At 38.2% G+C, this 144,179-nt stretch overlaps 1 protein-coding gene across 1 annotated transcript; it reads left to right on the top strand.

Moving 5' to 3' along the window:
* Nucleotides 1-40,592: 40,592 nt before the first annotated feature.
* Nucleotides 40,593-116,871, top strand: LOC114646901 (clarin-3). Its single transcript, XM_028795291.2, has 3 exons — nt 40,593-40,932; nt 90,993-91,175; nt 111,944-116,871. Exons 1-3 carry the CDS (start codon nt 40,701-40,703, stop codon nt 112,216-112,218), a joined length of 690 nt encoding a protein of 229 aa, XP_028651124.1. The 5' UTR covers nt 40,593-40,700; the 3' UTR covers nt 112,219-116,871.
* Nucleotides 116,872-144,179: the final 27,308 nt, after the last annotated feature.

Here is a 144,179-nt window from a genome sequence, read left to right as displayed (position 1 = left end):
TCTTCTGAACCTCTCTTGGTCAGTGTGCACTCTCTCTCGAGCACCTTTCCATAAAGCCTGCTTCTTGGACTCTGTCATTTGTAGGCACCTTGATCACCTCCTGTCCACTTTTATACTTCCCATCTTTGAAGGAGACTCTCAGCAGGCCTCCTGTACCTTTACCCCTCCTTATGTGTCTCACCCACTCACTTCCTCTTTTGATCGCATCACCAAAGCCAAACTGACCAATTAGATTGGATTATAGTAAACTGGATTAACTGGGTTTGAGAATGTTGTCTTTATTTTTTTTAATTTGTCATCTTCTGTTATTTTTTTAACTTTATAAATCACCTTTAATGGATAGATTGTGTGATCTTTTGCCATATTTGTAGCCTCTTTGCTGTGTATAACAAAACATTACAAAGAACGGGAAGGAGGAGGGATAGCCAGTCATTGTACCCATTTATTTTTTTCACATAAAATTCAACAATATGTTTTTAATTTTTTTTTTCAAAGAGAAAACACATTTTTGAATTTGTTCCTTCTGGATTAAACAGGTTTATTAAATGAATGAATGGATGGAGAGTTTTCTTGCAAAGCAAATGCATGGTCTTTTTCTGTGGTATGATATTTTTTGCTTCACACTGAAGCATTACATGTATTTGTTTCTGCCTTCTGCCCGATGACTGCTGAAATCGGCTCCAGCTGCCCTGTAACCCTGCTCAGGAAAAGAAGATTAGGAAGATGGATGGATGGATGGATGAACCCTAGCATATTTTATCCACATGCTGTTTGACCTAGTAAACAGGTCTGCAGCATTTTAGTCTCATTTAAATGTTCACCTTAAAATAAAGTTAAAAGATTAACTATATAATATTAAAATTTTACAAGTTTGGCATACTCAGATGCAGTTATTGAGACTGAAATAATAATATATTTTTAGCACATATACATCATGATAGAGTTTTTTTTTTAAATTTCGGTGAATATTTGATAACTTTAGAAGAAATTTGAGTCATAATTGTTTGTGCAAGATTTTAATAGCATGTAACTATTTATCACATATTTGCACAACAAAATAAATCAGTATTCAAATGTTTAAAAAAAACATGAATAAAGTAACCCCCAAATTCCCATTAGAGAAAGTAATTGCTTTCACTTTACAGTATTTAACAGAAGCTATTACTTCAGTTGCTCCCTTGAGAGAAAATACGATGCAGTATAATTTTACCAGCTATACCAGGTGTGGTCAGATGGGGAGCCACCAAAACTAATGTTTTCCTTTCCAGTCTAGCTTTTAGTCGATCAATCAATATTATATTTACAATATTCTGTCTTACGCTTTCTTGGTCAGTTCTACTGAAGCTCAGAATATATCCCTTCAGGGTAGTAACCAACTGTAATCAGGAAGCCAGACAAATCAGAAAGAATACTGTGTCATATGTAGAGTTGCTAATTAACCTGACAGCAGGACTTTGGAAACCTTGGAAGAAGCCCAACAGAGCAAAATGAGAATGTGATGTACCTCATTTGGAAACTTAATCAAGGTACTGTGCTGTGACTCAGCATTGGTACATACTGAACCAAAGAGTCACTCTATTACATTAAATTGAAAGCATTCACTAAGTGAAGAGTAACAATAATGATGATATAAATTTTATATATGTGTTTAAATGAATAGTGGTGGCACTGTGATGGCCTAATTAGCTCAGATGTTGCTCAGCTCCAAGGACCGGAGTTCAATTAGGAACCACTCTCCCATTCGTTATCTTTGTTGAGTATGAACGTTGCCCCATGCTAACAGGAATATTTTTATATGGATATTTATAAAACAAGAATTCTCCTATAATCATGTCTGTCATATTTACAAAACAAGAATTCACTTTTATATTTAAGCACATGACCAGTTGAGTCTTAATAACTTGATTGTATGTAGTAAGTGCATATATATTATATGCAATTAATATAGAAACACAACACTTTGGTCACCCTAAATCACTCCAGTGTGAGTAAAGCCTTTGTTGGAGTTCAGGGTTAATTATTCCTTTACCCTCAATGCTACTAGGACAGACTCCTACTCACTGCAGTCATTTAATGGAAGAACTGAGTGTACAATATGGGTAGATGGATAAAAGAAAAGCAGAAAATGCTTTCTAGTCAACTGGCAGAGACATCACAGGGTTTTGCTGCCTACGTAGCACACCTTTTATTGCCAATAGACATGAAAGTAGAAAGATGGTTGCACTAAAGAAATCTGCACAGATTTTCTGCTTCAGGTCATGGAGCAGTAGATGAGAACACAGGCAGTTTGCTGCATAGCCCAAATTGCCTGGATATCCAGCAGGCATTTCAGTTATATCTTTGAACAAAGCTCCTCTTTGTCTTCTATAGATTTACAAATACATTGTGTAAGTTTACCACCGAGTAAAGAGGAGTCTGCAGAATTAAATTAAAGGAATAACAGTACAATACAATCACAAAATATACTTGATAAGCTAAAAAGTGAAGTTAATGATTTTAGTTTTTTTTAGATTCTGAGTTATGATAAATACATTCAGTTGCCTAATCCTTAAGAGTTTTCCACTCAACTAAAACAAATTTAGCTTTTGGTAATCATTCAGTTTCAGTTCTGTAAAAAAGTATATAAATAAAATGCCATTGCCATCAGTATAACCCAAATAAACCAAAATAAATTCCTCTATGTCTATGTTGTATTTTTAACACTTTTATACAGTATGCTACATATGTCATGTTTTCCACAATGCTGTCAGCATCTGGTGAAGTCACAACAGTACAGGGAATCTTTTGTTCAACATATATTATTTATTTGGATATGATCTACATTTATTTAAATAGCTTAACTACTTTAGTGCTGAAAAGGTTAACATTTGTAGAAGATGCTAATAAGTATTAGTTAGATAGTATGCAGATTAACAGTAAATCCCATCATTCAGTTCTGGCACAGTTACCTGAAAATGATCTTTCATTTATCCAGAAATGCAGTATTTTTAAACTGGACAACACATTGCCAGATTGGCTCCAGATTGCTAACAGTATGCTGGCAACTATATTGTGCATGTTAACATGCAAGCAAACTGTTTCTTTGTCATTTAGCCATTAACAATTAGCAGTAGTTAATAAAAAAAAACAAAAAAATGATGATTACAGTGTGGTGTAAAAAGTGTATGAATTACTACAGTGTTTGAAATTTTAACTAGACTCTGTTAAATTGTAGAATCATTGTTCTATATGTAATCATGTGCAAATGCATTAATAGTCTTTTTTTAATATTATTTAATACTTGTCTTACTACATCCCATAAATGCTTTGTTTAACAAGTAAGTAATTAATATTTGGTGTTCTCCAGTCATGTGGGACATCCAGGTGGTGTTTAACTGAGTTTGCTTCATCAGCACAATTTGTCTTTATAATGCATTTTTGACATCATAACATAGATATGGCAGAGTGCTTTAGCCATTACTGAATTGACTATCACTGGATCAGACGTGAGGTCAGGATGGGGACCATGAACAGATACAGTGCCTTGTCGCTCCCACTACACAATTAAACAGCTCAGATCCCAGTTGGCAACCCCCCAGGCAGACACACGGTCCAGTCCCACCCTCCGGAAATAACCATCTATCTGCCACAGCCAGGTGTTACACGTCCCCTTGGCCTGGTCCAACCACTTGGGTCCTCAACAGTGAGGACCCTGTGAGCCCTTTGGGGAATTGCACCTCATGGCAGTAGTGCTGTAACTGACGACCCCTCACAATGCAGGTAATATGCCTCATTCGGGACTCCATGAGCAACCGCTTCTTCGACACAAAGTCAAAGCAGCAGTACCCAATTCCTCTGAAGAGACATAGTACCAAAGGAGTCCAGTCTTCATCTCAGCAACAATATAGCAAACAGGAAGCACTAGGACTCCAAAGACCTGGACTTTCATCATTTTGCAAATTTATTGGGAGCACCACACACCCTTTTCCAGCAACCTCATGAACCCCCCATGCTCTCCCAAGCTGTCTACTGACTTCATAGGAAGAGTCACCAGAGACATGAATGTCTTTTCTGAGGTTAGTAAACCTCTCGACAAGGTCAACACTTTTCCTACAGACAGACACACTGCTGTTGACTGTGCTCAAGAGGTCATTAAAGGCCTGGATCTTGGTTTTAATCCAGGATACACACAAGTCCAGACATTCAGACCCCCTGCTCAGTCTCTCAAAGCCCCAATCAGACTCCACTGACTCAGTGAAGATCACAGCATCGGCAGCAAAGTCAAGATCAGTGAATCTTTCTTCACAAACAGATGCCCCACAGCTTCTGGACACCACAACCTTGGCCAACACCCAGTCCATGCAAGCATTGAACAGAGTAGGAGCAAGAACACACCCCTGACAAACCCCAGAATCAACTGGGAAAATGCAGAGGTTCTGCCTCCACTCTGCACAGCATTCATAGTACCAGTGTACAGGCTAGCCATGATATCCAGCAACTTTGAGGGGATCCCGCAAAGTCTCAGGATGTCCCACAGGGCAGCTCGATCAAATTAGTCGTACGTTTTACAAAAATCAACAATGGCTGCAAAGAAACTGTGCTGATATTCGCATTTGCTCTCCATGAGAACCCTCAGTGCCAGGATGTGGTCAATGGTAGACTTCTTATGTATAAAACCAGTCGCTTGTAGGTAAGCAGGTGATCGTGGATCCTATTGAGGATGACCCTAGCAAGGACTTTACCCAGCAGCAGGAGCAGTGTTATCCCCCCTGTCATTGCCATAATCCAGGCGATCACACTTCCCTTTCCAGATAGGAATAACAAGTCCTGTTTTCTAGTTAGTTAGGATGATGTCAGAGGCATCTGTTTAATTTTTCTTGTCTTCTTCATAATTTCTGTTTCTCCTTTTCAAAGTAGAAACTACTGAAAACACTGGACGACATTCCTTGAGCTTAAACATGTTCAATATCTGTTTTAAATTTTCTAGTGGTTTACAATAAAAAAGGACCTTAGTGTAACTTTCCCTTAAATTTGCAGGTTGCAGATCATTGCCACAAAATACCTTTACTCTGTAGTCTTGCCAATTAATATCCAACACTAACTGTGCTTAACAAAGTTATTTTTTAACTGATGTGACCAATTTCATTCTTCCAAATACAACATGAACCAGTCCCCTTCAGTATAGCAGTAATGTTTACAGCAACTATGAAGTGGCAGCAAGAGAGTAATCTCAAGGCAACACACACAATACTGTAAAGAACGCCCAGAGGCATTGCCTGCAGGGTGGTAGTGAATTTTCTCAACAGCATATATCTCAAGGTAGGTACCCAAAATGGATAGGACACCAGTGCATCACAAATAGTAAGAATAAAAGCAATGATAATAGTAACCTCTTTTCAACAGGATAATAATAATAAATTATTATTAATATATTACTTTGAATGTTTGTCATGTAAGTCTAGAATTAAGAGGCTCTTAACACAATTAAAAACACAGGTATTTTATAGTTGATTGTATAACCACAGTTTGTCCTGGGTGTGAAACATGGTGGATTATCTTGGTGATTTCAGATTAAGATCAAAGACAAACTCAATAATGAAACTTCTTTTAATGTTAGAATAGCTCAATAGAACTATTCAGTAATTACTACAGTGAAAAAGGTAAGACACTTGACAGTGAAATACTGAAGTATTAGTAGGTTAGTAAGAAAGATGGACAATACCTTAGGCAGCCATATAGGTGCTAAACAGTACATATTTGAAATATGGTTGTGGTTTTAATACTTCTGACACCTCCAGTAAAGGAGAGGATAAATTAGGTTTGCTTCTAAAGATGCGACGTAGATTAAAACAAATGAGAAAACAGCATAGGTTTCTGTTAAAAAAAATAACTTGAGGCTGCATGAACCATGCGGATCCAGTTTCCACAACCTAACAGAAATTTATTTGCCACATATCAGAATTGGAACGAATTATTAAACCAGGATTCTGAAAAACTATCTCAGCAGAATATGTTCCCTAGGTTGGTTTAGCATCTCAGTCATGGATGTCTTGCAAGATTTTGGAGAGAAAAACTGTTGTTTGATCTCTCTGTTATGTTTTTGACTATAACTGGAGGCTGTTGTATCTCAATGATTTTAGAGAGATTATGGGTATAACATTATGGCAATAAATGTGGTGTACCTTTTAATGACCTTGGGAGTGCTCTATTTCCTTTAGTTCATGCAATCTTGTGGTAAATACACTTGTCCAAACTCCTACGAATTTCTTTCTAGTAATTATGTATTTTGTATTACCACTGAGTTTATCAAAAATACAAGACATTACACTTTCTTTTTTACTTATTAAAAACTAGCAAAATACCCGCGCTTCGCAGCGGAGAAGTAGTGTGTTAAAGAGGTTATGAAAAAAAAGGAAACATTTTAAAAATAACGTAACATGATTGTCAATGTAATTGTGTTGTCATTGTTATGAGTGTTGCTGTGTTTTATATATATAAAATACACACACACACATATAAACATATATATACATATACATATACACATATATATACATATCTACATATATATATATATATATATATATATATATATATATATATACATATACACATCCACATATCAACATATATATATACACATATATACACACACACACGCTTTATGGGTGATGATTGTTTTACTTTTTTTATCTTTATTTTATTTTATTGTAGAATCAACTCCTATCTGCGCACAGCAGGGCAGCCGTGGGCGGATGCGTATGGTGTATTCACTCCATGTTATCGTGCATTGCGCTGTCAGTGGTATTTTGATAAAAGAATTTGAACAACATATAAGAAGCGTATAAATTATTAAACAGTAAAACATTAACATTTAAGAAGTAAAGTTACATTAAGTACTACTGCAGTGCCTTCGGGTATACCTCATTTTTTGTTTGCCCATTACATGCTTAAATGTATACATTTTTGGTGCACCTACCCGAGAACACGCGACATATAACCGAGCGTGGGAGAAGCATGGATTTTAAACACGCGTTGAGTTCATCTGCTGGTCTCCCTCGTGGAATAACTGGTAATGTTTGACTAAAATCTACAGCGAGTAAAACGACATTACCTCCTATTTTTTTTTTTACGATCTCTGAGATCTTGCTTTTTTCGGTTCAAGGCTTCATAAGCTCTTTTATGTTGTATGGTGTACTTATCCCAAACCATCATCTTTGAATGTTGCAAGACTTTCGCCTTGTATGTAGATCGGGGGTAATTACATTCATTGCATTCCTAGTCTGAATCACAATCTGATTGTATGGGTGGTTACCTGGCACTGTAGGGTTGCCACCCGTCCTTTAAAATACGGAATCGTGCCGCGTTTGAGAATGAAATTGCGCGTCCCGTTTTGAATCAATACTGGACGGGATTTATCCCGTATTTTTTTTATCATTGTTTTTTTAAAGCAGCGTCTCATGCAAATCATCCCACACGCATTTTATGAAGATGCCTCCTTTCGTACTTTTGATTGGGTAATACTTGATGTCATCGTTAGTTTGATTGGTGTTTTTAACTGTCCAGTGAGGAGGGCGTGTCTTTTAAGTAGAGTCTGCAAAGTGTTGGCACTGAGATGTGGCGTCAGCGCCATAGTTGAAGCCCGTAACGTTGCGGTCAGCAAGTCGGCTAACATCCGCCATGTGCCGTCTTTCAGTTGCGAGAAGCAGATCATAGAATGGTTGAAACTGTTGCCCCTAACGTTGCGCCACGGCGTGTGGTTCGTTTATACCTCGTGTCTTCTCATTAAACTTTTATCTCGCGAATATGTTATTGCAATCCGCAGCGGGAGCGTTTCTATAAACTTAATTTAAACTTACGTTTTACACCATGCTTTGTTTCCCTTATGAACATGCTTGTATGCTTAACTCGCTCCGTTCTCAATTGTTTAATTAATTTTTTGCTCTTCGCTGTTTGCGGCTGTTCCTCCATTTCCCCCTACTTCGTTCTTTTATCTCGCAAATATGTTATTGCAATCGTTAACGGGAGCGTTTCAATAAACTGATTGAAAATAGTTTTGCATTTACCTTTTTAGTAAAAGGCGAGCTTTTAAGCCTGAGAAATCACCCCGTAAATGCACACGTTTAATTGGACATGTGTTAATATGTATGGTTACACAGTATTAAAAGACAGTGAACAACGTCAGTCACCTTTGTTCCCGCGTTTGATAAAAGGTGAGCTTTTAAGCCTGAGAAATCACCCCGTAAATGCACACGTTTAATTGCACATGTGTTAATATGTATGCTTACACAGTATTAAAAGACAGTCAAAAATTAACGTCATTTACCTTCGTTCCCGCGTGTGACTCGTGCTGTAAATGTCTTCCTTGTTTTTAGTTCACGTGATTACGTAGGAGGCGTGATGACGCGATACGTGACTCCGCCTCCTCCATTACAGTGTATGGACAAAAAATATGTTCCAGTTATGACCATTACGCTTTGAATTTCGAAATGAAACCTGCCTAACTTTTGTAAGTAAGCTGTAAGGAATGAGCCTGCCAAATTTCAGCCTTCCACCTACACGGGAAGTTGGAGAATTAGTGATGAGTGAGTCAGTCAGTCAGTGAGTGAGTGAGTGAGTGAGTGAGTCAGTGAGGGCTTTGCCTTTTATTAGTATAGATAACATGCAAATAATGATTATCATCTCTGAAGAGGGGTTATATTCATGATTTGTTAAGAATAACTGGAAAATCATTATGCCTATCATATCTAGCCATTCACCCATTGCTAAAGCTGCTCTATTTGATTGGTATAAAGGACCTCCAATCAATTTTGCACCCATAAGAAAGGGACAGAGTTTCATTACATTTTGAAGAATCGTAACTATGGACTAAAGTTTAATTTATAGTAAGTATAAGGGCTTTCAAAATTGTATTTATTCCAAATCATACATGAAGTGTATGCATTTCATCGAAATAGAATTTAAGATTTTATATAATCTTTTGTGCTTTATTGACTTTTATTTGACACTATATATGTATATATTATACATATATACAGTATATATATATATACATATATATGTATATTATAAATATATAAATATATATAAACATATATATATACTGTATATATATTGACTGTGTATTTCTTATGTTCATGTCTTTCCTGTTAAGCAATACAGAAGAATGGCCAGAGTTTACAGTTTCCCGCTCTGTTGCACCTCTTTTTTTAAAATACAATGTATTTCTTAATGGTCTTTCTGAACAATATATTAATAAATTGCAGCAGTGATACGTTTCTTTTTCCCTCATCCATCACCTGGCTCGACTAAATTTTGCTTCTGTTCATTAATAAGTCATCTTTCAAACTCTGATGCTGGTTTAAAAAAACAAAATTTCTGACACTTAGGACTATTTATAGTCATTGTTGTATTTTTTTTCTTTTAAATTTTAGACACCTGAAACATTTTATGTCAAAGTCTCATAATGTGGCGCTTACACTCTGGAACTCTCTCTCTGCATCTGTTAATAAAGCACTCATAGTGATAAACTGCCTGAAAATCAATTTTAGACACTTCTTAACTTGATCCTTTGTATGAACTGCTTTGATGCTGACTGTACTGCACTGGCTTTCAATCTAATCTAACCTATCAAAGGTAATTTTATTTTTGTTCACTGTATTTTTTAACTTCTGTAGGTTATGTCCAGCATTTCTATGTCATTTATAATGTATTTCAGTTTTCATCTATTCAACTTTCATATGTGTAGTTTTTTATGTTTTTTTAAAAACCTTACTATGACATACTGTATAGTGTAAAATGTACAATAAGCAACAAGGAATGATTGGCTGGTGGAGAGTAGTCTACCTAGCAAAGTATTGCCAGGGCAGAGATGCAGTCAGAGTGGTACAATACATAAGACAGACACAAAATCTAAACTATCAGTGAATATACACCTCAGCTAAATGCTGCGGACAGGCAATGGCTAGCAAGAGTGCATTAAGTGCTGTATGTTCCGTATATTCTGCAAATGCCACTGAAAATTTCTTAAAAGGTATCAGAGTGAAACATAGCTCAAGAGTAGCAGGAGGCCAGTACAATATCCTTAGGCAGACAGCAGAAAAAGTCAGCATGGCACCTGTGTGGCCTAACTAAACACAATAAAAAACTAAGAAAACTACTCCTTAAAACAGTAGTATATAATAGATACTGCATTGTGAATCTGCAGTATGCAGATGCCATTGTGAATTAGTGGCTCAGAAGTAGTATACAACGCAACAAATAAGCAAGACTGGAGTATGGGCGCAAAAGAATCCGCAGATGGAGATTAAAACTGTAACATTATATCAGACTAAAGAGATGAGTTGTGAAGAGGCTCACTGGTGGAAGGAAGACACACCAAGATAACAGGGCATAAGACTTATAAGGGTATGCTCACTGGGGTATTTTTGCTTTTTATCATCTTCATTGGTTAGTTAGTGTTCTCCTTATCATCCCTTATTTGTTTATGTTAGTGAACAACATAACATACAGGTTACAACCTAGTTACCGCAATTCTGAAGAAATTCTCTACTCATAAGAGCAGAGACATTGATAGAGGGAGAGTGTAGATGATGAATAGGATAGCTAGGAATAACAACAGGGTGACCATATAAAAAACACATAAACCTTTGGTTTCTTTCCTTAACCCATTCTAAAAATATACCTGGATAACTCCAGCTACTTCAGGTATTTTATAGATAGATAGATAGATAGATAGATAGATAGATAGATAGATAGATAGATAGATAGATAGATAGATAGATAGATAGATAGATAGATAGATAGATAGATAGATAGATAGATAGATAGATAGATAGATAGATAGACTTAATGTCTGTAATTTTAATTGCAATAACATTACAGTAATTCACTGAGTATTAAGCATTCTCAAACCAAATTAGAGTTGCCAGAGGGTAGAATCCAAATCTTAGGATGGAAAATGTGAGCCAAGAATACAATGGCACCATTAACCACTGTACCACCCTACTACTTCAATGATCTCTGAAGACAACTTATTAATAATTGCTTTTAGATAGGATTTGGAATACTAATAAATTTACTACACACAACTGATAATTCTTGAAAATATAAGACAGTATCAAAAAAACAGACATCTAAGTAAAGAGATAGAATCCAGGAGCCTGATCATTTTATTTTCCTATTTACACTTACAGTATTTATATTACTAGAAATTTTGTTGTAGTTGTTAGGCATGTGTTGGATTAAGACCCTATTACCTGACTTGACTTTTCCAGGAATTTTCAGTTGCAGACATTTGCATAATCTTAGAGAGTCAAGAGCAGTCATGTAATCTGACCTCCCAACAACTTAGTCCAACCAGACTGATTTAGTCTTCACTTGTAGCCCTGTGTGTTGGAGAGTTCAGAACCAATACGCATCCATCTGGAAGCAAAATGTATATATAATTTAGCTACAAGGAATAAGGAACATGGGTGTTTTGAACCTCACAAACAAAAAAGAGGCACATGTGTTAGATGCCTCATGTTTTATGTACTGTGATAGAATGGAATACAGTAAACAAAAAAGCACTAGATTATAGATGAACTCGATGTACTTGGAAATCATTTGTACAGCACAAGCTCCGTAGGCAGCACATTACTGTAATTTGTGATGCCCTACGATTTTTAGTCATGTAATCTGTTATCTTCAGACAACAAGTTCAGCAACTGCAGTGGTCAAGTCTGACATTCCCTCTGATGAGAAGTTTTGTAGTGTGCTACTGGATTAATTTGTCATGCCCTGCGATTTCTAGTCATGTTAACTGACATCCTCAGTCAACAAGATCAGTAACTGCGTCATCAAGTATAACATCCCCTCTGACTAGAAGTCATGTTACATACCGCTGGCTTTAGTTGTTGCAGGTATGTTTCTGTTGTATAGAATCACATATGCCTTTTATGCTTTCACCTTAGGTAAGGATGCAAAAACATATTGTTAATGTTTTTGTGTAACATCTAACTCATTATTTTTATTCATGTTTTCAGAGAGTTATCATCACAATATTTCTGAGAAAGGCAGTCCAGTGTGGTTGCAGCTTTTTTTGCTTATAAATTATTTATGAACTGTATATGTTAAATAAGGGTAACGTCAATAAAATCCTTAGTTCAAATTCAGTTTAGACATGCCTAGTTTTAATTTAATGAGATTTAAATAAATATAATGTGCATATTTTGCCAATAAGTAATATTTAATATTCAAAGGAAATGAATCTTTTAACAAAAATAAAATTGTCTAATATACTGTACTATGTTAACGTGAAAAGTTAGAATTAGAACAAAACAGCACTTCAGTTTACATGTTAGTACTGTTAAATACAATAATTGAACTATTACTACTTTATCATTCAAAAGCTGCATATTTTAGTTATTGGGGTCTGACTTTCAAAAATTCACATGCTTAACTGTGAGAGAAAAAAATACACTTTCAGTCTATGAGCGTCCAGATCTATTTAAAACGGAATGTTCTGTGGGCTGAAAAGGGTTACCTACTAAAGCACCTGCTTATACATCACATTACGATAAATCATGAAAAATGTCTGTGTTTACCTTATGCTCTGATGTGATTAATGTGCACATAAAGCATTACTCCTGCGCCATGCACATCATGTTTTTGCTTGTTTATTTATACTACTGTACTTGTACAGTTATATATCTTAGTGATGCATAGTTCCAGTGAACAGAATTCATTTTCTGGGCTGGCATCTCTTTGTGAGGAGTTTGCACATTGTTTAATCTCCATTGTTCTTTTCTACTGATAATTTGGCTTTGTAAAACATTCTGAAAATGTGCATATGAGGGCCAGTTGAATACGTTTGTGGACAGGAATGTGTACTGAAGTGGACACACATTTTTGCTAAAATATCCTATGACTCTGTGTGAGCTTTTAGTAAAAAAACAAATTGTACCGTCATTTGATGAGGTTGCCAACTTTATGTATTGACTATTTAACATCCATTTCCTGAGTGAATAAACACAAAACTCCTAGTTATTGAGTTACAGTAAATGTCAACCCAATGTAAAATTTTGGAATGCACTAAAGATAAAGCAGTTACCTCAAGTATCCAGAGAACCAAGCAGGATGTTAAGTTTGTATGTAAAATTTGCTTATGAATAGATTTGTGCTCTATTCAAATGTAGATCTAAAAGAAAAAAACAGAATACATAGAGGGATGAAAATGTAAATATGCATAATCTTCAAAACAGTCATATACTGTATAGTAGGAAAGAGAAAAGTAAACAGTTTTTTGCTAAAATGGCACTATGGAAATGAAGTCAGTTCTTGTGTAGAAATTGTATGAAGCAAGAAGAAAGCAAGTGACACATTAAAGCTACAAAAATGTCTCTTAAAAAATGCCCCGGCAATATTTTGGAGTCTTTAGAAAGGAACTCATGAGTTTGTGCACATATGGGTCAGATTTTTTTAGGGCTAATTGTTGACTTTGCACAACAGTATGTCCAGCTGTATTTCTGCCTGATTTTGTCAGTAATGGTCGTAAATATGTCAGTGAAAATAAGAGACTTTTGCCTTGCTATGGAGTTTATCCAAAATTATATCTACTTTTCAGAATTTGCTTTTGTTCCCTGATATATTTTTTTTTACCTCATTTGATGTTAGTCCATGCTCAGCAAGTGGCATGCAACCCCTCCTGTCCTTTGAGAGTAGAAACATTGAAGATGCTTCACCTTTGGTACTCTCAGCCTTTTATGCATTGCAATTTTTAAACTCTTTCCTGATTTACCAATTCAGTTTTGTGCTTCTGCTTTTCATTTCCTCTTGTTGCTGCTGATGCTCTCTATATCACTGAACAGTCTTCTCTCATTCTGACTCTGACTTTCTACTAAAGGTAACTCCAAATTATGTTTTCAATTTTTTGCTGCTTGGCGTCAACTTCAAAACTCCTTAGGTGGTACACTATCAGCCTGTTCGGCTGTGAAAAACACAGATCTGTCTCAGGCCGCACAAAACATTTGTCACCTTCACAGTGGGTGTAGTTTTATTAACAGCTTATTACCATGGGTCAGTACTCCATACATGCACCCCTTCTAGGTAGTGAACTTTAGATACTTGTATAACTTTGTATTTTACAGGCTCATTCTGTGCATAGAGTGTATAGACAGCTGCATAAAATGGTTTGCATTGTGCATCCACGTGTCCCTGCCATAGTGACACAACCTATTCAATCAGCAATATTTCCTATCCCAGGGTTAAGCAGTTGGCCTTTGAGGGCCACAGTGATTGCCAGTTTCTTAATGTATAGTCAATTCTCGCTGTTAAAGTATTTAATGCTTCATTTTAGTTGTCTCATTTTATTTAAGATTCCCCATTCTTAATTGTTTGTTTAATCTTAAACAGTGTCATTCATTGCCTCTTAGTAACAATTATATGCAAATTGCAAAGAAAGCAACAGTTTTCCAAGGATCAAGGATCTTTTATTGTTATTCCAACATTCATGTGCAGAAATGAAATTCGTAACTCATGTTCCGGTAATTAAACAGTGCCCATGATAACCCCATTAAAAAAAATCATAATAGAAAGTAGCCCTTAACCCCATAGACTTTGTTATAAAGGTATCACAGATAGATGATTAATAGAACAAAATAACATTAATACATAAATACAATAAGATAACTATGGCTAAAATAACTATTATTGCAGTATGCCCTGTAATTAGCAGCAAGCAAAAAAGGTAGTAGCAATAGTTTAGTACATGAGACTACTGAAATAAAATGCAAAGTGCAGTATAAATCACACAGAGTATACAGTCAGATTTAGTGGTGTTGTATTCATTAATCTAATAGCAAATAAGAAGAAGCTGCTCATCAACCTGGTAGTGCCTGCCCGTAAGCTGCACAATCTCCTGCCCGAATGGAGGGAGGCAAACAGTCCATGTGCAGGATGAGTGAAATCTTCCATAATGGATGAGACTTTACTTTAGCACCTATTGGTGTAAATGTCCTCGATATTGGGTAGGCTGCTGCCAATGATCCACTGTGCAGACTGAACCACCAGTTGCAGTGCTCTCTTGTCTGTGGCCAAGCAACTACTGTACCACATCGTAATACAGGAAGTAAGGATGCTCTCCACCACACACTTGTAAAAGGGGGTCAGAACAGAGGGGCACAGAGCAACTCGCTTTAGCCTTCTCAAGAAGTAGAGGTGTTGTTGGGCTTACTTTATTAGACAGGCTGTATTGTAGCTTCAACAGAGGTCATTTGTAATTTGCACATCTATCTATCTATCTATCTATCTATCTATCTATCTATCTATCTATCTATCTATCTATCTATCTATCTATCTATCTATCTATCTATCTATCTATCTATCTATCTATCTATCTATCTATCTATCTATCTATATATCTATCTATCTATCTATCTATCTATCTATCTATCTATTTCTCTATCTATCTAATTTTCCTTGACTTTGATGCTAAGGTTGCTGTCTTTACACCAAGTCTCCAGTATAGCCACTTCCATCCTGTATTCTGACTCATCATTATGAGTGTCAAGTCCTACCACCGCTGTGTCATCTGAAAATTTCATTTTGTGATTGTTCAGATAATGAGATATGCAGTCATAGGTCATCAGAGTATATAATAGGGGTTTCAAAAGGCACCTCTAGAGTGTGCTGGTGTTGAGAATGATGGTAGAAGTTGTAATGTTGTGGAATCTGACTGACTGGGGCCTGTTTGTTAGAGAATCCAAAATTCAGTTGCAAAGTACTGAGTTTAACCAAAGTAGGGACTGCTCACCAGCATTTCAGGGATGATGGTGATAAAGGCAAAAGTAAAATCCAAGAAGAGTAATTTGACGAAGGAGTCCTTTCTCTTCAGGTGGGTGAGAGCCAGATGAATCACAGATCACAGAAGAGCTGATGTCAGCAGTTGAGTGTTTCTTCCTATAAGTATATTGATGGAGTCCACTGTTACATCAATGGTCTTTTTTTTTATCTCCTCCATTACCAGCCTCTCAAAGCACTTTGTGATTATAGGTAGTCATTCAGAAAAGATACTGTGAAGCTCTTCAGGACTCGAAAGATAACAGAGGTGTAAAGGCATGTTGGTACAGATGTCTGGGACAGTGAAATGTTAAAAATGTCTGTCACCACCTCTGTTAGCTGGTGAGTGCAGTCCTTCAAGACCCTGCCTGGGTTCTTATCTGGGCCTCCATGTAACTTGTTTCCATTTTTGCCTGTGTGTATTCTTTGCAAAATGTCTACCTTAATAAAATATTTAATATAAAACTGAAAAGAAAAAGTGAAGGACTGAGAAATACTCATCAAATTCAGTCCACAAATCATTTGAATTATATCCTTGGGAAGGAAACAAATGTATGATATAAGAATGACCTGATGTGGCAGAATGAAAACACAAACAAACCATACAATAAATAAGATCTGTTATTGTCTAGGATTGGTTTCTCTTTAAGCAATCAGGTTGAAACAAAAACCTGCCACCTCTATTGTCCCCCAGGAACGACTTTACTTACACAGGTTTATACCATGAGCACACCCTGTCTTTAACTGGGGACATTGTAATTTTTATGAAAATGTTGACATCACTCTAGAATGAGAAGAATATGAACAAAGCCATAAACCAAGCTTCTTGGTGAAACTTTCAGCTAATTAACGAATTCAGAAATTCTGCAAAGGTTTAATACTTTAACACAGTACTTCTTCAGCAGATGTACAGTTTATTGTACATTTCCCATAGTGCAAAGCACATTGGACTATAAAGAGAACAACCAGCAAAATCTGGCCTTGTTCTTATGATTAATCATGTGTGATTAGTCTTTGAAAGTGCTGCACTACAGAGGTTAAACCTTTACATCATATACTGTGAATTATCAAAAATTCACTTGTGGTATTTCATGTATTTATTTACACAAGAGTATTTTCACAGCAAAGTCAGTTTTCCCTCATTGTTGCTTGGAGCTGCAATATCATTTCCACTTTAGACATCCCATTGAATTATGCAGTAGAAGCTATGTAATGCTGAACATGTTGTAACCGGCAGTTACAATCATGCATTCTGCTTTTTATATAGTACAGCTTGCATTTATTTCAGTTGCAGTCTGACCTACTTTTTTTAATTCTTGATGTGCAGTCATCATAGGTTTGATTGTTTCATCCCACAACCCTGTAGGAATTGAGGAATGTAAGGATGATTTAGCAGTGCTGTATCTGTTCACTTATACACCATCCATCCATTCATTTACTGAATCCACATAATCTGTTGGAACAGCACTGGTTAGCTGGATTCCAATGTGACACAAAGGTAGGAATCAAATCTGGACAGAAGAGCACAATTTCAGATCACTTCTTTTCCTAATTTGATCATTTTTATTAGATTAAAATGTAATCTCTGAATAATAGTTTTAATGTTAGTGTAAAAACTGAAAAGACACAGAACACTCAAAACAAAGCATGATTTTGTCAATCAGCTATTAAAGTGAAAATATTAATTATTAACAGAGAAGGAGGAAAACATATTGTTTTACTTTCTTGTTTACATTTGATTCTCTTGCAGGGCTCCTACCGAGTTTTTTTTAACTTGGCATAGTTTCCTACCCCAAGCATACTTGAAATGGATTATGCAGGTTTGAAAATGTAAATGTTTTTTTTACTTCTCTAAATTTGCCCTGAATGCATTTGAGTTTCATTATAATATAAGTTTGTAAACATTTGTGTTAATGCTTTACTGCAATCGAATTTCCCTGCTTGGATGATAAGATAAAGACAATCTTCTCTGATATATTCTTGGTATTAAGAACTGTTCTTTATTCAGCTTGAACTAAATTATTTCCTTCTGCTATCAATGCCGTAAATGACATAGCAGAAGCAGAAACCTGAACAGTTGCACAGAGTAAAGGGCATGGCTTACAGTCTATGGAAATTGAACCTCAATTCCAAGGATCTAATCCAGGTGTTCAAAATTTTTATAGCATCATCCATCAGAATTAACATAACCTAACATTCTAAAATGCACTTTATCTGGTTCAGAGATGCAGTGGGTTGGGGCTTATCATAGCAGAGTCTACCACAGAGCAAGAAAGGCCCTTAACAGAGTGTGCTAGTTGGTGCATTGCACGGCCCACTTTTGCACACACTAACACTCATTTCAGGGACAGTTTGGAAATATCAGTTAACCTAATCAGCACATCATTTGGAATGGTGAAGAAAACAAAAACAGTAAACCAGGATGAAGGAAGAATGAGCAACCTACACCTTTATTACATCCCCTGGTATGGAATACAGACCTACAATACTGGATACATGAGGCAGCAGCACTAACCACTGCACTTCTGTGCCACACTACAGCAGGCTTCTCCCGGCTAGATAGTTAATCATATACTAGAGGGTACAAGGGGAAATTATGGGGCAGTGCATTCAGAAAAGAAACTAGGAGTAAGTTACTGTATGCATAGAAAAGAATCTTGAATTACATTTGCAGACTCATATGGCTTTTAAAGAATGGTTACGTACATTGTTGGGAAAAACTGACTCTTAACAAAATTTTAAGTTCATGTATTATAATAAAAAAATACTCACTGGTGCAAACTTTGCTTTTGACCTGTGTGTTCGAAACAAAACACTGTTCCTGTTTCAAGTGGTTTCTCTTTTTACTTACACACAACTCATTGTAGTTTAGCCAGATGTCTTAGTAAAACAAAGACATTGGTGGACTCGTAAGGGTCTGTGAAATCACCAATGTATTACAATGCAAATTGCTTTTTGGTTTGCATAGTTCAGCAAACTAACTATTTACATGTTGGTCTGACAGATCAAAAGCACACTCTTTCAAAGATGGCACCACATAGCTGGAAGATGACAAACATCACTTTGGTAATACTCATGCAAGGAAGACTTTTCATTAATATACAGTTAACTTTTCTCGCAACTAACTGCAATTGAGAAGTTAATGCATTCTTTGCTATAATGTGATCTACTCTACAGCTAAATCAGGTCAGCTGAAAAAGAAAATTGTCTTTGTCATAAAGTTAGTTATTATATACTATAGTGGGAGGCCTAATGGACAGCTGAATTTCCTGTGTGCATCACTTTGTTGAAATGGGTAAAGCATCTGTTGATGCTGCCAGCCGTCCAATTAAATGAGTTCAAAAACTGGTTATTAATAAAATTATTCAATCAAACTTTCATTTTGCTGCCATGTAATTCTACTGCATGGCTTGTAGTGGCATTGGGTGCACTTTATGAAACATTCCTGCATGGTATACCTGTCAGTTATAAAGTACACTAGTTCACACACCAACACACACTCATACTGGTGAAAGTTAGAGTTGCCAGTCATCCTAAACTGCATGTTTTTGGGATGTCGAAAACCCATGGAGGCTGGAGGGAGAATATGGAGACTCTGCATATACAGTACAGGAGCTGGGATGAAACTTAAAATCAGTCTTAAAGAGGTCTGAGGTCAGCACATAAACCTTTGTGCAACTGAACCTCTCTTTATTATTCTTCTTGTTTTTATTAAGTATTATTTGTGAAAATGTAACATAACATTCTCAAATCTTCTTGGGGTCATGGGATATTGGAGTCTATATCAGCAGAACTGTGTGCAAGAGAGGAACCAGTCCAGGTGGGGTGCTAGTTCATTGCAGAGCGCAGTCCAACACACACCCAAACCCACACAGTGCCAATTTGGAGTCACCAGTTAGCCTTACATTCACGTTTTTTGAATGTGGAAGTAAACCCACAATGGTCAGAGAAGAATCTATATGGACATGGTGAGAAACACCAACCAAAAGAGACAAGCATCATGCATGGGGTCAGCCTCAGGACACTAGATCCCTGACACAGCATCTCTATTCATGACCCTACTAAGGCCGTCATTACTGCTGTTATTAGTAGATATAGTGTTTACAGTGTGTAGACATGTGTTAACATAAAGCATGCAGGATTAGAGGTTTGAAGTCCATGCTTGTGCCAGCTCTTTTCCATCCTATTATTATGATATAAATTTGTTGTTTTCCAGTAGCATTTATTTTCTGTTGTGCCAAGAAATTTCATAACAAACGGAAAAAACAGATGGCGTGATAAAATAGGATATGGAGTATGTGACCTTAAACTCTACTATATTTAAATGAGGTTTTTCTTTTTTTTTTACGTAAGCTGTGAAATTCTAAAACTCATTTTTTAATGAAAAAAAATATAATCAACCTTTATTTTATATACTGTTTATATAATTAAATCCTAAGGCATTTTATAAGAATAGATAAAAAGCATCATAGTTTACATGTATTGGAGTATGGCCAGTGTAAATAACTTACTTATGGTCACGCAGAGATGAACCTTAGGGTATAAAGTTCAAAGCCTTCCCTGTTACACTATGCTGCCTGTCTGTCTTGCAGGCTTTTACTCCCAAGTATTATGCTGTTTGCTCTTAGTTAATCTGGTTACTTGATGCTGTAAATTAAACCCTTCTAAACATTCTGTGTAGGTTTTCAAGTATCTCATGGCAGCAGTGAATACAAGGTGAGACCAAACCTAAATAGGGCCAGAATTTCTTGCAGTTTATATTATTATTTAACTTTAACAAATTGTATACATCAGGTGTTCTCAAAGTCAACCCTGGAGGACCACTGTGGCTTCAGGTTTTTGTTTCATCCAAATTCATAATCAGTGTGCCAACAACTAATAGCACCCATCTCATTTAATTAGTGGTTTTTTTTCTCTTTTCTTATTCTGCATTCATAAATGCACATCAGAATGATTTTTACATTTAAAAGACATTTACAAATATTTCTATTGTTGCTATAGATTTAAAAGCTTAACTCAATTTTGTTGATTTCATTATATTTTGCCCTTTCTCTGTGCAGTTTGCTCCCTTCATTGTATCTTAATAATGACAATTAAAAATGAGCAGAGCAGACACCCAGGCAAACAACACTGAATCATGAAAGGCTACTTTAGTGTCAGACCCGCTAATTAGTAAGTAATGGATTAATTAAACAATTAGAACACCTGGAAAAGTAGAATGAAAATCAAGATGAAAATATTGTTAAAAATAAAAAAATACATTATTGTCATATAACTGCTTAGTTTATGTATACATACATATACATTACCAAACTTAGTTTTCTAATTTCGATATTGTCCCCAAAACACAGAATTTGGGAAGTAACAGCTCACTTTAATTAGTCCAGGAGTCCAATTAAAAACAGGAGCTGGGTGTAACAAAAACCAGCGGCCACAATGGGTTCCTAGAACCGAGTTTGAGAACCCTTGGTATAGAGTATTTATACTCTCATACGACTTTCATGAAACAAAATGTTTGATGATTTGGCTGCAATATGAAGCTCAATAAGGTGAATGAAGTCATGTTTCTTAAAGATTAACATTTGGTAACTGGTCAATTCCTCCTGGTGCCTTGTTCATATACTGTAACAATTGCAGCCTCGTGAAGCTGATTGGACTGTTGTACTTACATCTAACAACTGTTTGGTCACAAAAGGAAGGCTTTCTGGATAAGAGTGACATCAATTATTCACAAAAAGAAGTGACCGAGGAGGAAATTAAGCTCAGGCTAAGCGGACTTTGTACATTGGGGGTCTTCCTTTCTTATTAAGCTGATAAAAATGATGCTGACCTATTTCAGCTGGCCAAGATCTTAATTTTATGCTCCAGTTGAGGCTGCTTGCACATGTCAATAAAAAACACTTAAATTAACCCCTTTAAGCCAATTGACAATAAATGCATTATTGCATGCCATAGTTCTGAAACTGGACAAGTGCTTAGTGAGTTGTTATGAATTAGTTGCCTCTGGTTATTTTGTATAGATTTAGGGAATATTTGTGGTTGATTTGACTAGTGTCAGCTAAATGACCACTCCCAGAGGCAACAAAAGGGACTTTGGGTCAAATTCCTGTTGTATTAATACACTTGCTTATTTACAAGTAAAACCCATATATGCATCAAATTGTGAAAACAATCTTACTCTGTTGTACAAACACGTTCATTTTTTTAAATTAATGATATTAATTAAATTACAAAGACTTTTCTGAGAGCTTTTTTCCCTTCTCACCTATGTGTCAGGTCACAGTGATAACTGCTAAACTCACGGTTTACTGTTTGAATGTTTGATCTCTACCGGACAGAATTCAAAAGGCAACTTTTACAAGGCAAAATACTAATAATAGCGCCTGTTTTATCTTGTCTGAAATAATGCCAGCTGCACAAGACAATTTGCCATTTGTGTAAGGAATAGTAAGTCCATGCATATTTATGCTTTCAACACTTGGACTGTCTTTTTTGCCAACACACTTTATAGTATTATTTCCTTCATTTTATACTGAAGTATACATGTGACTGCTACAATATACTACCTGATGCATTATGTATATCTCCTAAAATTGTCTTGTGATGCATACATATATTATTAACCTGTGACGTGAAAATATTTTTTTCTTTACAAATGGGAATTTCCTAAGGCCTGGAAGACAAGCCAACATTAGACCGTTCTCTAATGATGGAAATATGATGATCCTGGTAATTATAGGCCAGTTAGCAGATATAAGTGAATATAAAAATATTACAGGGAGTGATTAGAAAAATGACATAAGGTTTATACAAGGAATCACCTATTTTCTCAGCTGAAACCCTTCACCTACGTCCTTGACCCAGCACCAAGAGTCTTTTTCAAAGAAGTCTCTGATGTGCTAATTGATAGTGTACTTGACATAGTGAATTCATCATTAGATATGGGGGTCTTCCCTGACTCTATAAAGACTGCAGTTGTCAAACTCCTGCTCAAGAAAAATAATCAAGACTCCTCTGTCTTTGACAACATCGGATCAATTACTAACCTGCCTTTCTTAAGTGAAATTCTAGAAAAGGCAGTTTTTAAACAGTTAAATGATTAATTGAATAAACATTCTATTCTTGACAAGGTAACGCAGGTTTTAAAACAAATCATAGTACAGAAACTGCACTGGTTAAAATAGTAAATAATTTGCAGGTTAATGTGGACAGAGGCCATACATCTGTTCTTGTTCTCTTAGACTTGAGTTCAGCATTTGACACCATAGACCACAGTATTCTTATAAATTGCCTTAGACAATGGAGGGCCTCTCCAGCAGTATTCTAAATTGGGTTCAGTGTTATTTAAAAGGTAGAAAATTCTTTGTTAGTTGTGGTGATTGTACTTTGCAGATCCATGATATTGTATATGGTGTACTACAAGAATCCATTCTGGGTTCGCTGCTTTTTTCAATCTACATACTTCCATTAGGCCAGATTATCCCAAAGCACAAGGTGAGCTACCATAGCTACAAAGATAATACACAACTGTATTCATCGATAGCGCCTGATGACCCTGATGCTCTTGGTTCTCTAATCCAATGTCTTACCAGTATTTCCAAATGGATGAGTACAATGAAAAAAAGGGAGATGACAGGTTTTTACATTTACAAAAATGTATTTACTTTATATTACATGTATTGTTTATGTTCCACTTTTGAACATAACTCAATCATGTTTAATTTATTGAATCTCATGGGATGTACAATATTCTAATTTCAATCATTTTGGTAGAAGTCAAAATAGTTATATTTAGTCCTCACTGGAAATTAATATGCACCAAGTGGATTCATTGTCAGCGGAAGTTGGATAACTTGGCGGTAAAGTCATGTGACTCTCTAAGAAGCATCAGGTGATAGGTTTGAATTGTTGTCGTCAGTTAAGACCAAAAGTGAAATTAAACCTAAAAATAAACAAATAAAACACACACACGAGAAATATTCAGACATTCATTTAAAACACTTAATCAAACAAACTAACGTTTCTCAGTTTTGCATTTTTCCTTGTATTCTCTTTTAATGTTTTATCAAACTATGCTCACTAACTACGATCACAAGTCAGTAAATGTACTATTAAGTTGTCTAGATTTACTCGCTTAGAATGTACTTGAGAAAAAAAAAAGGTTCTGACTTTCGTTACGGGTCAACTACTTTCAGCATTGCTGTTCATTAGTATTATTATAACATTACTCAACCAGATAAATACTATTAAAACAGACAAATAAATAATATACCCAAATACAATACAATGCAGTTGCTGGATTTGCTCATTTGAAAATTAAAAAAAATATATTTTGTGAAAGAAGGTGCACTTTATATTTTACTAAAATTTAACATTTATTCTATAATATATACAGTATAGTTACATACATATAAATAAATGCATTTTATAATATAACACTCTATCCAAGGTGCATTTTATGTTCATTTTTAGTTATACATTGGTCATGGCATTCTGGCACAGCCAAAGAAGCAGTGTTCTTGTACAATTGTTATACTTTTCAGCTTTTGAATACTAATCTTTTGTATTTTTGTTGGTTTATATTGTTTTTACCAAATTAAACTAGTTTTGGTATAAGCAAACCTGTTTATTTCTTATTAATAACTTTGAACATGAACTATAAAATTACACTGGAACAAGTAAAATTGACAACCTAAAAAGGTTATAGCTAAGGTGAGGTGCATTTTTTAAAAGTTTACAAAATAATTGTTAAAATATTATGCTTTATTGACATGTTCATTTAACATAATATAATTATTTTAACAGATAACGAAAAAGTTTCATTCATTTTATATAAAAATATCATGTTGTTTCAGGATATATTAATTTAGTGCATTCATATTTAAATTATTTTTGATAAAAACAATTTTATTATGTGCAACCGATGTACATATTTTTTAATTTTAATCTGACATGCCATTTTTTTCAGTGTAGTAACATTCTCAAACTAAATAAGGAAAAAACAGAAACGTTAGTGATTAACAAATAGCAAGGGTATTAGATAGACAGATAGATAGATAGATAGATAGATAGATAGATAGATAGATAGATAGATAGATAGATAGATAGATAGATAGATAGATAGATAGATAGATAGATAGATAGATAGATAGATAGATAGATAAGAAAAGAAATAAGAAAAAAGATTTTAGGGGTAATCATGGACTCTTCCCTAAACTTTAATTCTCATATTAACCAGATGCATTTTTTCACTAAAGGAATAACTCAAATGTTAGACGTCATAACATTACAAGATGATGAAAAATTGGTTCACTCTTGTTTTTAGTAAAGTAGATTACTGTGATGCACTCCTAACTGTACTACCAAAGAAAGACATCAAATAATCAAAATGTTTAGCGTGCAGCACAAAGAATCTTAACTAGAAAAAGAAAATCTGAGCACATCTCACTAGTTTTAGCATTGTTACATTGGTTACCCATGTCATTTACAATTGATTCTAGACTACTAATGCTGTATAAAGCCTTAAATAGTCTTGCTCCTTCCTATACCTTGGAACATCTACCCTCCAATCACAGCCTTATATCTTCTAATGGTAGTCTGTCTATAATTCCAAGAGCCAAGCTTAAAAGAAGTGCTGAGGCAGTCTTTTGCTTCTGTACCTACTCTTTACTATCCTCTGCTTTTCTCAGCTGTCTTTTCTGGTTCTTCTGTGGTGGTGTTTTGTACCACCACCACCTGGTGAAGGCACCATGTAGCCACCTGTGATGTTAGAATGAAGGTGGGTACCTCTGCTGTCCACAAGAATGACTGCATCAAATCCTCTGTGACAAAGGCTGGAAACAAAGAGGAATGACTTAAGAACATTTATGTTAGGTAGAATGCCCAGTGGGCATGGGCAGCCTTGGAACCCCTGCAAATTTTTTTTTTTTTTTTTGCCTTCCTAGCAATCTGATTTTATCACCAGACTCATCTTTAGAGACTTACATCATGATCTATACTAATAAAAGGCAAAGCCCTCACTGACTGACTGACTGACTGACTCACTCACTCATCACTAATTCTCCAACTTCCCGTGTAGGTAGAAGGCTGAAATGTGGCAGGCTCATTTCCTTACAGCTTACTTACAAAAGTTAGGCAGGTTTCATTTCGAAATTCTACGTGTAATGGTCATAACTGGAACCTCTTTTTTGTCCATATACTGTAATGGAAGGCAGCAAGATGGCCGTAGGAGACGGAGTTGCGTGTCGCGTCATCACGCCTCCCACGTAATCACGTGAACTGACTGTGAAGGCAGTACGTAGAAAACAAGGAAGAGCGTGAAAGAGCGCTGAAGAAAACATTCATTACACAATTGAGGAGGCAGCGAAAGAATAAGAAGCGAGAGAGCGGCTCACGTGAAGTGAATGAAAGGAGCCCGAGTGATCACTTGGATGAATCAAACCTGTTCAAAAAAAAAGCGGAGCGCCTTATATGAGCAGGCAGTCAGCTAAAGAAGGGAATCAATAAATAACTATAATCATTACACAATTGAGGAGGCAGCGAAAAAATAAGAAGCGAGAGAGCGGCTCACGTGAAGTGAATGAACGGAGCCCGAGTGATCACTTGGATGAATCAAACCTGTTCAAAAAAAAAAAAAAGCGGAGCACCTTATATGAGCAGGCAGTCAGCTAAAGAAGGGAATCAATAAATAACTATAATCGTAATAAACGAACAAAAAATAGCGGAGAATCCACGGATTACATAAATGAAATGGGTACCTGAACAGAAAAGTAAGTCTCAAATAGTCACACTAAGTACCATAGTTCACTTGCGGTATCGATGTATTTATGCAAATAAAACAGAGTGCCTGTGGGCTCAGAGCATGGGGGCGGGGCCTTCATCATTCACTCGCCAGCCTCTGTTCAAGTTACTCCACGTCTCGCCACGTGTTGCAGTGCACCTTGCCTCAGCTTAGCTAGCGATACCTGTGTGTTCAACAGACATTATCATCTACAGATTGTTAAAGAGTAACGTTTAACGTTTTTGAGAGAGAGATCAGAGCTACGTGGTATTATGGTATTTTATGATATGCTAATGCCCACCTGAGAGAGTAACCACAGAACACACTTCCTTTCTTTGTAGGTGAGGCAATGCGCTGTATCAGAGCGTACTCCTAACCTCTCTCTCTCTTTCTCTATTATGCCTACGTGACCACATGCTAATACCCAAACTATTCCGAAGCAACATTTGCACTATTTTGTGTTTTTTGTATCTCACACCCTCATACACTTTTATCATAAGACCATCCCTTATCTACAATGGAGCGTTCGATAAGAAGAAAATATGAAGCTGATTTTAAATTAAATGTCTTTGAAGTCGCAAAAGAAATTGGTAACTGCGCTGCTGCCACACAATTCAATGCATCTGAGAAATTGATGCAAGATTAGAGGAGGCAAAAAATTTAAGTGTTGCATTTTTGAATGGCCGTATAAGTTTGGGTCTGATATTATGATCGCTTTTTTGGGTTTCAACAACCGACTCATATTTATTTTTATTTTTAAACTTGTGTTTTTTCTAATTATATTTTTCTCAAACAATTAAATAAAAACAACTTTATTTTCCTCCCAGGCAACGCTGGGTGTTTCAGCTGATATATATATATATATATATATATATATATATATATATATATATATATATATATATATATATATATATATATATATATATATATATATATGTGAATGTATGTATGTATGTATGTATGTCTATATGTCTATTTATATATATATATATATATATGTAGATATGTATATATGTGTATATATATATGTAGATATGTATATATATGTGTATATATATGTAGATATGTATATATATATGTAGATATGTAAATATATATGTAGATATATGTGTCTCTGTGTGTATATATATATATATATATATATGTATGTGTATGTATGTATGTGTATATGTATATATGTATATGTGTGTGTGTATGTATGTATGTATATATATGTGTATATATATGTTGATATGTGTATACATATATGTATATATATGTGGATGTGCATATGTATATATATAAATGTTTATATGTATATATGTGTATATGTAGATATGTGTATATGTAGATATGTATATATAGATAGATAGATAGATAGATAGATCGAAGCGTGGGTATTTTTCTAGTATTTTATATAAGGACACTACTCTTCTACTAGTTATGTATCTGTTTTATAAGATTGTATAGATTTGTTTTTTCTTTGTTACTTATCCATTAATATTCTTGCCTTATCGTATTGGTATTTATTTTCTTGTAACTTTCTCTTTGACATCTTGTAAAGCACGTTAAGCTACATTTCTCCATGACAGACTAATAATCAAATTACAAGAAGCAGGGATTCAAGGCATGATGTACAGACGGCTGCACATTTGGCTCAAACACAGGAAATATCAAATGATGTTGTGGGATGGTTTAGTCTTAACTAGCTGTGTTACCTGGCATTTTTTTATGTCATAGCCACAGGCAGACAATAAAGTTCTAACACATCTCATTTTACTTTAACTTATTACAAATAGTAATGACTTTTACAGCTGCATATTTAGGCAGATCATGTACTGAACTGAATGTTTTTAAGTGGAAGAAAATAACTATCAGTACTATGTTTTGGGGACGGCACGGTGGTGCAGTGGTAGCACACAGTGGTAGGATATAACGGGTTGGATAATGGATGGATGGATGTTTTGGGGCAGTTTAGCTACCTTGTTCAAAGTAAGCAGACAAGCACATGAATCTAAATGATACCATGATACCGGAGGGTGGGGAGTTTAAGGTATGGCCATGAGTGCCTAGTCTCCCCAAGGATGCACTATGTTACTAAAATGAGACTTAAATGAAGGGGATTTTTGTTCCTTGATTTTATTTTTTGAGACCAGAGTTAATAATCAACAGATTCTCTGAATGGTGATGCAGGTTATGTATTATGAGGTTGAAATGAAGGAGGGCTATATTTTCAACCTCCAAACAGGTACTTGATATAAATACTTAAATATGTAAATAGCAAGACATACTGTATGTCTGATAATGGTTTAATATAATATTGATAATACCTCTTTAACACAAGTTTCTCAGCAAGGATGCAGACTGATATGAATGTTGGGTAAGAGTAAATCTGCACAAACCTCACAAGATATTTCTTCACACTGACTGTTGTAGATAAAAGGAGCAAGACAGCTAGTAGTACAGTTTAGGGACACTCCTTGGGACCTTGGAATTTTGAGTTGACATTAGTGTAAGTACATAAGATGACAGGAAATAACACACTGTGTCAGATTAAATGATATCTTTTTGTGAACTTTCTCTCATTTTCTTTTCTGTTTATAACAGCATAAGATTAGATAACTGAAATGCTGTATATTATGCATTTTTTTCCAAACACTTGTCATGGCATTTTCATTATATCAGAAATATACCCTGATTACACTAGTATTAAAAAAGAAAGACAAAGTAACGTAATAATAACAACAGCAATTTAATCAAACTTACCACACAAAATATGAAGAATACATTGTTATATGTGGCCGGCCTTTCATCCCGGCCAATACCCCCAGGCTGCCAGGTGGAGCCCTTCCTGCAGCATGGAGGTGCCCCGAATGCAGGCAGGGAATACTGGACAATGTAGTTTTTATTCTCATCCCTGTTGGATACCTTGGGGTCCGCTAGAGGACGCTGCAGGGAGGCACAGAGACTATTTGCCTTTCGCCCAGGAAGTACGTCAGAGTCACGTGGACAAAGGGAACGATGTGCTTCCTGGGTGAAGAAAAGAAGGATTTTTTATCTGACCCGGAAGTGTTCCAGGTCACATGGACAGAGAGGGTAAAACGCTTCCGGGTCAAGGACTATAAAAAGGACAGTGAAACACCAGAGCTGAGCTGGGTGGAAGGGTGGCAACGCGTCTGGGAGTGGAGGATTGTGATTAATTATTGTATTATTGATTATTGATTTATGAGTATTGGGGAGTGGAGGGTGCTTTGTGCACTGTTTATTGTTCAAATAAATTATATTTGGACTTTTACCTGGTGTCTGGCGTATTGTCCGAGGGTTCAAGAGGATGACAGCGCCCTCTATCTGTCACAGTGGCGTAGTTGGCAGGATTCTCTGGCCGTCGGTTTGGCAGAGGACCTGTATTTAAGAAAATTTACTGTGGACAGAACTCTAAGAGGACAATGTCCAGACACATAGCAACGTCGCCAGAACCTACCTTCACCACGTCCGATATGGGGAAGAAGAAGGACAAGCAGAGCGGCATCGCCAGCGGGAGAGCCACACTCGTAATGGCCGACGCTCGGGAGGAGCTACAGAGCAGCTACACAAGTCGGGAGAAACCTCCATGGACAGATGATCGCTCTGAGGTACGTGCCGGGAGTTTAACAAATAATCCATTTAAAATAACTCACTTTGTCCCGTGCATGTACCTCGGAAAAGATCACTTGGAGGCTCCACAGGAAAAAGGAGATATTCCCGAAGATAGTGGCATGCTCCTGTTCGAGCAGTTATTTGTGTTTGTGTATTATTCAGGATATTTTTCTCTTTTTCATTTATTGGACAATTCTCTTTGTTGTTGATTTTTATTATATGCAGGTCTTTTTTGTTCATTTTCTTTTTTTCAACGTTCTTTATCAGCTCTTGCCACTCTTTTCTATTGCAATCTAAAATTTGATGTTCTTGAATAGAGATTTTGATTTTCTGCCTTGCGTTGAAGGGCATGTTAGCATTGAGAGTGTCATGGGGTTATAAGGACAGAGGATTTGTGCTGTAACAGTAATGATTGGGTGAGTGGTGCGTCGGGGGTTGTATGATTGGTCAAGGCTGAATAATGCGGAGACGATGGAAAACATTTTTAATATAATGGAGAGATCATCATCATCATAATCCACCTAGAGTAGCATAGCAGAGAAAGGTACAGCAAAAATAAGTTAGAAATTATCCAGATGGTGTTATATTTAGGTGCGTTTGGGGGTTATGCAGGCACTGTAGCCTGCAAGTGGACTGAGTTCAGTGGGTGGCTTATGCAACCTTCTCAGTCTTTTTTGGGGTTGCTGGGGCCAGAGGCTATACCACCATTACTGGAGAAAAGGTTGAAAACAGGACTGGACAGGACTCTAGCCCATCAGAGGGACCACTCTCACTCACAGACACACAAACCATATTCACACACACTGACAGTTTGCAACTGCCAATTAATATAACCAAAATAAAAAAAAAATTATGATTAACTCCTTCTTTGAACATTTCTGGCTGTTGTAATTATTAAATTGGATTTGCAAAGCTCCAGTTATGACAAATATTAAAGAATTCCAGAAGTGGAAGGTAAACTTTATTATGGTGCCTGAATGTTATGTGGCACTTGTACTGTAAATTAATGGATAACCAGGTTTTCAAATTCCCAAACTTGGACACTTCTGTACCATGCATGCCCAAACATAAAGCCTCATTTGTAACGCCTCTCGTCATCTTCAGAGAGGGATCAGAGCAGGGAAAAACAAAACAAAAACACTTTCACAAGTAAACACTTGAGTACACACAGTCTTTAAAGTGGAAACAAATAAATGGCAGTATACTCTCTGTTTTTGTGTGCTTCTTGGTCCTCCTCTGATGCTGTTCAAATTAAACACAAGTTTCTAATCCTCTCTTCTGTATTTATGTGCTTCCCCTTGGCCATATTATTCGTAGCTATGGGCTGGGTTATCATTTTTATGCAGATGACACTCAACTCTATTTCAATGTCAAAAGTGCAACTTCATCAGAGTTTTCTCAGCTCACAACTTGCCTCAGTGAAATTAAAACCTGCATGGAACAGAACTCTTTAAAATTAAATTGCAACAAAACTGAACTCCTGCAAATTGGCACTAAAGTGCTACTTAAGAAAATGAGCTCCTTTTCAGTCACTCTTGACGGTGATCTCATCAGACCTTCTTCTGATGCAAGGAATCTTGGTGTCATTTTTGATTCCTCCCTTTCTTACATAAACCACATTAAGAAACTTTCTCACCTCCGTAACATATCCCGTGTTCGCTCCTTCCTCTCCTTTTCTAATGCTGAGAAACTTGTCCATGCTTTTATCATATCCCGCATCGATTATTGTAACTCACTGCTGGCAGGTGCCCCTTCTAATCTTCTATCACAGCTCCAGTTGATTCAAAACTTGGCTGCAAGAGTCCTTAGTCGAACCAGCAACAGTGAGGACATCACACCCATCCTGCTTCACCTTCATTGGTTCCCTGTGTCTTACAGGATTGAATATAAAATTCTATTAATAACCTACAAAGCTTTAAATGGCCTTGCACCGGACTACATCAGTGACCTTCTAAATCACTATGCTCCTGTTCACCTACTAAGGTCCTCTGATTCTGGTAATCTTGTTGTGCCTCACACTAATCTGCACTCTATGGGTGACAGGGCCTTCAGCTCCATAGCACCCAGGCTTTGGAATGGCCTGCCGAAATTAATTAGATCATCTGACTCCATTCATTCTTTTACAAAACAACTTAAAACTCATCTATTTAGGAAGGCTTTTAACTTAACTTAGCATTCTGCCCTTTCTTTCAGTTTACCTCTCTGTCCAGGAGCTCAGGACAATTTGTGTGCCTGTTATATCACAAATTAGGTTATTTGTTAGGTTTTTCTTTTAGTATTGAATTTAGTATTTTACTCTGGTTTATTGTTCTCTGTTCTATTTAATGCTTTGTTATCTGTTACATTGTTCCATTCAGGAAAACGTTTGTATCCAATGTTACATATACCACGCGCCTTGAGCATGGGAAAGGCGCTATATAAATAAAATATTGAATTATTATTATTATTATTATTATTATTATTAAGTATGGTTCCTCCTTGGAGTTTTGTTGTGCTGTTACAAGTTAATTGTAACAGTGTTTATGGCACTGAAAAACTCTATTAGTTGGATTTCAGGTTAAAACTGTGACATTCTGATATTTTTCATTTTTCTTAATCAGGGCACAAAGCATGAAATTGGGACTGTCACTGCCACATCTGGTCACTCCAGTAAATTATAGTGCCAGTAAAATAGTTAATCATTATAATCTGCAGATAATGGAAGTGTGAGGTTGGTTCACTGTAAAGTAAATCCTGAGTAAATGTTTACATACTCTGTGCATAATACACACCACAGGGTCCTTTATTCATATATAAATAAGCAACATTTTTTTTCCTTGTTTACATTTTATACTATTATAGTAAGGAAGATCATATAACTTACCTGTTACGAGTTAAAGTATTGGGAGGACTGAGATGCTGATGCCCTTGTTCTCTTCTGCTTGTGCTTAAGCCACACACAGTCAGGCCGTGTCCTGGTGCGCCCAATCAGCCAGTGACAGTGACTTCCTACCCACACACACACTCTGCTGGTGTTTCATTAACTAGTATTGGGACTCTGTAGCAATACCAGCTAGTGGGGGTGAGAAACAGAAAAATATACAAAATACACAAGTTGGTGTAACTGCTGTCAAGATAAAATTGATACATCAAATTAATTCTTAGCTGAAGTTGTACAGAATTTTTCTTCATTTTAAAATAAATGGGTTTGCAGAATAGCCAATGCTTTTTCAATAGGAGATTTTGGAATTTTAAAACTGTGCACGTTGCAATATGTTTGAGATTTATCAACGAAAATTGAACACATTTCTGGGAAGAATAAGCATGCCACATTTAAGCAAAATTGGTCCACAGGGGACCAAGTTGTTTTATGCGGACAGACATATCACAATAGATGCTTCATACATTACATGCAAGAGCACCAAAAAAATGAACAAAAGAAAAATACAAAAAAAAAAATGAATGATCAACACAACTGAATGTACTGTGGGAAAAGAAGCCCATGAAAAATATCATGGAAAGTACCAAGCAGTCATCCTGGAGTGACAGCAAAGGGGATGGCGTTCCTGGAATCTCCCACTGGAAACAAGCTGCAAGGGAATTTCCAGTTCAGCCAGTGAGCTTTATCCATTTGGGTTATTAAGGGTTCAGCCTAAAAGAATATTGTAGCTAACATCAAGAAACCAAAGTTAGAATCAAGTTGGCTGTGACAAGAAGCACAATAAACACTCAAACTCACTCAACAAGATGGAGAGATGAGTAGAGGTGAGGCCTTGGGGTGGGGGTTGGGGGTTCTGGTTGGCTGTTGAACAAAACGGCAGTGAATGTGGGTCCCCACCTGACAACCCTAAGAAAGCTGTAAGATCTCACACTACAAATCTCTGTCAAGAAGTGGACCTTTGAATATATGATTGCTAACAATTTAGCTTTTATAAAATATACCATCTAGAATTAAACATTTGTAAAACATATCATAAGATTCAGCAATCTTCAAAACTCTTAAATGAATAAAGACTCCAAAGAAATGAGAAGCAAAGCTGTAAAAAATGTATTTTGAAAGCAAATTATAACATCTCCATTGTTCACTACAATCTATGACTTGATAAATGACACTCTTCATATATACAGTACTTCTGGATCACTAAAACTTTATTGACTTCTTGGTTTGGCAAACTCTCTGTTGTCATGTAATGAGCAGAAGGTAATATGTGTTGTCTGCATTTGTTGGTATGGACACAGTAAACACAAATCTTGGTAACATTTAAAGATGACAATTACATTTTGATTTCATCATTTTTTTAGATCATATTGTGGCTATTCAGCTTTATTTCAGGGATCGGGCTGTGTTTGAATGATATTTTTGTCACCAACACGATAGCCTACTGGCTGGACTGACAGGTCAGGAACTGGTCTAGTTTTATAATGTGAGGGCTAGGGGTTGCCACAGAGTCCCAAACCCCAAGCACGAACACACAAACACAGTCTTGGGTTCAAATAAAGCGTTTTTTATTACACAAGTACCTTGTACAATGATTAAATACTGCATTTCTCTTCTTTCTCTCTCTCCCCCTCCCTACACCGCACTGCTACTCCTCCATTTGAGTGTTGCCTATCTCCGCTCCCAGCTCTCTGCCTGGAAAAGGCAGTGCGGTTATTTTTATGTACTTCTGGTGTCAAAGCTTTGCCCGTTGGAAGCACTTCCAGGTCATACGGAAGCCCCAAATAATAGGGAGAGTAATTCTCTGCTGCACCACTTGGCGGCACCTCCGGACCCCAGCAGGGCTGCACTAACAGACGAGAATTCCCAGCATTCCCTGTGGTTGTCTGAATGGGTACCAATATCCAGGGTTGCTGCCATCTAGTGCATGGGGGGAGACAATAGGCACATTATGGGCATCCCGTCCAGGTACGGACCCCAAACCAACTCCAGCTTCAAATGGCTGGTCACAGAGGCTTCTTTCTAACCCATCAGCCAATTCGACATTTTTTCCCTCCTGACCTCCCTTCTAGGAAGTAAACCATCCCTTTTCCTGGCTGGGGTGCCGATTCGTGTCCTACAATAAGCAGCCTTTAGCCACACATCTCGTATAATCTTATAAACCCAACTTTAGCAGCCTGACTTTTTGCCCTCTCAACTTTAGGATTTTTGGGGGAATTGATCCAATGACCCTGTCCCCCCCAATGGTAGTGTCTATGATCGAATATAATGAATGAATTTGAACTACATGTTACAGTTATTTAGTGCACAGGGAATGCCCTTGAGGGATTCAGAGCAATAGAAAACAAATGCAGTTTATAAATTTTAAATTTTTAATCTTCATCAGTGTCACTTAATTTATGTTTGCACTTATATTGTGGGGTGTCACAGGGCCATAGTGATTAGCACCAAAGACTTGCAAGGTAGGTGATCATTGACTATAAATTATGAAGGATTATGGGTATGTGAGTTTTAAACATAGACCTGCCTTGCACTCAATGCTACTAGAAAGGACTCTGTAAGAAAGAAAAAGTTTGAAAAATGGAAGAATGTTATATTGCTTATTTTATTTGAATAATGTTATGCCTACTTACCTTTATGTCTGGGTGGTAAAGTGGAAGTGCTGCTGCATTGCAGTAAGGAGACGAAGCTTCATGTCCCTGCGCTTCCTGTGTCTGCGTGGGTTTCCTCTAGGTGCTCCAGTTTACTTCCACAGTCCAAAGACTTGCAGGTTAGATGAAGTGGTGATGCTAAATTGGAATTAGTGTGTATCTGGTGTATATGTGTTTGTGTTTGTATGTGTGTGTGTGTGTGTTCATCCTGCGATGCACTGGTACATGGTTCAGGGTCTGTCCTGCCTTGTGCACTATGCTGGTTGGGATAGGCTCCAGCACCTCCATGACCCTGGTCCGGATTAAGCAGATTGGAAAATGAAATGACCTTTATGCCTATTTTTTCTCTTCCCTGTTTTTAAAAAGCCATACAATTCTAGTTATTCTTTTGTATTATTTCAGCATTGAACAAACAAAACTCCCTTTTTTATATTAATGCTTCAGATAGCACACACTGCATGGAATTCCTGCTGCATACACTGCACGTCACATGTGCTCCAAAGAGTTGACCTGAAGAATTTTTAGAGAGGATGACAATCCAGTTAGTTGCCCCATTAGTCGGCTAGAAATCCCACTTTATTACAGAGCACATATTGGTATTCTAAAGCCTAGAGGTTTATTGGTACTTTTTCCACTTGCTTGCTTAGCCTTCTAATTGTAAGCTTATGAAAAATAAACTTCTGGATTAGCTTCAAGTGAGTGTTCGCCTCCAGGGGATGGCTTCCTGTTACAATGCACCATGTAGTAAACACCTGCTTTTCATTTGCACTACACTACCCCAGCTGGAGTGTTTGAATTGGCACAATCAGATAGCCCTGCCCAGTTCTGTTTACTCAAGCCAGTGTCACTGCTTGGTGGCTGACTTTTATGACTGGCATGGGTACAGGAGTACAGACACTTGATTTCTGTTACATGGCAAACTGACTAATCTAAATAAATGTCAAATAATAAATCTAAAATATAAAGATAGATGTGTGTGACCTATGACGGTTTCCCAAGGAATATTGATCTAAGGGGTGGGGTCAAACAAAGAACAATCCATAACTGAACCTCATGAAAGGTCTTATTAAACTGAGAACAACCTCACTCGGAAGACCAGGATACACTCCAGGAGCCAGATCTAGGAATGTGCATTCCAAGTGACACCTGTAACCTGGTTAGGCTCATCCTGAAAAAAAAGTGGATGGAGACACAAAGTTAAAAGTGAAGTTCAGCTGCAGAGCCAATTGGGTGAAAATCAAAAATAGAACAGACCCAAGCACAATCAAAACCAATGAAAACCTGACTCTTGGGTCATGGAACTCTGGAGGCTGAAAGATATAGGCTAGATATAGTCAGACTCATTTTTATGTCTCTTTAACAAAACTTCTCAATCATGGGTGGTCTCTCACATGCTCTGGAGTTGCTCCATGGAAAAAGTACCAGGCAGGTGTGAAGATACTCACAAGCTACTAGCTGAATTCTATGCAGCTGAACTTTGCTTCAGTGGACAAGAGGGTGTCCTCAGTGCAACTTGTTATTTGCATATATGCACCAAACAACTGTTCTGACTATCTCATCTTGTTAGAAACATTTAATTGAATGCCTTAAATGGTAGGATTGGCTGGCTTTGTAGTTCTACTTGCAATTTCAATGCTCATGTGAAGAACATTCGTGATTCCTGGAATGGCCTCTATGATATGTATTATTGCTGTATTTATGAGCTAGTCAAGGATCGTCCATAATGAACACCATATTGCTCATAAATGTACTTGGTGCCAGCATACTTTGAGACAAATGTTGCTGTTCAGCTTTGCAGTTGTGTTGTCTGATATGTGGCAATTTGTTCTGGACACCTGATATAAGAAAGGTGAAGAGCTCTTAACTGATCACTACTGCCTGTTTTGTGGCTTTTTCCTCCAAGTACTCTGGTTTTCCTCACACAACACCTAATACATTCTGTCTAGGTTGACTGGCAATTTCAAATTGCCCCCAATATAAGTGTAACTGAGGTTGTGTGTGCTATTATACCCAGCAATGGACTGGTGCCAAGTGCAGAAGTATTTCCTACTTGGGGCCCTGTGTTGCCAATGTAGGCTTTGGTTTCCTGTGACCCTGACCTTGATTAAATGAGTTTGAAAATTACTAGATATTAAATTACACTAATAATAATAATAGGGCAGATATGGTGGTGATGCAATTTTGGACTAAACAGGTTAAGAAAGCAGATGAATGAACTATCCATCCTTTGATTATCAAACCCTCCAAACTTCATTCACTATGAGTTGAGTTAATGCTGTCATGGCAGCACTGGGCACAAGGCATGAACAAACTCGGCTTGTCAATTTAAGGGCCTGCTATTGCACACACTCATAAAGCATCAGTTTAGATTTGCTAATTAATCTCTGTATGTCTTTAAGAAATGGGAAGAACCTGTAAATATCATAATATTAAACATATTAAAAACGTAGAACAATATATTTTGCCCGTAACTTATTTTATTTGTTTCTCTGAAATGATTTTTTGTGCTTTTCTATATTCTTTTGTACTCTTAATCAGTGTCACCTGGATAGGAACACAAAGATTCTCAAATACAGATAAACATGCTTATCTGCTTCATGTAGTAAGTTATATTTTTAGCATGCTATCATAAACTAATCTCCTTTTGTTTAGGTTGGAAACGAACTGTTAACAATATCCTGTTTCAGTGAAGACAAACAATCCAGTACAAAGGCAAATATTAGCTTTTTTATTTTTTAAATAGAAATATTATTATAGATGGTATCTCTTTGAGAATCCCTGTTGGATTCACTAATGAGTATATTCATATCAGCTCCAAAAGAACTTTGACAACAAAAAGCAGATCTTTCTTTGGGAATATTTCTTTTCATGCATGCAGTACATTGGTGCAACACTCACTGCTGCCTCATAGCATTTGAATTTAAATGCCCCCTGAGTCATGTTTGCATTGTTGAAGACACACTGTATGGTTACATTACCCACCACTAGCTTTCAGAAGTCTGAGTATGTTAATTCATGAGCTCAACAAGGCATCAGAAGTATGACACAGTGGTTCTGACCTTTGTGTACTTCAGAGTACTCCATATTTTTTGAAGCTTAACTGTGATTGAATCAATGAGCTCTGGTTGCTGGGAAGGCCACTGCTTCAAGCTGGATTCACTGTTCACTCTAAACTGGCCCTCAGACAAACACCTCATCAATTTTATTTTTTAGTTATGATTAAAGCTGCTGTGACTTGACTCCAGCCTTCTGTGACTCTGAAATGGTGTAAATAAACCTGAGAATACTGTAGTATGTTCTTGGTACATTTCCATGATTTTTTTTACCTTATGTGTTGATGCATTTTACATGCTGAAAAGACTGTTTGTATATGAGTACCCTACTCTTCAATGGTAATATATTTCAAAACAGTTCTTTTTTTAATTCAGTTTAATAATTTCATTCCAATGAATAAATTACAAATCAATGAGAGAGCGGTCAGTGGAATGGTGAGGATGCAGGGAGTAGAGTTGGCAGAGGTGGATGAGTTTAAATGCTTGGGATCAACAGTACAGAGTTATGGGGATTGTGGAAGAGAGGTGAAAAAGAGGTGCAGGCAGGGTGGAATGGGTGGAGAAGAGTGTCAGGAGTAATTTGTGACAGACGGGCAAGAGTGAAAGGGAAGGTCTACAGGACGGTAGTAAGCCCAGCTATGTTATATGGGTTGGAGACGGTGGCACTGACCAGAAAGCAGGAGACAGAGCTGGAGGTAGCAGAGTTAAAGATGTTAAGATTTGCACTGGATGTGACGAGGATGGATAGGATTAGAAATAAGTACAATAGAGGATCTGCTCAGGTTGAACGGTTGGGAGACAAAGTCAGAGAGGCGAGATTGCGTTAGTTTGGACATGTGCAGAGGAGAGATGCTGAGTATGTTGGGCAAAGGATTGTAAGGACTGAGCTGCCAGGGAAGAGGAAAAGAGGAAGGCCTAAGTGAAGGTTTATGGATGTGGTGAGAGAGGACATGCAGGTGATGTGTGTAACAGAGCAAGATGCAGAGGACAGAAAGATATGGAAGAAGATGATCCGCTGTGGCAACCCTAATGGGAGCAGCCAAAAGAAGAAGAAGAAGAGATATGCCTTCCTCCACCCATGTATAGAGCAGAGAAATTAACAGGATTTCATGGAAGGTGAAACTTACTGGAGCTGAGAAATTCACATGATTAGCATTGGTTAAATGATTGACGACAACATTAATGAATGCCTGCCAGATCTGAAGAAAAGTTTAAACTCTTCCTCAAAAATTAATCTTTTCAAATTTTAATTAAAAGAGGACATGCTTTTCCAATTGTGACGTGGTCAGTTCTCCCAGTTATACAAGACAAGATCCTAATAGCACAGTTATTTAAATAGACTGATCATAAAGTATTAATGTGCCATTGGAGGAAAGGAATGAACAAAAAAATAGACCTGGAGATGAATTATAGTCAGAGTGCCAGAAATGGGTAAAATGCCAAAAAGATGTTATGTATGCTTTAAGCATTGTAGACTACTGTGGGTTGCTGAAAGAAGTGGTTTTGTAATTCCATGATGGGCTTTGATGATATATGATAGGAAGATAGCACATTTCCCAGTAATTAATTAACTTGAAGGGAATTCAAATGTAATTGTCACTAAGCATTTTTAAGATCTTTCACTTAATTTTAATTATTCAGACAGTATTACACACCCAACCAAAGTTCTTGCACATATTGTAGTTGACACTTTACTGCTGAACCTCTTAGTTTAATGTTCAGCTTTTATAACTGCTGGGAAAGGCAAAGTCCAAGTAATCAGACATTCAGCACTAACCAGTCAACAGATGACGAGAGCCTTTTTTTGAAGCAACTTCAGACGGGAACATTCAGAAAGAAGAGACCGATAAAATCACTTGGCTTTTGGGTCTGTTAAATATAAAATGCCTTCTACTAGAAAACAAATGATGTTCCTTGTAGGTTCACTGGGCAGCTTGGCTGCTCTTTTGATAGTGACTTCTTCTCTGGCTACACAAGATTGGATTGCAAGTGAAATAGATTGCAAGAACAACAGCGGCCCTGGGACTGGAAAATTGGAAATGAGCTTCGGACTTTTTACTGGCGATGGGGAGCGATCATCATGCCCATATTTTGCTGACAAATTTACAATCACAGGTACCATGTTTATTTTTATCTTTTTTTTGTAATTATAGAGCTTATCAAAGGAATAAAATCTAAAAAGAAAATATTTTGCATTAGCTATCATGACTATAAAAACAGTAGGTAGCAAACCAGGCACAGACATCTTGAAGCAAGAATTCAAAATGTTGCTATTGAGCTTCACATGTTGCTAGTATTGCAGATTTTAGTGTCACTTCTATGAATTCTCCAATCGAACAATTGTTATACTGCATAGTTACTTTTATGATTTTTTTCACATAGTCTGATATCCTACTGTACGTCACACTGATTCTGCTAACATGGAATTAAATTGGCCCAGAATAAGTAAATGTATGCTTTGTGATGTTTCAATGGTTATTCTAAGGATGGTTCCTGATTTGCTCCTGATGCTAACTCTGTGGTAACCTGCCCCGTATGACCTAGAATGTTACTTGAGAAATAAAATGGATGAATGAATAAATAAATTAAAAAATGGTAGCCATTACCTATAACACCATTTCAGTGGTTGGTGAAATATATGATGGCTAATAAGTGTTCAATTACTTTTACACAGCATTTGAACCTGCAGCTCCATGCGTAGGAGTTATTATCTTTAGCTATTAGAATATACTACCTTCGAGTACACAATTCCGTAGAAAAATCAATTATATGAGGAGTGGTTAGCTCTTCATTGATGAATATAAAGCAGTTCTCCGTCTATACTGTAGTCTAGTCAACCAAATAAATAAAATTTATTATTCAGAACCCTTGCTGCTTATGATGCAACTAAAAATGATCTTATAATGATGCAACTAAAAATGACCTTATACACCTTCCAAACCTCATTCCCACAATAAAATGGTGGTTTCTAGAAAGATTATTTAAAGTAGTAGGTTTAGGTTTCAGTTTTATATACATGGGGACAAATGCTTTGTGAACTCAATATCAAATAAGATTGACGAACTGGCTGCGCTGGTGAAAAATGTCAGAACCTACAGAGAATGCAGTTTGTTGTGCTTTTGCGAAATGTGGCTAACTACCACCATCCCAGATGCTAACGTGGAGCTACCCGGGTTTAGCACAGTAAGAGCGGACAGAGACGCAAGTACCTGCGGGAAGCACAAAGGAGGAGGTCTAGCTCTCTATGGCAAAACAAGGTGGTGTAACTCTGGACATGTAAACGTCAAAATCTCCACTTGCTGCAGGGACATCGAACTGTTGGCCTTAAGAGAGTTTGGACATGTCATTGTTGTTATTGTTTACATCCCTCCTCAGGCGGACGTGGAGATAGCGAGTGACATCATCCATTCTGCTGTTGCTAAGTTACAAATGCAGCATCCTGAGGCGCTTGTGCTAATCGCTGGAGATTTTAACCATGTGACGCTGGACAAAACATTACCTGCCTTCTCCCAGTATGTGGACTGTAACACCCGGGGAAATAAGACTATTGACTTACTGTATGCAAACGTTAAAGATGCCGCTGCCTGCACTTGGGAAAGCAGATCATAACCTGGTTCTGCTTCAGCCTCACTACAAACCAAGAGTGAGGGAGCTACCTAAAACCACACGCTCATTCAGGAAGTGGTCCCCTGAGGCAGAGCAGGCTCTGAGAGACTGCTTTGGAACTACGGACTGAGATATCCTGCAGGGATCACATAGTGAGAACATTGAGGATGTTGTTGACTGCACTACTGACTACATCAACTTTTGTACGGACATTGTAGTTCCAGTAAGAACAGTACACTGCTATGCTAACAACAAGCCATGGATTACAAGTGACATCAAGGGCCTTTTGAATCAGAAGAAAAGGGCTTTTAAAGGCGGTGATCAGCATGAGCTCAAGCGCATGCAGAAGGAACTCAGAATCCAGCTCAGGGCGGCAAAGGAGCAGTGCAGGAGAAAGCTGGAGCAGAAGTTGCAGAATAACAGTATGAAGGAAGTGTGGGATGGGATGAAGATCATCACTGGCTGCAGCTCGAAGCGGGGTGCCACCATCGAGAGAGACGTGAAGAGAGCAAACCAAATGAACAACTTTTTTAACAGGTTTGACCACCCTAACCCACTCTCACCTCAGAGTACTACACCCTCCACCCATCCTTCTGCTGATACCAGCATAGGAGAGACATCCCCACCCACAATTACAGCAGCGCAGGTGAGCAGAGAGCTGAGGAGACTTCGTGCCAGCAAAGCAGCGGGTCCAGATGGAGTATCGCCACGACTGCTGAAGGTCTGTGCTCTGAAGCTGGGGAGTCCTCTACAGCGCATCTTCAACCTGAGCTTGGAAAAGGGGAGAGTCCCGAGGCTTTGGAAAACATCTTGCATCACCCCAGTCCCAAAGGTATCACGTCCTAGTGAGCTGAACGACTTCCGGCCTGTCGCTCTGACGTCACATGTGACCATGGAGCGGCTGCTGCTTCACCACCTGAGGCCACAGGTATGCCACGCCCTCGACCCTCTGCAGTTCACATACCAGGAGAAGGTGGGAGCGGAGGATGCCATCATCTATATGCTACACCGATCACTCTCCCACTTGGACAGAGGCAGTGGTGCTGTAAGAATTATGTTTCTAGACTTCTCTAGCGTCTTCAACACCATCCAACCTCTGCTTCTTAGGGACAAGCTGACAGAGATGGGAGTAGATTCATACCTAGTGGCATGGATCGTGGACTATCTTACAAACAGTCCTCCGTATGAGCGTCTCGGGAACTGCAGATCTGACATTGTGGTCAGCAACACAGGAGCGCCGCAGAGGACTGTACTTTCTCCAGTCCTGTTCAGCCTATAAACATTGGACTTCCAATTTAACGGCCTGCTCCACTGACAGACTGTGGAGATCGTTCCTCCCCCAAACTATGCGACTCTTCAATTCCACCCGGGGGGTAAACGTTAACATTATTAAAAATTATTGTCTGTTTTTACCTGCATTTTTATTACTCTTTAATTTAACATTGTTTTTTGTATCAGTATGCTGCTGCTGGAATATGTGAATTTCCCCTTGGGATTAATAAAGTATCTATCTATCTATCTATCTATCTATCTATCTATCTATCTATCTATCTATCTATCTATCTATCTATCTATCTATCTATCTATCTATCTATCTATCTATCTATCTATCTATCTATCTATCTATCTATCTATCTATCTATCTATCTATCTATCTATCTATCTATCTATCTATCTATCTATCTATCTATCTATCTTATGCACCCAGCTTAATGTAATCTTATTTCCCACCAAAAACACATCCATTGCTAATTTTACTTTTATAAGGAATTGTGAGTGTTGTAAATGTTTTTTAAAATTTTTCTCAAAAAGAGCAAAATGGGTGCTTTGTGATGAGCACACCAGTACAAATAAAACCAAATTAGCAACTCATGTTTGCTTATATTTTTAACTACCCCATTTCAATTTGTTTGACATATTTAAAGGTAATTAATTCAATATTAAGTGGCAGATAATGCTGCTTCCTCATACTCATTAATTCATGGTTGGAATCCTGCACTTGGTCACTGTCTATATGCAGTTTGCAGACTCTCCGTGTATCTTTTCAGCATTTCTCTCCAGTTGCAAAGATGTACAGGATACATTAACTGTTGTTTTTAAATAATCCCTTGCTGTGTACTTTATGGATGTGTGAACGAGCGTGTCATACAATGACTTGGCACCAGTATATTGGGCTTGATGCAGCCATGTCTTTCTCTGTAACCCTATTATCTGGTTTAAAAGGAGATAGACAGCTATTTCTAAATATTGAATCAAGCAAACTGGTAACAGAATGGCAAATTCTGAAAATAAAACTAAAAAAAGCATAGAAGAAAGTCTCTCCATTCATTCATTTCCTAAAGCCACTATAATTTAATTACAGTATGCAGGGACATTCAGGAATTCCTGGCAGCATTGAGTCTAAGACAGAAATCAAATAGTGGATTAAATGCTAGTACATAACCAGGCACACATGCTCACTTGGGGATAATTTTAAGACTCCCGTTAGGCTAATATGCACAGTACCCTGTGATGCCTATGTGAACATATCGAAAACACAGACACAGATTATGCTGGGAATTGAACCCATATCCCTGAAGCTGCGTGGCACCCTTACTTAGTTACAAATTAGAAAAGGACTCCCATGAGTTGAATGCTGTGAATTCCTTCCCCTTTGAGTATGTACCTCAATACAAGAACAGTAAGCATTCTAAATTTCCTACAAGTGGTTGTCAAGTACTCAGGCCCATTTCTGACTGGAAAGAAACAGAACAAAAATTTAGTGACAAACTGAATGTAGAGAAAAGCCAAGCAAAATGACACCTTTTATTCGCTAACTAAAAAGATTATAATATGCCAGCTTTCAAGGCAACTCAGGCTCTTTTTCAGGTGTCATTTTGCTTGGCTTTTCTCTACATTCATAATGGCTACCATGGTACAACACCCTAGTACTACTGTGACAAACTGAACAAAGAGATGAATTTATAGTCAAAAAAGACAGTTGTTGAAACAAATAAAGCAACAATCCAAGTGGGTCATCGAACCAACTTTGAGAAGCACTGAACAAAAGAATACAATTAAATGGGAAAACGGAACAGGCAAGGAAAAGAAAATTGCACATCTTTGGATGGATAAAATAATCTTCTGTGCTTATTTGCTACTTTACACCCATGTTTCCTAGATCAGTGTTGGCTCTCAGCATCCCTAAAAGTAGGTTGAAAAATGAATGGATGAATGTTCATGAAGATTGGGATACAGTCTTGTAATGTGCCACTGGCTTTAAATAACTCTGTGATGACTTTTCAGCACAGTTGCAATTTTCCAAACTATCACAAGCTCACCAAATTCTGACAGCAAATTAACACACTGCCTGATAGTGCAGGTGGCCATATGAATGCTTTCCAGATATGGCGAGTTTTGCCCAAAGTCTCAGCCCTTTGTTATTCCTTTTTCCATTCTGTCATGATGCAAAAACATGAAACATCAGCCAGACAAGCTACTCTTCTGTTTGTGTGATCCAAAATATCCACTTCCTTATTTTTTCTTGCAGCTGCATTGTACAGCACTGTCCATGGACACATTTTTCCTTGATTTACGCCTCTGCCCCACAGTTTATAATTACAGATAAAACAATTTAGATGTGATTAAAGTGCATACTGCAAACTTTCATTTAAGGGCATTTGCATACATTTTGGTCACAGCATATAGAAGTTACACTTTTTATACATGTCCCCCTTTTTAGGTCACCATAATGTTTGGGATAATTGGTGTCACAGGTGTTTGCGATTATGCAAGTGTGTTTCATTGCTTCATTAGTGCAAGCATGACATATCTAGGCTTGCTTTTACCTATAGACTACCTACTACCTTTGGAGTCTGTAGCTGCCATTGTTTAATATGAGGACAAGAGCTGTGCCAAAGAAAGTCAAAGAAACCATCATGAGGCGCTAAACACACATAACAACTTCTGGCTTGCATAATAGAGAGCTGCTGCTGTCAATAAGAGGGTAGTTTATGGTAGTAAGATGAGGTTAGACCTGTTCAGATTGTAGGTTTATATTTAAAGCCATTAACACTTGAATAGAGCAGGTCCAGCGTGTAGTGTCCATGAATGGGACATGCTGATAGATATTTGATTCCTTGTTTGAACTCATCAATATTCAGAATGATTCATTCATAAGATATTGGTAATACAGTGAGTCTGTGTCAGCTAATATAGATAGATAGATAGATAGATAGATAGATAGATAGATAGATAGATAGATAGATAGATAGATAGATAGATAGATAGATAGATAGATAGATAGATAGATAGATAGAATGTTATTGTCCCTGGGGGAAAATGACCAGAATGACTAAAAAGCAAGAATGACTAAAAAGAAAGAAAACTTCTCACTTGGCTGTTGTAGTCACAGTTAGGCATTATGCAGACATATTGCTGTTGGTATAAAGAAGCCCCAGTAGCGTTTCTTGACACACATCTGTTAAATAATTTGTTGACTGAAACTCCTCAGTGTTAGTATGTCAGGGTGAGGATGTGCAACATTGTTCATAATGGCACTCAGTTTTGTTTTAATTCCTGCCTTTGCTACTACCTCCAGAGGATCCAGACTGCAAATGAGCTTGCCCTTTTAATTAGCTTGTTGATTCAGTGGGCTTCTCTTGAAGTGATGTTTCCAGTCAAGTACACCACAGCATAGAAAACTGTGCTGGACACCACAGAGTTGTAGAAGATATCAAGGATGTCACTTCTCACATTAAAAGAATGCAGCCTCCTAAGGAAAAAGAGCCTGTTCTGCCCTTTCTTATATAGTTCCTCTGTGTTCGGAGATCTGTTCAATCTGTCATTAATGTGGAGCCCCAAGTACTTGCAGGTGATGACCACCTCTAAACCCACTCCCTGAATAGTGACCAAACGTACAGGATCTTTGGAAAGTCAATAATCAGTTCATTGGTTTTGCTGATGTTAAGGTGCAGACAATTCTCTTTGCACCAAGAAACAAAGTTCTCTACCTGACTTCTATACTCTGTTTCATCCCCTTTATCAATACACCCCATAAGTACAGAATCATCTGACAGGGACATGATCTGGTGTTATATTTATAGTCGGAGGTGTACAAAGTAAGGAGAAAAGGAGACAGGACTGCTCTTTGTGGTGCTCCACTGTCACTCACATCTGTATCAGAAGCACAGTCATTGAACCTCACAGACTGCAGTATGCCTGACTGATAGTCCATTATCCAGAACACCATGCATATCTCTGAGTTGACCCCTTAACAGGGATGGTATTCAAGGCACTCGAGAAATCAAAAAACATAATCCTCACAGTACTGCCAGCTTTGGCCAGGTTAGAATAAACCTTGTGGGGCAGGCAGATAATTGCATCCTCCACTCAAATCTTTGTCTGATAGGCACACTGCAGTGAGTCCAGGTGGTCTACCACAAGAGGACTCATATAATCTAGCACAAGTCTCTCAAAGGTGTTCATGATGTGAGATATAAATGCCACTGGCCTATAATCATTAAGTGAAGAGGTGCCTGCCTTCTTTGGAACAGGAGCAATGCTGGATATTTTCCACAGTAGCAGCACTTCCTGGAGCCTTAGGGACAGACTAAACAGGTGACAGGGGACACCACAAAGTTGGTCAGCACAGGCCTTAAGAACTTGAGGAATGCAGTGGTTCCTGTGTGTAGCTTCCTCAGTTGTCCCCATACTTGGTCTTTAGTTATGGATAGCCCACACTGATGGTTAGTGGTGGACTCAGCATTGGCTATTTCATTTGAGGTGGTAGGAGTTGTTGATGTAGTAGGGGTGGTGTGGGTAGACTGGTCATTGGAAAAAGGTGACAATGGGAGAGAAAATCTATTAAAAAAATTGTTTTAGGGTGTTAGCTTTGTCCATATCTCCTTCTAATACCTGAGCCCGAGATTTGTTTGAGACCAGTAATTATACTGAGTCTAATCCAGACATTATTCATGATATTCTATGTGTTTGTTTTCTGTTTCAGCTTTGTAAGCGTCCTTTCCATTACTTCTTCTTTAGCAAATGTTGTACGTCCTTCAGAGCTTCTTTGCCACCAGATATGAATGCTCACTTTTTCTCATTCAGGAGACCTTTAAGTTCCTTAATAATCCAGGTCTTGATGTTTGGGAATCAAAACATTGTCTTTGAGAGTATCACTGTGTCAAAACAGATGTTAATATAGTTTGTGATGCAGTGACTGAGTCCCTCAATATTGCCCCCATGTGACTTGCATATCATTTTCCAGTCTTTCATTTGGAGATAATCATTCAGCGCCATTTCAGCCTCCAGGTTCAGCTTCCTCATTATTCTGGTGGTATCAGGATGCCATCTAATAACAGGCTTGTAGCTGTGAATAAGATGAATCAGTTGTGGTCAGGTATGCTTAAAGGTGCCAAGTATTTAACATTTAAAGGCATCTTTAACATTTGAATACAGCAGGTTCTCCTTGTTATTTCCTTGAGAGGTGCAAGTCACAAACTGATAGAAATCTGTCATAGTTCTTTCCAAAATTACATGGGTGATGTCAACACATATTATAACTACAGGGTCAGAGTGAGTCATCATTAAAGTATTGGTTACAGAGTGAATCAGTTCCATTGCCAAACCCTCATTTGCGGAGAGAAGACTATAAACATTGTCATAGACGCCCAGGGACGTTGCCCCGCCGGGACGCAGGAAGAAGCAGGGGACCGGAAATGGGACAATATTTTCCCTGGAGCGCAGGTGGGTCGCCTCCCTGGAATGCATGGGGGTCACGGAGCTGTAAAGCTCAACCCTCTAAGAAGACGGAGTCATCACTAGGGGGCGCCTGGACATGGTTGGAACCTTGGAGAGCGGCACTTCCGCCACACCAGGAAGTGCTGCCGGATGAAATTCCAAGGACACCCGGAGTGCTTCCGAGTGCTCTCCTGACACTTCCGCCACACCAGGAAGTGAGGTCAGACGGAGCACCTGGAGCCTATCTGGGTTATTATAAAGAGGGCCACCTCCCTCCAGAAGCTGAGCCAGATTTGGGAGGAAGGAGACGAAGCTTGTGAGGAGGGGAGAGGAAGTCATTGTGAAGAGGAAAAGAGAAAGAAAGAAAGAAGAAAGAGTTGTTGGGATAAGGCGTTGTGGTGCTGTAAATAAAAGGAGTGTGCTTTTGGACATTCTGGTGTCTGTCTGTCTGTGCCCGGGGTCATGCTTTTCACAACATTAATAAAGATTATGGAATTTATCTCCCTGAGCAAATAATGTGGATGAATTCTGACAGTTTGAATTTCAATGTCTGAATTACAAACTGCAGTTTTAACTGTAGTATGCTACCTCTTACACCATTCCTCATTCACATAGATGACCCCCACCTGTCTTTTTACGATACTGCACTTGGGCCTCTGCTGGAATAAGATGAAATCTATACAGCATTAAAACAGTGTATATAAGGTACAGTATATCAGGTTTAAGCCAGCTCTCCATAAAGCACAATATGCCACTGTGCTTACATACTCCATGCCCCAATTCATCCATGTTATTTGAAAGCAATTGAACATTTCCTATTAAAACAGATGGTAGACTATTTCTACAACCTTTTCATTTTACTCTTGTGCCAGTATGTTGCCCTCTCCATCTGTGAACAAACAGCTATTGCAGTTAAGTGAAACAGAGCTGCTTAGGCGCTCGCAAATGCTGGGCAAGTAGTTAACTATGGGAGTATCTAATAAAACACGCTTGTATTTTCTCTGTGTCTCTTGCAATTTCAGGTGTTGCAGACATAAAGCAGCCCTCAGGTTTTCTTTGCAAATCCACCCAATTTCACAGCTCGTTTAAAGTGCAGACAAGACAAGCCAGTGTCTAGGTTTGCATGCATTGCCATTCGTCAGTAAATTTAAGTTGCATGAAGTTATTAGATTTCTAAATTAAATATGGTGGTATGCGGCATGGCCAAAATCCTTTAGTGGTGTAAGGGACGGCCAGCAGTTTATCCCAGCCGGGATGCCCCAGTAGTAGAAGGATGGAGGAAGACACTGCCTCCCCAACACGATAGATGGCAGCTTCTCTGGACTGCAGTGGTGCCCCGGAAGCCCGCAGGGCACTATGGGGCTTGGAGTTTGGCATCACAGCCCTGCTTGATACACCGTGGGAAGCTGGTGGGAGAACAAATTCTCTCCTAGCCCAGAAGTACTTCCTGGCTGATTAAAACTTGAATTCTCCAGCTGACCAGGAAGTGCTGGCAAGTCATGTGGGAGGAAGAACAGAAGCACTTCCAGGTCAAGGACTATTTAAAGGACTGTTGGAGACCCAGCAAGTGAGCTGGAGTTGGGAGGATGAGTACAGAGCTTGCTGGGAGGTGTGGAGGAGAGAATTGTGTGATTAATACTGAAATTATTTACCTGTTTATTGTGGTGGAGATGTTTTGGGCGCCATTTACTTGAAAAGAAGAAACTAAACTGTTTCTTGATGTTTTTAAAACGTATCATCAGTGTCTGTGTGTCGGGTTAAGCGCTGGTATAGCGCCATCTAGTGTTACAGTGGTATTTAAACAGCATTAGTTAGCTTTTTACCAAGCAGTCCTCATTTTAGGATTCTTTTGTTTTGTTTCCAGTTTTCATCTTGACTTTGAATTTTGCTCTTGCCCTTTAGTTTTGTCACATTGTTCGTTTGTCCTTTTGGTTCTGACCTCTGCTCATCCCAGGCCACATTGTCTGCTTCACATTTCATCTTCTTTTTGCTTGCAATAATTGGGAACCTTTGGGTCTCATAAAACAAAATATGAAGAAATGGGGCAAAGTTCAAGTCAAGTCAAGTCAAGTTTATTGTTATGTATACACAGAACAATGAAATTTGTGCGTGCATGTCTCCTCAGAACAACTGAAAAAAAATAATTAAAAAGTAAGCATGGTATTTATACAATCATATACAGTAAATACAATATGGATTTGTAAGTATTATATATTTAAAAATTCTTTTATGTTACAATATTTGAATTATTGTAATTGATTGTTCAGTAACATTACAGCTTGGTGATAGAAACTGTCCCTAATCCTACTGGTACGAGTCCCAGTGATCCTGTACCAGTTGCCAGCTGTGCAAGATGGCACAGTTCTTTAATTATCCTGTCTGCCTTTTTAAGGCAGTGAGGGTTTTAAATGTCCTAAACAGAAAGCAGCTGGGTGTCGGTAATATTCTGTGCCACCTTCACCACTCTCTGCAGGGCTTTACGTTCTTGAGCTGAACATGTGCTGTTCCAGGATGCGATGCAGTCAGAGAGGGTGCACTCCACTGTATACCTGTAACAATTTGTGAGAAGAGAAGGAGAAATGTGAGCTGTCCTCAAACATCTGAGGAAGTAGAGGCACTGGTGAGCCTTTTTGACAAGAGACCATGTTGTGCTCACTTCAGTTCAAAGCTCCTTATTATGGCTGAAAAATGTTATGTAGGCTCGGAAGAGGAATTCTTGTCTTTTAAAAATAGTTAAACATGCTCTTGCAGTAAGTTCATGCCTCTATTGAACATGCTGCAAAATACTGCAAAAATACCAGCAGAGGATGATAAGAAATAGGGCACCACTTTGAAAAACCTAGTGAGGCCACTAGGGGGTGTCACTGATACCCAAACCTTAGACACAATTAGTGTAACAATAGTTTTGGGTGCAAACAAAAGAGCTTTATTTACACAGGCACTCACCACTCTACACTCTCACTGTTGTTCTTTTCTTTTCTTTTCCTTTCTTCCTTCACATCTCTCAGGTAAGTATTGTCCTCCGCCTCCCCACTCTGAGTCCCAGAGTGAATAGGAGGTGGCCCCTTTTATGCTGGACCCAGTAGTGCTTCTGGTTTTAGGTCATTATAAAGAGGAAACACGTCTGGGTCAGTCAGGGTAGCTCCAAAAAGTAACGACAGCCCTTCCCTGCTGCTCCCCCTGGTGCCACCCAACGAAACCAGCAGGGCTGCCCCAAAGGACTGCAATTCCCAAAGGCATGAATGGGCCTACCTGCCCGGGAATGCTGCCACCCAGAGTGTCAGGGGGGCATGCACTCTTGAGAGGCTGTCCTCCCCAGTCCATCCACTATCCTGGCCTCTCTGCCAGGAGAGGGGATGGGATTCATCCAGCCCATGATGCCAGTTAGTCCCCACCATCCATCACAGAAGACAGAGTAATCTGAGAAGAAACATTCAAAAATGATATAAAGTGGACCTTTGGGATTAGTAATATAATGCCCATTTTCCAAACTTGCCAATGTTTCCCTCTCACAGCAAGAGGCATGTGGCCATGTTTCACCATACCTCATTACAGTGCAGAAAGATTAGATGATCTGAATGATTCACCCTTGTGAATTGTACATCATAGCTTAAGATTTTTCTTTAGTTGCCTTTCCTGTGCTTCTGGATATTTCAAAGAAAATGAGAGCATTGGGTCACTACAGTCACTTAAATCAGAGCTTAGATGTTGTACTGCAAGTCAGCACTTTCTATCTTGCATTTCTTGAGCTCCTTTCACCTGCATTTTGTACTTTGCACTTGTCTTCATTAATTTACATTTTCCAGGCGTCTGCCCATGTGTCCTCGGTGACACTTAATCTGCCACCTAGTTAGCTGCCGACAGCTATTAAGTCATCTGTTTCTCAGGCTCCTGTCACTTTTTCCATATTCTTTTTCACCTTCTGTTATGCTTCTTTAAAACAGGAGCTTTCATAAATGATCCTCGTATGGTGTTAGACAAACTGACAATATATCTTTATTAGATGTCAATTTACATAATTTAGTATGGATATTGACATATATGACATTTAAATAAGTGTGTGCAGCAGTTTTGGTTCATAAAGTCCACTACTTCTGATTTAATAGTCAGGAATAAATACAGAAACTACATTAAATATAACAGATCAATATGATCATTTTCAATGGTATATTGGGATGCCTAGCTGGTAACGTGGTGGCATTAAAAATAGAGTATTAAAAGAAAGGGGCAGGGCTGTAAAAGGTCCTGATACTAAGAGAAATGTAGGATCTAGTTTTCTGTCATACCAGGGCAGGACAGAGGACACTGCCAGGTGGTGGTATGGTCTAATTAGGAAGAGAACATCCTGGAAGTAATTATTTCTGGCATGGAGATAGGAAATAGCAATGAGGGTCCTTTGCTAACAGATTAACACTCCCCTAGCCTGACTGATAGCAGCAGGGAGTCCTTTGCTCTATGCCTCATCCCCTGCTGTTATGATGGACAAACTGCCTTTAAGAATAAGCCTGGACCTCATTGCTGCAGAAACACCGGGAGCCATTAGAGGTAGCTTAAGCAGGATGACCCTAAGAGTCCCCAGAGGGTATTCTGGCCATTACTTGAGTGAGTCTGGAATTGGAAGATACAGTATGTCATTGCAAGTGCTCAGCTGGGTGGAGCAAGAATGGCAAGGATTTGGGCAAGAACAGGATGGAAGAGATTGTGGGAGTGATTGGTGCATACAGAGTTAGGTATGTGTGAATGCACACTAAAGATCACGAGTTAACCAGTTTGGTCAGGCCTAGAGAGGCCACATGTGTCCTCTTTCCTATTATTTCTCCAATAATTATTTAATTTGGAATTTTTGGCTGCTTTGATGTTATTGTATGTTTGGAAACAGCTCAAGATCACAGGCTCAGTAGCTGAAGGGACAGAGGCTATCATAAAGAATAAGTGTGTTAGTATGTGGAAGGGGGAATATTCCTAACATCTGGCACAACTGACTGAATATTAACTAAAGTGTTACAGCAATGGTTTTAAAAAAGCTAGATATTACTCTTTGAGGAACGTCACTTGTTTCTCCAGTTTATAAGAGATGAACTGAAAACACAGCTTTTCTTGGTTGGTGCCATTTCAGAATTTTGAAGATGCATGACCTATTGAATGACTCTGAACCAGGTAAAATAGATGCCAGGATTCTTCTAGACAGTTACTTTTATTTCTTTAAATATGGCACCATACTCCGCATAAAAAGTAACTTCACACCTGGTGAACTTTTTCAAACAACAAGAAAGTTTACTAAATGGAAAATCTACATTTTAATCTCTTCTTGAATCATGTCCACCACTCAATTTTGTATTGAACAATTACTCAAGAGAACTAATTAGAATATCAGAAACATGTAAGGAATAAAAAGAGAAATAATGGTTACTGGTTGAAACTTTATTTCAAGCAGATTTTCACAATAACTCTGTTGGGTTTTTGCTAAGATTAGGCAAGTGCCAGGAGGCAGTGATAGGAAAAATATGACAAATAAATAAAGAAGTTTTATCAAAAGGAATTCAAAACTACAGATTCTCAATCATTAGTCTAAATTAAAGTCAATGAAACAAAACCAGAGGACCTGAAAGTAACAAAATCGTTTCGCACAAGTGAGATTTTTATAGTTTAAATCCCAAAGCTACAACCCATAAACAACAGTATTGCCTTTTTAAATATACATGATGTGCTGACATCACACATAACAGTGTCTGTTAAGTAACTAGCAATGGGTGGCATCTCTCCAAACAAGGCGAACTGCACGAATTAAGGAAGAGCCATTAAATGTGTCATGGTCAAAATTGCCATGAAATGGTGTCAGTGATGGCATCACTGTTGCAATGTTACACTGAAAAAACAATTACAATACAAGAAGCATGTGCCAATAAAATAAAAAATAACTTTAGGTACAAAAAAAAAAAACTGTTACAGAGTCAGGCGGGTGAAGGCTCTTGTGAGGGAAATGCAGGGCCATTTGAATTCATTTTACTGATAAGCAACTATAATGGTTGAGTTTTCTACCATCACATGATGCTTTCTTTCTTTATCTCCCTGTTTCCATCCATATTTGTGGTAGCTCAGACTAACATATTGTGTATGTTAATATTTATTTGTATCTGTCTGCTAGTTGTGATACTCATGCATCACTATTCCACTCATAATCAATCTTTAATTAGACACAATAATTAGATGTATTATTAGAAGTGTGATGAAACTTTAATGACAGTAGAGATTTTAATGCTTTTTTTGTTCAGTGCATTCATTTATTAATGACAGTTATGCTAAAAGCAAGCATGCTGACTTGATTACAAAAGCAACTTAAATCTCAACTTGCTAATAATGTTATGATATACAGTAGACTATTTTATCTCTTTCAGTTGGTAAAGAGGAAGTTACAAAAATGATTGTGCAGTGAATGAAGAATTCACAGGAGGCCAACATGTCTCCCTGAAATGACTCTGGAGAATGGCCCCTAGCAAATTGACTGATGGCAACTGCCACTCCTTGCAGCATTGGATTATTTAAAATAAGACGTGTAGCAGGCTGTATTGATACAACCCGTAATTCTGAAGCAGTAATAATTAATTTCCAAACATTATTATTTAAATAACACTGCGTTAAAATTTGATTTCAAAGTTTGTCTTCAGTGAAGAATCATATCTTACTTTCCTTTTGAGTGATTTGTAAGCTATTACTGAAGGATAACTCTTCTGACTTCCCATGATCCTAACCTGTACAATTAATCCCATTTTTGATTTGAATTTCATTTGAATCCTCAGTTGGATTGCCAGTGCATCAAGGCTGATGTAACATGATATGACGTTGAGTCAGAGAGTATGTCATACATAACATCTGCAGTGGGTGCATGTAGTTGCCTTGAGGATGTCAGATTCACTGACTTACAAATTCAAAAGGGTTGTGGATTATACCACTTCCTCATGACTTTTCAGCTTCCAAAGTATTGTGCGCTCACCACATTTTGACAGCTAATTATCTTGTGCTGCCTGACAGTAGTTGTACAAATGTTTTTAGGTATTATAAGTTGAGCCACAATCTCAGACTTTCTTCTACTTTTTCAAATTCCGTTGTGGTATACAGTAGCAAACATGAGACATTGTAAACAAAAAACTTTTTGTGTAGCGCTCATCACTGAGTGCAGATGCAGACCATTTTGAACAAACAGTTGCTAAATACAGAACTGGTACAAGTGAAAATACAGACTTTTTAAAAGACACAGAGAACAAGATAGAAACTGAATAAACATAAATGGAAGCCAACAATATCTACCCTTTAATTAATTGATGAACTATGGTCAGTTGACAATAAAGGGATTAAAATTGTAAATGAGAAAGTCAAAAACAATCTCAACGTCCTGGAGACATCGGCCAACTAGCCACCTAGTCTTTCTTCTGTTTTTTAAAGTGGAGTTTGTGCTAGCCATCCAATCTGATGAGAGAAATTTCAAACTTGTGATCCCAGCACTCTTTTATCTGAGATGGCGTTACCTTATGCAGCATAGCAGCCTGGCAGTAGAGCAGTAACACCAAGTGCCACATCAAGATACAGAGAAGTGAAAGAGAATAGAGGAGGATTAGTAATGGTTAATACATGTTGCATTACTTATATTTCTGCACAAATCACTAACAAACATAAACACAGTATGCACAGCTACTCAGCAGCTCTAATCAGGGTATGTTGGACTAAAGTAGTGAGTCTTCAGCCTGGATTGCTAAGACTGAAGAGGCATCTCTTATAAGAGAAGCCTCTTTTCTGTTTGTGAAATCCAGAACACTTCTTTCCTTCTGGTGGCAATTTTATGCAGTATAATTCCATGCTTACTGGTTTGAATACCTCCAGAAAGTGGCTGCAAGACAGGACTCAGGCTACAGTGCTGCCCATTGCTTACACGCTTCCTTTTATACTGAATACAAGAAAAAACCCAAAACAGAAAGCTAGCACTTTGAAATTAGTGGCTTAACAAGTTGAGAAGCAAGTATAACATTGGCCAAGGATTTAAAAATTAATATTACTGAATAGCTTAGCTTAGGTATAGAATCATAGAGACTGATTGGACTGTATTTAATGTTAAAAGCTCATAATGTACTATACATACTGTGGGTTAGAATAGCAACTTCAGTAATCCATAGTTACTATAATATTTGACTGATAAATGCACTTTACTTTGTTTTAATAGCCTGCCAGTATATCACGTTTGCACTTGCTTATTGCCCCTCGATAATGCATCCTAACTTCTTAAAGGCTAGCAGAATTGATTTTCTGTCATACAGAAATAAACAAATGATGAAGGGCTTACAGTGCCACAGATAGGTAGGGTGAAGTAGATTTTGATAAGTTGATTTAGCTGCAGCACTACATGAAGCAAAGGTCAGAAACAAGCAGAACCAGTACCTAGAGAGTTAGTAAAATGGTATAAACATTTTGGTTTATTCTCAGAAGGCACAATTATAACCCAACAAACTGCTAAACAGTGCCTGCAAAAATATAAACAGAACAACAATGGTACAGACAGTATACAAAGGAAAAAACAAAGCTAGAAGTTGAAAATATTGAAAATATGAAATAGAAACAAATCTTTTACAAAACACAAGGTTAGAAAAGAAAATGACAAAGCATTTGAGAAGGTGTTTACAGATGCTTAAATATTCATGATCACCTGTAAGTAAATCTTGGGGTCATGCTAAAATCAGCCTATATTTGTGGTGAAGCGAGTAAGTGGTTTGTGGCAGTGCAAGATTTTTTAATAAAAACAGTGTAGCTCAGGCTTTGTGGGTTGGATGCATGTCACTGGAAAACCATGTGGACATAGGATATGCAATGGGGAGACTAGCTGATTACTAGTTAACATGCAAGATCGGTTCAGCTGTTCTTCATTGACACTTTATTGATCGTTAAACACAGCACCTGCAACCACAGAGTACATAAAGTGTCTGAATAGGACAGACAGGAAAGAAATAAAGAAAGGATCAAGAAAAGGGAAAAGGATCCAGAAAGAAAGGTTCATGACAGGAGAAAACCATGAAGGAGACTTTGGTAAAAGATCTCAGAGGGGAGATCAGGAGTAGGAGCCGGTGCAGTGAAGAGAAGGCAAGGCAATCAGGAGGCCCTGCAGTGAGAGGAACAGCATTCCAGGGCAGCTCACTCATGTTGAGCATTGTAGGTGTAAGAGCAGCCGATTAGCTTCACAGATCCTACAGACTGTGACAATACGGGTTCTGCTCCATGCTCCCACAACTCTTCTGGGAGCATCTCAACCCAATGCCATCGATAATGTAACCAGATGAGCTGGACAATGAGGACACCATACGGAGCAAGGGGAAGGTGCAAAGTGCAAAAGTGATTTTATTCAATAAAGCAAAGCCAGAACAGTGTCCAAATAAAGTGCAGTGCTCAAAACGTCAATAAATAAATAGTCCATTAAGACAACAAGTGGAGGTTAAAATCCCAATAAATAATTCCATTTAAAAAATGAGGTTAAAATACTGGCTGGAAGCAGTCTCCTCTTTAAAAACCCGGTGCTTTCTTCTTTCTACCTGGCGCCTCCCCTGCTTCTCCCATACGGGCCCTGCAACAGGGGAGTCACCCCATCTGCAGATGCAGCTGCGTTCGACTCTGGTCCAGTAGCCTTCCGTTCCCCGGCTACGTAGAGCTCAAGCCAGACCGGGACTTGGGTTTCCCGGAGGCCAGGGCTCTCACACTGGGGCTCAACTCTCCCAAGCCTCCCTGACTGCCGTTGCCTTCCATGATGACTCATCCACTCTGCCGGTCACTCCAGCTGCTGCAAACTGCTCAGCTAGAGTGACTGCTTCATTCTGCCTCCTGAGTGTCGGCCTAACACTCCTCCTCAGGGGCTCTCCTACCAGCTGCATGCAGCCTCCAGCGAGCCTGCTCTCACTCGCTTGCTCACACCGGCTATCCTTCTCCAGACTTCTTCTCCCTTAACCTCCATCCTTCTCTTTTTTTCAATCAATTACGGACACAGACGATCCCACACCTGTGCACTTCAGTGTGGAAACGACCATGCCCACATAGTGCCCGGGAACTGCTCCAACCACACTACCACGGCCTATTATTTATTTAAAACTGGCCATTCTTTCCGAGCTGCGGACCCGCTATATCACTCAGATGCCAAAGAATAGTGGTGTGACAATGTAGCCAGGTTTTGTGTGTCCCAGCAGTGACTGACTGAGATGGCAGGGACAAAAATTATTTTAATGGATAACTGTTCTCGCCGGTGTCTCAGCTCCTTTGAGGAAACTAAATGGGTAAGCAGGGGAGGCAAGGAAGAGAGATGCAGGTAGGCTCACAGAAGAATAGAGGAAAGGTAATCAACTTTAACTCAATAGTTTTAGTCTTGATTTTATTGGTTATTTGGATTTATTGATTGATTTTAACTCCTACAAAAGAAAACTGGTTTTATGGTTTATTGATTGGATTATTTATTGAATTGCTCTGCACTATTTGACACTGCCTAATTTCTATAAACTTCACTACACACTTTTTGCACCAAATTGTTGTTTGTGTCCTCAACACACTAGTCAATCCTTGGTTGATAACTATCGATGTTCAGGGATCAGAAAGATGTCAAGGCTGCTTGTAGTGGCTTAACAATTAGGGGTCGATTTTTAATAAATAACTAATTAATTGGCAGGCTCGATCTCTGTGGGTGTGCGTGCTCACGCAGCTGCAGGGGGTTGGTGGAGTAATTGGGACAAGACAAGCCAGTATGTCGTTTATTGCTTCATCAGCTTTCCACAAAGGAATATAAGAAAGAACCGGCATGAGAAAAATGAGAATCGAGAGAAAAAGAAACAATGAAAAAGAGAGAGATGGATCAGCAAAAAAGGAAGTTAAAGAAAGTAGAGAGCAAGCAGGAGGCAGAGTGAGCCAGTGCGAGTAGACGAGAGAGAGACAGCGACAGAGAGGGAACGAAGGCAGACAGCAGCTCATGCCCAGGGGCTGAAGGAGGTCACTCTGGCTAAGTGATCTGGAAGCTGAATTAGAGATGAGCTGTTCTGTTAAAGTGACTTGCCGCATGAGGCCATAGAGAGGCAGTGCAGCTGCTGGGGAATGGAACGTTCAGTGGGGCATCCTATGGGTGGAGCGATGGACCGCTGGGACGTTAGCCTAGGGAGCCTTGGGGATGGTTCCCAGCTGTGAGCCAGAGACAGCAACGGGTGCCCAAGCCTAGAAGCAGCACAGAAAGTTGGCTGAACTGCCGGTTATGGTCCTCCTTTGCTGCAAGGGTCCCCTTAGGATTAATCCAAGGAGATGTCAGCTTTTAAAGAGTTGCACCATAGCTCATGAATTTATGGACAGCTTCTAGATAAGTAACTTTAACCTTTCTTTTACTGGATTATTCATTTGATTAATTTTAACCTCCATCAATTCACTTCTTTTTATGGATTGTTTATTTATTATTAGAACACTTGTACTGCACTTTTGAGTAATGTTTTAGTTTTTGATGGTTTTAATAAAAGCACTTGGCACCTTTATGCAACTACCTCTTGCTTGGTGTTTTGTGTCTGCTAGGCTATTCCCATGGGTACATTTTCAGTGCTAGTGGGTTCAAGAGGCTCCACAGAAGGACAGAGTAGTGTGGAGTTGACCTGTACACAGTCACACTGCAGGCACCCAGAGCATATCACAATATCACAATATCATCTAGTGACTGGTGAATTATTACATGCAACTGTTGGTTCCTCCTTGCTGACTTGGTTACTGTATTTCTTCTGCCCCATCCACACTAATATATTTTTATTTAAACATGCACATGAGTTTCGATTTTTGCCTTTAATCCAAACTATCCTGACATTTTCCACCTCAAAAAATAAAGACTTTTTAAAACACTCTCCAGAGTCTTATACTTCTGAAAACGCAGCTGCTTCATTGTTGTGTGGACAGGTGAAAACATACATTTTTAAAAACACACCATAATCACTCTGATATGATTGTTTTTTACATTGTCCTTCTCTGATTGGATCTTGCTCACTATAATGCCTCCTTTCCTGATTGATCACTCTTCATAGAAGACAAATGTATTCTAATATAACGGACACAGAAGAGTTGCTTTCCTTGGTGCTTGTTGCTTACCTAAATGCATCTAAATTGCGCTTTGTACAGTTTGAATGCTGCATACATGCTGGAAAAGCAAATAATTCACTGGTCAGGACAGTTTCGCAATATATCCTTCCTAAAGATTGGATTTCTGCTATGCTGAGGTATGTCCATGTTGATCTTAAGTGTTTTCTGCACTAGAAGTGGTTGGACTACAGCATGCTTAAAAACTTTGATATATTACCAAACTCACAATATTTCTGTGGAATAGGAGCATTAAGAAGCTGTGTATAGGAATGTCGTCAGCTTTGTTTATTCTCAAAGCTTTTGAGTACAAAGCAGTTGAGCAAATATCAAACTAAAGCTACCTGGGGTTAAACTGTATTTATTTTTCTGTGTGCAACAAACCACTTGCTGTGTTACTTAACACAAGATCCTTGAGAGTAAATAACGGATGCTAAATTCATTATTAACTGTAATCTTCAAATGTAATATACATTTGAATGTAACAGAAACATATAAATATTCTACCTCTGACTCAAGCAAGATAGATAGATAGATAGATACTTTATTAATCCCAAAGGGAAATTCACATACTCCAGCAGCAGCATACTGATACAAAAAACAATATTGAATTAAAGATTGATAACAATGCTGGAAAAAACAGACAATAACTTTATATAATGTTAACGTTTACCCCCCCGGGTGGAATTGAAAAGTCGTATAGTGTGGGGGAGGAACGATCTCCTCAGTCTGTCAGTGGAGCAGGACATTGACAGCAGTCTGTCGCTGAAGCTGCTCTTCTGTCTGGAGATGACACTGTTTAGTGGATGCAGTGGATCCTCCATAATTGATAGGAGCCTTTTGAGCGCCCGTCGCTCTACCACGGATGTCAAACTGTCCAGCTCCATGCCAACAATAGAGCCTGCCTTCCTCACCAGTTTGTCAAGGCGTGAGGCGTCCTTCTTCTTAATGCTGCCTCCCCAGCACACCACCGCGTAGAAGAGGGTGCTCGCCACAACCGTCTGATAGAAAATCTGCAGCATCTTATTGCAGATGTTGAAGGACGCCAGCCTTCTAAGGAAGTATAATCGGCTCTGTCCTTTCTTACACAGAGCATCAGTATTGGCAGTCCAGTCCAATTTATCATCCAGTTGCACTCCCAGGTATTTATAGGTCTGCACCATTTGCACACAGTCACCTCTGATGATCACGGGGTCCATGAGGGGTCTGGGCCTCCTAAAATCCACCACCAGCTCTTTGGTTTTTCTGTTGTTCAGGTGTAGGTGGTTTGAGTCGCACCATTTAACAAAGTCCTTGATTAGGTCCCTATACTCCTCCTCCTGCCCATTCCTGATACAGCCCACGATAGCAGTGTCGTCAGCGAACTTTTGCACATGGCAGGACTCCGAGTTGTATTGGAAGTCCGATGTATATAGGCTGAACAGGACCGGAGAAAGTACAGTCCCCTGTGGCGCTCCTGTGTTGCTGATCAAAATTTCAGACCTGCAGTTCCTGAGACGCTCATACTGAGGTCTGTTTGTAAGGCAGTCCATGATCCATGCCACCAGGTATGAATCTACTCCCATCTCTGTCAGCTTGTCCCTAAGGAGCAGAGGTTGGATGGTGTTGAAGACGCTACAGAAGTCTAGAAACATAATTGTTACAGCACCACTGCCTCTGTCCAAGTGGGAGAGGGATCGGTGTAGCATATAGATGATGGCATCCTCCGCTCCCACCTTCTCCTGGTATGCGAACTGCAGAGGGTCGAGGGCGTGTTGAACCTGTGGCCTCAGGTGGTGAAGCAGCAGCCGCTCCATGGTCTTCATCACATGTGATGTCAGAGCAACAGGCCGGAAGTTATTCATCTCACTAGGATGTGATACCTTTGGGACTGGGGTGATACAAAATGTTTTCCAAAGCCTCGGGACTCTCCCCTGTTCCAGGCTCAGGTTGAAGATGCGCTGTAGAGGACCCCCCAGCTCCGATGCACAGACCTTTATCAGTCGTGGCGATACTCCATCTGGACCCGCTGCTTTGCTGGCACGAAGTCTCCTCAGCTCTCTGCTCACCTGCGCTGTTGTAATTGTGGGTGGGGATGTCTCTTCTATGCTGGTATCAGCAGAAGGATGTGTGGAGGGTGCAGTACTCCGAGGTGAGAGTGAGAGTGGGTTAGGGTGGTCAAACCTGTTAAAAAAGTTGTTCATTTGGTTTGCTCTCTTCACGTCTCTCTCGATGGTGGCACCCCGCTTTGAGCTGCACCAGTGATGATCTTCATCCCACCCAGCAACTGCATTAGTCTTTGGCTCAGTTTATTCTTCTGCTACTCACAGCTCAAGCAAAGGCTGAAGGATGGCTGTAATTGTCAGATCTGTTCTGATAATAAAAGTGGCACCTATTGAATATCCATTGTTTTTTGAACATAAGGTTCTCAGTCTGATAACAAGCTACAATTCCAGTCTATGTATCAAACCACTATGGGGCTTTCTTGTGCAATCTGACTGAATGAAGGAGTGATATAAGCTTCCTTTCCTTGACAGCTATTCTTCTTGGTGATTTTATTATATTCATTGATGATCCCAACTATAAACCTACCACTGAATTTATATCTCACTCAAGTGTTTATATACTAAACGTAGTTTGCCAATATGGCTTATCAGCTAGTAGGCAGGACAACATTGATTTATGCCTTTCAAACCATAAAGCAGGGCTTTCTAATTTCAGTTCCTCCTCCTGTTACTAACTGTAAACATCAGGTTATGAAAGCAGTTAGCTGATGACTATGGCAGAAGAATACCCACAGTTGTATGGTCAGGACAATTACCATAAAAATGCTTATACTCCAATAAACCTCTGTTCACCCATCCATTTCCAAACTGGTTATATCCATTTCTGGGTTGTGAGGGTCCAGAGATTATTCTAGCAACAAGTGTAAGGCAGAAAGCAACCTAGAATTGGGCACCAGCTCCAGTACACTAACGGTATCACTTCAGTCTGGCCTCAGTACACAAGACTGCTGTGAAACCATCACGCCCAGAGTAATTAATGATTTACTTGAGGCCACATAACCATCTTAATTCTTTTTGACCTCAGAACAGCCTTTCACACAGTTAATCTTAGTGTTTTACTATTCAAAATGAATAGTCCTGTATACCTTAAGCAGTCCTGGCCATTTGACTGGTTCAAGTCGTATCACAGTCTCAAGCGGGAGCAAGTTAGTTTTGGCAACAGTAGGTCCAGTCTCATTAAAAATTACTCACGGTCTGTCCTTTGGTTGCTGCTTTTCTGTGCATACATGCTTCTTCTAAGCTATACTACTCATAGATTCAGTCTTAGTTATCATAAGAATATAAGGAAAACTGACAAATGAGAGGAGATCATGTAGTCTATCAAGCCATTTGATGGACTACTAAGCAGCTAAGCTATCGCAATATCTCTTCCAGATACTTTTTAAAGGTTCTCAGGGTTTCTGCTTTAAATACACTCCTCAGGTACTTTGATCCAGACTGCCGAAAACTCTTTTAGTAAAAAATTGCTCCCTGGCTTCAGTCCTAAAACTTTCCTGTAATTTCCACTGGTGCCAAAGAGTGAGTGATTCACCCTTAAGTTGAAAGAATTGTGCTGGATTTACTTCATCAATGCCTTTGAGGAGTTTGAAGACCTGGATTAGGTCCCCATACAGTCTTCTCTACTTGAGACTAAACAGTCCTGGAATGTACTTGGTTGTTCTTCTCTGCACAGCTTTCGGGTCATCATTTGTATGTGGGTGATTTTCAGTTTTATTTTTAGGTTGAATGTTGATACGTATAAAAGTCTCTCAGCACATGTCTTGTGTTGCATTCATTTAAAGCATTAGTGACAGTAAACTGAACTGTGGTGTGAAATGATGATGGTGTTTGTGGTTGTGTGCCCTGCAATGTACTGACACACTGTAGCACCCAGGGCTCCTCACTGTCACCAAGGCTACTGGAATCGACTTTTTGGCCTCCTCAAGCAACCATTAAAACAAAATACAGAAGGTTCCGAAACTTGATGAATGGAGGAAAACCTCACAAAACTAAACTGCTAAAATAATCTTGCATTTCAACAATATAGATTATGACTTAGCTGTCCTGGTGTTCACTGTAATGACTTGCTATCATTCAAACATTTTTTTAATCATCTCACTTAAATAAAATTAATAAGGTTTAATTCATCGAGGTCTGTAACATTACCAACTGCCCTATTATTTTCTAACACAGAGATTCTTTATGGTGCATTTATTATATCTTGGATTGACTTCCACTGGTCCTCTTCTCAGCTTCACTTGGTTCACAAGTCTAATGCCAGAATATTCACTCAGACTTAACAATGAATGAACAACACCTGCCCTGTTCAGTCTTCGCTGGGAGTTGTTACTGAGTTCAGAATCTTGTTGAAAAACCAGACCAGCTTTCCTTGGCCTTGCACCAAACTACGTCAGCAACTTTTCGTGTCATTACATTCTTCTTACTTTTTTTGGTCCACTAACTCTTGCAACCTTGTCGTGCTCCCTACTAACCTACATTTCATGGTTGATAGAGCCTTCAGTTTTATTGCATTCAAACTAGGAATAACCTCTCTCGAGATATTAAATGACTTTTAAATGGTAACTACAACCCGTCAGTTCAAGGCATTTAAATTGTGTTAACTTTCAGTTGTTCTTCTTCTGACCAGGTCCTTATTGTGTAAATCTTATTACTGTTTTTTGATTGGTCGTGTCACTGATTTCTATCATAATGTATTTAATCCTGTTGTTTTCTTTTGTTATTTCAGAACTGAAGTTATAATGATTTATCTATTTACTTATAGTACCTTTTAATACCTCATGTATTTGGATTGCATGTACTGTTATTTATTAATCTTTCTTTTTTGGACTTTGTGCTTTTCCTTAGAATGTAAAACTGTATTATTATTATTGTCATCCATCCATCCATCCATCCATCAATTTTTAACCCTTTTATCCTGTTGTAGCAAACTGTGGCCTATCTTGGGCACAACACATAAAATTATCCTGGATAGTCTATTACAGGGCACACTTACGCAATCCCCCCATAAATATCAATCTGATTTTTAATCATCAATTAGCTGTTAATATTATTATTATTATTATTGTTATTATTATTATTATTATCATACTGTGCTTTACAGAAATGTGTAATGTAAATACTCTTAAACATCCATCTAACAGTGTAATAGTTTGGGTTGGATCATCCATCCATTCCTCTTAATACTGTTTAGACTAACATGTGTAGCTTACTTCAGCAGTATCGGCTGTGTGTTTGTGAGTGACTGTGATCATGTATGAGACTTCAGCATGTTGGATTGTTTCTCCTATAATGACGCAATTGCTTTATTAGCAGCACTAGTCTGCAGTTCTGCAGTGCTTTCTTATTCTTATGGTTCTTGCTATATGAAAAAGTTACAAAGAAACATATGAGCAGGGCTAGTCTTGAGAGATCCTTTCTGAAAATAGAGTGCATGATATATATGCTGGGCTATGAATACAGTAAAAGACCAGATATTTTGGGACTTTTGTGGTACAAGAAATGCCTGATTCATTACTACCTACCTAGCTTTTTGGCTCTTATAACCAATTAAGGTTATATGTTTTACAATTGTAAAAATCCCCATGACCCTGAACTTGGATTATAATGGATGGATGGATAATTGTAATGCTCAGTCTGTCTAAGTGCATTCAGAATCTGCTGAAGTTAGCCTAATCAGACTCAACATACTCACTCAATGTCAGTAAAAAGGTCACATGCAGCAGTGAAGCAGAAAATATAGATGCAATTGATTTTTTTTTTACTTTTGTGTAACTCACAGAGAGAAAGGTGGGAAAATATACAAGTATCTGGATAAGATAATGGGACAGTCCATCAAATAGGCTTGATGGGCTAAATGGTTGCCCTCATTTGGCAATTGTCTTATGTTTATGTGATAACTAAAACTGAATCTATATGTAATATAGCTGGGAAGAAGCATGTATGCACACAAAAGTAGTGTGAACAAATAAGCAAAAAGAACAATAGTGAAGTGTTGGGGAATCCACCCCGTATAATGCAACAGCAACTTCAGCAACAAAACGAGTAATCACAAAAGACTAAGTCAAAACAGATTGAAAAACAGAATGAATGGTTGGGTTTTTTATAGGTGGAGGACAGGAAAGGGAGGGATCTCAGGCATAAATGAGGTCTGCAGGAGGGTGTGATGAAGAAGCAGAAGTGGGCGGTGCCTTAACTGGTTTTTCCTTCTGGTGGTCTGTGGAAGAGGGAGAAAAGGCATTAGTACTCTTCACCAACCCTTGTCTCTGCATTTTACTCCCAGTTAAGCCCTTAGATTTGCCTCCCAATTGCAAGTGTGCGACAGCAGCAATCAAAATGCCATTATGTAATATTTGCCAGTCCTCTTCCTTAAATCCTTTGTGTGCAGGTGGACACAAAACTATATACAGTGATCCCTCGCTATATCGCGCTTCACCTTTCGCGGCTTCACTCCATCGCGGATTTTATATGTAAGCATATTTAAATATATATCGCAGATTTTTTGCTGGTTCGCGGATTTCTGAGGACAATGGGTCTTTTAATTTCTGGTACATGCTTCCTCAGTTGGTTTGCCCAGTTGATTTCATACAAGGGACGCTATTGGCAGATGGCTGAGAAGCTACCCAACTTACTTTTCTCTTTCTCTCTCTTGCGCTTTCTCTGATCCTGACGTAGGGGGTGTGAGCAGGGGGGCTGTTCGCACACCTAGACGATACGGACGCTCGTCTAAAAATGCTGAAAGATTATCTTCACGTTGCTACCTTCTGTGCAGCTGCTTAGTGAAGCGACATGCTGCACAGTGCTTCGCATACTTAAAAGCTCGAAGGGCACGTATTGATTTTTGTATGTTTGTTTTTCTCTGTCTCGCTCTGTCTCTCTCTCTCTCTCTCTCTCTCTCTCCCTGCTCCTGACGGAGGGGGTGTGAGCTGCCGCCTTCAACAGCTTTGTGCCGCGGTGCTTCGCATACTTAAAAGCTAAACAGCCCTATTGATTTGTTTGCTAGAGATTGTTTTCTCTATCTATGTGACAGTCTGTGCTCCTGACACGCACTCCTTTGAAGAGGAAGATATGTTTGCATTCTTTTAATTGTGAGACAGAACTGTCATCTCTGTCTTGTCATGGAGCACAGTTTAAACTTTTGAAAAAGAGACAAATGTTTGTTTGCAGTGTTTGAATAACGTTCCTGTCTCTCTACAACCTCCTGTGTTTCTGTGCAAATCTGTGACCCAAGCATGACAATATAAAAATAACCATATAAACATATGGTTTCTACTTCGCGGATTTTCTGATTTTGCGGGTGGCTCTGGAACGCAACCCCCGCGATGGAGGAGGGATTACTGTAATAAAAATAGATTTATTATGAAAATAATAAATAACAAGAAGAAGGTAAGAAAAGGGTATATCAAGAAGCCTGCAGCACTGATGCAAACAACAAACACCAACACTCCTTACCTCACTGTGCCTTTCAAATGCAGTACCCTTGTTCCCGAGGGTTTGCTATTCCACATTCTCCAGTTCATGTGTTCTGCATTAAACAAGCTCCTTTACCGCCTTTTTCTCCTTTTCTGTCAGTCTGAATTCTAGCCTCTCTTCCTCCCACACTTAACCTCAGGTTTCCATGTTCAAGTGGCCAGGGAGGAAGAGTTAGGCTCTTCTAGGGCTAAGTCTATCCTTCTAGAGCTCTCGGTAGCAACGCAAAGCACCCTCAACACCAAGCCCCAGCAATCATTTAAAGGCACAGACAAATCTCCAAGTGGCCTGTCCTCCTTTATATAAAACAGGGTTTCCATGTACAACACAGAGCACCTCCTTTCTACCATCTAGTGGACTAGGGAACTTCTATCACCCATTGTCAATTTCATATCTTTCTTTCCTGTAAATCCCACAATGAGGATACTATCTATATGCTGATAATCACTAATATGCCCAAGACCATGCTCTCTCATACTATCAGGACCATATACAGTTCTTCCCTTATCCTGTGGTGGTCTCTTTCCTGCAGTCTATCTCCTGACTGGCTACACCTCCACATCTTACTGCTGTTATTTCCTCTCCTGATTTAGATTGCTAAAATGTGACTAAAAGGCATTGCTCCATATGTACTCTACTTAAAATGACGAAAATCAGACTGAAACGTAAGCAAACCAAAGTAAAAACCGCAGTTGCTCTTGAAAATGCGCTCTCTGATTTGAACATCTGAAATAGTGCAATTTACATTTTGAATTTCATAACGTAAGGAAGGTCATTAGTATTGTGTCCCAATTACTTAATAAGCATTTTTCATTGACCTTATTATCTATCATATTGTGTGCTTTCTAAATAGCCTAGCATACTGTAGTTTGAAGGTGTCGAAGCTCTGCTGACTAATATACCCAGTAGGTCTGGTTTCAAATTCTGCACATCTGTGTGGAATTTCCTTTGGGTACTCCTGTTTTCTTCACACATCCCAAAGACTTGAATGTTACCTACAGACTAGTTCTAAATTAGCTCTATGTGAATGTGGGTAAAGCAAAAGGAGGACTTGGGTTGGTTCTTGTCCTTGTGCCTAGTGTTACCAGTATGGGCTCTGGCTATTCTGACCCTGATTCAGGTAAGACAGGTTTGAGAATGTTACGTTATGTTATATTATATTACCACAGATTAAGATTTTAATATTTCTTTGATTTCTTAAGCTGTTTTTTTATGTTTATGGCTTTGTAAAATAGAATGCAGCATATTTACTTACACACCTACCTCCTTAATCCAATGTCATTCACAATTTAATAAGGCTTACTACAATTGTTCAATTACCACATTGCCCAAACAGGTACACTGGCTGGCTTCTTAACTTGCCTGCAAGCTTGAATTGGCCCAACAGCTTACTCATTATTCAAAACTGACATTGACAGCCATTGATTGAAAAACCTTTGTGTCAATCAAGCGCATATATTTATCCATCGAGCCACTTGTTCATTCTCTCAAAAAAGGAGCTTACAATTGATTGACATTTGACCCTTCTTCCATGTTTTTACTTATTCTATGTTTGACTTTAAATTCAGTTTTATGTGAGTAAAACAAAACGAGAAACCCATTCAGACATTCAATGTTCACCACTTCCGTGTTGTTTTATTCTCACTTCAATATGAATTTGTTATCAAATGTCTGGTCTGCTTGATTCATTTCATGCTCATGACCTACAGCGATGCCGTAACGTTTGTAAAAAGAAACATTCCAAAGACAGAAAAGAATACTAAAAATGTCAAAATATATTTCAAATGCAGGCATCACTAAAATACATCATTACTTAAATTATTATCTTTCCAGAAAAAAGAAAAACATGAAATACAGTAATCCCTCGCTATATTGCGCTTCACCTTTCGCGGCTTCACTCTATCGCGGATTTTATATGTAAGCATATTTAAATATATATCGCGGATTTTTTGCTGGTTCGTGGATTTCTGCGGACAATGGGTCTTTTAATTTCTGGTACATGCTTCCTCAGTTGGTTTGCCCAGTTGATTTCATACAAGGGACGCTATTGGCAGATGGCTGAGAAGCTACTCAACTTACTTTTCTCTCTCTCTCTCTCTTGCGCTGACTTTCTCTGATCCTGACGTAGGGGGATTGAGCAGGGGGGCTGTTCGCACACCCAGACGATATGGACGCTCGTCTAAAATGCTGAAAGATTATCTTCACGTTGCTACCTTCTGTGCAGCTGCTTCCTGAAGCGACATGCTGCACGGTGCTTCGCATACTTAAAAGCTCGAAGGGCACGTATTGATTTTTGATTGAAAAACAAACTCTGTCTCTCTCTATCTCTCTCTCTCTCTCTCTTTCTCTGCTCCTGACGAAGGGGGTGTGAGCTGCCGCCTTCAACAGCTTTGTACCGGCGGTGCTTCGCATACTTAAAAGCCAAACAGCCCTATTGATTTGTTTGCTTTCCTCTGTCTTTCTGACAGTCTCTGCTCCTGAGGCGCACTCCTTTGAAGAGGAAGATATGTTTGCATTCTTTTAATTGTGAGACGGAACCGTCATCTCTGTCTTGTCATGGAGCACAGTTTAAACTTTTGAAAAAGAGACAAATGTTTGTTTGCAGTGTTTGAATAACGTTCCTGTCTCTCTACAACCTCCTGTGTTTCTGCGCAAATCTGTGACCCAAGCATGACAATATAAAAATAACCATATAAATATATGGTTTCTACTTCGCGGATTTTCTTATTTCGCGGGTGGCTCTGGAACGCAACCCCCGCGATGGAGGAGGGATTACTGCAATCTTAGTGTATTTTTACAGAGTTACTGTCACCATATTTTACCCACTTCATGTCATTTTGCTGTTAAAACACGTATCCAATACTCTAGCTCACTTAAACATATGCAGAGCCAACTCCAGCTGTAACATTTCTTTTATATTCATTAATTCATCTGTGGAGTCACATGGGCCACTGCCTATCCCAGAAGCACTGGGGGTCCTAGATGGGATGCCATTCATAGTTAATTTGTGTTTTTAGTCAGGTGGTTATTACAATGCAGCTTATTGAATGTTGTCCGGTTCAAGTTTATTGTCATGTGTACACAGGACATCATGGACATAGTAAAATCAAATTATTGTATTATTGATTGTACTATGTCCATGATGTACTGTGTATTCATCGTGGACATAATATAAATAGCATAGCATAAACAGCAAGCAACACACACATTATATATATTGGATATACTGTATATTTTCAAGTATTATTTATATATTTGTTTTTAAGTCTGGCTATTCACTAACCTTACAGCCTTTTGGATAGAAACTGTCCCTTAGTCTACTGATGCAAGTACCAACATGTATTGTTTCCCTAATAGAAGGAGTAAGAAATTCAGCTGAGCTCTTTAATTGTACTGTTTGCCTTTGTAGTGCAGTAAATGTTCTATACATCCTAAACAAAATCATCTGAATGCCATTATCATTCTATCTTGCCACATCCTACTCAGGGTTTTACGATCTTGTGCCAAACAGATGTACCTAGATACCTAGATGTGATGCTGCCAGTGAGGATGGACATCACTGTGCGTCTGTAGAAGTTAATTAGAACAACAGCAATGAAATGCGTAGTGCCACTTCAGTTCATTACTGATGGTCACTCCAAAAAATTAAAAAGTTGCTTACCCTTCTACATCATTCTCTCTGATATAGATGGAAGTGTGGTCTGCATTTTGCTTCCTTATATCTATTACCAGTTCCTCGGTTGGCTGAAATTAAGGCTAACTTTATTATTTCAGCAAGTAAATCTTTTCTCTGTAAGCTGTTGTTAATCAGGTCTGTGATTATGGTATCATCAGCAAATTTAAATTGTAACTGTATCTGGCCACATAGTTATAGGTGAATATGTAGTACAGAAGGTGGCTTAGCATAATATCCTGTGGAGTGCTTGTGTTCAGGGTCAATGTAGAGGATGTGATGCTGAATCAAGAAGGGTAATTCATGTAGGGCTGTAGGTAATTGAATGTTGAGCTGCTTGTTATTGTAATCAAAGTGAGCATAAAAGGTATTAAGTAACTCGGGGAGAGGCAAAGTGGATATAATTGGATTAGATTTGACTTTGCAGTCCATAATATTCTCTAATCCTTTGCCAAAGTTTGCACACATTTTTACATCTTCTAAACTCTGTCTCTAGTTTATTACCTTACTGATGTTTAGCCTCTTTAATTGCTTTTCTAAATTCGTATCTGCATTTCTTATATGTTTCCATGTCAGAATTTAAAAATGCAGTGCTGTGTATCTCCAGTAAATTCCTGATGTCCCCTGTGATCCACAGGCAGTGTGGTGTAGTGGTTAAGGCTTTGGACTTCACACCCCGAGGTTGTGGTTTCAATCCTCCTATTGACGCTGTGTGACCATGAGCAAGTCACTTGAACTGCCTGTGCCTCCAATTGGAAAATCCAAAGAAATGTAACCAATTGTATCATAAATGTTTTAAGTCGCCTTGGTTAAATAAGTAAATGTAATGTATACCATATAATATATTCTACAATAATATATATATATATATATATATTATTAGGAAACTTACAGACTGATGATTGTAATTACATTAAGTGATGTATCTCTAACAAGCAATATATTTTATACAACAAGAAATATTTTGTAAAGCAACATGAAGTTTTGATATGCAACCAACTGAAAAATACAAAAGCATTTACACATTGTTGCATCACGCTATTTTAAAAAATACAACATGTCAAGTGAATAAAATGCTTGATAGTTCTGAGAATTCTAGGGCCATCTTATATATTGTTTTCTAAATATGGCATTTAAAAATGACAGAAAATTCAGTACTTTATTGTAATATCTTACAATAATCAACTATACTACCCATTTAACATTGCATTTGGTCCTTTTCGTTAGACAGGTCTAAGTGTACTCCAGTTCTGGTTCAGGTCAAGAACTAAGTTGCTGACTCAACTGCTAAAGGCACATAAAATTGACTTGTGCCAGCTGAAAGTGTTGTTGCCACTTTTATTTATGGTAATATACCGTCTGATCAATTCACAACCTTAATGTCAGCATATTAGTAAAGGTTTTAGAACCCTTTTTCCGCTGTGATTTTTTATTAAGTTTAAAACATATGAAGCAAAGGTATGGCTGGGAGTTTGATGAGCAGATAAAATTAATCTCTCAAATGTACAGTGTTATTTATAATTTAGTATATACTGTAATATAATGTCTGCATAATCTTACTTTGATATTTGATACTTTGGTCTTGCTGTGCTACACCCTGAGGCTTTTCTTCCTCAGTGCTGTAAGGCAAATTTATGGCTTGAAGAAAACTGAGCTATTAAAGTAGTTATTGCACTTTGTCCGTGTGTATGGAATTATTGACTGCCTGTTATCAACGTTCTGGTGGCTCATTTTCCTTTTGCATTTTATCTATTCTAATTACCTGAGGATCTCATTTCCTCATGGCAAATTGCACAATTCATTTTGATGACTCACGGGGTAAAGTCTGAGACAAAATCTTACTCATTAATAACGTACCAGTGCTAGAAATTATTACAGCCATATTTTTGGTGAATAATCAAGCAACATTCCTGAAATGCGCTGTTACAAGGGAGGTAGGTTTAATATTTAAATCAAGTCAAATTACACAATCAAAAGGTCTCCTTTGTTCTCTGGACTACAGTGATACAGCTTCTTCATTTACAGTTCCTTTGGATTGCTCTAACTGAAGATGGTTTATTATATTTGCATAGGGTGTTTAGCAAAATCCTGCCTGCTTTATTAACTGAGCACAAAAAGATTTGCTACTGTGTATTCCTGTATAGAACCTCACACATTTTGTACTATAAAATGGTGCTAGAGATTCTCCAAGTCTTTCCACACAAATTGGGAAATCTGGATAGCATGGCTAGTGAGTCTCCAAGAGTGGAATGAATTAAAATCCAGTAATCAGAACAAGTATCCACCTAATAGTGTGTTTTTTCTCATTTTAGTTAATAGGCAAATGGACTAATGGCAAATGTATGGAGTTAATAATGTTTAATAAATGTATGGTGGGTTTGTAACATTTGCTTCTCAATAATTAGTGTATTACGAGTCTCTACATTTTGTGACCATGAAGTTTAAACTATTATGGAGGCCTCTTCACAACCAGCAATGAAGCTTGAGTAACCACTGTTATCTTCCTCAATGGGGGTTTTCCATGACAGATCACTACAACTTTTTCAAAATTTTAACCATCAGATTTTGATTTAAATTTATGTACTAGATAATCTCACATGTCAAAATCACTGAGTGAATACATATTTTCTGTGCCTTATAAATTTCAAGAAATGGAGGGATGAAAATTAAGGAAATGTTATATACTTGCATGATGCATAATAGAATGGTGAAATAAAATTTAGAAAAGCCCAAAGTCAATATAATCTTTTATTTTAGACACCTGTTTTGCCATATGATACTTTAATAACCTTTTAATTTTTATTACACAGTAAACACCCAACATTTTTAAGTCTTCTCTGGGCCATTCCTGGGATTAGAGGCCCTGAAGCTTAAGCTTTATTACTTTCATAGTAGATCTGCACTGGTTCAAGCCTGTATTCTGTACAAGTCTCTGTAACATTTCAGTTGATTCGGAACGTGGAAGGACAGCCACCCTGGATTACATTGGGGCCACGAGCATGGGGCTGTAAACCTCAAGCCTGTTGGGTTATGTGACCACCACCAGGGGGCACTGGGATAAGTCTGGAGTCGTGGTCTGCAACACTTCCGCCTCAACTGAAAGTGCTGCTAGAAGAGGAGCCGGATTTAAAACACAGCACTTCTGCCATACCCGGAATTGCTGTCAGAACTTAATTGAAGAACACCTGGAGTTTATAAAAAGGGGAGAGCTGGAGTCGGGTGGAAGAGGACGGAACTTGCAGGAGAGCTTGCAGGAGAGGAGTGGAGGCGGAAAAGAAAAGAAAGACAAAAAGACAAGGACTGAGTTACTGTGGGAAATGGTGGCAGAATGGTTAAAACCCACCGAGTGCACCACCTTCCAGATTGTAAAGAAGGTAGCCTTTTTTGTGTTAATAAACAACCTTCCCGAACATTTCACCCTGGGGAGACTTTTATAATATGAACGAGCTCATCAAGCTCATCGAAACTTCTAGGACAACCTCGCAATTTGGGAGAGCAGAACGGTCCTTTAGCGGACGCTATGGAGATTACGTCCCTCCTAATCTGCCCCCTCGGCATAAACCGGAGTTTGCACCGGAGTCCCCGATTCTTGGGAGCAAGGCGGAATGTAAGTGGAGAGAGGGGGGTGGATTGTGTGCGCTGGCATATATGGGAGTGGTAGTTCTTAATGGATTTAAGATGGAAGCCCTTTTCTACTCCGGCAGCTACATTTCTATGTTGATCACCGGTATGTACTGTAAGTGGATAAAACTAAAGACCAGTATAACCTGTGTACTCGGGGATGTCTGATTCTATAAATCTGCCCGATGTTTCATCATCTAGGAAGGATCAGTTAAAAGAATCACCGTAGCGGTCCTCCCAAATCCACCTTTCGCTGTGATTCTTGGGCGGGACTGGTCTGATAGTAAAAGTGGTGAAGTACTGACCCCTCCTAAACCTAATTTGGGCCTAGTAACAGACGGGAATCCTCCGTCGCAGATTGTCTCCACACTGTGTACTCAGCCGGCAGAGAGAGATCTGGGAGGCCAAGAGGCGGATGGGGAGGTCCCCGGGTCGTTACAGACCTTTGTGTGATGACTCCCCACCCCTTGAGGTCAGAACAGACCCTCTCTCAAAATTAAGCTTCCAGTTTAGACAAACGCCGGCCTCGTTTAAAAGGGAACAATGGAATGATGATTCCCTTAAATTTGCAAAGAATGCAGTTATACTAGTCAATGGCCAAGGCACCCATCAGCCCATGCCACAGGGGCCACACTTTGTTATTGAAAATGATTTATTATATTGGGTCAGTGAGCATGAGGGGGAGGTGCGGAAGCTGTTGCTAATTCCATGAACTTACCGGCAGCAGGTTTGTGAGTTAGCACACGCCCACCTCCTAGGATGCCACCTGGGCGCCGAGAAAACATTACAACGTATCAAGCTCCGATTTTATTGGCCAGGAATTAACGAGGAGGTTCGCCGCTTCTGTATCTCTTGTTCTAAGTGTCAGATGCGGCAAATTCCTAGGATGGGCCGTGCTCCTCTTGTTCCCCTTCCCTTGATTGATGTCCCTTTTGAAAGAATAGGGGTTGATATAGTGGGACCCCTGGAACCCTCGGATATAAGTATATATTAGTCCTTGTGGATTATGCGACCCGGTATACAGAAGCTGTTCCGTTGCACTAAAGAAATCCTTACGGACCAAGGGACACTGTTTACCTCGGAGACGTTCAGGGAAACGACTAAGTTACTTAAAATAAAGCACTTAAAGACCGCGGTGTATCATCCTCAAACCGACGGTCTAGTGGAGAGGTTTAATCAGACTCTCAAACAGATGCTTCACAAGATAGTCTTCCCTCGACTAATATTTTAGAATATATCGCACAGAAAAAAGTCACATGGAGGAGGCACAAACAGCACAGGCCCGCTATTATGACGTATATTTATTATTAGCTATTATTATATCTCTTGCGTTCACAACCTCTCAGTGCAGGTCGCCCGACCCGACGGGTCTGGGCTGAGGGAGCGGGCCCTGTCACACACGCGTGTTTAGGAGACAACTAAAGGGCCTGAGTACATGTAATTCCATGCTAGACCAGGGGGTGGTGAAGTGCACTAATTCTCTCTCTCGATTCCTTACAGACCATTCTGGGGAAATCCCACCCGGCTCTGGGGCAGCCAACGATGTCACTTCCGGTTCTGGTCCTGATGACATCACTTTCCATACTGGCCTTTAAAGCTGCCATCTTGTTTCTAGTAAATCAGTTCTGTTTTGGACTCAGTCGTGTGAACATGTCTGTTCTTTTGAATCAATTTTGCAGCCAGTAAAAATTATACGGGTGGCTGCCCCAAACCTTCTCAATGTCTTTGGGTCGTTTTGTGACAATATATATATATGGTTGAAATAGTTTTACTGTTAAATAATGCAAAGAGTACACAACACATGTTTCATCCTAATTCTGGGCTCATCAGGCAAACACACTCACTGCATCCCCTCTCAGGAATCAAATCTCGGACGTCAGCGTCAGAGGTTAAGCCTCTTACATTGTGCCACGGCATGTGGTTTGTTTATTTGACAGTAAGCCGACTTGCTGACCAACCACAAGCGTTACCTGGTAGGTAACCACCCATACAATCAGATTGTGATTCAGACTATAAATGCCATGAATGTAATTACCCCGATCTACATACTGTCAAATAAACGAACCACACGCCGTTTGACGCTGACGTCCAAGGTTCAATTCCCGAGAGGGGGTGCAGTGAGTGTGTATGCTTGATGACCCCAGAATTAGGGCGAAACATGTGTCACGTACTCTTTGCATTATTTGACAGTAAAACTATTTCAACCATTATACATATTAAAAGGCCAGAAACTCCAGCACTGATCTCTCAAGTCCATCCATCCATTATCCAACCTGCTATATCCTAACTACAGGGTCACGGGGGTCTGCTGGAGCCAGTCCCAGCCAACACAGGGCGCAAGGCAGGAAACAAACCACGGGCAGGGCGCCAGCCCACCGCAGGGAGCACATACACTAGAGACAATTTAGAGTCGCCAATGCACCTAACCTGCATGTCTTTGGACTGTGGGAGGAAACCCACACAGACATGGGGAGAACATGCAAACTCCACACAGGGAGGACCCGGGAAGTGAACCCAGATCTCCTAACTGCGAGGCAGCAGCGATACCACTGTGCCACCGTGCCGCCTCTCTCAAGTTCACCTTTTAATAATGTTCCTCACACCATAACAATTTGCTTCTAGTTAGCAAATTTTGCACCCATCTACACACTGCACCAAGCATTTCCACTTATTTTAGTTTGACATGTAGCCTTTCATCTGGCACCTTATTAAAATCTTTCTGAAATTTAAGATAAATAACATGTGCGCTGCACCTCTTTGATTACAGTATATGCTTTTGTTATTACTACCTTAAAGAATTCCAGCATATTTATGAAACAATCACAGACACAGATGCATTCTCTTCAATTATGCACTTTAAACCGTATATTGTTGAGATACTCTGAATTTGAAAATGTGTGTGGTAGGTTAATTGGTGACTCGAAATTGGCCCCATTGTAAATCAGCATAGGTATGTGCTTGTGTGTTGCCTGCCATGAAACAGCACTCTGTTCACTTTTGCTATCTGCCCTGCATTGTGTGCTGCTGGGATAGGCTATAGCTCTCCTGCCACCATGAACTGATTTAAGTCAGTAAGAGAATGTATTTATTATCTAGTCTGCAATATTGCAGAAGGACATAAAATTCATTATTTAGCAAATTTCTGATAAACTAAAAAGCCTTCTTGATATAGTAATGTATTTTAAAGATATTTAAGCTTCCTTAATTTTATTACCTTCCTTGATTTTATTACTCTGGTGAAAATTATCAATCAACCTCTTCATTTTCTAAATCTACTTTTCTAGTACGTATTTGCCAGTAGCTATAGCCGTTCCAGGCAGTAAAATGTATAATACATGAAATAGCCTCAGACATGATTTTATTTATTATATACTGTATCTTGCCATATTAGTGTAAATTGACTTAAAGAATTAAATTATAATTTATAGTTTGCTAAGGAGAGAAAACAATGGATACATGCTGTTTTTTTTAAATTTAATTAGAAACTTGTGAATATATACTGTATTAACAGATTCACTGCAGTAGTGTGTTATATAAGTTTTACTTTATACATACTGTACCTAGATACCACAGAATAAGCTATAGAGAAATATTGCACATATTCTGTGCATACTTAATCATTCACATACTCAGTGCTTTTAATTCATGTAAGTTATGAAGGGCAGACCAACTAGCAGGTTAATTGCTAGTGACAAGGTTACCACCCAGACAGTAAAAGACAGAGGCCAGATCCAGATCAAACTTTCAGTTGAGAAGGAGAGCGAAAGACCTGTACTGGCATGCAGAGAGCTGTTAGACATGCCAATGTGGAAAGGGAGTGACAACTGTGTAGTTATAGTGTCCGACAAAAAGGGTGTGAGAAAGGCAACCACTTCAGCATGCAGAATGTTGTGGCTTAAGTGGAAACGTAAGGGCATTCAACCCAGCAGATTACAACAACATTTGAGTACAAATCAACATTTGAAGTATTCAAAGGGAAAGTAGCAAAATTATGTGAACTGGTAAATGTTCAACAAATAAACAGGGCAACATATGGTTATGCCATACAATCTGAAACATGTCAATGACACCAGACAGAATGCATTAACATTAATTTCTTCCATTTTTTGCATTCCATTAGTGGTTTAAGTGGTTTAAGGGTTGAGCTCATCCAAGATCATCAGAACATATGGTGGACCTAGAATATACATCATTGATTGGTTTGCTGTAGCTCTTATGGGAAAAGCAGGGTATAAGTAAACAGCTTGGTCTCATATAGATATACTTAAACTGAAGTAATCTATACTAATAAAAGGCAAAGCCCTCACTGACTCACTCATCACTAATTCTCCAACTTCCCATGTAGGTATAGAAGGTTGAAATTTGGCAGACTCATTCCTTACAGCTTACTTACAAATGTTAAGCAGGTTTCATTTCGAAATTCTACGCGTAACGGTCATAACGGTCGACAACGTCCGCCATGTTAAACTTTCTTGTTTATGGCCCCATCTTCACGAAATTTGGTAGGCGGCTTCCCTGCGCTAACCGAAACCGATGTACGTACTTATTTCGGTGGTATGACGCCACTGGCGGCCACCATATTGAACTTTTCAATGGTCTTTGTTACTTATGGGCACATCTTCAAGAAATTTGGTATGCGGGTTCCCAATGCTAACTGAATCCTACTTATGTACATATATACATCCATAGCCTGTACCTCGGTCGCCGTGTGAGGCGGCGTAGGGTCCCCCATCCCCATGCCTCCAATGTAGTTGGCTGCCTACATAGTGACTACTATGTCACTCCGGTCTCTTCATTCCCTTCCTTGCTTTGCCACGGTATTCACGTCTCCCTCCTGATAACTGCAGCCTTTTTATTTAATCCACGGCTTCTCCGCTGTTTTATTGTTCGTTATTACGATTATAGTTATTGTGTAGGTATTTTAGACTTAGTTTACATTGTTCAGGTACCCATTTCCTTTATCGTTCCAACCGTACCCCCATTAAAGTCTCTGTCATCCACATTGGGTGTGTAGATATTTATCAAAATCACTTTAAAATTAAATAAATTACCATCACCATAACATATTGCCCTTCAGGATCAGATACTATGTCTGATAATGCAAATGAAATTGTTCTATGAATTGAGATTCCCACACCTCTAGTTTTCTTTGTATAGCTGGAGTGGAATATTTGGCCAGTCTAATCTCTTTGCAACTGAAACTGATCCTTGCTGATTAAGTGAGTATCCTATAAAAATACTGTCTTGACGTTTAGACGTTATTATGAACTCGGTGAAATCAGGTGGAGTGGTGGCTCTGAGGCTAAGGATCTGCGCTGGCAATTGGAAGGTTGCCGGTTTAAATCCTGAAAACGCCAGTAGTGATTCCACTCCATTGGGCCCTTGAGCAAGACACTTAACCTGCAATTGTGCCATTCTGGGTATGATGTTAATCTGTATCCAGCCCTGAAAGCAGGTCCTCCAACTTGCAGGGAGAACACGAGGGTTGGTGACAGGATTGGCACTCCAGTCACTGTAAAAAACCTTACACTGTTCCATTCCATTCGAACTAGTATGGAGCTGAGGTGACACCTGTTGCATGGCTGCACTCAGGTCCTAATTTGGGATCCTGATGTGGTTGGTAAAGCAATGTCCTGCATCAGTGCATGCTTCCAACCTCTCTCCTCTGTGAGAGCAGCAAGGGAAATGAATGAAAGATAAAAACAAAATAAAAAGAATAAACTACTTTCTAGTCACAGACACAATTTAAAAATTAGAAAGTTATCAGAGATGCCAAGTTAACAAAACAGAAACAAGAAACAAAAATAAATATTGGAGAGAGATAAGTGAAAAGATCCTATCACTAACTCAACTACTTCAGTCCTTCAATGAACCCTAAGTTGAAGCTTCTTTTTCTTTTGTTGATCATTGTTCACTTGTACCGAGACAGGGTCTCCTGTCAGTAATCAATTTTAGAACATTTGCTTTTTCCATCTTATTTCAATAATATTATAAGCTCAGCTTCATTAAGTTCGATATTCGGTTTGTCATAATGCATTCCAACCTCATTAGAAAATTACTTATCTTTATTTATAAAATATTTATATACACTTTATATTGTTTATGTAGCAGTTTTCTTGTTATTATGCGACTTTGGTCACTGCTTCCCTGTGTATATTTACTATAGTTGGTTTGATTTCATCTCTTGGGTGAAGATTTACAGTGATACTCATCATTACATTCATGTATCTTACAGTATCTAAGACTTGAATTAAGGGACTTTTTGAGGGTCAAGTATAAAGTGTTTTTTAATTGTTACACAGGTAAATTACAAAACCTCTTGTTATTATTATAGCTTTATTTATTGCCTTTATTGCATTTTCCTTATTTTTTTATTTTTTCATGTGTGTTTTGATGTTTGGCTATATGCTTGATAAAAGACACATTAGTGCGTGTATAAAAATCCCTGAAGAAGAGGGTGACTCCTTCTGAAATATGTCAGCCACCTCTTGGACTGTGTACTTTACTTGAAAGAAATCTTGGATACCCTTCAGACTTACCATAGTATTGCTCATACACCTCAGAAGAGTTGACTGTCTACCCTAAACTTGTAAAGGAATTACATTATACTGTATTTTTTTCTTTGATTATATGCTGGTGTATACATTTCTAAGTTAAGATACTGCTTGATTATAGTTTTTTTTTATATATATATATATTGTGATGGACGACCGGCTATGGACTCCGGTCGCCACCCCCAGGCCACTAGGAGGAGCCCTCCGGACTGCATGATGGTGCCCCGACTTCCATCAGGGCCTCATGGACTCTGTAGTTTGTACACACAGCCCTGCTGGATACCTTGGGGGCCACCGGGAGTCGCTGTAGGGGGGCTAGTGGGCTCTTGCGTGCCCTATAACCCGGGAGTGCGTCTCAGTCACATGACAGGAGGAAGTGACGTGCTCCCGGGATGAAGAAGACTGTTTGCCCTGACCCGGAAGGAAATGGACTTGTGGGTTGTGCTTAGAACCACTTCCGGGTCAGGAGCTATAAAAGGACTCTGGGTAAGCCCAGACATTTGAGCTGAGCTGGGAGGTAGGAGGGCGAAGTGTCTGGGAGTGGAGGATTGTTTATTGTAGAGAATAGTTTATTGAGTATATGAGTGTGGTGTGTGGAGTGCTTTGTGCACATTATAATAACAAAATAAATAGTTATTGTATTTTCACCTGGTCTCAAGAGTGGTACCTGAGGGTTCAAGAGGTGGACAAACGCTACATCTGCTACAATATATATATATATATATTTTTTAGTTTTGATCTTTTCATTGGACATTTTTTATAATCGTGTACTATCAGACTTGGCAAATAACAATTTACTCCAGTGCAGGTTATCACTTTTATCACTCCTTTATTGAATGGCAGTGATAAATTAATTGTATCCAGGGCTGCCAGGATAAACTCTGCTCCCCTTCAACTCAGAACTGAATATTTGATTAAGTTGGTTTGATAACCGTATTTTAGTTTCTAACCATAGATTCCAGGAATATATACAGTAAGAAGGCATCTTTATTATGAACTTGCACAGCAAGCTGGAGTGGCTTTGTTAGGTCTAAGAAATAATAGTTTACCAAATCATATAAGTATAAATTTCAATGATTCATAGAAACATTGATTCTGAACATATTTGGTTGTAGATCTCATCAAACTACCACCAGATTGTAAGTGATTTGTTCCTAATTCAGCTAAACTATTGCTTAAATTTATTAGGTTTGCTATTATGAATGATGAATGATTATTATGAGTGATCTATCTTTTAATTTGCCCATTACTTTAACTATAAAACCAACAAGAAATTCTGATTGCAAATAAAATCACAGAAAATGTTTTAGAGTTCCCGTTTTAAATTAAATTAAGTGCATATTTTTTCCAGTAAGTCACAGAAGCGTATAGATTTTATAACAATTCATTCTTGTGCCTCCTTTCCATTAAAATGATCGCTTGCAGTGAAAAAGTAACAAGGTATGCTAATATAATTTCCTTTGAGCCATGGTAAAACTAGCTAGACCAGGGTGGGGAAAACTATGCTCTGACACAGTTTTAACTGTGAATATTCACCATAGTCCATCTTGTTGGAATATGTTTTTTTCTTTACGTTTTACTTTTGCTAAGTTTTCTTTCCAACTTCAGGAACGCCACACCTGTTCATAGGAACGCGATAAATTTCGGGTAATGACATTACGAGATAAAAGGTCATCTGGGAATTTACTTTTTTATCCGAGCTGCGGACACAAAAAAACTTTTTTGTAGTGCCCTTTCTATTTTTTTTCCTGGTTCTGACCTTTTTGCTCTGTATTTTAGACCTTGGTGTTTCTTGGTTTGGCTTTGACACTTGTATCTTTGATCTCCAGGTTTTGACCCATTTCGTTTACTAATTTATTCTCCCAGCCATTTTACTGACATAACAGCCCTAAAATGAAAAAAGTGAAGAAACAGAAAGATGACAGAGAATTCAGAGTGATTATGAAAGAATGGACCACAAATCCTTTTTCACCAAGTTTGGAACAAAGGGTACACATATAATGTATAAAGTACATGGCTAGGTTAAAGAATAAGGGACTGCTAGATGAAATGTATGCATTGGCGATTCTAAATTGTCCCTAGTGCGTGCGTGGTGTGTATGTATGTGTGTGCGTGTGTGTGCGTGTGCGTGTGTGTGTGTGTGTGTGTGTGCATGCCCTGCGGTGGGCTGGCGCCCTGCCTGGGGTTTGTTTCCTGCCTTGCTCCCTGTGTTGGCTGGGATTGGCTCCAGCAGACTCCCGTGACCCTGTAGTTAGGACATAGCGGGTTGGATAATGGATGGATGGATGGATAGATGAAAAGTAATTGAAAATAGGCCAAAAGTCTATACCAGCAGAACAATATATTAAATCACCTAAAATAATTTTTTGTCTGAAAGTCAGAAGTAAAAGAACCAGAACCAATCAGAATGCTAAGTCATGAAAGGACATACAAAGGTTTGTTCAAATATTCATAGTTTTGGACAACCAGGACATTTATAACACTGTCCTTTACATCATTTTAGTCATCTTTGCAGAACAACACGGTAGCTGCTGCACACTAATTAGACAACAAAATGATCCCATAGGTAGCAAAATGATGCCATGGGATAACAAAAACAAGATGTGAAAATATTTTAATTCTATTTTTAACTTTTAAATTTAAAAAGTAAAAATAAAAAAAATACAAATCAGCACTATAAAAAACCTAAATTGGAACCAAATATATTGGAAAGAATAAAGAGAAACATGAGAAAATTTTTAACAGTACATGATCGTAACATAAAGAATGTGTTGCACTGTTCAAATAGTGCAATGTCATTCGCCATTTTTAAATCAAAAATTGCAGCAAAATGTATTTTTCAACCGTTCTGCTGTCTACATGATAAATAAAGCAAGAAGTTCTCTGAAGGAGAGTTTTTGAAGAAGTGTGTGATAAAAACCACAGGTAGCAAATTGGAGAAAAAAATCCATATTATGTAGGGCAGTTACTTGTTAGACTGAAATAATCAGTGAAGACATGGCTTGTGAGTTGAACAGGAAAATGTCGAAATTCAAATTTCATTCAGCTTCATTGAATGAATGTACTGATTGTTTTTTGTCAATTGAATAAATGAAAAATTTTGAAATTATGGAAGAGCTATCAATGGAATTTATTAAAGTAGCAACAAAGGCCCTGAACCTGTATGTTTCCTTTTCCGGTGTCCTTTTGGTGGTGGTACCCAAAGCACCATGATGTTCCAACAATGATGGATGGATTAAAAGCCAGAAGTCTGTATGACCATCAGCATCAAGTGACTCCGTGAGAACCCTAACTACAAAAAGGACTATTTCATTTATGTTAGGTAGAATGCCCAGAGGGGACTGAGCGGTATCGTGGCCTGAAACCCCTACAGATTTTATTTTTTTTCTCCAGCTTTCTGGAGTTTTTTTTTTTTGTTTTTTTCTGTCCACCCTGGCCATCAGACCTTACTCCTTTTCTATGTTAACTAATGTTGTCTTATTTTAATTTCTTATTTTGTTTTTTATTTTTCTTTTCTTCATTATGTAAAGCACTTTGAGCTACTTTTTGTATGAAAATGTGCTATATAAATAAATGTTGTGGTTGTTGTATGACAAGATGAAACTTGTGAACTTGTGCAATGGGGCTTAATTATTGCTCATTTAATTTCTTGAAGATCATTTTGACTAACCCAGTCATTCAAATGTTGATTAGTTCAGCACGAGAAAGGGATTTAAATGACTGTAATAAATAAGAGAGGAGATCAACTATTTTTTGGAAAACCTGGGAATAAAATGTGGATTTCCTTAATTTCACAGATTCAGACTGGCTCTGCAATTTTTCATTTGCTATGGACATTTTTGCTCACATGTATAAGTTTAATGTTTTGTTCTAGAACCTCACTCAAATGTTAATGCCTTTAGAACTACGTTCACCTTGTTCTCATAACAGAGACAGGGTCTTTCACACTGGCATGGAAATTGTTTGCATCAGTTTAATGACTCTGATAAAATTAAGAGGTCTCTAGCAATAGTGTCATTTTTTTCTGATTTTCGACAATGAACCAGTAGCACAAGAACTGTTTCGTTCTGTAAGGCTCAATGAATTCTATGCATCACTGAACAAGACAAAGTTTGTCTGCATTTGACAAGCAGTGAAAACAATACTGCTGTTATTCAGATCTATGTATGTGTGTGAGAAAATGTTTAGCTTGATGAACATCAAAAAGTTATATTACAAATCACAGATGAGTAACCATCACTTGAGCCGTGTATTTCAGAACAAACAGAACAAAGTTTTGAGTAGATTTTGATGCTTTCATGAATAGAAGTGATCAGTTGCCTGGCTCTCTTTAATTTGGAGGCCTTTTTAGGTATTTTTTTACTCCTAAGCTTTGTTGGATTTTAAACATACAGTATATCTTGTACTGGTTATTTATAGCAAAAAAGTGTCCCACTATAAAAATGTATGTAATCATTGGTCTAAAAAAACAGTTCTTGTTAGTCTTTTCTGATTTTAACAGGTCAAACATAGAGTATTTGAAATCTACTAAATAATTAGGCATTATTTTACAGCTATTTTAATTTCTTTATATTAAAGTGGTCAAAGTGGCTATCAAAATCACAATGAATATTGTCTTATTACATCTGTTCACTATTATACATCTAAAGCAAATTTATTTTCATGCTAGTTTACTGCATACATTTCATGTTTTGAAATGTTCTTGGAGAAATTTCTACATGTAATTTATCATAGACTTACCTTCATCAAATAGCTATTCCAATTTTTTGGTCGCTGTACCTGGTTTTCTATAATTGTTTTTGTTTATAGACTGGAGACCCAGATGGAAACTCATGTGAGCACAGAGAGGACATGTAAATGTCACACAGTAGGTAACCAGGAAAAAATCAACCCAGGGAGGCAATGTACCACCTAGAGAAGTGTCACTAAATAATAAATTATAACAATGGAGACACATCCTTCATGCATTGATGTGCACTTGCTAATGCAATTTTGCGGTACTTTGTTCAGTAAACAGAAACTTGAATGGGTGAGGGTCAGTGAGAGAATGATGTTGAGGTCTGAGGAACGAAACAGGCTGAAGAGGATCATATGACGATGTCTGGATTTATGACAGGGAGAAGTTTTTTAAGCATCAATCAGTAAATATACCCAGAATTCTCTTTTTTTTTAAATTTTATTTATTAATTTTATTGTAATCATTCCATACATATAGATTAATTTATAACAAAAAAAAATTGAAGACAAATCAGACCCCACCCTTGAGAAGAAGAGCTTAGCCAAAGGAGAATTGCTTAAGGCTTTTTAATAGGGCAAAAATAAACAAAAGAAAGGAAGAAATATATATAGGTAAATAAAAAAAATGGAGAAGGGAAATAAATGCGGTAATAATTATTTCTCTTATTCTAAAATATTATTGATTAGATCCTGCCAGGTTTTGAAAAAATTCTGTACGGATCCTCTAACTGAGAATTTGATTTTTTCCAATTTCAAATATTATAAAACATTGGTTTCCCACTGACTTATCAGAGGAGAGTTAGGATTCTTCCAATTTAACAAAATAAGTCTGCGTACCAAAAGTGTAGTGAATGCAATCACCATTTGTTTGTCCTTCTCCACTTCAAGTTCGTCTGGAAGAACACTGAACACAGCTGTTAATGGGTTAGGAGGGATTGTGACCCCAAGGCTGTCTGAAAGGCACTTAAAAATTTTGGTCCAAAATGATGTTAGTTTGGTGCAGGCCCAAAACATGTGACCCACTGAGGAAGGAGCTTGGTTGCAGCGTTCGCAGGTTGGATCTTGCTCTGGAAACATTTTGGACAGTTTTAAGCAAGACAGATGAGCTCGATAGATAATTTTGAGTTGAATAATACTATGCTTTGCGCATATGGAGCTCGAGTGAATTCTCTGCATTGCTACCTTCCACTCCTTTTCTGATATATTCATTAAGAGATCTTTTTCCCAATGTCCTCTTGGGTCTTTGAAAGGTAGGGACTCTGATAAGATTTTATATAATGCGGAGATGGTGTCTAATTTCTCGCAGTATTTTTTTCAGCATGGTGGAGGGTACGAGGTGAGGAAAATCGGGCAGTATCTGTTTAACAAAGTTGGTTAAACAGAATTCGCTTTTATAGTATATTTGAAATTCCATTTGTTCCTAAGAAATACATCTAATTTCTGATTAGCTTGCTCCTGGCAAAATTAAAAATGCTGCTATGAAGCTTTGTGTGAGGGAGATTGAGCAGATTTCACAAATCTATTCCTTGAAGAACAAATTACTGAAAAGCTGTTATGTCATTTATCTATTAACATTTCTCTGCTTTTGTCAATTATTTAAAAACATAATACTGTTTTTCTATTTATACGTCTATGAAATACAGGTGGAAAATACATTTATTCTACTATTTTGTGATAATTTTTGTATTGATTGGTACTCTCTCTGCAAGTTCTTGTTCTGATAATAGGTTTCTTTAGGGATTTCTGTATTTATGGTTAGTCTCAAGAAAAAATCAATTGTAATTACTCTTACAAAGGTGCCAATTTATTCTACAATTTTATGTTTAGATGCTGGTTTTCCTCATTGACCACGTTTTTCATATTAGCCCTTTATAAAGAAAACTGATGGAGTGCTGATTATTCTCAAAATTTTATGTTTTTCACTGACTTCCTTATGCAGATAACCAGTACTGATGTTTGTTATTTTCCTAGGTATAAATTGTAACAATATAATAATTCTGGACTCTGATGTGCTTTTAGTGATGAACTAAACATTTGTTTTGGTAAAGCAGCTCAAACTTAACTTGTCATTTCAAGCATGACATTTTCTACTATGGCTTGAGCAATGTACCATATCTTTCTAAACTTCAGATAATAAAATACTTAGCATGTTTATCCAAATACCAGGCACAAAGATAAAGCTGAAGTTCAGTGGAGTGGCAGTGCTCCTGCCTCACATACCACATGGACTCTTGACTTTAGGTATAGGCTGCAGTGTACACTGTTTCTGTAAAGCACAAAAGTAAAATAAATAAGAGGGGACAGGAATTTAACCAAAAATGTCTAATTGATTTCTTGTACACTAGTGGAAATGTGCTATCTTTAAATCTTTGTATACTGTAAGCAGTGTTTACATTCCTGGGCTAAAAACACAGTTTTCTTTGAAGACTATATACTTTTTCTAGCATTTATGCAGGAAATGATTTTAAATGACCAGCATGCACTAAAAAATGAAAACCTAGACAGATAACATCATGTTTATGTTAATACAATGATGTAAACATAGATGATAACATAGAAGCAAGAGAAAATATTCTCCTGCCCTTTTATTTTTTCCACTACCTGTAGTTTTTCTTCACAGTGCAAGCAAATTTTTCTCCAAAAAGTTGTATTTGTTTTAAAGTGATCTTATTTTGTATGTACATCTTATCCTCTAACTTCACTTAACTTTCACTTGGTTTACCCTGATGAGGGCCATGGCGGTGATTCCACTTGGGAAATTTGCAGATGCTCTCAGGCCAGTAAAGAGAACGAATTCCTCCTATGTGTCTAGGGCCTGCCCCTGGATCTTCTCCAGGTTGGATGTGTCTTGTACTTTATTGCATCATTGCTACGTACCAACAGCACTTCATCTGGCACCCTTGATCTAGAGAAGCAGTGGTTCTATTCTGAGGTCCTCCCATATTTCTGATCTGCACACCTTATCAGAGAGGATAAGCCCAGCAATACTCTGCAGGAACCTCATCTTGACCACTTGTCATTGAGAGTTTATTCTTTCAATCAGAACTCAAAGCCATAGGTGAGGATGGGATTGAAGATTGGCAAAGTAAAGGTTTTATCTGAGAACTTATATCCCTTTTCACTACAGTGGTCCAAAACTGTCAATGTCATGACCAAGAATGTACATATGGTAACTCATGAACAAGACCTTAAAGTACTTGAGCTTTTACTCTTGAGGCAGCTGCTCACCCCTTACATCAGCAATGTGTATTTTAATCATCTTTCATCTGCAGTTGTTTATTTTACAAACGTTGAAGAAGTTAATCAGCTATATCGTTCAGAGAGTGGCATGTAAAATAATCACTTTGGCTTGAAAAATCAAATCTGTATGTCCACATATAGGTGGATGTTTCAAAGTTAATATTACTGTATATTGTATTTGGCATCCACATGTGAAGGAGATTCACATCCAATTGAAGTATCGGTCTCCTGGGAAATTTTGCTGTTTACACAGTATGAGGAAAATTTTTGATGTGAGTCAGATATGTCAAAAACTCAAAATTGGGTCTGATAAACTTGGCAGTTTGAGGACAGCCGTAGAGATTTTAGACATTACTTTAGCATCCTAATCTTTTTTTTTTTCTTGTTTTTTTCTAGTATTAAAGGTAGTAAATGAAGGAACCACTTCAGGACCCCTTCATGCCTTAGTTGTCACCTTCTTGGCTGTCAGTATCTTCTGTTCATTGTGCAGTTTTGGGACTAGTGCATACAATGTCTTCAGCAACCCTTATGAGACTTACTTAGGACCCATAGGGGTTTATGTGTGGAGCTCAATAAGTGGTAAGTAATAATATCATTCTAATTTGAAAGCTTAGTTAAAAGTTATAAACTAAAGGATCATTTTTTTTATTTATGTGACATATAAGAATATAATGTAAATTTGTGAACAGCATAGTGACCTTTAGCGGAGACCCTCTTACTCTGACAAGTGACAAGAAAGTTAAAATGAAAAAAGAGTATTTCATTAAAGAAGAAAAATAAGGGATGGATAAACAAAAAGTCAAGAAAGTGCAATATATACCATGGAAATTATAAGCCTGGTATGACCATTACAACTATCTGGATGAGAACAGGCCATTCAGCCCAACTAAGCTCACCAGTCCTAATTCTGAGCCCTATGCTTCTCAATCTACTTATCTACATGCCTTTGGATCAAATACAAAAACAATCTCTCTCGCTCATAAAATTTCGCATGGATTTGAACATACCCCAAAAAAACATGGAAATGCTTATGTCAAACAAAAATCTGAAAATTAAAAACCTAGCAACTTACCCTTTATAAATAACAATCATCTTGTAAATGTCCATACATAAATGTGCCTTGAACCCTGCCCACTGAAACAACCATATATGGATTATGCTAATTTACATCATACCATGTGCAGTCACAATGCTGTAGACCTTCATTGGCTAGTAGAGCAGCCTCTCACCTGACACATCGAGTCACCACCACTGGCATTTGAGAAGTCCATAACTTAGCGTGCAAGAGCATGTGTTGTATTATAGTGCCTTTCCACTGTGTTATGGAAGTCAGGGAAGGCATAAGGCACCAGCATCTGGGTGGTTCGCCACTATCAGCAGGCACATGTAATGGTATGACTGCAGTTACAATGAATAGTATAGTCCATTTAAAAAACTGAGGGTTCAGCCAGTTACCTTGTGAATAAGACAGTAATCATGTACAGTACCACCACCAACTTGTCTGCCAATGCTGCTTTACCTCAAAATAAATGAATTATAGGCAACCAAGGAACAATGTTTGTCAATCTCATCTTGGCAATACAGATGACTTGTGCACCTATAGGCTGTAACGTCTTACAGCTAACAAAAGCAGCATCACTCACACTAGTGTCCCTTATTGCAATATGAGTGCAGTAAAGTGCTCCGATTACATTTGTAAAACTGAACACTACTACAATTTACCATTTTATCTTGGAATTTTTCTAGGTTGGTAAAAGCATATGTTTATGTATGCATATCATATGAAAACTGAATGTAGCACCTCCTCAGTCAGCTAATAGCTTCCAGCATAGTGGGAATGATGGAATGAAACTTGGCTGAGATGTTCCTGGCCTGTCAGTCATTTCGCTGAGAAGTGGCAACAGTTAGTTTATATAAACTAATGAAAACCCAAAATGATTCTTCAGTGGAAATACGCAGCATTGGTACTCTTTAATGGGAAATAAAACAAGGTTTCTACATCATATTAATCACTTTTAAGGTTTAATATGTTTGTCACATCAACACACATTATAATAACAGCTGATAATATGAATTATTTTGCAGCTAGAAATCCACATATCGTACAATAGTAATTTATTCCTGAGCTTTTGACATCTAGCAGGTGTCATCATCAGAGGAAAATGATTAGACATACAGGAATCAAAGGCAGTATATAGCAAATGAGGAAGGGTGGGGGTAGGTGGGTGTAAGAGGGGGTGGATTAGTAAGGAGGGGTTCGAAAAGTGCTGGTCTTAAAGTCTTTTTTATTATTTGGGTGTTCTTCTTTTTCAGCCTGCATATGCTGGGTTCATGTCCAAGTGTCTGTTAATGGGATTTTCATTTGATAGCCACAATTCAGCCAGCACTCTGGCACTCTTAATATTTGCCTTGAATCCCACTTGCACAGTGTCCAAGTTAAATGTGTGTCCGGTTGAATTGGTATGTGCATTGCAATGTTCCTGTATACAAGTTGTGAGTGTTTTAGATGTTTGTCACCCTATATAGCTGGTCATGCAATTCATGGAATGCTATAAAGTGCGTTTCATGTCTCTGTGATAGATTTTTTGGTTTTGGCACTGAAAAGGACCGTCCACAGAGTGTTTTATCATTATTTTGCACTTGAGTCATTATTATTTTGCACGTGAGTGATTGTTTAGCTGGTTTGGCTGTGTATCCCTAATTTGCCATGGATGTCATCATTTCCCACTTTTTCCAAAGTGTTGTATATGGATGGGTCTGAGTTGTTGTAAATATACACAAGTTCTCCTGTCAAGGTTCCTTCTATAAATCCTGACATTTTTATGGAAAGTTGCACATTCACATTTCAGGCCTCTTTTTTGTGCATACACAAATTTTATGAATCTGAACCCAGATCTAGGCTTTCCTTTCTTCCATTAGCACTTTTTTTCTGCCCATCTCTTAACAATACACTTACAAAATGCCTTACCACCTCAGGGCCAGATATGTATTTACATGTCTGTATGTGTTTTGTAGTTATTTCTAAAATGTGCTTCCATTCTATGTGTTTTGTGGGTGGTGCCCAAGGAGGCAAGACCACCCTGGTACCACCACACCTGGAATGTCCCTCCTCCTTTACCTGGAGTTCAGAGTGGGAGATCCAGTCAGTGATTCATTTGGTTTGTATTGGGAGTTTTTTTGTAAGTATTATTATTATTTCTTGTTTTTCTGGATACTAGAGTTTCTTGCCTGTTTATTCTTAGTTTCCTTTGGGATTTGTGTATTAAGTTTTTGCCACTTTGGGCCTTGCCAAGCTGAAGCCAGTGGTTGTTATCTGGATGAAGTTGGACTAGAAATGCCTCATCTGGACTTGCTAGTGAAGAGACTGGCCAGCATTTATGGGTCTTTTAGGAGGCCTCACAATATTTTTGTCATGTTTGTGACTAACACATCACAACAGGGTCAATTTTGACCATGCCGTGTTATTAATTCTGGGGTCAAGGACAGTCTTCATCACTTGGGACTTGAGACTCTAACCACCTCTAGTGGGTCATACTGTTCCTGCATTTCTGAGCACTTAGTTGACTTTAAAATGCTGAAATCTCTCATGCAGTTAATTGGCTGTGTCAGGAATGCATAACAGCAACTTTATTTTATAGTCTGCATATCTAAAATATTTAAATTTTGCTTATTGCATATTTTTGTGCTATTATTGTTTAACATTTTATTAATTATTCTATACATTGCCATTTTATTTATTATGTATAATACTATTTTCCTCTATTTGGGTATGGAAATGGCCATACTGTTGGTAAAGGAATTCATTGCTGTTGTGATTTCCCACACAGAAAAATAGGCCTCAAAATAAGTGAAGGCCAGAACAAGTCTGGCTCCCCACAACTGTCATTACTCTTGGAAGTCTTGCCTCACATTAAAATGGGACAGTCCTGAAAAATGGGACCTTTGTTGGTGTCCGTTGTTCCACTCCAGCACCTGTTTTCGTTCTTCCTCTAAGGCCTTGCTAAATTGTGCTCCTGGTTTATACATCTTCTTGCCACCTGTAGTTCTCTGGTCCACCTATCATGCATCTACAGTATACGAGGTGCGATCCAAACGTTCCCGGAATGCATTTATTTAAAAGCATACACACCAAATAACAATTAATGGTGAACAGTTCCTTCAAAATAGTCACCCGCTGAGTTGATACACCAATCCCAGCGAGATTTCAACCTTTCGAAGCACCTCTGGAAGTTGTTTTTTGTCAGTGTGTTCAAGACGTCGGTTGTTACCGCTTGGATCTCCTCCACCATCTCAAATCTGCGTCCCTTGCGCCTCATCTTCATCTTAGGAAATAAAAAAAAATCATACGGTGCTAAATCGGGGGAGTACGGAGGGTGGGGAATGGCAATAAACTTTGTAGAAGCCAAAAATTCACGCACAATCAGAGATATGTGAGCTGGTGCATTGTCATGTTGCAAAAGAAATTACTTGTCAGCCCACATCTGAGGACGTGTTTGGCGAATTCGATTTCGCAAACGCCTTAGAACATCCCTGTAGAATGCTTGTTGCAACATTTCATGGCTTTCTTTTGCTGTTTTTCCCAGTTTAAAACAGAATTTAACACACACTCTTTGCTCTTTCAAATCACTCATTTTCACGAACAACCCTTCACAAACACAACTGAAGTTTAAACGAGAACTGCGACTTGAAAAACAACTGTGCTGACGTTATAACTTATGATAACAGCTCTCAAGGACAACTTGAACTGCTCTCTAGCGGCGATTGATATAACCAACCCTTCTGGCTGCAGAATAAATGCATTCCGGGAACTTTTGGATTGCACCTCGTATATATAAAATGCTAAGGGATGTCTGTCATGCAAAAATTTGCCCACCACTGGCATTTGTAGTATGATCTTGGGCTGATTCGACAGCTTGTGCCATGACATGTGCAACACGATACATGAATTGGATGGGCAGGACACAGTGATCCCAATTTTGGGCTTTGACTTCTTTTTATGGCACAACATGCCTGAAAATAAAAACAACAGTTGAACAAGCACATTGCATGTCTGGCGCAAAAACTGCCTTGGCATCATAACAATATTCTGGGTGTTCTACATTTCGTGCCTGCACTACCTGATGCGACATGCGTTCACATGACATACTTGACATTGAATAGGCTGGTTGATCATAGTCACGTAAGTCAGACCCTCCCAAACCAAAACAAACTCCCAGACACCATTAGCTTACAAAAAAAGGTGATGGCACCTTTGACAGATGACCTGGGTCACATTGTCTTGTGTCGGCCACATTTCCAGGTGCTTGTTTTGAAGCGCATTGGATACGCTAATCTTACCAATGACAAGATGAACAGCAGTGACATCTGCTTACTGTCAAATAAGAGATGCACACTGCATTGCCGGAGAAAGTGATATACACTAGTATGCCACAATGAAAATCAAAACTCATGATCACTATCAAGCCAAATGCTGGAAGTGCTTCAGTGATGAACAACAAGAAAATAAGGATGGAGAAAGTGCTGCCCTCTGTAATATCACCGGATCAAACTGGATTTATTAAAGGCCGACACTTATCTTCCAATCTCCGATGCCTGTTCAATGTAATATATTCACCAGCAAAGTCAAACACCCCAGAGATATTACTATAATTAGACACAGAAAAAGCATTTGATATGATTGAATGGAACTACCTTTTCACTGCATTGGAGAAATTTGGGTTTGGCCCGAATATTTTTGCATGGATCAAACTTCTGTATACCAATCCAGAAGCTTCAGTTTGTATTAACAACATTTGTTCAGACTACTTCAAGCTAGAACGTGGCACCAGACAAGGATGTCCCTTGTCGCCACTGCTGTTTGCAATCGCCATTGAACCACTGGTGGCTCACTGTCGAAATTCTTATCAGATAAAGGGGATTATCAGGGAAGGACTGGAACAGAAAATTTCTCTATATGTAGATGACATGTTTTATATATATCAGACTCAGAAAACACTGTGCGTGCAGTTTTAACAGCACTCACAGAATTTCAAAAGATATCTGGTCTCAGAATTAATCTGAATAAAAGTATACTCTTTCCAGTGAATTCACTAGCATATAATATTAGACTGGACACCCTACCTTTTACCATAGCATATCAGTTTAAATATCTTGAGGTAAATATCACAAGTAAACATAAAGCTCTTTATCAACAAAATTTTGCCGTCTGTATGGAAAAAATTAAGCAAGACTTGCATAGATGGTCAACCCTTCATCTCACTCTAGCCGGAAGAATTAACGTTGTTAAGATGAATATCCTTCCTAAACTTCTTTTTTTATTTCAAAACATTCCAATATATATCAATAAATCAATTTTTAAGCAATTAGATTAAACTATAACCTCATTTATTTGGAACTCAAAACATTCACGTATCCGAAGAGCGACCCTACAAAGACCTCAGGCAGAAGGTGGCATGGCTTTACCTAATTTTCAGTTTTATTACTGGGCAGCAAACATACAAGCCATAAAAACCTGGACACAAAAAAATGAACATACACAGGCTTGGCCCGCAATAGAAATAAAATCCTGTAGTACTTCTTTATACTTCCTGCTCTGTGCTCCAATAAATGCAAGTTATCGCAAATATACTAATAACCCAATTGTGCTTTACTCACTCAGAATATGCAACCAACTTAGAAAGCATTTTAAGATGGAAAATCTTTTATCTGTGGCACCTCTGCAAGAGAACCACCTCTTTCAACCCTAGCAAACATATCCAGTTTTTAATACCTGGAAAAGATTTGGGATTAAATTGCTCAGAGATCTTTATATAGACAATATCTTTGCATCCTTTGAACAATTACGTAACAAATTCAACCTCCCAACTACACATTTCTTTCACTATCTTCAAATTAGAAACTTTGTTAAACAGAAACTGCCTGATTTTCCTCATCTCATACCCTCCACCATGCTGGAAAAACTACTGCTCAATTTCGAGGAATTAGACACCATTTCCGCATTATATAAAATCTTATTAGAGTCCCTTCCTTTCAAAGATCCAAGAGAACATTGGGAAAAAGATCTCTTAATCAATATATCAGAAAAGGAGTGGAAGGTAGCATTGCAGAGAATTCACTTGAGCTCTATATGCGCAAAGCATAGAATTATTCAACTAAAAATTATATATCGAGCTCATCTGTCTCGCTTAAAACTGTCCAAAATGTTTCCAGGTCAAGATCCAACCTGCGAACGCTGCAACCAAGCTCCTGCCTCACTGGGTCACATGTTTTGGGCATGCACCAAATTAACATCATTTTGGACCAACATTTTTAAGTGCCTTTCTGACAGCCTTGGTGTCACAATCCCTCCTAACCCATTAACCACTGTGTTTGGTGTTCTTCCAGACGGACTTGAAGTGGAGAAGGACAAGCAAACTGTGATTGCATTCACTACACTTTTGGCACGCAGACTTATTTTGTTAAATTGGAAGAATCCTAACTCTCCTCTGATAAGTCAGTGGGAAACCGATGTTTTATATTATTTGTAATTGGAAAAAATTAAATTCTCAGTTAGAGGATCTGTACAGAATTTTTTCAAAACCTGGCAGGATCTAATCAATAATATTTTAGAATAAGAAGAAATAATTATTTCCGCATTTCTTTCCCTTCTCCATTTTTTATTTACCTATATATATTTTTTCCTTTCTTTTGTTTATTTTTGCCCTATTAAAAAGCCCTAAGCAATTCTCCTTTGGCCATGCTCTCCTTCTCAAGGGTGGGGTTTGATTTGTCTTCAATTCTTTTTTGTATAAATTGATGTATTTGTATGGAATGATTACAATAAAATTAATAAATAAAATTTAAAAAAAACAAAAAAAAAACAAGAAAATAAAAGATGACCAGTAACGGCGCACTGCACAATAACGTGCAGTGAATACATTTATAGTTTTCATACTCTTTCTCTGTATGTTTAGCATTCATTTGCTCAGAGGTTGATGTGCTTGCTGCTTCCTGAGCAGCTCTTCTTTTCTCCACCCTATTGGCTTGCTTCTCTTCTTTCGTCTGCATCTTTTCACATTAAAACTGATTAAGTCAGTATTGGTATTGCAATTACTTAGTACGTTTTCCTTAATTTTTCACTTAAGATGGCACTTAAGTCTTCAATCTGCCTCAAGAATAATTTAAGATATGAAGAGGTCGGGGAAGTGACAGCGAAGGTGGTAGGGAATTAGAACGGCCCTCGTACTCATGTGGTGCACGGCTGCCTTGCCGTAATAAAATAAAAATAAAAAGAGGAATAACCACAATCATCACCCGAAAGCGGATAGTAGACATCACTTAGTATATGTGTACCAAATTTCAGGTCAATAGTTCAAATGGTTTGCGAGCAACAGGTGATTTAAAATCCTGGACAGACAAATGGACAGCCACAGTAGTGTATTATATAAGAAGATAAGGCACTGCTGCAGATGTGAAAGCAAAAGATAAGCCTAAATATAAAGCTGTTGCACAGTGTTTTAACACTCTGGTCTATCGATGATATACAATACAACACAATACAATACAATTTTTTTTTGTATAGTCCAAAATCACACAAGAACTGGCACAATGTGCTTTAACAGGCCCTGCCTTTTGACAGCCCCCAGCCTTGATTCTCTAAGAAGACAAGATAAAACTCCCAAAAAAAACCCTTGTAGGGAGAAAAATGGAAAAAAGCCTTGGGAAAGGCAGTTCAAAGAGAGACCCCTTTCCAGGTAGGTTGGGCGTGCAGTGGGTGTCAAAAAAAAGGGGGTAAATATAATACAATACACAGAACAGAACACAAGTAATCCTCAATACAGTATAATAGTGCAATAGAAACATGTCTGAATCACCCAGTGATACAGCAAATTTGATAACCCCAAAGCATTGTCAGCTGAGAAATGGCATGTACTCAGGACTCTAGCCCACAAATGAATGTTGCTTTTATAGCCTCACACCAATGTTTATTGGATGAACACTACTTGGGAAAGTTGGAATGACTATGTGCTCACTGTGGATCACTATGATTTCAGCAGTACAACAAAAGACTATGTTGCTGAATTGGAAAAGTACTGGTTACTCTATTTAAACAACCACATATACTCAGAGACATTAGAGCTTCCACAGGAAGTGCAAGAAGAAATGATCTAAAACGTATACACAGTATCAACAGTTCCTTATCTTTGGGAGCCACTATTGATAATCCCCCACACATGGTGTATACATGTTAAGCAATTCAAAATAAGGTTTATCATTATATTGCTGGACTATACCCTGCAATGGCCAACCTCCAGCCTATGCCAAACACTATTCATTGCCCTGATTTAGCTGTTCGGGTCATTTATGGAAACCTTTCTTCATTTATGAATGCCATTAAAGATTGTCTTATATAGCTGTATTTCCTTTCAGCCTTTTGCTTTAATGCTTCAACATATTCTGCCATTATTTCAAATTTGTGTTTTCCATGCTCTTTTCTTTTTTTCTTTTTGGACTTAAACATTGCACTACCTCTGACTGCATTTTCCATTCCCATTACACATCATTTGAGGATAGGAGATCCATGTGTACCACTAGAATTATCAGGTAAAATTCTTACAATAACTCATACTGTTTTTTTTTTCCTGTCACAACTGGTTGTGAGCAAATCAGACACATCTAATGAGAAAAATAAAAATGAACCAGAATGAACTTGTCTATTTAGATGTAGATTTGGATCTAAATTTACACTACCAGTAAAACCCAAGACCATTAATATTTCTTTAATGTGTAACATTTGTGTAGCAACAGGAAGGCCTACTGGAATCTGTTTTCTTTGAACAATCCAGCTGAGACATAAGTGAATTGACAGAGAAAACTGTCAATAATTAATGGATTTCATCTCTGTAGTTTTGATGTGGCATGAATATTTTTCAACATTCTGTGCAGCTCCTATTTGTTTGATTGCCACTTTCAATGTCAAAGAAGCCTTATTTGTTTGATAGCACTGCCTCCTCTGGGCATTACTACAGTAAGCTGTAAGCTACAAGTGAAAGACCCAAGCAGTACACTTATGGGAGAAAGAAGATTTAATTTATTCAGATGAGTTTCTAAGTCATTACTGTTCATAAATGCAATTACAGGAATTAAATGCTGATTGTTTGTAGATGTCAGTCAGTGTGATCAATGCACAATGTATGGAATTATTTGTGGAAGATAAATAAAGATGAAAGTCTACACTGGCAACTGGAAAGCATTTGTGTATGCCAGTGTAGGTAGGCAGTGTTAACCAGGGGGTGGTAATCCATGACAGTACTTTAGTGTGTCTTAGAAATGACTTAATCGGGAGTAAACCACTTAGACAGGACAGGGAGAACTCTTCAAACAGAGTTATACAACTTGGGGAGCTTCTTCTCCCCATAGTGAATTGACAGCCACCCAATACTTGTTATGGATATCTGATACCTTAAAAATAGAATGAGAAGGCTAAAGTAATTTCAGGGACTATCATGGGGTAGTATGATCTGGTGTCCTACATCTGTATAGAATTATCCCTGAGTCCTCAAGTAAACGCAGGGTGATATTGAAAAGCACATCAAGAGTCTGTGGTGGTACTGGGTTTTTAGTAAAATAGTGAGGCAGCTCCTATCCCGGGAGAGTAGATAGGAGAAACGCCATGTGGTTGTGGAGAACTTGATGAGGGAATTAGCTAATTGTGTGTAACATTCTCCAAGGCAGTTGGTACAGATGCTCCTCAATGAGGCTCTGTTGGTCATTTGGCACATCTGCACTGCACTCACTGGGTTTGACAAGGGTCTGACAGCAAGACAAAAAGAGAGTGAAAAAGGAGAAAGATCAAGAATGATGAGAAGTTTGAATGTGTTGAGGTAAGAAACTTAATAATTTCTTAATAGAGGAAGTGAAGGAATGCCTGGATCAGATTGAGCCAGTGCAGAGGAAAGGATGCAAGACGGTTAGGAAGCCCTATGCAGAGTGAAGGGAATAGGTTTCCAGGGGTGGGTAGACCATGCTGAGCATTGTAGAGTAGCAGGAGAAGCCTTTTGCTTGGGAGGTTGTTCCACATGCACCAAAGGATGGTGGTAGGACAAGAAAGCAGGACTCTTTGATCCTAACGTACACCATGGGGTGATGGTTGTGACAAAAACAGAAGATTGTTGACCTCTTACGTTGGTATCTCGTAATGATGAGCAGGCCAGTGTGTTGAGCAGAGAAGATGGGTTTGTAACATAGAGATGCGCTATGGCTTGGAGAAGAAAGAAAGAAAAAAGTAGCCAATTCTGACTGCATTTTTATGCATTTTTTTAATCTATTTTACTTGTTTTCTGGGTTACTTATTTATGGATTTTAACCTCCATTAAGTCGTTTTATTGAGGATTATTTATTTATTAAAGATCTGCACCACACTTTTTGCAGACTGTATGGAATTGTTTAAGAATAAAATACACAGTGGACTGTGTTTTTGTTGTTTGTGTCCCCATTACACTAGTCCATCTAGGTATACGACTATTGATGTCCCAGGAAATGGGTAATGCCAAGGCTGCGGGCATTTAGGTTGTCACAGGTGATGTAATAGAACAATCCTTGTCAGAGCCATTTGAGTCTATGATTGAAACATTAGCTGGGGTGAAGGCTCACTGGTGGAGATTAAGAGAGGGGGAGAAAGAAATACTGATGGCAAAATCAGTCTACATCATGGTGTTGTAAGTGATAGGAATGTCAGAAATGCCATATCAGCTCTTAAACAAGGGCAGGGGTATATAGTGAGGCTAGTGGGAATAGGATTTGCTTGGTTCTGTTATTCTGGTACTTTGGTTGTCCATTGCAGATATCCCTCTGTTATGTTTTTGTTTTAAATAAATCACATTTTAATTTTTTTATCTTTCATTGGAAGGAATTCCTACTTTGTTATAAGTAGAAATTCTAAAAACATACTGTAAACAGCTTCATATTCTGGTACCTGGCAACAAATTGCGTATTGATGAGGTTGAGCTTGGAGTATGAAATCATTTGCAAGACACAGTGGATTTGGTTGATTGACAGACTCCATGCCTGTACTTGTCTCACACACACATTCACCAGCAATCCTCAGGACAGTCAGCAGTCTCCAAACCTCAGTAGGCCTATTCAGTACAAAGTCTCCACCCGGTCATGATTACTTCATTTCATCTTCTATTTATTCATGTTTCCTGTATGTACTGCAATCGAGTAAGCAAAAAGTACAAACCACAGCTGCAGTTTCCTAATCTGAATGTAAAAGTACAGAATTAATTTATCCTTTATGTAAGAATAAAGTGAGAAGCACTGTGATTCTTCTGTGCAGGTAGTAATATCACCTTTTCATTTTTTGCATCAAACATTTGTTATAATGATAAAGAGTACACAACACCAGCAGTATTGTGAAAAGAATAACAGCTCCCACAGTGCTCACCGTCCTTTCCTATTCACCTCAGTCCTAAATCCTAGGTGGAGTGACCACACCATATTGTTACACCATCTAAGGTGTGCCAGAAAACAAAGGCAAACAAGAAGATCATAGCAGGTAAAAGCAAGAGTAGTGAAACTACATAACTGTTGAGGCTTGATTTAACAAGTTTTGAGGCAGAGTCCTAGATTTTGAAGTTATCACTGGATGAATTTTTAATTTTTCATTTAGTTTGCTCCAAGCAAATCAGATTCTAAAATAAGGACAGCTAATTGCTTAAAGGAAGGAATTCAGAGAACTTCAGTTGGAAAGCAAGCATTAGTTTGTCTGTTACTGTGCTAAAACAGACACATCTCTGATGAAGAGGACATAAAGAATGTCTAAATTAAACTTAGATAAATCTAAGCTCAGTTGATAAACAAGACACAACAGAACAAAAAGATAATTAGAAAATATGCAAATTACATTTGTATTTAGTACACTAAAAAGATGAAAAATAGAAATGTACAGAATTTAAATAAAGACAACAGTATTGACAGTGAAATGTTAGACCATTATAGTAGAATTCTAAGCACTTTAAAACTGTTAATAGGTTAAAGACAAAGCTTTCCCCAAGTTGTTCAAATTTAATTAGCAAAAAGGTGAATATGAGAGCAGCTTTGTAAATATATATGTAAAAACTTTGTTTTGAACTTCTTAAATATTTTTGTTAAAATTAAACAATATTTATTTATCATGGAAAGAAATGTGTTTTTAATTTACTGCGTTTCCAATGTTAATTTTTAAAATTAATCTCTAAAGAAAACAGCATCCCATTCTGGCTGGACAATATAGCACTTGTTGATCCAAGTCAGTTGCCAATCTAAGTACTAACTGAACACATCCCAGCTTAGCTTTCAAGGGAAGACAAATCAGGGAGGCATTACAATTGGCACACAACAGAGTCTGCATAAAGACAAATAAAAACCAAATTACACTATAATTAAAGCAAGATAAATATAACAGGAGACTAAACGATAGTGTCTGGATTTTAATTGGAATCTCTGCAGAGGTGCTGTCTCTTGGAATGAAAAATGCATTACATCTCCTTAGAACAAAACAGAATGTTATGTATCAGCTTGATTTAATGTTTTGTTGTTGTTTTTGTTAATTTTAAGATACAATTTTTATGTCTTTATGTTATTTCTATTGGTTTCATTTGTCATTCTATACTTTTGTGCTGTCTTTTGTGGGTGGAGCCACAGGAGGCGGGGCTACTCTGAGCTGAGAAGGATGAGGAGTTGGAGATCATTCGTTTACTGTAGGGTTTATGAGTATTCCTATTTATTATGGTTGGATTTTCTGGTTTTATGATTATTCTTGTTCTGGTTTAAGAATTCTGTTGATTGGATTTCATTTTGGGGACTTGTTTGCTTAGGATTATTTATTTAAGGCAACTCCTGTGCTTCTTTTTAGTTCTCTTGAGGTTTTCTTTGTATTTGTCTATGTCCATTAAATAAATCCTTCAATTATATTTATATCCTCCTCTTGTTGGTCTTTAGTTATTTTTTTTTTGAATATTTGTAATGGTTCAGCCTGCCTTCAATTTTTGGACCTGCTTCAGCTGAAGCCAGCAGTTAGTATTGGGGCCTCACTGAGTTCAGGTGATTCTCTGCTGGGCAGACCAGTTAGGATTCTAGCCTGCCCCTTTGTCTGTTTTTAAAAGCCTCACATCCTTTTTGCCTTGGTGAATACTCCACATCATAACCTTGACAAAATTCACAAATAACAGCTCAGGTCACATTTTTGGCCACAATAATCGGTCCAGTATAATTGTCAGATGTTTCCCTAACCCTCAGGTACACAGGAACATTGCAACATTCTCCTTCCCCAGTGATGTCAATGCATTTCGAGTTTGGCAAAGTTCCCGAACATTTCTGTGATTTAACTGAACTCCACACACAGAACACCAAGACACAAATATACACATAGTTACAAAATTATAAAAATTATATTTTAATAAAAAAATACTGACAAAAATGATATAATAAACAAATCATGAAAAATATTAATCCAAAATAATAGAAATAACAATTAAAGGGAAAATAAACACAAGGAAAAGAACAAACCCTGGCTGAAACATAGCAGCTACCACTATAATATCAAAACATTTTGCAGCTCGGCCTGGAGAAATCAGGTCTGTGATAACTCCATGTCAATGACAATAGACACCTGCAGTAATCTCTGAAAAGCAATTGTTGGTACTCATCATTCTTATTGTGATGAAAAGGCTATTTCCTAAAATTTTGAAGTTGATCATTCTCCAGTGAAAATGATTGCAATCAAAGGAAAAACAATCAGGACACTAGTCAATTTACCCAAAAGTGGGTGATACAGCAAATTCAATTACCTTAAAAACTACAATCATTACTCTTCCATTAGAAAAAGGCTGAACAAAATATGGTTTTCATGGTAGAGTAGCCAGGAGAAAGCCCCTTATCCCAAAACAAAAAAGGCAGCATTGATTAGTTTTGTAAAGCTGCATTTGAATGAACCATAACACTTCTAGAGCAATGTTTTCTACACCAGTGATTTCCAATCTCAGTCCTTGAGGCTGCATCTTTTTTTTCTAACCCATTTTTACCATCAGTGAGTCATTTTACCTCTGACTGATTGCATTATTTATTTAACTGGTCTTTTTTACCTTTAATTTATTCTGCATTTAGGAAAGGTAACTAATACTGGATTTAAAAATATTCATATTTTGCCATAGTTTTAAACTCTGTGTTATTTTCTAATGTTTCATTCGATAATCCTGACTGTTACAAAAACAATAAATACATCCCTTGACACCGGCTTTGTGCCAGCTACTTTTAACTCTACAATCCCTGAAGCCTAATAAAAAACTCGTAATCCTGGGCCACCTTCAATTCCTTCACACCTCTCCATTAGCATCTTTTGTTTTGTAAATGTGTCGATCAGCACAAGCAGCCTAGTATCCCATCCCCCCACCACCGCAGCTCAACTCAGGGGAAAAAATTCTCCCAGCTCAAGGCTCTTCATCTGGGTATGAGGTGCCTGGAGTTGTATAGGGTAAACGTTATTTGAAACACATGCATTTCATGTGTGTTCTGTGTCTACAACATTCTATGTAAATGTAGGATGACAGGAAATGCGAGAAATGCAAGAAATGTTGAACATAAAGGTAAAACAGAAACTTTTTCATGTTATAGTACTACTGACAAAATTTTGACATAAAGTGTATAATTTGTGAAGACTGAAGTCCAAATATCAAATAAGCACTTTCACAAAAGGTATGCATATAACAAAACAAGTATGCTTTTAGTCAAGAATATAACCGATGAAAAAGAAATCGAGTTAGGATACAATGCTAACTTGAGTGGTACAGCGGTAAGAACTTCTGAATTATAATCAAGAGGTCGCAGGTTCGATTCTGGACACTTCACAGAATTACAATTTTGAGTAGTGAGGTGCTCTTATTGTTACTATTATACAATAAAAACATATATTTGATTTGAGTCTGTAGCAGCTGATGTAAATTTGTGGTACTTGTAAGGGTTAGTGTTTTTTTTTTAATTCAGTTTTATTCTCTCAGTTATGTTCACGCTCCCCCTGATCCAACACTGTTGTTTTCAAATAAAGACGTGCTAAAACAGAGGTGAACTCAGATGCGGATGAAGGTTCTACATTGGAGAAAGTGAACATAACCCCTTCCCACAAGAAACGTCCACTCACATATAAGAACAACACAGCCGCACCAGGCATAAAGGTGAAAGATGGCACCTTTTGGATGCAGCAACAGGCTGGCCATCGTCCTGCCAGTCAATCTGCCACACGCATGTTCTTCAACGAAATAGCAGGGCTTGCAGAGCTTGCTAAAGTATTGTACAAAGTTCCATTTGTGATTATGTTTCTTGATATTCTTTATATGAAAAACATTTACAGTTAGGTCCATAAATATTTGGACAGAGACAACTTTTTTCTAATTTTGGTTCTGTACATTACCACAATGAATTTTAAATGAAACAACTCAGATGCAGTTGAAGTGCAGACTTTCAGCTTTAATTCAGTGGGGTGAACAAAACGATTGCATAAAAATGTGAGGCCACTAAAGCATTTTTTTAACACAATCCCTTCATTTCAGGGGCTCAAAAGTAGTTGGACAAATTAAATAAGTGGAAATAAAATGTTCATTTCTAATACTTGGTTGAAAACCCTTTGCTGGCAATGACAGCCTGAAGTCTTGAACTCATGGACATCACCAGATGCTGGGTTTCCTCCTTTTTAATGCTCTGCCAGGCCTTTACTGCAGCTGCTTTCAGTTGCTGTTTGTTTGTGGGCCTTTCTGTCCGAAGTTTAGTCTTCAACAAGTGAAACGCATGCTCAATTGGGTTAAGATCAGGTGACTGACTTGGCCATTCAAGAATTTTCCACTTCTTTGCTTTAATAAACTCCTGGGTTGCTTTGGCTGTATGTTTTGGGTCATTGTCCATCTGCATCATGAAACACTGCCCAATCAATTTGACTGCATTTAGCTGGATTTGAGCAGACAGTATATCTCTGAACAGAATTTATTTGGCTGCTTCTGTCCTGTGTCACATCATCAATAAACACTAGTGTCCCAGTGCCACTGGCAGCCATGCACGCCCAAGCCATCACACTGCCTCCACCGTGTTTTACAGATGATGTGGTATGCTTTGGATAATGAGCTGTTCCACGCGTTCTCCATACTTTTTTTTGCCATCATTCTGGTAGAGGTTGATCTTGGTTTCATCTGTTCAAAGAATGTTTTTCCAGAACTGTGCTGGCTTTTTAGATGTTCTTTAGCAAAGTCCAATCTAGCCTTTCTATTCTTGAGGCTTATGAGTGGCTTGCACCTTGCAGTGCGCCCTCTGTATTTACTTTCAGAGTAAATTCTTCTCTTTATGGTAGACTTGGATATCGATACACCTACCTCCTGAAGAATGTTCTTCACTTGGTTGGCTGTTGTGAAGGGGTTTCTCTTCACCATGGAAATGATTCTGCGATCATCCACCACTGTTGTCTTCTGTGGACGTCCAGGTCTTTTTGCGTTGCTAAGTTCACCAGTGTTTGCTTTCTTTCTCAGGATGTACCAAACTGTAGATTTTGCCACTCGTAATATTGTAGCAATTTCTCGGATGGGTTTTTTCTGTTTTCGCAGCTTAAGGATGGCTTCTTTCACCTGCATGGAGAGCTCCTTTGACTGCATGTTGTCTGTTCACAGAAAAATTTTCCACATGCAAGCACTACACCTCAAGTCAACTCCAGGCCTTTTATTTGCTTAATTGATAATGACATAACGACGGACTTGCCCACACCTGCCCATGAAATAGCCTTTGAGTCAATTGTCCAATTACTTTTGAGGCCCTGAAATGAAGGGATTGTGTTCAGAAAATGCTTTAGTTGCCTCACATTTTTATGCAATCGTTTTGTTCATCCATCCATCCATTTTCCAACCCGCTGAATACGAACACAGGGTCACGAGGTCTGCTGGAGCCAATCCCAGCCAACACAGGGCAGGAACCAATCCTGGGCAGGGTGCCAACCCACCGCAGGACACACACAAACACACCTACACACCAAGCACACACTAGGGCCAATTTAGAATCACCAATCCACCTAACCTGCATGTCTTTGGACTGTGGGAGGAAACCCACGCAGACACGGGGAGAACATGCAAACTCCATGCAGGGTGGATCCGGGAAACTAACCCAGGTCCCCAGGTCTCCCAACTGCGAGGCAGCAGCGCTACCCACTGCACCACCGTGCCACATCGTTTTGTTCACCCCACTGAATTAAAGCTGAAAGTCTGCACTTCAACTGCATCTGAGTTGTTTCATTTAAAATTCATTGTGGTAATATACAGAGCCAAAATTAGAAAAAAGTTGTCTCTGTCCAAATATTTATGGACCTAACTGTATATATTACTTATACAAATGCCACATTGAATGTTGTTTACCTATATTTATTTACTTATATTCTTACAGCATAAAGTCACAAGTAGACTGCAGAACCTCCTGTGTTTGATCAACACGGGCATGCTGACAAAGTACATGTGCAATGCCACTCCTTATTTAGGAAAAGATCAGTTACGAAAAGTGCAACAGCAGCTTCCACCTGTAGCTATAGACACGTCAGTACGCAAGCGACTCTCCATGCTTGTGTTTAGATCTGGCAGTGCCATGCAGACACTTCAGTACATGAACAATGGAGAATGCAGTCAGGCTTCTTTTTTTGGGAACATGCACCATCAGATGAAATACATGTGTTCCAAATAACAATATGTTATTTACCCTATACAACTCCAGGCACCTCACACCCAAATGAAGAGCCTTGAGCTGGGATAACTTTTTCCTCCGAGTTGAGCTGCAGTGGTGCGGGGAATGGGACAGCAGTCTGCTTGCTGCTTGTGCTGATTGACACATTTGCAAAACAAAAGACGCAAATGAAGAGGTGCAAAGGAATTTAAGGTGGCCCGGGATTACAAGTTTTTTTGTAGGCTTCAGGGATTGTAGTGTTAAAATTGCTTCTGTAACCCCAGTGTTAAAAAAGTCTGGTCTTGATGCTGACAATCTTAGAAATTTTTTGCCTATCTTTCACTTACCTTTTCTGTCAAAAGTTCTTGAGCGTGTTGTAGCCTCCCAATTCACCAGTTATTTAACTTCTAATAATTTGATGGAACCCTTTCAGTCTGGTTTCACGGCATAGCAGAGCTGTGAAACTGCTCTGTTTTGGGTAACTAATGATTTGCTTATGGCAGCAGACTCTGGACAAACCAGCATATTACTTTTGTTAGATCTTAGTGCAGCATTTGACACTGCCAAGCATGACATTTTACTGTCCAGAATGGAGAAAATGCAGAGTATCTCTGGCACTGACCTCCAGTAGTTTAAGTCCTATCTGACTGATAGGCAAGAGTTTGTTAGTTTTGGCAACAGAAGCTTAGCACCAGTCAAATAAGGGGTTCCTCAGGGCTCTGTCCTTATCCTTTTCTGTATCTATATGGTTCCCCTGAGCCATATTATTCATAGCTTTGGACTGGGTTATCATTTTTATGCAGGTGATACTCAAATATATTTCAATGTTAAAAGTGAAACGTCATGAGAATTTTCTCCGCTCACAACCTGTTTGTGAAATTAAAATCTGGATGGAGCATAACTGTTTAAAATTAAACTACAACAAAACTGAACACAAACAATTTGGCACTAAAGCACAGCTCAAGAAAATGATCTCCTTCTCGTCACTCTTGGTGTCATTTTATATTCCTCCCTTTCTTGTTCCACCCACATAAACCAAATTAAGAAATTCTTACTTCCAATTCCATAACATATCCCATGTTCACTCATTTCTCTTCTTTTCTAATGCTGAGAAACAGGTCCATGCTTTTATCACATCCCATATCGATTATTGTAACTCGCTGCTGGCAGGTGTCCCTTCTAATCTCATATCACAGTTCCAGTTGATTCCAATCTCTGCGGCAGGAGTCCTTACACAGACCTGTCATAGTGAACACATCACACTCATCCTGCCTCACCTTCATTGGCTCCCTGTGTCTTGGTTGGGATTTGCTCCAGCAGACCCCCGTGACCCTGTAGTTAGGATATAGCGGGTTGGATAATGGATGGATGGATGGAATATTATGTTCATATTAATTTACTTTGTTCTGTGGAGTTTCTTTCCTAAGTTGTGTCCTAATAATGACAATTAACCATGACCAGAGTAGACACTGTGGCAAATGACATAGAATGATGAAAGGCTGGATGCAAGAAATTTCAAAAGTGATTTTGCCAATTTTGTTTGTAGCATGTAGCAAGCATTTGTATGTTTATATGGAGATAGTGGCTTTTATCTTGGTTTGAAAATTTTCATCATAATTATTTCAGTTCCAATTTTCCAGGATATTTAAGCTTTTACTTACTCCTGACCACTCTAGTGTGTCTGACACTGAAGTAGCTGCTCCCTTTCCTCACTCTCTTTCAGATACTTTCAGTCTGTTTTCATCACAGTTCCTTTATTATTATAAACTATCCACCCATTTATTGTTCTCACCCTGTTTTTTTCCAAATCAAGTGTGATAAACGGAAGGACAACTGGAGTCTCAAAGAAAAGTTGGGGAGCCAAACGGGCCACCACATTTTAATGCAATAGTCAAATAAACTGAATGCAAATACACACGCGGTGGCGCAACAGAAATCAGGCATCTTAATGCCATATCAGCCAACTAGGCAAAATGAAAAAAGGAACTCATCTGAGTGGGTTCATCACAGGGAGTTACATCATACAGAGGCTTCTCCCTGAAGTAAGACATGTTTTTATTGTGAGTGTCTCGGTTTTATAGTGTCTCAGTCCAAATGGGTGGGGCCTCTAGGATGCTGGGGTGGAGTTCAGTTGCCTTCAAGAGGAGGTCACTACGTGCTATGGAGACAAAAAAGAGACGACAAGGTTATCGATTGTGCCCCCTCTCATTCTGGGGTGGTATTATTAATAGAATTTGGATGGTGATCCTCAGGTGCCCATGTCTGACACAGAGTTGTGTGATGTTGACATTTATCCAGGCATCAATGAGTGCAAAACATGAAGCACCACTTAACAGGTAACCAGTCCATCACAAGGTTCCCATTTTTCCACTGCAAGCTTTAGAGTCGTCAATTAACTGAACAGTGTGACTTTGAGCTGTGGATGAAAAAATGACGGTAAACAATACAGAAGTGGGAAGAAAAAAACATACCCACTTGAGTCAAAGAGCTGTAAAGGAGCAATGCTGTCTGCTGTACCACACTGTGATCCTCATTATATAATACATTTCAAAAACATCCTGTAGGAATATTTATCATAAGATAATGCTATTTGTAGAGGTACAATCCATCATACTTTGGTAAAAAAAATAACCTTTTCTTCTCTTTTACAGGTGTGCTTCTTTTACTCGCTATCATTTTCTTTGTGGCAAATGCAGAGCTGAATAATTTGTCATTGGATGTAGCCAAGACAAGTGTAATAGGGCTCCCTGAGATCAAAGTCAAGAAGAATGTGTTTGGGTATTCTTACTACATCCTTATTGTTGCTGTGGTCTGTAATGTGGTCTCTGTTGTTGTAATCAGCATTTACCAGCATGCCAAATACACATATACAAAGGAGCAACAGCGTCCCACAGAAAATGCTCCCAAAGAAGTCATGATGTATTAAGTATGCATTTGTTAAAATATCTTTCACCCATCCACCTAAAAGGTGATATTAATGACAAGCTTGGATATGCCTCACTATCTTTTAATTTACAGTATACAGCCTAATATTTTGTAGCACCGTGTTTCAGATGTAAGAAAACACTTGCATCATGCAGCATCATGAACTGAGTTTTTTTGATCCAAAACTGCCTACTCTAAAAGTAAATAGTCAGTGACGAGTATTTAAAAACTTTTCTGTGAAGAACACTGTTGCAGGTGAACAACTGAGGCATAAGGACATCATTTCAGATAATTGACTTGTATTGGTGTAAACAAATGCTGATCTTTAATAATAGTGAGTTTGAGAATCTGCTTGATTTTCTTATATTTATGCTTTACTAAAAAGTTTAATGAGAAAACATCAAGTCTTATAAATAGCAAAGTGAACAATAATCCTTGTCTCTTTATCGAATCTTTTTTCTTTATATCTGTTGCATTGCATTCCACTTTCTGTAATAAACAGAGCCTATATCTTCATATCTTTCATGACACTCCTTTTTGTATTAATATCAACTTATTAGCAAATACCAGTTGTTTCTGTGTGTATACATTTCAAAATAGAAAAATAGAAAAGGGGTTCAATGACATCGTTGCAGGTCTCCATATTGTTGAAGAAGACATCACCAGTGATGATATTGGATTATGTAAAGATGATTCAAAGTCTATTCATTGAAAATTGATTTTAAACTTCTACAAATCACATCACTGTATTGGCATCAAAACTTAAAAATATAACTGCCTCATCATAGAATTGACTTGAAAAAATGTCTACCTTCAAGAAAACAGTTGACGTTACTAACACTACGGTGGATATTATTCTACCATATTCCTAACAGGGACTTAGCATGCTGTAACAAATCATATTTCATTCTGTTTTATCATGGCTTATCTACATCAAAGTTAGTAGCAATATGCAGGTGTACAAGAGCACTGATTTTTCAAAAATTTAGGGTTTTCCTTTGATAAAAATGTAGTGTCATCTGTTAATTTTAGAGTTATTGTCTTGTATACACAGAGCAATAATATACCTACCTGAAAGTTTGCCCAGTACAGAGCAGGCCACCACTGTATTTGTTTGAAGGCCCAAATATGTTGGCTATGTACAGTATATTATAACAACACAAAATAATAGAAGGTGGTGGTGAATGAAACAGCTGAATTTCCTTTTGTAAACAGTTTTCTGAAACTGATGCTAAATAGTGTTTCACATGCAATTTTACAATTGCAAAAATTACCAAAAATGGATTTTTGGAGTTTTAAAGATTTGGGGAGGTTTAAAAGAAACTAACATTACTTTGTAGCGGTTTTGCAACACATACACTCCTTTTAGCATATTTTCCAGAAGAGGGTCCAGATAAAAATAAACATGGAAAAACTGTTATTTGGAAATTCAGCATGGCTTAACACAAGCTACAAAGAGACAAAAACTGTAATCTGGCAACACAATAAAGTTGTTATCCAAGTTAGTTAAATAGAAATGTTGTAACAGATGTTATAGATGAGATTGCAAAACATTGTGTATGCTGATAATGGTGTCCTCCCATCATCCCCAGCTCTCTCTTGCTGCCTGATGGGGATTGTAATTTCCAATCAGCACTGGGTTTTAGATTGTTCACTTCCATTATAACCTCTCAGGCCATATAGCCTATATTTTAAGTAGGACCAACGGCAAAACATATTCAAAAATTTTTTGAAAATCAGTGGACTTGTTTTGGCATGACTGGCAAACAAACAAATAAATTATGATTTATTTATGTAGATGTTAACCTTGTATAAGAAGTAGCCTGCATGGCTTGATATGGAAGTATTTATCAAGTATAGAAATAAAAATAACACAACTGTATATATATATATTTACCATGTTGTCTTTTCCTGTTTTGTCCATGACTCAACACGCTTGAAATATGACTTGGTGTATGCAGATTTACTAGCAAACCAAAAAGAAAAGAAAAGATTTTTTTTTAATGTTGAAAATTCTCTGGACCCCAAAGCTTTGAATGCTTTCATAGTCAATCAACCAACAAATCTATATTTTATTTTGGGATCAGCAGAAAAAGTAGCAGAATTTTACATTGCAAAGGATAGCACTGCAGACTCACAGCAGCAGGTACTTGAGTTCAAATACTAGCCCGGCCATTTTAGATATATATATTGTACAAGACATCAGAGTAATTGGTAAGAAAGTACAAAGTTCAAATAGCAAGAAATTTAAATTAGACACAAGATGTTTAACACTGCATGTAGCCTTAAGGCCAGACGATAAATGTAATAAAAGCAGTACTAGTGGAACAGTGACAGGGTCAGGATAAGCTGTACATATTAAAGTGGTATTAAAATGTTTAGGCAGTGCTAAAGTGCTGCATGAAATGGTTGGTAGTCTTGAGGCACCTGAAGATTTAACTAAGAGAAAATGAAAAAACCTCATTTCACAGCTTGGGAGTACGAACTGAGAAAGAGCATTCATTTGTAACCTGTCTTGTGAGGAAGTTATGAGTTTGATTTATGCACATTTTGGATGTCAGAGTGATTCCATAAGAGTGATCATGCTCCAGTTGACTATGATCAAGCTCTGATTTTGAACATTCAGGTACTCTTTATAGATAGAGAGCACTCACGATTATATTTTTTGCAGTAATAGCACTTAGAGTTAGACAGATCTGGAGTTCAGATAGGAGAAAGTAAATACCAGTGAGGCACAACAGTCAATAGCTGTTAAGAGTCAAACTTTATCTGCCTCTATTCTTGCCATTGCATGAGAGGAAGTGGGACAAGAACTGAAAGGAATAAAATGTGTGTCTCGGTGTGAGTCACAACATCACAAAATAGCAAACAAGCATCTGAGAAAAATTGTATATAAAATGGTAACTATGCTACCTCGCTGTTATCGCTATAATAAATGACAGTGTGGTTTAGTGGCTAGGGAAATGTAAAAGCTGAGTGGTTCACTTCTGTCATTAAGCCACTGTGCAAACCTGTAAACCCAACTGAGCTCCAAATGTTAAAATATACCTGTATATATAAATTCTGTAAAAAATAAAAAAGAATCTTAAGTCTGTATGTTGCTTTACATAATTATGTGAAAATAAAAGTAATGCATGGTTTTTGAATCTTGAATTTATTATCTGCGTTCAAGTCGATACATTATTCATATAAATACCCTTCACACTCTTCAGAAAAATCTAGTACAACAAAAAGTAACATTTGCTTAAATTATGTAATTTGTATGTTTGTTTATATGGACATTTGTTACATTACTGTGAAAAAAACCTGGTGGCTAAGGAAAAAATAGCCTGCAAATCATTGAGTATGTGCTGACATGACCTTTCTGACATCCATCGACTAATTAAGACTCCTTTCTATGTGTCTGTAATGTCAGTGACCACCCCTGGAATACGGACTGAAGGTTTTCTTGGTTTCAGAGCATTGCTCACAGGACCAGTAGTATACCACTTTTTCAACAATTGCTGAATTGTACATATCACAACAGTCATCGCAGCAGGATATTATTTCATGAATCACTGATGTGTCAGTTTAAAATCATTTGCAGAAATATGCAACTGTGAAGTTATGTACTGCCTAATGAACATAGCATGTCTCCTCTTAAACAAAATGTGTATGGGGATTTCCTGCTAGCTTCATCTGACTATGCTTGCTGCTGCTCTACGCCAGGGTGGGACTCCTCATTGTGCGTGGGGCTATTTTTCAGTGCACTGCCCTTTTTAATTTATGTGTTAAACATAACAGTGGTTTTCAAATCTTTTTGATGTTGTGACCCACATTTTCCCAAATAAGTGTTTTTGCAACACACCAAGGTGTGGGTTCCCCCCTGGATAATCGAGCCTCATTATCAGAATGGGTGGGGTTATCCCCCTTGGTGAATCGAGGACACTCGTTAGAGTGACAGGGGGATCAAGCACAATTGTCGGAATGGTGACCTGCTGCGATCCACTGTTGCGCCGAACAGAAACAATATTTGATCACTCCTATGAAAGTGCATGTGAAAACATTTAGCTTAATTTTATTAAGTTATTTGAGATCAGTAAAATGACTTCATGGACTTCTATGAAATATTAAATTCAATGGAAATTTGTTTTTATGAGAATTTGATTTTTGTAAGAAAATGACATATATATTTTTAAAGCAGAAAAAGGTAAACTTAAAATGTCCATGCAAACAATAGAGTGCTATTTAACTTAATGTATTCTACATTGTAATTGCTTGTTTTATTTCTTTACTACTGTTAAGTATATTCCAAATGATTCTTGTAAATGTAATAAAGTCTTGTAAAACTTCTTGTAAATGAATAAATAGTATTAAAAAATGAAGTACAGAGTGCTTGAAAGCATGAACTGTTTTTTTATGTTGTTTTTTGCCCTTTAGCAGTGACTGTTTCTTGACACTCCAGTGCTGGGGGAGAAATGCTTGGTAATCTGAGGAGAGCAATGATGGAAGAAGATGTGATATTTAATGTTGCAGAAAGCAAAAACTTAAAAAAAAAAATTATAGGAGTCAGAGCAGTAATATCTTGCTCATCTTGGTAAAAAAAATAAAAATCCTTAATTTTTACAATGTACTGGATAAGGATCCTTAAAAATATAACAGGTATTGCATTCACTTATTCCTTATACAGTAATCCCTCCTCCATCGCGGGGGTTGCGTTCCAGAGCCACCCGCGAAATAAGAAAATCTGCGAAGTAGAAACCATATGTTTATATGGTTATTTTTATATTGTCATGCTTGGGTCACAGATTTGCGCTGAAACACAGGAGGTTGTAGAGAGACAGGAACGTTATTCAAACACTGCAAACAAACATTTGTCTCTTTTTCAAAAGTTTAAACTGTGCTCCATGACAAGACATAGATGACAGTTCTGTCTCACAATTAAAAGAATGCAAACATATCTTCCTCTTCAAAGGAGTGCGTGTCAGGAGCACAGAATGTCACATAGATAGAGAAAACAATCTCTAGCAAACAAATCAATAGGGCTTTTTGGCTTTTAAGTATGCGAAGCACCGTGGCACAAAGCTGTTGAAGGCAGCAGCTCACACCCCCTCCGTCAGGAGCAGGGAGAGAGAGAGAGAGAGAGAGATAGAGAGAGACAGAGTTTGTTTTTCAGTCAAAAATCAATACGTGCCCTTCGAGCTTTTAAGTATGCGAAGCACCGTGCAGCATGTCGTTTCAGGAAGCAGCTGCACAAAAGATAGCAACGTGAAGATAATCTTTCAGCATTTTTAGACGACCATCCGTATCGTCTAGGTGTGCGAACAGACCCCCTGCTCAATCCCCATACGTCAGGATCAGAGAAAGTCAGCGCAAGAGAGAGAGAGAGAGAGAAAAGTAAGTTGGGTAGCTTCTCAGCCATCTGCCAAATAGCGTCCCTTGTATGAAATCAACTGGGCAAACCAACTGAGGAAGCATGTACCAGAAATTAAAAGACCCATTGTCCGCAGAAATCCGCGAACCAGCAAAAAATCCGCGATGTATATTTAAATATGCTTACATATAAAATCCGCGATGGAGTGAAGCCGCAAAAGGCGAAGCGCGATATAGAGAGGGATCACTGTATATTTATTTAGTTTTTTTTACAGGCAACACGAAAATTAAAATGTTCGGATTCAGCGGGTTGGAAAATGAATGGATGGATAAATGAATATTTTGTTTACAGCATCTCATTCTTTGCTTTTCCTGTAATCCTCAAAAAGTATTAAAACATTCTGCTCTCTCTATGATTTAACTGTTTTGTAAACAGTATTTTTATTTCATTTTGCAAAAAGAATTTATTTTCATGTAAATTATTGTTTCAGACTTTACTTCATTTTTCAAGCTGCATTGCCAATGGTTAAAGTTTTTTTCAGATTTATCTTTGTTGTATCATGTTATCAGATTCCCTTATCACACAAAGTACTAACTAACCTCTTGGGCTCTTTTCTTAATGGGGGTTAGGAAGAAACGTCAAATCCAGCTATCTAACTGTAATCTGTAACCTCTTACCTGTCTCACTGCCCTATTATTGTACCCCATATATCCAAACCTTGGGAACTCTAATGGCGGGCTGCTCACTGATGAGCATTATCTTTTATTTTTACTCCTTTAATTCAACCGATTTTACCACCAATAGAGGACTTTACAAAGCGTCCTTTGTATCTTTTAGGGAACACAGATAGACATGGAATGGCAATCCATCACTCAGCAATGCTAGTAATCAATAATCAGACAGAGACATCGAGTTTAAGCTTTTACCTTAAAATTATATTTATTTGTTTACAAAACAGTTAAATCATAGAGAGAGCAGAATGTTTTAATACTTTTTGAGGATTACAGGAAAAGCAAAGAATGAGATGCTGTAAACAATATATTCATTTATCCATCCATTCATTTTCCAACCCGCTGAATCCGAACATTTTAATTTTCATATTGCCTGTAAAAAAAACTAAATAAATATACAGTGATCCCTCGCTATATCGCGCTTCGCCTTTCGCGGCTTCACTCCATCGCGGATTTTATATGTAAGCATATTTAAATATATATCGCGGATTTTTTGCTGGTTCGCGGATTTCTGCGGACAATGGGTCTTTTAATTTCTGGTACATGCTTCCTCAGTTGGTTTGCCCAGTTGATTTCATACAAGGGACGCTATTGGCAGATGGCTGAGAAGCTACCCGGCTTACTTTTCTCTCTCTCTTGCGCTGACTTTCTCTGATCCTGACGTAGGGGGATTGAGCAGGGGGGCTGTTCGCACACCTAGACGATACGGACGCTTGTCTAAAAATGCTGAAAGATTATCTTCACGTTGCTATCTTTTGTGCAGCTGCTTCCTGAAACGACATGCTGCACGGTGCTTCGCATACTTAAAAGCTCGAAGGGCACGTATTGATTTTTGATTGAAAAACAAACTCTGTCTCTCTCTCTCTCTCTCTCTCTTTCTCTGCTCCTGACTGAGGGGGTGTGAGCTGCCGCCTTCAAGAGCTTTGTGCCGCGGTGCTTCGCATACTTAAAAGCCAAACAGCCCTATTGATTTGTTTGCTTTTCTCTATCTCTGTGACAGTCTCTGCTCCTGACTCCTTTGAAGAGGAAGATATATTTGCATTCTTTTAATTGTGAGACGGAACTGTCATCTCTGTCTTGTCATGGAGCACAGTTTAAACTTTTGAAAAAGAGACAAATGTTTGTTTGCAGTGTTTGAATAACGTTCCTGTCTCTTTACAACCTCCTGTGTTTCTGCGCAAATCTGTGACCCAAGCCTGACAATATAAAAATAACCATATAAATATATGGTTTCTACTTCGCGGATTTTCTTATTTCGCGGGTGGCTCTGGAACGCAACCCCCGCGATGGAGGAGGGATTATTGTATTCTTATATATTCTTATTTGAAAAGTGAAAAGAAAAACATCTTGTTGGAGGTCTTAAAAAGTGTCCACCAGCTTAGCAGATAGCAAGTTTCATTTAAATGTCCATGGCTTCTCTCAAAGTGTCACATAAGTGCGACAAAGTACCAACTGAACTCAACGAAAAACTGAAAAATCTGAACTCTTTTTTTTTAAAATATCTGATAAACAGACAGCAAATTTCTCTCCCTGTGTATTGCTCAAATTAAGCACACACATCTGGATTACTCTTCACTAGCAAAGCCATTAACACTTTTACAGTTTCTTAAAACACACACAAACACACAAGCTTCAGGTTGATTCTCATGGGAATCAAACAGACTGGCTGTACAAAATATTCTAAGGTCCTTTATTGATTTTCAGCTTTCCCAGGATACACTTCACTCCTACCCAGCCTGATGAGTTTTTCAGGCACCCATCATTTACCTGAAATATGTCAGTTGAAAAGGTTAAAGTATCCCCCATACAACTTCTCATATTACCTTGGATATATTCCAAAATATTATTTTAATTCTTAGAAATGTAAAGGCATGTTACACGCTTTCAGCTAATGGGTGAGGATTTTCTATCAATAATCACTCCAATTTTAATCTTGTTATGAGGTGAATGAAAAAGAAAATCATGAAGCATTGCAAAACACAGGGGCCACAGTGGTTTACTTCCTTATAGATCCAGTATTCTGGGTTAAAGTACTCCACCATGTTGTGCATGTTTTCCTTGTGGCTGATGAATTTTCTCCAGACCCAGTCTCTAAAAACATGCTGTTTAGGTTAGCAGTTGTAATAGTAGTAGTACTGTCATATGCGCACATGGGTGAGTGAGGATGCGTCAGCTCTGTGGTGCCCTCTGCAGGACTGCTTAATGCCTTGTGCTCAGCGCTACTGGACAGAGAAGGGTCTAACTGTAGCGTGCAATACCTATGACAAAGGTCAAGTAATTCCCACAACGTCAGTCAGAAAACACTCTTCGATTCAGGTAACCCTCCCAACAACCCTAATCTTAACCATAGTGTAATGGGGCCCTAATGTTAACCATAGTCTAATGAGATGGGTGTTACGTGCTGAGGTTGAGAGCATTTTGTGATGTTAGGGTATTGCATGACTGATCCCATAGATACCACAGTTACACTCTGTTGGCTGGATGGGCTCCAGCACCCCATAATCCTGACTTAGATTAAGCGTGTTTGAGAATTTTATACTGCTGGGTTTTTTGTGCCCTCTGTTTGTTCTGCCATCCATCGTATTGTACTTTAATGTGAAATCTTTCTTGAAGATCCTTTGTACTTTTATTTATATAGTAAATCCAGTTTCATTAAAATTATTTCTTACACATTCTACTGTGGCCAAATATTTGCTCTTCTGCTTTTAGAAATTCTACCGTGTATTCAAACTTTTACATAAATTAATAACTCCATATGCTATTATCAGAACTGGATCAAAATTGTTCACTCATAAAGGCATTTTTCTTGTTAATGTTGAATGATCCAATCTGTAATGATTGCAAATTAATACTCTTTAGCAAAAATGATGTTCAAATGTAATTTACAGTAGCTTACAAACAAAATAAGACAGATTTAATGATTAAACAGAAAATGAAGCATTGACTGATGTTCAGAATTTTTAAAAATGGCCACAAACTTCTGCAAATTGTGTTCCATGTATAATATGACCTCTTCTGAAATATGTGGCTTTGAGATGTTCTGAGTTTCTTTACTCACTGGTGTAAAAAAAGATAAACCTTGTCTTGAGTTCAAAAGTACTTTGAAACTTAAATGTGAAAAGAGCATTCACGTATAAACTAATGCTAAATACTTTTGGGCCAACAGTTTATTTTTAAATGCATTTCATTTTCATTTTTTGATTCTCCTTCCACATTTGGTCCTAAAAAATAAATCTGTTGAGGCATTCAGCAATACACTGTTAGAACTCTTTGAAAGGTCAAAGCGCCACCCACAATTTTCTCTTTAGGTGTTAAAAATGTAAAGAACTGTCGACCTAGCCAGGGCCGGCATCTGTTTTGCACCATTGCTGCTGTTTTAGGTTTCAGCTCCTTGTGACCCTGAATCGGATTAAGTAAGTTTAACAGTGTTATGTTAAATTGAATTAGAGAGGACTGACAATGAAACTTAACAAAATACTTAATGAGGAATAAAACACTGTTTTATTTTTAAATTAAATGATTTTTTAAAAATTATTGTGTTGTTAAGGTTTTCCTCATCTGCCCCTAGTGTTGTCTGACACACAGGAACAGCAGACTTTTCTTAAGAATTTTAGAATCGAAATTTGTCATATGTTTGCAGTGTTAGGTCACTTTTTCCAAAAAATGACTAATTAAATGGAGCAAAACTTTAATATGTCAGAAATATTATTTATAGAAAATTATTCATGTCCTCAGATTATTCAAGAGAATAAATCTAAACTTGACAGAAATCTATAGCACAATTATGAATTGTGGATCACCTAACATATATACATTTATTATAATATTGTTTAGGGTGCGGGCGGCACGGTGGCGCAGTGGTAGCGCTGCTGCCTCGCAGTTAGGAGACCCGGGTTCGCTTCCCGGGTCCAACCTGCGTGGAGTTTGCATGTTCTCCCCGTGTCTGCGTGGGTTTCCTCCGGGCGCTCCGGTTTCCTCCCACAGTCCAAAGACATGCAAGTTAGGTGGATTGGTGATTCTAAATTGGCCCTAGTGTGTGCTTGGTGTGTGGGTGTGTTTGTGTGTGTCCTGCGGTGGGTTGGCACCCTGCCCGGGATTGGTTCCCTGCCTTGTGCCCTGTGTTGGCTGGGATTGGCTCCAGCAGACCCCCGTGACCCTGTGTTCGGATTCAGCGGGTTGGAAAATGGATGGATGGATGGATGTTTAGGGTGCAGTGTATGGTGGTGCAGCTGTCTTCAAACTAGAAAGCAGCATAAAAGTCCTGGGTGCTCCCGATGTCGAGTTTGTATGTTCTCCTTGTGTCCTTATAGAGTCTGCATCTTCACCGTGTCTGTGTGAATCTTCTCCTGGTGCTCCAGTTTCCTTCCCTAGTCCAAAGACATTCAGGTTAGGTGCTTTGGCATTGCTAAATAGGCTGTGTGTGTGTGTTTTCACTCCCGAATGGGCTGATAACCTGTCCTAGGATTTTTACTGCTGTTTGCTGGGATGGGTTCTACCTACCCTGCTCTGGATATGCAGGTTTAGAAAATGGATGGGTACAATTTATTATTTTGACAACAGTTATCTCCAACATATTAATTTCACTACTTTTCTCCAAGGAGTGATGTGCTGCAAATTTATCAAATGTATTTATTAAGATAAAAAAAAATCCTAAATACAGATATTTCAAGTGTATTCTATTTATAGACAATAGAAAGTTTTCCTATACTGCAATTTAAGAGTTTCTTCACTATCAACACTGTTACTGTACTTATCTACTGGTTTCAGCTTTTTCAAAGTGTGAAAACTTTCTTAACAGATTACAAGTAGATTATCTCCTTTAAATAGTATGTGCTCACAAAGACCTAATACGCAACATAAACTTCACTCAAATAAAGTTTAAAAAAACTGGGACCCTGAAACTTCATCACTGTTAATTTACATAAATCAATATCAAATTCAAATTTATGACACATGAAACTTTAGCACTGGGTTCAAATTGTATGACTATGTCTGTTAGGCTAACAGGCACCTCTCAGTTGGTTTAGTGAGAGTGCAAATGTGAACCTGTGATGGACAGGCACCCTCTGCACAGCTTGTGCTCAACGTTGCCAAGATAGGCTATGATCTCCCAGGAACCTGAATTGGATTAGGAGGGTATGTGAAAGCTATACATGTTGGTTATGAAAAAAGAGTCTGGGGCTGTTCAGTTCAGTGCCATTACATTTTGTCAAACTGCCACCAATTTCAAGATTATACCAAAAAAAACATGTGTGATCATTTTAATTTTAAATGTTTTCCTAAAAAAATGGTATGCTCTGTGAAAAGCTTAACACCCTTTCATTTTCTGAACCTGCTTATTCAAGTTCTGTGTTAAAGGTAGCGTCAGGTACAGGTCTAGTCAAGTCAAACTTTATTTATAAAGTACATGTAAAATAGCCTAAACTGAACCAAAGTGCTGTACAAGATTAAGCTTAAAGAAACAATTAAAATTGCAACCACAAGGGGGCACCACAGAGTCCCAAACCACAGACACAATATTATCCAACACAATTCCAGGTTCAAATAAAAGGATTTTATTTGCCACCAACACTTTTCAAATAATCACCAGCCAAAACAGATTTTCTTCCTCCCTCTGCCTCCATTTGAGCGTCGCCTGCTGCCTCCTGACTCTGACTCCCCTTTGCAGCACCCAAATACCCCAACAGTGTTGTATTTCTCGATTTTAAGTCCCATGCTACCCTGCAGGTGTCTCAACTGTGTTTAGCCTACCGTCTGGGGGATTTGACTGCTCTCAGCACTCATGCTCAACCAGTATACTTATCACCCTTTTCTCTGTGCTGGGATGAAGAATGTAAGGAGTTCTGGTCGAGTCAAGTCTCAGCTCCCACCATCTTTCCACTATGGCTTTCCATCCAGGCAAGAAGTCATCCTACACCCAGGCTAGGATGTCTATCCTTCCTCTTGGGAACTTATATTATATACACATAACAAAACCATAACCATGACAAAATCTTGTACGTAAAGAATATATTTAAAATAACCACAAACACACATACACACTCATAATCATGAATGTACATGAAGATATACAAACATAATATTTAACCTGTTATGGGGTCAAAGGTCAGCAAAAAAAAAAAAAATCTTAATTATGACCCAAAAGCTAATAAAGTTGCTCACCATTTGGCATCTTCTGGTTTGTTGGTTGGTGTGGTGGCTCTGAGGCAAGGGCTCTGCAGTGACAATCTGAAGGTTGCCTGTTCGAATCCTGAAAATGCCACAAGTGACTCTACTCTGTTCGGCCCTTGAGCAAGGTCTTTAACCTGTAATTGCTCTGTCCTGGGTATGACGTTAACCTGCATTAACCCTGCAAGAAGGTCCTCCAACTTGCAGGAAAAACTTGGGAGTTGATGGCAGGACTGGCACTCCAGCCACCGTAAAAAACCTCATGCTGTTCCAGTGTGGTGCTGAGGTGTCACCTGCTGTACTTGGGTCCCAGTCCAGGTGGTTTGTTGTGTGGTGGGTGCAGCAATATGCCATTAGCGCATGCTCCCAACCTCTCTCTCTCTATTCCAAAGAGAGGGAGCAGCTATTATAAAAGCCCCTTTGCTTCAACGTTGACCTTGGCAACTCTAAGAGCACCTGGCAAATGTGAAGAACTTCCAAAAGGTAAGAGTGGGCCATTCCTTTCAAACATTTAAAAACAAGTAATAAGATTTTAAAATCAATTTTTTAGCCGACTAGAAGCAAATAGAGCGAGGTCAGTCTTGGTAAGATGCAGTTACTCTTGCCTGTCAATTGACAAGCAGCAGTATTTCAGACTAGTTGCATGCATCATATGACATTTTTGGTTAATTTTTAGTTATGTAATCTTTACAAATTACTACAAGTATATACTTAAATCAAGTTGTAACAATGAATTGATTAAAACATATGGAAAATTATGAAGGTCACTAAAGGGTTAACTAAATGTGGTTTATAGCTTGAGCACGTGAGGTCTGCCTCATTTTACAGAACCCACAGGCTTGATTTTCCAAAGTTACTATGAAGTAAATGAGTAATGAACACCCCTTTAGAAAGTGAGGATCAACCAATGGAAAACCCCAAAGACCCTTCCTATGAAGTGGCATTAAGTCAATAGAAAAGTCCACAGGACTCCCCTTTCAACAAGGCAATTTTCAGGTAAATGGGGGAATCGAAAGGAGTCTGAAAATGCTGGTGGCACTTGTTGATTGGATGGAATAATAAAGTTCTGCTTATTATGCATATTAAATGTCAGATGATGTGATGTATTAGATGAGGTAATGTAACAGTAAAGCACAAAAACAGACAAATTGTTTAATTAATCACTCACTCCATGGACTGAGACATTTGTGCCTACTGGCTCTGTGACTGACTTCTTTGAAAACAGAAGAAAGTTTATCCACAATAGTCGTAACAATGAATGCCTGATCAATACCTACATTCAGAAAGTTGCATTGTTTAAGTGCAATGTTATAAAAGCATTAAAAAGCACAAGGAGGGACCCAACTGAACATGTGATGTTGCCCCATTATGGAGCACATTTGCACCTTAACCCATCTTAGAATGTGAAAGGTGAAGGAGGAAACTGGATTATCTAGGAAAAATCTACAGGTAGAATATGCAGACTTCAAAAACTGACATTTTCCAGCCTGGGATTTGAATCTACAGTAGGTCTCTTGAGATATTAGACAGCGGTGCCAGCCACTGCTGGAAGACACAGGGGCTTCAGTGAAGAAAGGAGACCTGCCACAAACAGCAGCACATCCTTTGGAGAGAAGTAAGATACTACAGCTAGAGCAAATGAAGCAGTCATCTATGAAAATCATGACAATTAACCACCTATAAAACAAAAAAATATTTTCTCTAAACCCGGCTCCATTGTTATTAAGTTGAAACTTAGCTATTAAAGGGCTAAATGATTGACGGTGACTGTGACCAAGAAGAACATCTTTCCAACAAGATCCACTATTGCTAGTAATTTCATTCTTTTATTTATGGTAGGCAGAACAAAACAAAAATTATAATCATAAGACAAGTAAAGGTCAATCAAGCTTTTTCATTAGGGCAAAACCAGAAATCGTAGTTAAGAGTGCTGGAAAAGAAACCTGATTTTTGTGATTTTTGTGATTTTTTTCAATTTAAGGAGTTAAACACACACATAAAGTAAGTCAACTGAACAAGAGGAAAACTACACACTCCAAATGGTGCCAATTACCCCTCCCACAATGCCATTCCCCCCAACAGAGCCCAGCAACAAAGTCAAAATTGACAAAATCTGTAGAACAGGAAAATAAAGTTTTCATTATTGAAGCAAAGGTAGACCAAATCTCAATGGATTGTAAAGATACTCTATTAATCAGAGAGGTAGACAATTCCAAAAGGATTAAATTAAAAAAGGAAGACTGCTAATTGTCAAAAACAAGAAGCTTGATAGATTTCCACTGAGAGGCAAGAAGTACACTAGTACTTCACACTAGTCAGAAATGAGAAAAAAATTTTTAAAGGTCCAACAGGAGTAGACTTAGAGGAGGAAAAATGATGTTTATAGACAGAAAGGAAGAAAGAAACTGGCTTATCTGCAACTAAAAGCAGAAAACAAAAAATTAAAGCTAGAAAAAATGGAGGAAAATGGCAAGTAAACCAATAGAGTACAAATGATAAAGTACATCAAGAGAAATTAACTACATGAGAAACCATTTATGGGGAGCAGAATAAAGTCTATTAATTATTTTGAGTTGGGTGAATTGGAAGTTAGGGTTAATGGAACAAAATCTGACAAAACCTGTAATTTTTCAATAAAAACAGTACTTCTTATTATTTTTGCTAATTGTTTCCTTTATTTTTTGCACAAAATTCAGAGGAGTACTGCAAATTCTTACCTTTAAATAAGCTGGTATCTAAACACTTGGTCATTGAGGCAAATCATGACACAACATAATTACTTCTCTATACGTATAAAATTCAACATCAATCTGTTTGTCTGTATGTCTGACCGCTTTTTACAAGAGAAATACTTTTCTATAATTTGCTTGAACATTCTGGTTGATTTTGCAACTTCTCTCATCGTGCTAAGTATCATAATTTGCTCGTGGTAACAATTTATTTGTGCGAATTTCAGAGAAATGCAGCGGGCCAAGAGGAGGGAGGCGGGGCCCTCCTCACTCATGCGCCAGCCTCGGGGTGTATATTATATCCGCTTATCTAGTGAACGAGAGAACTAATTAACGGAATTAGATCAGGCTTTTTTCTAGAATTTGCTTAAACATTCCGGTTGATTTTGCAACTTCTCTCATAGCACTAAGAATTATAGTTTGCTTGCAGGAGAGATATATTTGCACTAATCCGAGACAGAGGCTGTGGGCCGAGGAGAGGAGAAAGCGTGACGTCAGGAGTAGAGAGCCAGGCAGAGTCCTCGTCACTGTCCTGTTTCATTTCTATGTGGGCAAAGCTCCGGGGAACGGCTAGTCATCAGTAAGGCAACATTTGTAATAAATAAAAATGCATTTCATAAAACAAGTTAAAAAATTCCAAAACCTCAGAAACAATCAAAGAATGGCTAAATATCATAACTTGCAGTCACATTTCATATATTTTTAACAAATCTCAAAAAATAAACTTGAAGTTTTAAAGTACAATGTATTGTAATCATCCAATAAATAAATGACAATGAAAACTGATAATTAGAAGGTTTCTTATTAGGAGAATATGTTATGACATAAATGTCCAAATAATGTCTACAACCACATCTAGTTAATTATAGATGAATTATGATCTTATCAAATAGAATTTAAAATAATAATACATGCATTTTGGCAATTAGGAAGAAGCCACACCAGCTCAGGGTGTACTGTATGTCACCACAGGACACACTCACACATTAGGCAAGTTCTTCCTACCTTGGAGATGTTTGGAATGTTTGAAGAAATCTAGAGAACTCTTACGTGGACACAGGAAGCCACATAAACAACACACTTGGACACATGGAAATCATGTAAACATAACACATTGGTGCCACTCAGTCTTAGAAATGCAAAGTGCAGATTACTATGTGTATAACAATCAAAAATTAAATGTACGATTCATCTATTCTTCTATTTTAAGACGAAAGAAAGGACTCAACATTAGACATCACACCAGTTCACCATAAGACACACACTCACACTCATTTATATTTAGAATTTACAATTAACATCACATGCACATTTTTGGATGTGGGATGAAAATCAAAGCTTATGCAAAAAAAGCCCTGACAGCCATGGAGGAATGTGCAAACGACATAAAGATAGGAAACCTGGCCTCTGGAGGTATGAAGCAGCAGTACTAATCACTGAGAGTCCAAGTTAAATGCTCAACAATGTACTCTTCCACAGTTAATCTACCTTTATTTTATGCTATCTATTGAATGTTTCCACGAAGCATAGAAAATGAATTTGCTGAAATCATTCAGTATCATTGAAATCATAAGTAAAGACACTGGGAAAAAGGCAGAATACAGAACACAAACAAACAAACAAGAAGGTACCAATGGTCTAGGCTAAAAGTTAAATGTCCATATTGTCTACACTAGAGTGAAAGGGTGGGTCACCTCTTTACACTTAACAGTGACCTCCATGCATTACTGCATACGTGCCATACAGTAACTAATAATTTGAATGTGTAGAAATGTAGTCCTGGAAGTGCTTTACAGAAAACCTCTCTGGCTAGGAAATTACTATTATTACAGCTATAAAGTCCAAAGGTCAAACTGATGTTTTTAAAATAATATTCATGTTATGAATGTGTAAAGCCCATGTGGTATCAAGGACCTATACAGTATTTTGTTCAGCAATAATCTCCAGTTTCAGAGTTTAAAGAGTATGTCTTAATTTTTTAAAAGCTCAAATAAAAATAATGACTCTCTATGCCCATTGCGGCACTTCTTGTGTGATTTTGGGCTATACAAAAATAAATTGAACAATTCAAATTCATATTTCATTTCAAAGTTAAACCACAAGAGGGCAGCAATGAACATAAAGCACAGTTCCATGAACTTAAAAAAGGACCATGCTGCTCTCTGCTGGCAGCTCTCTAGAGTAAAGGTGACCACTGATAATTTGTGGTAGCATATGATGTGCTACAACCGCAGTGTTTTACCAATGAGACCTATATAAGACTGAAAAAGTTGAACTAAATTAACATTTATATCTGCAGATATTTAGAGCGTGTCCCCTCTCATTTTGGTGAACTTGAACGGGATGATTCAGCTTAAGTAAATAATTCTAGCTATAAAACTAACCCTGCTTAGCATTGCAGTGTCACACATCCTAGGTTTTGGGTTTGATTTCCAGTTCTTCTGTATTCATTTTGCATAATCGTGTGTGGCTTTTTCTCTGGGTTCTCTGGGATAGCTCTCACATCATGAAGCTATGCATGTTGGGTTAGTCAGAGATATGCCCTCTATCAGTAAATGTGGGCTGTGTGTGAGTGTGCCCTGTAATTCCCACCGTCTACTTGGGACAGGTTTGTCTCTCGCAACCTTGAATTGGATTATCAGATTTATGAACTTGAAGCATGAAGGACATATTTGAGCATTTGCAACAATAACTTTTTGTTATTTGTAATTTTTTGTCCTGATGGAGTCTCAGCCACCATTCCTAATGTCCAAGATGACCTGTTAAGCCTCCCTGTCAATGGTAACATTTGAAATGCGCCATTCTGTTCAAGTAGACTAGAACGAGATCATTCTTCAAGTGTGACAAACAACACAAGCCTCTGTCTCTTTACTTTACTTGTTGCTGTCCTTTGTGAAGACTTCCAACAGCAGTTGCTTTTTTATTTATTTATTTTTCTCACTTCATTGCTTATATTTACTTAAATTTGCTTGCAAAGCAGTCGCTTTTATTTTCTGAACTTTGTATATTTGTATAGTAATATTTTTCAGTAGCTCCTTTAGCCACAGTTTGGAGTCTTGCTGGGTATATCTGCAGTGTAGAACATCTGGATTTGGAGGTTATCGCAGATTTCACTTTCTAGGTTTGTTCCACTCCCTTTAGGGCCAAATGGAATATGTTGAAGTATACTTAATTCTCTAAGCCCTTCCACAAATCACAAGCGATATTTAATGCTAAACTTTGCTGGATCCTCACCTTTATATTCTCTCATTGCTTTACCTTTCAGCTGAAGGCTTTCATTTGCTTGGTCGGTGAAACCTCAACCCAGTTGAAGTTCCTTTGCAGACTCTAGCAGGATTTCCTTGAGGATTTCCCTTTATACAGAGCCATTCATTGTTCTTTCTAGCTCAGTCCTTGAAAGCTGAACCCATAAATTGAAGCTGCGTCCAGCCTGTTCCAAGATTAGGATGATCACCAGTGATAAACTGCATTTACTTTGCATCATATTACAGCTTGGCTTTTAACTAAAATGTTTAATTTCTTTCTTGTTTAAATTAAATATAACTACAGTGGTGTGAAAAACTATTTGCCCCCTTCCTGATTTCTTATTCTTTTGCATGTTTGTCACACAAAATGTTTCTGATCATCAAACACATTTAACCATTAGTCAAATATAACACAAGTAAACACAAAATGCAGTTTTTAAATGATGGTGTTTATTATTTAGGGAGAAAAAAAATCCAAACCTACATGGCCCTGTGTGAAAAAGTAATTGCCCCCTTGTTAAAAAATAACCTAACTGTGGTGTATCACACCTGAGTTCAATTTCCGTAGCCACCCCCAGGCCTGATTACTGCCACACCTGTTTCAATCAAGAAATCACTTAAATAGGAGCTGCCTGACACACAGAAGTAGACCAAAAGCACCTTAAAAGCTAGACATCATGCCAAGATCCAAAGAAATTCAGGAACAAATGAGAACAGAAGTAATTGAGATCTATCAGTCTGGTAAAGGTTATAAAGCCATTTCTAAAGCTTTGGGACTCCAGCGAACCACAGTGAGAGCCATTATCCACAAATGGCAAAAACATGGAACAGTGGTGAACCTTCCCAGGAGTGGCCGGCCGACCAAAATTACCCCAAGAGCGCAGAGACGACTCATCCGAGAGGTCACAAAAGACCCCAGGACAACGTCTAAAGAACTACAGGCCTCACTTGCCTCAATTAAGGTCAGCGTTCACGACTCCACCATAAGAAAGAGACTGGGCAAAAAACGGCCTGCATGGCAGATTTCCAAGACGCAAACCACTATTAAACAAAAAGAACATTAGGGCTCGTCTCAATTTTGCTAAGAAACATCTCAATGATTGCCAAGACTTTTGGGAAAATACCTTGTGGACTGATGAGTCAAAAGTTGAACTTTTTGGAAGGCAAATGTCCCGTTAAATCTGGCGTAAAAGGAACACAGCATTTCAGAAAAAGAACATCATACCAACAGTAAAATATGGTGGTGGTAGTGTGATGGTCTGGGGTTGTTTTGCTGCTTCAGGACCTGGAAGGCTTGCTGTGATAGATGGAACCATGAATTCTACTGTCTACCAAAAAATCCTGAAGGAGAATGTCCGGCCATCTGTTTGTCAACTCAAGCTGAAGCGATCTTGGGTGCTGCAACAGGACAATGACCCAAAACACACCAGCAAATCCACCTCTGAATGGCTGAAGAAAAACAAAATGAAGACTTTGGAGTGGCCTAGCCAAAGTCCTGACCTGAATCCAATTGAGATGCTATGGCATGACCTTAAAAAGGTGGTTCATGCTAGAAAACCCTCAAATAAAGCTGAATTACAACAATTTTGCAAAGATGAGTGGGCCAAAATTCCTCCAGAGCACTGTAAAAGACTCATTGCAAGTTATCGCAAACGCTTGATTGCAGTTATTGCTGCTAAGGGTGGCCCAACCAGTTATTAGGTTCAGGGGGCAATTACTTTTTCACACAGGGCCATGTAGGTTTGGATTTTTTTTTTCTCCCTAAATAATAAACACCACCATTTACAAACTGCATTTTATGTTTACTTGTGTTATATTTGACTAATGGTTAAATGTGTTTGATGATCAGAAACATTTTGTGTGACAAACATGCAAAAGAATAAGAAATCAGGAAGGGGGCAAATAGTTTTTCACACCACTGTATATGAGTGATCTTAAGTCTATCTGTACTCCACAGAGAAGGTGTAAGCACCTGCTGAAAGTGTTGGTCCTTCTATGAGGAGGTGCTCTTCTGCTCTGTCTGTCTGGGTACTGGGCCCTCACACTTCTCACTGCACAATCTGGGGGATGCCTGTTCAAAGTGAACACCCAAGCCTTCATTTCTATCTATTTCTTGATGATATATTATACAATGACCCAAAACTACTGGACAGAAAGATATATGTATCCAAACAGAACTAGCAGGACAGCTATTGGGCTTTTACAATGCGTGGTTTTGCTTCAACATACTTTCAGCTATGATGCTTCAAACATCCTAATCAGGCAATAAAAGTGACATGAGATTACTGCATAAACATTAGGCAAAGTGATATTTCCTTTGAAAAGGGGGCTTAATACTAATTAGGCTAGAAAATATAGTCCCATAATATGAGCAGCACCTCTAGAATTCCATGTAGACAGAAATCTGAAATATATTTGGACAGTACAGTGTTAGACTGCTGCCTGTCAGCTCCAGAGACTGGGCTTCATTTCATTCTACCCATTTATTTTCTGGCTACCCTGGTTTTAACATTATCAGAACTGCTTAATCCTCTTCAGGGTTGCAGGAGGCCAAAGCCTTTACCAGTAGCATTGATGAGAAACCTGTCTACTGTACTGATGAGATTATGTTTAGTGGTTACTCTGAAGTGACCCAGTATGAGTGTACGAACGTATGCTCAGTACTGCTTGGTTAGGTTTCAGATTCATTTATCTTTATGATGGGTAGAGTATATTTAGAAAATAGATAGATAACATAATTTTATGCTGTAACATACTTCTTTTATATCCATTTACAAAATGCTGTAGCACATCTAAAGTATATAAATAAAATTGTAATATGTTTGTTTCCCAATCACGCATAAACAGCATAACCAATTTTCATGAAATTTTGCAGTTTACGTTGCCATTGGACTAACCTAAAATACAGGCTATATGGTGTATTTCAAAGAGGTACTGTAATAAATCCAGTGCCAAAATGTGGACTACAATTCCCATCAGGCAGCAGGAGCACACTGGGGCTGATGGAAGAAATATCTTTATCAGCATGTAATAAGGTTTGTATCGGCCAAAGTAGGATTTCATCTAAGATAGCAGGTTCAGCCATTTCTTCTCAACTAATATCGATCACAATTTCATTGCCTTGCTGCATCTCACCCTTTGTCTAAGAGTATGTCTATTTGTCTTATCATGTGGTGTATTTAGCCATGTTTGAATTTATAAAAGGCAGTTTTCCTCAATTTTTTGTCCTGGATACTTTTACGAGAAATATACAGGTCAAAAGGTTTGTACGGTATTGCCAAACCCACAAGTAGTAATTTTACTTTCTTTCCACCCCCAAAATACTTTTCAAACTTCAAACTCCCCTCTTAGTGAATTTTGCCATTGTGAAATTGCATGCAAAATGAATTTGCAAAACTATATGCGATAGGAAACTTGGCTTCTTCACTTAACACTACCTATTAATTTGTGACATTATAGCTTACATAATCTACGATGGGAGATTCAGACAAGGACAGTAGTGGCCTGATGCTCAATGGTCAGGTATATAGAAAGCAATTTCATTATACTGTGTACATGTGACAATAATTTTCAAATGAACTTATGGCACTACATGTTTTATCAAAGCAAAACCTTACATTTTTGAAAAAGTCAATTCTACTGTATCACTACTACAGTAAGTGCAACAAAGGTAAGACATGATGAGAAATGCAACATTTTAGCCCATGCTAATTCGCTTTTCAAAATGTGGTAGAATTCTTAATTTGGCAGTTATAATTTAAGCCTTGATACCAATCTTTCAAGCTGCTCGCCTTTATAACATTATCGAATACCACCACTGGTGCACTCTCCTGTAGTAATAATGAAAACCTATAGTGTTGTTAGTGAACATCAATTCCTACCCAACCTTCTCCACCACCCGTAGATACTTTCTGGGGTCCATTGATTCAATTATTCAAAATGCCATCCAGTTTATTAATGTGGGATTAAACATCTTTTCGTGAAACCACACTAAACAAAGAAAATTATAAAGAAGCAGTATTCATGGTTCCAGCCTGTTACACAGCAAGCAGTTATAGGAATTATGGAATAAAATCATACACAAAACCCACAAATTCTCAATTCATGAGAGCAGAAACATTGATAGATAGGTTGTGCAGATGATGGATGGCACACTAGCAATGGCAAAAGGATCAACATTTAAAAAATGCATGCATATTTATTTTTTTACCTTAACAGATTATACTGCGTTCTATTTGTGCTACCCATCCAAGACAGGTTGAAATCTAAGTAATCGACATAGACCTCAGCGTCATATTCAATGCATATGTCCCTGTTATACAGTCATGGCTAAAAGTTTCGAGAATGACACAAGTATTGTTTTTCACAAAGATAGCTGCTTCAATGTTTTTAGATCATCTTGTCAGATGTTTCTATGGTATACTGAAGTATTATTACAAGCATTTCATAAGTTTCAGAGGCTTTAATTAACAATTAAATTAAGTTTATGCAAAGTGTTAATATTTGCAGTGTTGGCCCTTCTTTTTCAAGACCTCTGCAGTTCACCCTGGCATGCTGTCAAGCAACTTCTGGGCCAAATCCTGACTGAAGGCAGCCCATTCTTACATAATCAATGCTTGGAGTTTGTCAGAATTTGTTGGTTTTGTTTTTCCACCCACCTCTTGAGGATTAACCACAAATTCTCAATGGAATTAAGGTCTGGGGAGTTTCCTGGCCATGGACCCAAAATGTTGATGTTTTGTTTCCCGAGCCACTTAGTTATCACTTTTGCCTTAAAGTCACCTGGTTGAGAGAAGTTGCTCTCGGAAGATGTTTTGGTACCATTCTTTATTCATGGCAGTGTTCTTAGGCAGAATTGTGAGTGGGGCCATTTGGCATCTCAGTTGGGAGAAAGAACAACATCTTACCCAGCCAGAAGGCCAAAATGGAAGGAAAGCATGGAAGAAGGTACAACCCAGCCTGAATGATGTTTAATTCTAATCTCAGTCAAGGACAAAGACTAGTGGATGAACAGTGGGTGTTTATTTACCAGAAACAATTAATCTCCCAGTTCGATAGGTGGCAGTGCTTCTTTGGCATGGCCCCAGGTTGGACACCTGCAGGGTTGCATGGAACTTGTAGTTCTGAAAAACAGGCTTGTTGGAGTCCATGGGTACTGCCAGAAGGTGCTGCAGGCAGAAGACTGATTGATTGTGTTTACCTGTTTATTAAGGTACTGTAATTAATAAACAGGACAATATTTGAACTCATGACTGTGTTTGGTGTGATTGTGTAAGAGGTTCGCTCAGTGATACCCCCTACTGGTTACAAGTGTTAATGCTTGTAATGCACCATCTATTGGAATTACAGAGACATCGCAACTGTATGGGCACACAAACAGACGCACAGACACTTATCCGTTTATTAAGGCAGATACCCAATATACAGTAGTGGGTGTCCTTACTGTAATCCTGGCGAGAGACCAAGCGACAGAGAGAAGACAGGTTCCTCTCTAATTGAAAGATCTTTTGTTATTGTATGGCAGAGGTCAACAATCTTGTTGCAATTTCTTTTAGATTTACTGCAGTTTAAACAGGGTTACCAAGGTGGTTCCCTAACACTTGAACCTATGTCTGACCAGTCTGTCTACATATGACATGGTAGACTAAATGGTGACTCTAAATTGACCCATTTAGGTCCGAATGTGAATGACCTTGGAGGGTCCTGGTGACTGCAGGTTTACATTGTAACTAGTCCTTAACTCAGAGGGTACTTCTTTATTGTAACTGGATGATAATGGACAGTGCTGTTAGTCTGACTTTCAATGAAACAACCAGCGGTATGAAACAAAAATGCACATTAACTGTGAAGCAAATTGTGCATATAGGTACATTTACTCTTTTGTGGCTTTTAAATATTTTATTACTATTCTTGTTCAAAAGGTTAAGAAGTTTGGATTGAACAGGATTGACCATACCACTGAATAGACAGCGGTGCTACAGAGCTTGTTATTGGTAATGAGCTCAACCTTTCTGAAATTATACAGCTTAGCCAGAACATCAAAAAGCAGAATGAATTAAAATTCGTGAAAGGAATTTAGGGTTATTGACAATACTTCAGTTCAAATTCAGAAACTAGGAAGCAAGGAGTCTAATTGAGGAATGACTTCAATAAAGAACACAGATTAGCTATGGATTAGAATTAATAGACTAGAGTAGCTACATTGTAAATCTGCATCCATTCACAAACTTGTATAACCCAGTTTAGGGTTGTGGCCTTCACTGGGTGGAACACAGGCAGGTAAGCCAATAAACCCACCTTGCAAGACTTCGGCAGAGAAAACCAACCTATATACAAGAAGGAATTCCAAAAAGACAGACATCGTTCGTCTCAGGACTTGAGAGGCATCAGGAATAACAACCCCAACACATCTCCTGTCGAGCCTTACTCTCACATTTATTTGTCTGTGGTTGCTGAAAAGTGACTTGTAAAAGTGAACCTCCATGATGACATTAACAATTTAACATGAGAATCTTCAGAAGAGGGGGGTCAGAAACCTGATGAAATGAGTTTACTTACATTTTCAATTTGCAATTATTGTTATTTGTGCCATTGATTTTTTTTTGTTCTTTAGGAGATTGTTACATTGACAATGTCTGTTTTTCTGTGGGTTGCTGCATTGTTTTTCATGACTGTCACCAATTTTTTTATGATAACAGTAGCCAAGACTAGTGACGTGTCCTGACAGCACGTAGAGTGTGACCTCATTATGTTGCCAGAATAAAAAATTGGTAAGGCATCCAAACTATTGACAGAAGACTAGTTCTTGAGCAACGTCAATCAAATACAATGCAAAATTTTTTGGTTTTGATTTCATTTGATTTTGACTATGATGTTTGGTAAATTACTTGGTTAATAACATCTACCAAGCACTGGGCACCAAATTCTCCATTATGCTTCTTTTCTGATTCACTAAAACATAATAATAATAATAATAATAAATTTTATTTATATTGCCCTTTATATTTTAGCAATCTTAAAGTGCTACAGAGTATCCATCCATCCATCCATCCATTGTCTCCCGCTTATCCGAGGTCGGGTCGCGGGGGCAGCAGCTTGAACAGAGATGCCCAGACTTCCCTCTCCCCGGCCACTTCTTCTAGCTCTTCCGGGAGAATCCCAAGGCGTTCCCAGGCCAGTCGAGAGACATAGTCCACGATAAGGTGGCGGTTAAAGGAGGGGTGCTACAGAGTAAAAATAAAAAATAAAAAAACAAGAAAATCTATTTATACTTTAACAAAATATCTTTCTAAAAAGATGAGTTTTTAGATTCCGTTTAAAAACATCAGTCGACTATGGGGCTCTCAGGTAGTCAGGGAGGTCTCGGTGCCACAGAGGAAAAAGCCCTATCACCCATACTGCGAAGCTTGGTTCTAGGGACTTGGAGAGTGTTAGTGTGTACAGAGCGGAGGGTGCGTGAGGAGGTATGAGGGGTAAGGAGTTCCTGTAAGTAAAGGGGGGCATGTCCATAAATGCACTGATGGGTGAGGAGAACAACCTTGTACTCAATTCTGAGTGGGACAGGGAGCCAGTGAAGGGTTTTCAGGATTGGGGTGATATGGTCATGCTTTCGCACCCTCATCAGGATCCTGGCAGCACTATTCTGAATATACTGGAGTCTCTGAATACTCTTGCCAGGAATCCCGATGATGAGCGCATTACAGTAATCCAGCCTGGAGGAGACAAAGGCATGAACGAGCTTCTCTGCATCTGCCAGGGTGAGAGTTGGGCGGAGTTTAGCGATGTTCTTGAGGTGGTAGAAAGAAGACTTACAGAGGTGTTTGATGTGGGTGTCAAAGGTGAGTTGAGGGTCCATTTTAACACCCAAATTGGTGACAGATGTGGAAAACATAATACGTTAATTCTCTGCTACTCATTCACCTTATATACACCTGCATTTACTTTTGTGCAATGCCTCCAGAGCAAAGGGCAGATCAGTGTAAAGTCTGTTGATTTTTGTGGTTCTTGCTGGCTAACTAATTGAAGGAAATCATGGAAACTTTCCTTGAAGAAGCAGTTGCTGTAACTCATTAGATTTTTGAGAGATGTATATTCCATGGATGGAATATCAGACAAAGGTGAATAAGTTAGTAAGACTTAAAAAAAGCTCTCAGTACAATGATTATTTAATGTGAAAAGTTAACAAAAACAAACCATCATTTTCAGTTGAATGTCAAAAATACTTTGAAATTATTCCTAAACCGACTGTTCATTACCAATATTAGAAGTGGCTAATGATAGTGGAGCCAACTGTTAAATGAATTATTCAAACAACATGTGCTCTGTAGGTATTTCATTTAACAGCAGGCTGACAGAATTACTTTCCAGTCTATTTTAATACATTCAGTACTTTATTGTTGAATTTACAATTTGCTTTAATAGGAAACCTCTGACTCTCACACTGGCCAGTAATGAACTTCCTAAACTCATTAATGCTTGCAGATGGCTGCCTTCAGAGGAATAGAAAGTCTAGCATACGTGTATTGGGTAGGATCAATGAGTTATTACAGCAAGGTCAGCTCGACAACCTATTTTCTCCTTATCTTCATTTAATTAAATTTGGTTACAGTATAAGCTGACCCAACAATCACTTTTGTAGTGATTAAGCACAGCAATATCATATACAGCTACATACACAAGTGCATCCATGTTCAACATGACAGGTTTGCAGAGAGCTGGAGCACTGATTACAAGGCTGGACCCAGTCACATTATTACAGGCACACTCATGGACATCCCATTCAGAGTGGGATACTATTGGATTATAAATTACTTCAGCAAAATCCAAGGCCAGTGCAATTAAAGTTTCAGAAAATGTGTTGTCACACACGTGCACATTAACAGGCAGTCAACAAGCCTGGAGGTGAGTGAAATATTGCGAGACAAGGGGTTGATTTGCAATACTAAGACCTCTCTCTCTCTCTTTCGTCAGACCAAAACAAGAAAAATAATAACCATACCTTACTTCCAGATTCCAAGATGGCCGCCCAAATGTCACTTCGGGCTCCATCCAATGACGGTACTTCCGGTCTCCAGAAGATGACATCACTTCCTCCATCACATCACTTCCGGTCATTTTATTCGTCTGCCCGTTTTGACGTCATCTCCTGTCAACTCATTTCCATCCACTATTTTGTCACTGTATAAAACGCAATCTGTTGTAATACATTTTGTCATCTGTTGCAATAAGCATTTGATCCATCATTTTGACTGCTCGTTTTTCTTTTGTCCTTTATACGGAGACGGTCCCCAACTCTTTTTCTTTTGTGGAAGTGTTTTTGGTTCATTACAGTGTTCATTTATTTATCCATACATTGCTCCATACTACTTATAGTAAGCGGCTTTAGGTGCAAATCAGCATCCAATAATGCATAGGGTGCCAACCCAGCAAAAGGGCAGACCTACTCAAATTGCCACACTACCTTAAACAGACCCAATTGAAAAAAATCCTGAAGAATGTGCAAACTCCACATAACAACTGACAAGCACCTGAAACAGAATTTGAGACTCGGAAGCTGCATGGTGTAAATATTTAGCACTATGCCAATGTGTTACCCCACAGCATATGTACAGTTCTAATTTCTGCTAAATCCAGTAGGACAATGGACTGCAAACAAGTCAGATTGAAGACTGCTGTCCATGTCACACAAGAAGATTTCAAGGGGTAGTTGACTTCTATGTGTGGGCTTAGACTATTTCTCATCTTTGGAAAGCTTAGATTGTCCAAAATTTGTTGTACATTAAATATTTGCTAGAAGATTAAAGGCTTCTTAAACCTGATAGATGATTTAAGATAAGAATCAAGACCCTCTAACTGCGATCAGCTCGGATACTATACCTACCAAAGTGGATTAGATGGATGTGACAGTTGTCTAATCCCCCGTTTCATCGCCATGTAAGAGCTTTGTTTACACAGCTTACTCTCAAAGTGTACCTGCCTAGTAAAGGGACCCTTCAGGATCCCATTTGATCAGTAAGGCTTTGAAGCCAAAGTGTCAGGTCTGTGAAGTCAGAGCTAACTAACTCTTTCCTCTTTTTGACTTGCTTCAATTCAATTTATTTTATTTTGGTATTTTAGTGATCTTCAGTGAATGCATGCCAAGAGCTCCGACAAGGTCACAGGTAAATAAAAATATGAACTTTACAAATGACTAATTACATAATGAGTACACCTAAAGACACAGGTTTATTTTATCAGACAGGAAAACAAAAGTGATTAACGTTTTAGGCGTTTGTAATTGAATTACTCATTTAAATAATCTTTTTGTTTAAACTGATTTATGTTCACAACCACATTTACATGCTGAGGGGTGACTGGTTCAACTTTCATTTCAAACCAGGTGCTTTGACTATAAAATGCCCTCACACCACTATTGGTCCAGGCCCTGCTTATATGGAGTTTGCATGTTCTCCCCATGTCTGTGTGAATTTTCTTCCTCTTTCACCAAGGCAGGTGTGTTAGGCTAATTGATTACTTTAAATTAGCTACATATTAGTAACAGTGTATATATTCTGCCTGCTGTGTAACCAATGCTGCGTGTATAGGCTCCAGTTATTCATCACTATGAAATGGATAAAGTGAGTTTTACAGTTGAATTACTTTTCATTACTTACATTCTTTTTGTTGTTTGCTTTAGTTTTTCTTTAGTTTCCTAATTGTTATAATTTTCTTTTTTGAGTCTTTTCATCCACTGATATTGAGATCAAAGGGGGCAGGACCCCCTAATTATGCTATTAGAAGAGTCACCTCAGGATGCCTTGTTTAAGTTTTTTTTTTTTGTTTGTTTTGCCCTCTTCTACGCGGTGGTGTGCTGGGGAGGCAGCATTAAGAGGAAAGACGCCTCACGCCTGGACAAACTGGTGAGGAAGGCAGGCTCTATTGTTGGCATGGGGCTGGACAGGGCGCTCAGCAGGCTCCTATCAATTATGGAGAATCCACTGCATCCACTAAACAGTGTCATCTCCAGACAGAAGAGCAGCTTCAGCGACAGACTGCTGTCACTGGGCTTTGGTTCCCTGGGTTGCTCTGTTGCCTCTCTAAAAGTGAGCTGATAGTGGTAGTTCTGTTATAGTTTAGTTTTCACTAGTTAAGAGATCTATTGATTCTTGTTGAGGATTTTCGTGCCTTTTGTTTATTCTTTTAACAGGTTCTCTCACGTTTTGTGCTCATTTTGAATAACTTTTGTTACAGATGTCTTGAGATGTTTGAGGTCTTTTGCCCTTGTCATTATTTTCCTTATGTGTTATTGCTGAAAAGCATATTGACCTATTATTGAATTTTTTTTGTCAAGGTTTATTTCTTTGATTTGTTTAATTTTTTTATTACATATCCATGCTTAACTATGTAATGAACCTTAAAAAATTAAAGGAATTTTTTTGAAAATATACACAATGAAAGTAATACCTCTATAGGATGCTGCACATTCTCTCTCTGACACACTAACACCGAGTAATTTCAGCCAACCAAAATATTCAGCAGAAATGCATCATGAAACACTACTGGGACTCCTTTATAAAAACAACAATACATCTGCGTAATTCATCACTATGACTGTGACAGCCAAGTCAGAGCTTCCCTTCTTTTTTAATTTTCTTGCTTTATATTCATTCCAGTGTGTGCTCAGACCATAGTGTGTGTGTTTATCTATTTATTTATTTAAAGAGCTTCTGTAAAAAGCCAAATTTCACCCTGGGGACAAATAACATTCTATCTAATAGGCTCCTTTTGTAAGGGTGGGAAATCAATTAGTGAAAACTGCATCACACATTTTTTTTATTATTATAAATCTCCTTTACGTCACGATACCTAAACAATTTATTTGGAAGAGATAATATATTTAGTTTAGTAGGGCTTAAAGTGTAAAGTTTAAAGTATGGTTTGACCGGGATTTGTAGAACACATGATTTTTACTTATGGTAACAGAAACCTTCAGACCAAAATAAATTGTGATTGTGGAGGAGGTGATGAATTGGGACTCATTTATTCTGTTTGTTTTATTTTCAAATGTACAGATGAGAAAACATTTACAAAGCATATTGTTGGCCAGAAAATTTAAGTCATTGTCTGTACACAGTTCACCTCCGCCTAAGTTTGCGTGAGTCTTCCTCTGGGTACTCCAATTTTTTTTTTTTTTTTTACCCTGTCACATTGACATGTTCTTTAGATTAAAGGCAGATTCTAAATTGTCCCCTTATGAGTGTGTGTGAGTTGACCCTGTGATGGACTGGCATCCCATTCAAAGTTATGGTGCTGGCACTAAGCCTGATTCTGAATTCAAGTGAGCAGGTTTTGGAATATAACAGCATGTTATTTAAACAGCATAGAAGTGTGGTTGAAAGATGCATATGTTCAAATCCTGCTTAATAATTCCAAATGTTTAAAAGTAATTGATTAGCTATCTGTGTTTGAAAAGCTTGTTCATTTTAAAAAAACTCCAGTGTAAATCATAATTCATTGCCAGCTATGGGTAACTCAGTGGGGACTGATAGTTCATCGCTTGTCTGCGAGGAACTGAACTTATTTCACATACTCCGGCTTCCTATTGTATCCCAAAGACATGTAGGCTAGGTTTATTTTTTTTTTCGCCAGAATTGTCCCAGTTTCAGTGATTATGCCATATTGCAAGCTATAATCCAGTCCAGAACTGGATTTCTTGCCTTGAAATGGTTTTCCCCTGTCTGAAATATTGGATTTAGTGGGTCCAGTAAAAGAATGGACAGGTTATTGTTACTTGTTCCCTTATTTTAGGGTAATACTACTTGATACGCTTTAAAGGTCAGTCATTGAAGTCAATTAACATTCTTCTTCCAAATTAAAACGCACAAAGAATTTTTAGCCATGGTTTTAGCCATATACATTTATAATTAGCAGCAAACTAATTAATCCAACAAAGGTTTGTTGATACACTGGTCACCATCTTCTGGCACAAATAAAATATTCATTAACTACGTTAAAGAAGAAAAAAATGACTCAAGTGTTGCATTAGTTATATTAAATAAGCACAAACAAAACCTATCCGGGTGGGAAGTAATGCAATGAGAGTATTGCAACACTAATTTTATTAAAGAGATAAATTAGGTTGCATATATACTGTAAATGTGCTATATTAGACATCCAAGGTATTAAAACATTTCATCTCATGGTCATTTGTTGGTTAAAAAAGAAACATGGACTTCAGTCACAAAAGAAGAATTTGAATTATGATGTGATGAGTGGCCACTAATGTCTGTGTTTAATTAAACAAAAGAGGTCACTGCATTATATTGTGCTAAAGCAGGAGCTGCTCCTTAAGCATGTGAATAACAATTAAACAGAGTTAGATTTTATCTAAATAAGACTGATAAAAATAAAAGAATTTAAAATAAGGTAGCTTTATAATTTGTTTAGTTTTATTCCTCTGTTGGAGGCTAATCCTTCTCTCAGCCCATCCCCACGCTGCACTACTCACCTCCTGTTAGCGTTCAGCAGCTTCCTGCTGCCTTGTCAGGTGAAAGCAATTAAAAGCGTAGCTGTCACAGGATGTTTTGGAGAAAAAGTCCACTGGTTGCCACCAATTTTTCTGTCAACAGTTGTAGACAGCGTACTGACTCGGCTGCCTAGAGCCAGAAAATTCACTCCGTGGGTGGCGTAACTGCTCCAACAGAACTGCCGATGGCCACATTCTGCACTTGAGTGATTCCAGTTTTTGGCAGGCATAA

Source organism: Erpetoichthys calabaricus, chromosome 2 (genome assembly GCF_900747795.2).
Source record: "Erpetoichthys calabaricus chromosome 2, fErpCal1.3, whole genome shotgun sequence".
Lineage (NCBI taxonomy): Eukaryota > Metazoa > Chordata > Cladistia > Polypteriformes > Polypteridae > Erpetoichthys > Erpetoichthys calabaricus.
Note: the sequence above shows the minus strand (reverse complement) of the source record. Positions and strands in the feature narration are given on the sequence as shown.

What these genes read in the sequence shown, in the direction of transcription:
- LOC114646901 (XM_028795291.2), top strand. Translation starts at nt 40,701, where the DNA reads ATGCCTTCTACTAGAAAACAAATGATGTTCCTTGTAGGTTCACTGGGC. An exon ending in TGACAAATTTACAATCACAG is followed by an intron (nt 40,933 to 90,992) that starts GTACCATGTTTA and finishes GTTTTTTTCTAG; the next exon opens with TATTAAAGGTAGTAAATGAA. An exon ending in TGTGTGGAGCTCAATAAGTG is followed by an intron (nt 91,176 to 111,943) that starts GTAAGTAATAAT and finishes TCTCTTTTACAG; the next exon opens with GTGTGCTTCTTTTACTCGCT.